We start from the raw sequence: 133977 nt of genomic DNA, 5'->3' as shown, positions 1-133977 counted from the left end.
GTTGGTCGTACCGTTTAATATTTTCGTTCCAATCTTGTTTCCGTTGTGTAGTGTGTATAAACTTCCGACCGATGTGTACGAAATTGCAATCATTGCTCATGACAACATGGCTGTAAAAAGTCGCTAAAGGGAAGTCCGCTCTTCCCTTTATCTTCTAAAACAAGGCTAGTGTGTATGCAGTCCATGGACTGAGCGATCGGACCATCGATCGCATGTAAAATCGATCGGCATAAAAAGTTGGTGGAAAATTCTGTAGTGTGTACCCAGCTTTACACAGCTATTTTCAAACACATTTACTAAAGTAACCCTATTGATTAATAGTCATTACCATAACAATTGCTTCTGGCTTACCCTATCACAATAACGGGGCACCTACTGGTAGTAGTAGTAGTCCTGACAATAAACTCACAATCACACACGACTGTCTCTGGTCTCCAGACATTGCCTATTATTCAGTCTTTGATACCCATCCTTCATAAAACATGATTACAATATACCTGATACATAAAACATACATTGGGATACATATAACTGTAAATATCTATGATATTCACATAATCTACGGTAATAATATCCCAAGGAGATCAAGTCCCGGCAGCAATAACCTTTATTGACCATGCCAGTACCTGCCTATCCTGCAACCTAGGGATCTGGGGAACAAATGAGCTAAAAAGTATCACAGTCCACACTTTGTCAGGAACAAGACACAGCAATGGTGGTGTCCAATTATCCCTTGTTACCTCGCACATCCTACAGCATAAGGCTGGTTTCGAAGCAGCATATCAAACAACTCAGAAAAGGTTTGGGGCCATATTTATGAGCGCTTTTAAGTGTTTTTTTAAAATCACTAGGGCAGAATAAATGCTTTGATACCGCAGAAGATTTTTACAGGTTGTGTGTGATAGGCTAGATTGTTTTATATTCATGTCAAAGGACCTGGATTTCAGCAGCTTTTGTTTCGTCAGTAAAAATACTACATGCAACTTTTGGGTCTTAGAAACTATGGAAACAGTCAGTATGACAGGAAACAGCATATCCCATAGACATCTTATCTGCTGCTTTCTACTCCAAAACATAGGTGTGCACCAGTCTATCTAAGCTTCTCTTTGTTAGATGTGTTCCACTTGTTGTGTCACAATAGCTACACAAGTAAAGAAAAACAGAATACCTCTGACCAATATACAAGCCATCTTCAAATAAAAAAAAGAGAACACTAACAATGCATATTAAATAGAGGTATCTAACATAAAGAAAATCAATTAGGCACTAAAACTCACATATACTTAAATAACTTTGTTTTAGAAAAAAACAATAGATATCTTAATTACAAAAGTAAAGATTTGAAATCTTGGCATACAAATATACCAAACGGACAATTTCTCAGGCTGAGGAGAAACCTCTCCACAATGAAAGAATTTAAGAGAAAATCTTTTTCTTTGTATCATTCTTTTATAGAGCAAGGAGTTGGGCTTTACAGCGTAGACATATGACATGAGTCTGAACCGATTGACTCTCACATCCCCTTTCATCACTATTTATTTATTCAATCGAATACTGTTTTTTTACCTTATTAGAGTTGTTATTTTTTTTTACTTTAGTGTATCTGTTGAAATAATGTTACAGCTCTTTGTAAAACAGTTACAGTTAGTGCTACAAATAAGCTCATACATTTAAATGTTTTTAAACCATAAGACAACAGAAAAGTGACTACATATATGTAGTTCATTTTTATTATTTGGGAAATACTATGTAACAATATTTTTTTTTTTTCACTTTACTAAGTTATTTTAGATAAAGCTTTAAAGGAATTGGAATGAGTAGATAGGAAGCCCCTCCTTGGGTCAGAAGTTGGAGAAAAAAAGAGAAGATGATGATAGTTCTATAGCCTTTATAACAAAATATAATTCATATGCTACTGACATTAAAAAAAAAAATTGTTCAGAAAATTGGTTATTAACATTAGATAAATTACAGCCTCCAGTGGTGAGGAACCATACTAATGTTATTTTTAGAAAAATTGACAATTTGAGACATAAAATGTCCCTAATTTCTTCAGAAGAAAAGAGAAAATTTCGAAATGATAATCCTCTCACCTGGTTACCTCCAAAACCGAAAGGTTTTTTTAAACGTGGGAGATTGAATTGCATGATATGTGAACTTGTTATACACAAACACCACATTTCTTTCACGTATATCTAAAGAAGAACTCTCTATAAAAAAAGTTAAACTGTTTATCTACTACACTATATAGCTGGTCCGATGCAAGTGTGGCATTCCATTCATTGGTCGAATCACAAGTCGAGCCCACCCGAACTTAGGGGATCCAAGTAGGCTCGCGAGCCGGCTCGTTACTTTTGCGCATCCTCGGATCTGAATTGAGGCAAAACGTCACTGTTGCGTTGTTGGATCTCGCAGGTGTCGGATTCCATAAGTACCTCTCTCCCCAGGAGATCGAGCGCCATTGCTCACACAGAAACAGGGGTAGCAGTGTTCTTGTTACTCTCGAGTCTTCAATGCCATTGCTCAGGGCCATTGCTCATACAGAAACAGGAGGGGTAGCAGTGTTCTTGTCAAAAATTGACTGGAAATGATTGGAAATTAATGTTATTGAGGTTTATAATAATGTAGGGATAAAAAAAGAGCCACATTATGTGATTTTAGCAAAAAAAAAATAGAGATCCAAAATCAAAACACGCGAGGGTGGTTTTGCCAAAACCAAAACCAAAACATGGGGGTCAGTAAACATCTCTAACCACAAGGTCTTTACATGTACATTTTTTAGAACATCGTTTTAATGTTATTAAAGATCTAAAAAATCCATAGCTTATACAAACATCTGGATAGATGCCAGTGTGGAGATGTAAAGAATCTTAAGGGTATAGTGATAGAACCAATAGGCACTACAAAAAGAGGCAGAGATCACTTTATATTACTATGCAAAGAGAGGCCTTCTGTATCTTTAGAATGAGAACCTTAGTTCCATGTGGACTTAATGATACAGTGGCGTTAAATAGTATGTAGTCGATTTTAAAAATCCTTAGATTATCCGCCTTTACATCAGGACAATGCTCCTCCTGTTTCAGGACCTGGCAAGAGAGGGATATCATGGTGGTGGGGGACGTCTTACATACAAACCAATGTATTTCACTACTGATGCTGCGGGAGAAATTTGACTTTCCTATTGTTAGCCCATTTGCTTATCTCCATTTGCAACACTATGTTGACTGCCTTCCTAAACCTAATATAACAAGGTCTTTAGCCTCCCTGGAATCCTTGTGTATGCACTTGCCTCTACAAAGGGGGATTATTTCCACTCTGAACTCAGGTGGGCAGTCGACATGGGCAGACCACCAGATGAGGACACTTGGGCAACAATTAGATAGAGAGTCTCTAAGACATCCATCTCATCCCTTGCCAAGGAAAATTCCTACAAAATAAATTATCATTGGTACCTGGTTCCCACCAGGCTGAAAATAATCTATGCTCACACCTCTGACTTATGTTGGAGCGGTTGTGGGGAACAGAGGTCTTTTCTCCATGTCTGGTGGTCCTGCCCATGGATCTCCTCTTTCTGGGACGATGTTGCTGCTCTCATTAGTGACGTTACTACTGTCCAGGTCTCCAAATGTCCTTGGTCATTTCTCCTCGGCTCCCCTATTGAGGTCCTAGATAAACATGCACACAAACTGTCCATGCAGATCCTCAAAGCAGCCAGATGCCTAGTTGCGAAATATTCGAAAATTCCATATCCCCCCTCCAGACAGTAATTACTTTTTAAAATTTGGTACCTGGCATCTATGGAAAAAATCTCTGCATATCTCAATAAGAAATCCCACAAATTCTCCCAAATTTCGAGAGACTGGTTCCTTTATAATAGTACTTCCAATCCTGCACATTCACCTGACCATCCTCAAAGTGTCTCAGCCCTCTTCCTGTGATTGACTTTAGTAGATTACACACTGCATACAGTCAATTGGCCCCCAGAAGTCCCGGATTCGGTCTCAAATTACTCCCCTCCTTATCCTTCATACCTCTCCCCTACCCACTATATACATCGTCACACTTTTATACTCTTCTTCATGGTCTATTTCCAAATACCATGAAATTCTGGAGCCTCCCGGAAATTCTGTGAGAGTAGGCAAGTATGTTTTACCTCATATATTCTTGCAAGTATACAGTATGTGTGTTTATTGGCTAGTTTTGTAAAAAAGTTTTGTGTTTTTGTTATGTAGGTAGTTAAGGAAGCGTAAATGAATGAGCCAGTCACATGCACAAAAAAGTATGAATGTGCTTATATAAATGTGTGATTGGACTAGTTAGTAATTCCGCCCTTTAGTTATGAGCCAACCAATTGTAGGCCTGACATAATATATTTGAAGACATATATGAGAGATATATAAGATATATCTATATAGATATATTAATACTTATATGGTAATTAGAATAAATATCAGATTCCACAACAGGGATCACTAACTCCTCCTGATTCCTCCTGACTATGCAACATCAGTTCCATTCTTGTCTACTCACCCAAAGACATACCTGCAACTTGCAAGAACATAAATGGAGAAAAAGGTAGTTATCCTCATCAAGCCTATAGCATCCCCATCTCTGTAAACCATATTTCAATCTAACCTTGATTGCACTAATCAATAGATATGAACAACTCAACCCCATTTTCTTGGCTAGCTTGAGGTTTTCAAGAGTGTGGAGACCCTGAAGGTCTGCAAATCACCACCATGATTTGCTTTGCAGCCAACCAGGTTTTATGCTCTAGTGGTCTTTTATTGCACAGCCCCTTGGGACCTTGCCCTTGCATGTACCTTTTCCATAATCCTCCTCCCCTTCAGGGTAATATATTGCAAGTTCCCTTACTGAGAAGGGGTTTCCCATAACCAAGACTGTCCTGGACACCAGCACACAAGCAGTTTTGACCCCCTCAAATCTGTGCAGCCCACCACACTCCTTCTCCACACCATCCTGGATTCCAGAACACCAGATATCTAACCTGTGTCTGTTAGATGTGCTGCTTTGGCAATAAACAAGCATGCATCATACCCTTCCATTTATACATGTCTCACCACTATGTCCTGTTTTGGTCCACAATCTTCCCACCAACCTGTTCATTTTAATTCTGACCTGGTTTATATTTTTGACAGGCTTGGCATTCCTCCCACATCTTCTTGCCACCATTTCCGACCATACAAGTATTGTGTTGGTGAAATGTACCCATGACCTCATCAAATGCTCTTTCATCTTATTATAATACTCATGGAAACTACACCCAGTTGCCTTTGGTGGGAATTACCAGGACATTGGGTGCACAGGCAGCCTATACATGTCTTCCACGTATTGGCCCACTGTCACTATTCATGCACACATATTCTCTTCAACATATGGATGGACACATCTAACAATCTAGTACTGTAAACAGGCAAAGCTTGTTTGCAAATGGTCTATTTGAGTTGTCCTTAATATCAGGTACAGTTCATACACCTTTTGCTGGTTTGTTACAAGTCTTGGATCTGCACCCAAGCGCACCCTTATTGCCCTTAAAAATACCAATGAGGAAGCCAAATAAAATAACTTCACATATCCAGAGGAACATATTCACCTCAATGTAGTGTTCATAGTTGATTTACATTAAGCTTCTTTGAAAAATCTACTACTCCTTTAAGTTTAAATAAGAATGCCAGCCCTGCCAATTGCTGGTTTACTTGAGCGAAGATCATCCTCTTGGCAAACAGATCTACCAGATATCAGAGCGACACCCCTAATCACTCCTGTTCATTGGCATAGACACCACATGTGACACCTTAGCATTCCTTCCACACTATATGCTGCACATGTACTGCCTGCCAATGACTATCCCACTGCTAATTCTTCTTACCTCAAGCAATCCGCCTGTGACACCAGCGCATGGAACTTGTCCATCTGGGATCGAGATGGACCCTCAGCTATCCCATTCTACACCCTGATGTATGCTTTGCATAAAAGAAAACATTTCCAGTTAAGCAAAATACCACCAAGTGCTGCTGTAGGCTAATAACGGGGGGTGATGATGAGAATACATTATTGATGGCCATAAACAGTCTGATGTTGTCTCAATAACAAAAAAAACACTGTCCACATAATACCTCAGCGGGCACTAGTTCCCAGCAGGGCCATATTACTTGTCAGCCCCACCTTAACCCATTCCTCCAGCCATTTCCTGTTATACCGTCTCCCATGAAAAATCCCCACACCCAGCTGCACCTATAAACAAGTGTAGATTCCCACTATCGACTACCTTAGTCTGTCACATTGACAACATGTTATAGCTTTCAAAAAACTCCTCCCATATCCTTAAATCCTCTATAATTTATTCATTTACTTTACTGTCTTCGCCAACTGCGGCTACAGTTCCAACTCATGGGGATTATCCAAGTTGCAAAATTTAGCACACACGACAGAAATTGTAGCTGAGGAAGGGAACTTGTACCGTGGACCAACATTCTTAATGTAAATAACTTGTCCGCCGGCAGTCTTTAATATGTTCCAATCTTTATGCCCCAGAACTTCATAGATGAACTTTAGTGACCCTGCTTGCCCTGTGCTAAGGGCACCACTAACTGCCCTGTTCTCTGCTCCATGGGCCCATAAACAAAGTTGCCCAGATAATGGATGACTAACATAATGTCTGTGTTTTCCCATAACACCGATTCTAAGAATAAGCTGAACGCCTAGAAGGCATATGATATTAAACACCCTATATGCAGATATTTGTCTACATACATTTTATCTTTATCTTCCCATGTTCACCCCAACATGTGAAAACTGGGAGCAGACAAAATTTGACTCTATATCCATCCTAGAGCCCCTCTGGCTCAGCCACTGAATGGCCACATCAAATGAGGTTTATGACACCAAGCACTCGTCCTTGCTAATCCCATCATTCACTAAATCCCTTAATGTATGATAAACAATGGATTAACTGAAACTATCTATTCTTTTTATTTGGAACCACTCACAGCAGAGTAATCTGCTACCATTCCAATAATGGCAGCTCAAAATCTTCCTAAACAAAACTTCAGGCCTATAGTATTTTAGTGTGGCCATTTTGTTGGAAATCAAAGTGTCAGCTAAAATATTTATTTTTGCAATCATAACCCCCATCCTTATAACTGTTATCCAATGCTCACCTCTACTGCTGTCGACTCAAGTCATCATAGTAAGCTATAATACTTACAGCCTTTGAAAAGTTTCTTGGTTCCAGCTTTCCCACTATTCCCTGACACCTGTGCTGATTATATGCTATATTATTATTATCATCTCATATTTATAAAGCAATAACATATTACTATATTCTTAGTATAGAATATATAATATGTTATCACAATATACTTTATTGTAATAAATAAAAGGTGGAGGAGGAGCCAAGGGAAACAAGAACCAGGGCACTCATTCAACTTCAGTAAACATAGCTTACAGCCAGGAACCGGGAGCAGAGACTACTCATTAAGTGAGTAGTAAAAGGTGCATGATGATAAGATTTGTGTCATTATGGCATTGTTAACCAATCATCATCAACATTTATTTATATAGCGCCACTAATTCCACAGCGCTGTACAGAGAACTCACTCACATCAGTCCCTGTCCCATTGGGGCTTACAGTCTAAATTCCCTAACACACACACACACACACACACACACACACACAAAGACAAATTAGGGTCAATTTGTTAGCAGCCAATTAACCTACCAGTATGTTTTTTTAGAGTGTGGGCGGAAACCGGAGCACTCGGAGGAAACCCACGCAAACATGGGGAGAACATACAAACTCCTCACAGATAAGGTCATGGTCGGGAATTGAACCCAATAATAGATAACCTGGTTTAGGTGGTATTCCATTTGATTTTTTTAAGAATTATAAGCAATATTTTATTCAAAAGATACTTGACCATTTTGAAAGATTTTTATTCCAGCAAATCTTTAAAAAATAAAGACATATATTTCCTCATTAGTGTGGGGGAGGAGAAAAGAGCAAGGATTTTATCTCATCTTACGAAATATCCTCTCCCATAAAAGAGGCAATGAGCAGACTAACGTGAGGGACATTACACGACTCCAAGTACCTGCGGGTGGCCGATTTAAGCGACGGTGAGTCACACACATCTCCAAAATTATACCTTTTGTCATAGTAGGATGTAAAAATATTATTAATCTCTCTAGGGTCATATGTCATCAGGGCCGGATTAACCCGAGGTCTAACTGGGCTATAGCCCAGAGGCCTCGGGCATCCAGGGGGCCCTTCAAACTCCTCAGCAGCATTATTGATCGGTCGGGGGCGGGGGCGCCCCCGGCCCGATCGATGCTGCTGAGTACTGTCAGTGCAGTCCTCCGTCCCGGCGCGCTGTAGTCTGCTTACTGAGGATATCTCGCGAGAGTTCATGAACTCTCGCGAGATCTCCTCAGTAAGGAGCTTACAGCGCGCCGGGACGGAGGACTGCACTGACAGGTAAGTGCTTGGGGGGTCCTCGCGGGGGGTGGGGGGCGGCAGACGGCTCACATTGGGGGCCTCGCGGGGAATGGAGGGCCCCTTAGCCCAGGGGCCTCCATTCCCTTAATCCGGCCCTGTATGTCATGAAATCTTTGTTATCCATAAACAACAGGATAACTTGAGAAGCTCTCTTTGCTCTCAGTTTGTTCTAAATTGTGTCAGCCTTGTTGAACTTCTCATAGAGTATTGATGTCAAAGTATGCAGAAATCAGGAGATGAGCTGTTCTTTACTCTGGGGGACTTTCAGGAGGGTCTCGTTGAGTCTCCATGAGGCTCTACTGTTGGGAACATCACGGAGATCCAAACATACCTTTATGGCCGAGTGATTAGAATGAAATGAATCAAAGCTGATTGTAAAGCAGGGAGCAGAGATGTAAAACACATAAAGAAATCTATTCTGGAGTAGGAGTCGAGAGGGATGAGACTAAAATGTATAGTCCTAAGCTGTAGGGTATAGAATTCTCCAAGTGTCTAGCAGACCTGCCATCGGGATCTGGACCCTGGGGCAAGGGCTTCCGAGGAAGCTGGATCCGGTCTATCTAGGGATAATGATAAGACAGTGTTGAAATCCCCCCCATCAGAATGTGTCTAGATTGATATTTGTAGAGCTCACGAAAACATGTTTGGAGAAAAGCAGCCTGACCCACATACATTAGGCGCATAAACATTTGCCAAGGTAACCTCATGGAAGCCTACCTGTCCCCTGAGTATCAGAAAGCAATCGTCTGATTCATGAACAGTCTCTGAGATCACAATTGGAACGAACCCCGTATCAACACTTTACTACCCCGTTGCATTTTGCATTACAGTTGGAGCAAAGCACCATCGGGAACCTCCTTGAAAACAGAGAGGGATGGACCTCACCCTTTAGATGAGTCTCCTATAAGAAAATTACATTGGCATGTAATTTATTAATAAAGGTATGGAGCATATAACGTTCCTCAGGTGTATTAAGACCCTTAGCATTGATTGATCAAAACTTAAGCTGCTTGTAACAATATAGCGCCCAGGGAATTAAACAGAATCACAGGACCTTAGAAAGAGTTGTGTTACGAGCCAGTACGGCAGGCAAAGAGTGTACTTAATAAGTGAACACGATAGAGGCGGTCACGTAAAAAAATAAAAAAGAAAAGAAAGAGAAAAAAAAAAAGATTGGTAGGGGGAAAAAGGAAGGACAAGAATAGGTAAGACTGATGAGTAACTTCTGGTACCCTTTGTCCAGGTACCCGGCTACTCTATGGGGAGCCCCTCAATGAAAAAAGAGGGGAGGGGGATCAAGGACAGGATTATTAACCTGCACTAAGGGCAGAATATAGACTACATAGACAGAATATGAATCAAAAATCCCTTAATGGTGGGGGCATGGAGGAAGTCTGGGAGTGTAGGTAGACAGTTGCCTCCAGAGCATTTATTAAGAGATACAATGGCGCAAGATCATTTATATACTTTGATAAAACATGATGAGAACAGAGAACTACCTGATCATTAGACAATAAAATGATCTTATTGAAGCCAGTGAATAGCCCTAAAACATCAATGAAAAACCTGTATGCAAATAAATGAGTTCCCACTTGACAGCAAGAAATCACAGTGTGGTGGAGACTCCAGAGCACAAACGCCAGAGTGCCCCCCCCCCACACACACCTGTTGTATACCTTTGGTGAAAAAACCTACAGTCATAACAAGCATGAGAACAAAAACAACACAAATAATATCAAACAAAGAATGAACTCCTCAGGGGGGATTCTGGGAGCTTTGCAGAGCATCACATCTGGTAGTTTCTGAAGCAGAGAGGAGATTCAGTTTGCACGAGAGACGCCCATTGTCCAAGTGTCTTATTGAGTGTTGTTTTCCCCTGATATCATCAATCACACGAAAAGGGAACCCCATCTATACATGTAGCTGTGGCCACATAATGTAAGAGTGACCTCTTTGCTATAGGCGTTTTGCTATATTGCTGGGGACCAGGTCCTGAAATATTTGAAGTCTGGACCCCTCAAAGGATACAAAGTTGGTGTTCCTGGATGTAGACGTAATTTGGTCCTTAATTTTAAAGGAGAGGCGTTTCAATATGTCATAAGGCGGTTCAGAGTCCTTCGGTTTAGGCCTAAGTGCTTTATGAGCCCTTTCAATGACTATCTGCAATGTTGCAATGTGGACAAGGAGGGCACGAGGTCTTGAAAAAGCCATAAAAGGTACGAGTCCAAAGCAGATGGCTCAATGGATTCCAGTATATGTCGAATACAAAGATTATTCCTACTTTCCCTGTTCTCCAAGTCTTCATTCTTGTCTTTGACAAACTCAATTTCCCTATTAAGATCGTCCAGGTCTCTGCCGATATCCACTTGGAAATTTTGACCCTGAGATGAGGAACTTTCCAGAGTTGTCCTTTTTAAGTTCCCCCACAGTTTTCTGAAATTCACTGGTTAGAGAGCTCTTTAACCCATAATAAGCGACTGCAACTCAGTAATGTCTTTCTTGGAAGCGGGCAGTTCCACAATCTCAGTGTCAACATCTTACAAGGCAGAGGAAACAGGCATCGAGGGCCCAGCGGTCCCAAGTTTTTCTGGACAGGTGAAATGAGTAATCTCTGATGCATTGCTGTTTTTACCCCTAACCGCAGCCCTCAGCATCATAGCGATGGGTATACAGAATTGTCATAAGTGTTTTTTACATGAATAATACATATATTTTTTCTGTGATTTGTACCCTTAATTGAAAATAATTATTAGTACTGTTTAAAGTATAGTGAAAAAGTTAAGTTATAAAACTAGTGAATAAAAAGCATTACAAAAGGGAGGGTGTGGGGGTTAATATAAATATATAAATGTACCAAATCAATAAAAAAAGCACCCACGTCATAGACTACGTTTAACTCTGCTGGAGCAAGGGTTTGGAGGGAGAAGATCCATTTGATTTTTATAAAATCTCCTTTCCACAACTTTTTGTAAATGTAAATACCAACAAATTTAGGCCTGTGGGATCTTTTGTGATGTTACCAATATATTCAGATTTTTTTATCTTTAATCTTTTTTTTGCACACTCCACATACTGGAGATCACGAGGGTAGTTCAGCATATATGCAGTCCTTTCTCAGCTGTGAGTCAGAAATTTTTAAATACTTTTTGTTGCTGTAAGATACAATAAATTTGGTTTTTGTTGAACATAATGGATTGATTTTAAATCCTATAAAGAAAAAAGGTTGGTCTGGAGTCCCAGTTGGATATGGGTATGTATTGTGTCTTTGGCAGCCTGTAAAGCAGATTCTTGACCAGGGTCCCAAGAGAACACAGCATGTTTACCAGTAATTTTATAAATTGACTTCAGCATCAACCCCAAGAGAGAAATAACGGCTTTCAGGAACCCTATAAGTCCAAAATATGTTGAGCCTCTTTTACTGTTTTGGGCCGTTTGATCTGTGCAATTAAATCCTTAACAGGCCTGGAATTGAATATGCCTGGTCATATCATGCACAAAACTTTCTGTTCAGAGCCTTGCACTTTTGACTTGTTTTTAACTCAAACTTGACTTTCCATGTGAGCCACAAGAGTGACCAAATCTTTTTAAACTTGTTCTTTACTTATAGTTGTAATAGTGTCATCGCTGTAATGAATATGTGGTATGTTGTGACACCTTCGTAAAAAGCCCATGACAGATAACCCTATGGTACAATTGTCACTGTATACTGTTGGATATTCTAGGTGAAAGCAAATTGATCCTATCAATCCTCTGCAATCAGGACTGAAAGGAAAGCATTGGCTGAATCAACTACATAGCAATCTCCTGCCTCTTGGATAAGTGTCTTTACCAGTGGGATAAAATGTGGCACAGCAACAGCCAAAAGAATGCAACTTATTGATATCCCTACAGAGAAAAAGGATCGGTAAGCGCTCTTGTAAGGATCAGGGGAAAGAGGACTGGTTGCTGCAACTGTCTCAGTAGGAGGTAAGCCTGTTAACTCTAAATAAACAATATAAAACATGCAATCAGAGACTTGGCGTATGGAGGGGGGGGGGGGCTGACACACATAGAGGACACCCCCTGTCACAGTGACACCCCCTGATGAAGCCACTGATTGTGATGAAATGCGTTGGTACGAATCGGAACAGAACAAGTAACAGACCACGTTCCCTCTAATGTTTGAAACTCATCCGCAGCTTGATCACTTGCTTATAGCAGTTGTCGGAGTGGAACCAGGAGGAAGCGTACATTCCTGTAGTGAAATTCAAAGAAACCCACTGATGACTGTATTATTTATCCAAATGTAAGTGTTTTTTAACTTATTTTGAAATTAAATGGTGAACAACGTACTGCACCACGAGCTGTTCCCTTTATCCCCTCTTTTACATGTATCTGCTCCTATTGAGGAGGAAATGAGGGACAAGCAGGACACAAGTGTGGACAAATTAATCCCAGCTGCGGTATAAAATCAGCCTGGACACAGTATTAACGGCACTATACTTATTGCCATGAACACTTGAAAATCACATTGAAAACTAGTGTATTTGTTTTTGCCTATTGTATTTGTATTCTACTGATATGGAATGTTAGACCCTTATGTACTTGCAGTTAGGATGGTCCTATAGCACATGGTTTTCACACTAGGATCAATCAAACATCTTTTCACTTGTAGTCCTCTATCTGTGTCAACCTCCCCCCCCTTTGCGCCAAGTCTTTTTTTGCATCCTCTAATGCTCATCTGGTTTCTTATTAGGCCAGACTCCCGCTCCCCTGCATACCATGTTTCAGGTTCACAGGCATTAAGGGTGGTGGGTTGTACATTTGGTTCCACTTGGCATAACCTATCGTTATTGGATTAACTGAAGAAACAAACAATGTTTTAAGATCCTAATGTAAGAATAATATTCATCCCTAGAATATTATTATGTAATTTACATATTAAAATGTATGCTGGATAAACATGTGGTTTACCAATTGAGATATATACTTGCACTTTGTAATCTGGTGTGTGCTGATTCACCATTCCCATGAAATATACTAACTTCAGCCCTTGTGTCTAACAAGGCAATCACATGTTGAGATCGGGTCTGTTCATATAAAAATATAGATACCATCACACAAGGGAATGGGTCCCTAGGGTTGAGACACCTCTCAGTTTGGATTCTTGTATCCAAATCAGATCAGTTACTGTCGTAGTTCCGACCATAAACAATGCCGACCAGCGATCCGCCGGCGTTATTCCCATGACCCGCCGAGCAGCTTTCGGGAAACCAAAGTCTTTGGCATTCGGGGGAAGTGAGGTTGCAAAGCTGAAACTTAAATTAGTTGACGGAAGGGCACCACCAGGAATGGAGCCTGCGGCTTAATTTGAGAGAGAAACTGTGCCAAGAGTGTAGTTGTTCTCTTTCCAGTCTGTGTCTCCAGTGGGCTGGAAGCTAACCTCTCGAATAGGGAAAATAGTGAAATAGTATCTTGGTCTTTGTATAAGTTGGAAACAGACATAGGCGTGGCCACCAGACAGGGCCGGATTCACTGCTAGGCAACCTATGCACCTGCCTAGGGCCTAGCGGCTCTCGGGGGGCACAGCTGGGGGGGGACAGGAGCAATTTAAAAAAAAATAAAATTCGGCCCCTCCCCCGACTCGCGGCACCCCTCCCCCCGTGACTCGTGCGCGCAGGGGGGGGGGTGCCGCGAGTCGGGGTGGGGGGGGTCGGGTGCCACGAATCGGGGGAGGGGGGGGAGGGTGCCGCGTATTGGGTCCCGGCAGCCTCTTCTCCTCTCAGTGTCTCAGTGATAGAGAGAGGAGGAGAGGCTGCCGGGACCCGACGAGCGATCACGTGACTCTTTTCTTTTTTTTTAAAAAATCTGGACTGACCGAGGAGGAGCAGCGCGCCGGAGAAGAAAGGCAATAGAAAGGTAAGTAATACAACTGGAGGGACAGAGGTGGTGATTGTGAAGGGGCAAAGAAGTGGTGATGGTGTTGGGCACAGAGGTGGTGATAGGCACAGAGGTGGTGATGGTGAAGGGCACAGAGATGGTGATTGGCACAGAAGTGGTGATAGTGATTGGCACAGAAGTGGTGAAGGTGAAGGGGCACAGAATTGGTGATAGTGAAGGGGCACAGAATTGGTGATAGTGATTGCCACAGAGGTGGTGATGGTGAAGGGCACAGAGGTGGTGATGGGGAAGGGGCACAGAATTGGTGATGGTGATTGGCACAGAGGTGGTGATGGGCACAGAGGTGGTGATGGGCACAGAGGTGGTGATGGTGAAGGGCACAGAGGTGGTGATTGTGAAGGGGCAAAAGTGACCATGAAGGGGCACAGTGTGATGATAGAGGGACAAAAGTGACAAGAGCACATACTTGGATTCATGCGTATTATTTTTGCAAACAACTTAAGTAAGTATTTCTGCCCTGACTTCAATATTTATTAAGTTGTTTTGACCCAACTACTTAAAAAAACGGGACTGCTTGGTAATTATTTAGGGGTGCCTTTTTCTGCAGCAGGGTGGCCTTGCTCTTTTCACATGTTAGGTACGCCCCCAAAGATGCAAGCCACGCCCTCACTTCAAAACACGGGGAAACAGCAGTTCTACGGGACTGCCGCATAGTAAATATACCCCCAAGTATTTATACTAATGCTACCCATTCCTATGGCTTTCTGCATTAATAACTGTACCCCATTACTAATTAAATTTCAAATTCTGAGTATCCAGACATATTAATAATCCCTCATTAGGTTGTCTGTGTTTAGCAGCTACATCACTACACTCTCCAGTACTTTCTGTTTCTTCATTTATTTGTTAACAAGGTGACACCCTTGTACTGGATGAATTACCCATTCTCTATTCTGACTCACTTCTTTGGTATCATGTCACTAGTAAGTATGCTGTTGGCAAGACTTCTGCGGGATCTCTATAGCCATGCACTCTATCATGAATCAGAATCAGACTATGGATCAGAGAGTAAAACATCCCATTAAGTTTGATGTGTTACAGTCTTCTGTTTACAATGTTAACTACAGAATTTGTAAACTTTGCATCTATTTCCTCAATTCTCTTCTTTCTTAAACTATTGTAGGCTCTGCTGCCTAATATATATATATATATATATATATATATATATATATATATATATATATATATTTGCTCCAGATGAAGTCTTGAGTGTCACAAGATGAAACGCTTTGAGCTGCATTCTTTGGTGTCCTGCGCTATTTCTTTCACCTCATGTGAGTGCTTTTCTTACATTTTTAATAAATTTTGTATACATACCATAATATCTTCTTTTCTCAATCTGATTCATTTCCGCCAATTGAGTGAGGTTGGGACTGTGAAGTTAATGGTTGTGCACATGTGAAAACTCTGCAATCAAAAATCTTTTGAGATGTAAGATTCCTCATACTATCTGGCAGATTTTATTTTTTGCACATATATGGGTGTTCCATTATTTGAGTCTGGGATTTCGGTCCCATACCCTTTATAGAGCCCTGGTGGTTTATGGTGTATTATCCCCATCAGATGCAATTTTTTAGTACAGTGTTACACTATGTTTGCTCTTTCCATGTTGATTTTCTGACTGGTGGAGACTTGGAGGACTATGAATACAGCAGAAGCTACTCCATTCTCTTTGTGAAACTCATTGCCGCTTACCTCACAGTATGCATGTTATTACTTATTTCCACCTTTTGCATTTGATATTACACTATGAGGCGCCTTGCCTGTTTTTTGTTTCAGTAATTTACATTATCCGGACTGACCATCTGGTTTCAGGCTTTCAAGGCTGTCACTCACACAGGAGTCAAGTGGTGTTTGATGTGGACTTTTTGGTTTGGGACTTATTGTATGTACATGTCCTTTTGAGATATTTGTCTTAACACATACGCTGTGGTGATTGGCGCCATATATATCTTTTGCTTATTATCTATTTTTATATATATATATATATATATATATATATATATATATATATACACTCCTACTGCCTTCATTGTAAAACTGATTCAATTCATTTACATTTTCGATACTAGCGCTTCAAAGTTTGCTAACTGCGGTTTGGAGGCTGAAACGCTATAAATGTTGTTCCAGTGATAAATTATTATTGTCTCTGTTATAAATTTAATATGTGCCCCATAGTAAAATATTAAAATTGCTCCCGTAAGAAAGTCTAAATTCAGGTGAGTGGATGCAGATCCTGTGTGCTATTACTCGTCCAGCAATTTATTGGCAATAATTCATACTACTCTTGTGGGATTTTGCCAATAATCCCTTGCTACTATCCACCTGTTCCTCCGATATTACGGAAACCGTCTCTGGAGAGTACCACCTGTCTATTTTGCCAGTGACTGAAAGTACTGATTGTTGTTTCTTTTGCTTGGTCGGCATGTTTGATAATCTTTTTCCAATCACCTTCTGATCCTGCAGTGTGTATGCACTCATGTTCACAATTTCCATAGAATTTACAGAGTCATGGTTTTCAGCCGATGCCAGCAATGAACATATCCTGGTGACTTAATGTATGGAGTGCTGTGATAGAATAATTTGTCCGTTCCTTCTGATACTAAATATTTTGTTTCAGAGTCACAGAAGCTAATGAAATTCATTATGACATTTGGATAGCTATAGAAGGGTGGTTAATTAGTGTGACAGGAAAGAATGAATGAATGCATATTGTGCTGTCATTCTCTAAATAACTATAGGATCAGATGAAGAGAACAGATCTGAAGGTAAATCGTGTGTAGTGTGTATGCATGAATAGCCCGACCAGTCGAATCTTCAGTCATAGGTACAATCATTGTAGACAACAGATTGGATGGAAATTTCTCCAGTGTGTACCTAGCCTAAAGCCTGCCAATCCAGCCATGACCGACGCCTCAACCTTGACCACGCCCATTACTTACTCTGCACGCACCGCTGACTACTGCTGATTCATTCCACATCCCTGTGGTAAGCTGTGGCTCATCTTCTGCACCTGGATACCACTGATCTCTGTTCATCTGGTCCACTCGTTACTGATAACTGGTGTGATCATCTCTCACTATCTACTTTGCCTGCATCTCTGACCTCCGCTAATTCCTTCCACAGTCATGTGGTAAAATTTGTGACTCATTGTGAGCTGTATGCTTCATGCTTCATTGAACGCTGCATAAGATGTTCCACTCTTTAGTGGTATTTGCTGTGATCATCGCTTACCATGTATTCTGCCTGCACCGCTGAACTCCGCTGACTGTTTCTCCTCTCCCGTATAACAACCATCGTCCATCATCTGCAGTATACTCTGTATTTCATTGAACTTTGCATTTGTGTTCCACTTTTTAGTTAAAATTGCTATGATCATATACTCATTGCTGGTGACTTTAACACAATATTAAATCTGACGTTGGATAGTTTGTCTGAATCCACCTGTGAGAGAGCTCCTTTCACCTCCTCGAGAGATTCACAATCTCTTATGACATGCATTCATAACCTGGCTCCATGATGCCTGCGCCTTAAAAACGCAGGTTATAAAGACTTTACACACTATTAGGTTCCACATTGCAGTAACTCTCATATTGACATGATCTTTGTCTCTCACTCTCTCACACAAACAGTTATTGACACCGGGATCTCTCTGCTTATGTGGACAGATCACGTAGAAGTTTATGTAATTTTTGACATGATTAAATTATCCCTACAATCTCGTTGATGTATCTTGAAAACTCTCTTTTCAAAACATCTATCATGAAATTAAGAATGTAATCATGAAATAATTTAAATTTAATGCCTCGGGTGAAATTGTACCAGGCATCCTGTGGGAAGTCCATAAGGTTACCATTAGAGGCAGGTTGATAAACAAAGCTTCAGCTGCTAAGAAAATGGCCGCTTAGGAGATTACCTCCCTTGAGGAAAGGATTGCTTTGCTAATGTCCCAACAAAAACAACACCCCTCTTCGGTTCTCTTGCCCCAGATCACCACACTTAAGGGTCAATTAAACAAATTCTAGCAGAGTAGTGAAGACTTTGAAATTATTACAAAAATTGTAAGATAAAGCTGATAAGGCCAACTCACTGCTTGCCAAAAAAGGGCTCAAGGGCTGATCAGTGAAATTTAAAAGAAACACAGTAATCAGTCAGTGTATGACACAGTGAAGATCAGACAAGACGTCCATTACTATTATAAAACGTTGTGCAGTCTCCCTGGTGCTGTTTTCTGCCAACTCTCTGGAGGATTAGACCACCTCATTTTTATCCATACTCCCTTTACCACACCTTTCAAACGATGATTGTGCCCTTCAGAATGCCGACATCATGCAGCAAGGGACAGTATCGGCAATCAAGTCACTGAAATGGTCTTCTCCCCTGGTATTACAAAAAACTGGTCAATGTACTCACTTCCTCATGAGAGATTATTTTTAAATAAACCATAGACTGGAACTTTGATGCAGCAATGACTTTGGCCACTATCATTGCCATATCTAAATTTGGTAGAGATCCCACTTCCTGCTCCAACTATAGACCAATATTATTACTAAACGTAGACCTAGACATTTACACAAAATCTTAGCAAACAGACTGATCTCCCTCCTTTTCTCCCTGGTCCACCTGGATCAGATTGGGTTTATCTCAGGCCGCCATGCCTTAGACACTACGAGATGGGCTGTTGTCCTTGTGCACTATATTCATATGCGTAATCAACCATCTTTGACCATAGTGCGTGATGCTGAAAAAGCATTTTATTGCATTTCATGGACTTTCATGTCTAGGGTCCTGAGGTCAATGGGCCTCGCTGGTAAAATATTAAATGGTCTGTTATCTTTATACAAATCTCCTAGAGCAATGCTACTGGCCTGTCATGAACATAGAGAACTTACAGTTATTTATAAGGGTTAACCCATTACATAATTGTGGGGTATGAGGCCTAAATCATAACTGTAGTGTAAATATGAGATATTAATTGAATCCATTGATAAGTTGAGCCACTAAGTGTTAAATGTGAAGACAGAAAGTCTGTTGTATGTATATTTGATGGCTCTGCACATTCCAGTGTGAGAAGATAGGAGTGTCACCTGGGGCAGCTTCAAAGAGCCCCTGCTGTGAGATATATCCTGGCCTGGAATGGAGTTTTGACACCTGAATAGACTTTTAGGAACCGCTCAGCATGGTGGCTCAAAGAGCCCATGTGCTGACTTGGTAATGTAATACAGACAAAAATAATTCAGTCTTAAAATATGCCACTTAAAATCAATAAACATAGTGATCAACCACATATTCCTCAATAGCATGATGAAGGGCAGTTCATATGTCAAATTAAGAATTCTGCCCCACAGAGAAGTTAAGGAAATGAGTGCAAGCTCTATGAATACACTGCATTTAGGCGTGTTTGGTATCAAAAGATGGACAAATTCATAGGGGATTTAATAATAATAAAATTGGGTCTGTGTGACGCTCCACAGAAAAGTTAGATCACATAGTAGAATTGGGTAGTAAATCAGACAACATGCAAATGGTGATTGAAAAAAGTATCACACACCACAACCCCCCAGGCGGTGGGGAGGTGTAAAGGTGTCTATAAGAAGCTGAGACCAGTTTCAACAAATTGTCAGTCTTTTGGGAAAATCAATCCACATTGATAAACTGTCCATTTTCCTAGCCAATTTCCCATGGCACAGATTATGCAACTCATGTAAGTGATACTCTGAATGTAACCCCTTTTATTTTAAAACTGCTTTGCTTGTATATGTTATATAAATTGTTTATTAATTGTTTTTCTTTATATCTGAATGCCCTGTACTTTTGTATATTAAATCTATAATTTAATATGTGGCATCCTTGATACTCTAACAAATCCATTAACCTGTTAAGAAGAATATAGCGTGACCAAGTTAACCCTTTGAATGACGGTGTGTGATTTGTGGATACATTTGATTAACAAGCTTAGTGTGTGCTTGCATTTACATTTGTGTAACAGTCTGGAGGTGTTAGGAGTTAACCCTTTGTTTGCTGGTGGGGGCCTGTGGTAGCTAGAAGTCTTGTGTGCAAGTGTGGGACAGTATATTGGGGTCCTATTGCCCGTATTCAATAGGTGTTGGCAAACCTGAAGTGTGTGGGGTTGTAAGTGCTGTTTGGTGGCGATTCAGTAGGTCTATAACCTCTGTGATAGGTAGAGAAAGACTGCAGGCTGGAATCATGTGCAACCTCATACAGCAATCACCCAAAGTCACGGCAACTGGAAGCGTGTTTGTGACATTCCCCTTTTCTAATTTCTAACAGTGCACGGCAGGGCTGTCCCCTTCCACCTTTAATGTTTGCACTATTGATCAAACCCTTAGCTGCAAAAATCTGCTCCAATAGAGCAGTTCTGGGGATCAAGGTGGGGTAATAAGAATATAAAATCTACTGATATGCAGATGACGTGCTCCTGACTCATCCATTTCCTTGCCTCTGCTACTTGCAGATATTGACACTTATGGCTGTATTTCAGGATACACAATTAACCCCCAAAATACAGAAAATGTTGACTTCTACCCCACAGACACCATCAGAGAAAATCTCATCCAACAATTTCCTTTCAAATAGCACCAAAAGAAACTTAAATACTTAGACATTCAAATTACCAAGCATTACAACCAGCTCTTCCATGTTAATTACATTAACTTGCTTTCCCAGGTCAAATCTGATTTTGAAAAATGGGACCACCATCTCATCTCATGGATAGGGTGCATAAACTCAGTTAAAATTAACATACTATCTAGATTTCTTTATCTGTGTCAAGCTTTGCCGATTCATTCCCCACCTACATGTTTAAATTTCTACAACAATACATATCGCAATTCATATGGGGGCAAGAAATACCCTAGAACTAAGCTCCTCATCCTACAGAGGTCAACAAGAGATGGAGGACTCGGAATTCCCAATTTTAAGCATTTTTATTTAGCAGCACAACTTGCCCAATGTGTCTTATGGAACATTCCTGGTTCAACTAGAGTCTGGACCTCGAATGAAGCAGAGATCTTGGGGGTCTCCTCTCCCCTGTGGCTCCTTCGGATTAGCCATCTGCAATCTGCTACTTGTCACCCAGTTGTTGCTCACACATTGTCTCTTTGGGACCTAACAAAAACGAAATGTAAATTGGCTCTAAACCCCTGTCCGATCATTCCACTATTCCACACATCCTAAACTGACTTGATGGCTGTATCTCAACATCATTTGAACTGGTGAAGAGTGCTAGTATTCAATATGTTAAGGACATCACTAAAGATATCTCCTTCCCTTCATTTGATGACCTAAAAAAGTTAAATTTACTATCCCAACAAACATTTCTTGCAATACCTGCAATGACGGAACTTTTATTCCACTAATAACTCCTCTTTATGTACCAGACAACCAACCTTTTTTGAGTCACTTACCCATAGGTATTCTTCAAATAAAGGTCTCATATCCCTGCTATATTGAAAACTTAAAAGAGGAAATAACTGGGAGGAAATAAAAGCAGATCCTTCCTCCCCGTTCTGGCTGAAATTTCAAAACTTCGAGTCTCAATTATTGCAAATCAACATCCCTCTCTCCCCCAGGTTCTTCCTCCTACCACTTGGGATCCTATCTGCTACTGAAAAAGTTCAGACACATATCCTCAGCTGCTTTATGTCAAATAACCATTGATAAACATGCTCCCACTCATCACCATTTATTTATATAGCCCCACTGATTCCGCAGCGCTGTACAGAGAGCTCATTCACTCACTCTACATATGATTATCCACAACACCTCTAAATTGATCAATAAAGTATGGGCACCATGGGCTTCCTACTACTATATTTAAATGCCTTAACATAACAATCTAATCTCCTAGTCCTAATCATCCTGGTTTCTGCCACCCCCCACCCCCCCCCCCCCCCCCCCCACACTCTTCTTTCTGTCCCCTATCTCTTAGCCTTTCTTTCATAGTGGCACGCCACATCACCTACTAACCTGAACTTATTCTCTAAACCTCTTCTATTTTTTTTTCTCTTTGTTTGTAAAACCAGCTCAGCACCTACTACCAACCTCCCAGTTGAACGCTCAATGTCAATTTTGTGTTCCTTTACTTTTATTTACTACAAATGTTATTTACACACTTTACTCTGTATCTGAATGCTTATATGCTTACTGTCTTCCATGACATCATTGTCTGATGTTACCTGCTGAACTTTGAAAATAACAAATAAAGTTGTTAAAAAAAATCTAAATTCATTTTGCCTCCTTAAAAAATAAATATTGACCCTACAATTGAAGTCAATGTTGTCTCCCTTCTCTTTGGAAAGGCCAGGTAGCTCAAACAGCATGTTGTTTGAGCTATCTCTCCTATCAAAAGCATGTCTAAAAATTGTTCCTTTTTCTTGCAGTTTTGTGTGTGGTTTTGTAAACTAGAACTTCATACATTGCATGATTTGTATTCTTTCCATGTAAGAAAACGGGACGGCGGTTTCAGACCTGGCGCTATAAAAACCATATGGTTTTATGTGCGGTTTTGCAACTAAATAAGATTTCCCCTTTTTGGCTTCTTTCGCTTGTGGCTTTCTCCTCTCTTTAGTAGAATTATCCATCTTCTTTTTCTTCCCACACACAAAGGACTGGCTGGGGATGTGCGTCAACTGAAACTGGTCAGAATGGAGATGTTGGGTTCAATTACATCCATCGCTGGTGGGTTGCAACAAACTCTGCTGGTCTGTGGCAGAGTTCTGGCAGTATTATCTCCTGAGTGGCCCCTCTAAATTATGTTCTTGTGACACTGTTGCTGGCTTACTGCAATTTGCTGTATTATGGCTTCCATGCAGATATGCCTTCCACGCTGTTCTTCTCTCTCCTGTATTTCTTGAGTTATTTCACACCCTGAACCTTTTGCTACAGGACAACGATGCCAGTTCTTAGTACAGCCTGAACTGCACCTGAGTGTTATGCAACTGAGGGCCAAGTCATTGATCAATCATGAAGAATGTGTCGGTTTTGCATTTTTCATTGTCCCGTCGAAGGAGGTATGGGGGTAGAGGACAAAGTGGCTGGCACTTTTCCTTTTTTCTTTTGTGGCCTCCGTTGACAGCTATTCTTCTATCGATGGTGTAACTGCCAGTAGCTGCTCAATTATACTGAGACTGATTGTGAAAGTGAATTGTAGATATTTTCTAACAAATACATACAAAACGACTGTAAAAATGTATTTAAGACATGAATTTGGATCAGGACTAATGTTCCTAGCTTTGTTCCTTGGCGATCTTGACTCACCCTTTGTGCGCATACTACTCATTTGACCATTGCGATGTTATCCATATCATTCCAAACTTATGATTTTCCACTTTTATTTATGAATTGGGAAATGTATAGGTCATGGAGAACTAACCATAGTACTGTCTGGTATTGCGTTATCCTAAGAAATTTGACACTTTCCTTCACACTATGATCTTGTTGCATCTTTTTCGGAGGGTGGGCGCCTTTTACATTTTTAAAGTATATTATGTGCCTGCTGAATGGAAGTTGTTTCTATTTGCGTGACTATTTCCTCTCTGTCATCACTGCTTGTCACTTGGTTGTCTAATGTAATTTCATTTTGGAAGAACCATCAGAACCTGCAAACACAGATTGCTTTACATTGCGCACAGTTGATAAATATTTGCCATCCATTACATTTTTGTTCATTCTAAATAAACTGGATGGGAAGCATCAGCACTAATTTTCTTTATTTCCTTATCACTGGCATGAACATTGCTTCTTTTCATGTATAATTTACTTTGTGATGTGGGTTTGTCAGAGCACAGTTACCCTTCGTTGCTCATGCCAGAATTGGGATTATTGCTTGATGGTAAATTTTCAATCTCACCTGACCACCTTTGAGCATTTTAGTACAGTAAATATTCATTCCCATCATTCCTCTAAGGATAACTATCACATCGCAGTACTACTGTATAATCTGTGATATTGACAAATACTGTGACAAGTGTTTTGTCTGTATTATTACACCAGTCAGTGCATTGAAATAATACACAACTTAAGATGACAATGTATTTCTTGGGTATTTGTACACTTAGATATCTAATGGCACGTGAAGTAAAAATTTAGTTTTTTTTGCCAGGGTAAGGAAAGTATTACTCGGGTACAGGAACACCGATATTGGCAACGACAAGTACAGAAGCAATGGATTTTCATTTTATTACAACACTGAATTAAATGAAAGGTGTGGGGTGTATGAAAATATGGTCTTATTCCATGTAAAATTGTTGCCTTTGTGTATGTACCTAATGCCTGTGATGGATGTGTTTTGTTATACTGGAAAACTTAAATAAAGTTGTTTTTTTAAAAAAAGGGGCAAATCAGGAAATATACCAAGTGTGCACAGAACAGTGGAGCTATAGGGTTATGGTAAGTCACAGTTCATGCTACAAGTCAGTCACAAATAGTAGCAATCACATATGTTTTCCGCTAGAACAAACCAGAAAGTATGAGAGCCAGAGGGGCTTTAAAGTCCTTTTATAATGATATAGACATGTGACATATCTAGATTCTTGCTGATTAGTTTATTTACGTTCTATGCAGTGTAATTGGCCTGATTTTCCAGCAGGCGCAAATTATTCAGAATAATAAGCACAGACAGGCATATATACACACACACACATACACGCACTCATGTGTATCATGTTATCCTTTTCCATACAATGAGTTAAACACACAAGAAAAGGCCATACATAAAGGCAAACAGATGCAGAGCATTACGAATTAACTTTTAATTTCTTTCGTAAACGGCAGCTTTTCTGAACACCTGGATAGTTCTGCCACAGATATAATCTTATACACACCAAGGGGATGTGCTGCCCGGGCGAGGTATGAAGAGGATGCAAAGAAAGCGCTCGCCCATATGAGGCACAGTTGCATGTGTGGCTCACTCCTCTGGTGCCAAATTAGCACTGAAAATAATAGGATATGTTTAATAAACTTTGACAGCCCTGAAATTTCCCTGCTCATGTTGGTTGCCATCTTGAAAACCCTCTGCACCCTATAAGTTAACTAAGCGATGTAAGCCTTGGAGAGGTGATGAGAGAAAAATAAGTGCTAAATAATTAGCTGCTTTAACCCCCTCCTATCAGGCATGTTTTGGTTCATTGGGTCATAATAACCTATAGTAGGATAACCGGGAGATTCATTAGGAAACCTGTACTTTGTGATGATGCTGCTATCCATTTAGAGAAGAGGATAATTAGTCCCAATTATATGCTGGAGGATCGGGAGAGGTAATACAAGCCCAGAGGCCCCCCTTTCTTCTTTGTGCTTAACCAGGGCCTTGTCTTTTCACATCTGAGATAAGGAATGTTTGAAGTATAAAAATGGTATTTACAAGTGACCACAGATGCAAAGCCCCCTTGTTCTTGGAGCTGGCTGATACCTCACCTCTAGGACTAGCTATATCACAGGAAGGGATGAAGAGCATTTAAAGACATATCATAAATTAGCAAAACACATCTTGTTGTTTCCATCTGTTACCTCCCAATGTTATTATCAGTAGAAAATATCTATATCTATCTTGCTTCTCTTTGTACAAGGCTGTAGCACAGGCCACTTTATACCCTTGAGTCATAGTGGTGCCACAATATAATAGAACAATTTTCATGGGTTTATAAAGCGTACCGTTATCTTCTTCTACATGTTCTTAGAAGCCCCTCCTGGACTTTAACAGTAATACTGTATATTATACTAATGGCCTATTAGAGGAAACTCGATATATGGCAGACCTATATGCTTCAGGCCATTCTACTAACTTAAAGTATACATGTTGCTTGCACACAGTGGAGGCAGCCATTTTGTGGACTGAACCAATATTAGGGACCAAATTTAATAATGGGTTTTTGCCAATTTAATTATCATCTGTCATTATTATCATCTGTTATCGCATTTAATTATCATCTTTTCTTTGTAATGAAGACTAGGGTCGCACATCATGCGCTGTTGCCATATGCGGTAAAGAGTGAAGGTTAGAGCAGCAACGCTGCCGAAGAGGGATCCGTAGAACCCTGTCCTGCGATGCTCTCCCCATAGGATTCAATGGCTAACAGCAGACCGCAGTCCCCATAATACTCAATAGGGACTGCGATCTGGGCAATTTTAATAATGCAGTAATTTACCTAATGCAGGTCTCCTGCATAGGTCTTTTATTAAATTAACATTTTACTTAAAAATTCCTAAACCATGAAGAAAAAGCAGTTTCTGCATGGTTTAGGCCCGTTAATGAGAATGTAGCCTATCAATTCACTAGGAACTAGTGAGGTCACTGAGGCTTCAAGTGCCGCCTAATATTTTAGTGATATTGCCAGTTTCTAGTGTAATATTGGATCAGGCTGCAAAATGATCTGTGTATAGGCAATGGATCACTTCAACTGTAGATCATGATCTATTAATATACAATGTGCTATTCACATTTATTAAGAAGTAGTCTTACAGTGTAGAGTGCTTAGTAGGGTTGGAGCTTTTAAGGCTCATTTAGAAATTGCAAAAAATGCAGAACAGCATTATTTGCTGTGACGGCCTATTTGTCCACTTAAAGTATTTCAAGATGCAGACCCACTACACCTTAAAAAGTCCACCCCCCAAAAAAAGTTAAAACTGTGCTTAGTCTTGTGGACCCACATGAAAATTCAAGTGGATCCACTGTATGGTCCTGTGATATGCAACCCCCCCCCCCCCCCCCCCCCCAAGAAAAAAAAAAAAATCAATCTGTGCTTAGTCTTGTGGAAACACCTGAAAATGCACAAGGTGTAATTAAATTGTAAGATCACTTGGGCAGGGGCATCTTTACCTTTCATGTCATTGTGTGCCATTTGTTTGGAACATGGCCCCCTCAATGTACAGTGGTGTGTTATATGTCAGCGCTTTCTAAATATAGGATAATAACAATAATGCTTGAAAAAGTTAAAATGTCAATCACAATACAGCCTTCTGGCACTTTAGAACCACCGGCTCCATTCATTTAAAATTAGTATTTTATCTCCTAACATACTGGTTGGTTTAGCCTTATTTATGACTTAAAATAATAAGAGTGAGGGGATATTGGGATTGTCTCTATTTCATGTGTCACGCTTGTGTGCTTGAATTTTTTTATTACACTGCACAAAGTGTGTCTAGAAATGCGCTTTTTAGAAGAAGTGTAACAGGAAGATATCAAATGCATCCAATGAAACTATAGGAAAAGGCCAGACCTCCACCAAAAGCCTTTAAAAATCTGGTATTTTTAAGGAGAATTAAAGGCTGCACATCCCAAAGCATGGAATGCTCCTATAAATGCAACTTTCCCATTCCATTATCCCATATAAAGAACCCTATAAAACTGAAGTTTGATTTTGCATGTGGGTGCACACTGGGCAAGGAACGCTCCTAATCCCTTCAACTCTTATCATCAGACAACGTAGCAATTTGCACCCCAAATCCATGCGTTTACCCGAGAAAACTGGAAAATAGGCACATGACTTTACAAAACAGCATTTGCAATTGTGCGAGTTCATAAATGAGCCTTAATGTCTTGCAGTGCTCTCAGACAGATGCACCCACAAACCAGATCTTCTCTTTCCTGTGGTAGCACTCTATAGCCACTGATTAATAGACATCTATGTAATTCTGAGAAAGCAGCTATGGCAGTATGGGAAAGATTCTTGGCATGATTGACCAATTCAGCAGATTCTTATTACCATGTAGTAGGACATTCTCTTTTAAGCTAAGCATCCAAACAATCTTGTTAACAACTCCTTATCAACACAAAAGGAAGGGAAAAATCTGTTGTGAGAACAAGGCATGGTTGTAGATACAGGTTCACCCCACAGTTTCTCCCCACGCAGCAATACTGAGAGGTTCATTCTTTATCAATCCTGAAAGACACAGAGCAGGGTTTTGGAGCAGATGCAAAAGTCCAGCCCTTTTTCTGGGGGGCCAGGTGTATGAGCAGCAGAAAAATGGGATCTGCCCAGTGAGCTGGGGCGATTTGTAAACATGACCTTCGAACTCTGCTGTACTCCACTCCTGCCCACCCAGAACACCCTGTCCTCCGCAAAGAAAAAAATTCTAAAACATAAAATATAGCAATGATTCAAATCATCCCACATTGCCCAGCCCTCTGGCAGTGGAATGGATGTGATAGGTTGCACAGGGCCTCCCCAATAAATAAATATGTTCATATAAATAAGTAAACAGATAGTTCTTTGCACTGCAAATCTGTAGCCACTCTTATGGAGGGGGGGTTAGTCACCCCAAGGGTCTCTGAAATATGTATCGCCCTGTACCCCTTCACATATTTGGTCATTTGAGGGAGGTCATCAGGTGCAATTTGTTCCGTTATGGGCGGTTTCTCCTGGGCGTTCAGCAGACAGACAAAGAACACTCACAAGACACAACCTTGTGTTTAGGTAGCTTGGTTCTTCCTGCTCCTCACCATAGCCACCTTTTGGTCCTTGGGTGTGGGTGAGGGACAAAGGTCATGAGGCTCAGGGGTGGGAGGGAGTTTTTAGTGGTAAAAAGTCTTCTTTTCCCATAATCCTGTAGGGTAGGATTGAGGGGTCAAAGGTCCATTGTGTACCTGCAGCATAAAGGAAAACCATGTCAGAAGTTATAATTAAATCGCTGCCTAAATGGAAGCTTTGAAAGCTGAAACATGTATACAATGTTATTAACCATGTCTTAGTAACTTATATTCATCAGAAATAGATTAATTGCTTCATAAAATATAAGACAAGTGTGAATGGGAGTAAACTCCTACCTGTATGACCAGGAGGGGCCTTTTGGGCCTAGGGATGATCAGTATGGTTGGGTTGTGTCCTTGGGCCTCTTTAGCTGGACTTTCAGCCTTTTCATTCCTATCTGAAAGCCGTTCATGGCCTGAATTGCTGTCTGAGCACTGGACGGATTATCAAAACTGACAAACCCTGAAGTGAGATGTTAGAAAAAAGGTTTATATTTCAGAAAGATATGATATTAAACACAATGGGACCATTCTACCTGGTATATCCCCACTTTTCCTTTACATTAGTTCTGATATGTTATCATGCCGTGGAAGGGACAGACTTAATGTAACAAAAGAGTCTTTAGAACTCACCAAAACACTTGCTTTGATTGGTCGCTCGATCCATGAACACTTTGGACGAAATTATGTTTCCAAAGGGCAAAAACATTTGTGTCAACTCATTATCACCAAACTCCTGGGGCAGGTGATAGATGAATAGGTTACAGCCTTCAGGTCCTGTGAGGAGAGGGAAGAAATATATAATACATTTTAGATTAAGGGCCTATTAAGCCTGAAAAATAGATAGCTAGCAATGCTGACCCACTTCTATGAAGAGTGTGTTACTGAAAAATACTGTGCTTATATTAGAAATCAGGGAACATTCCTGCATTGGGTTATTCTATTTCTAATGACTCTTTAGGCAGACAATTGAAATCTGTATGACTGGCAAGTACTGTGCATGTGTAATTTCACTCTGCCTCAATTTGTGCTTTGCATCTACTCTAGCTAAGAAGGTGTCTGTATGCACTAAGATAGTGGCTTTACAGACACATGCAATTGAAAATTGAACAATTGCCTGGACTGGAATGGTCCATAGTATGGCTAAGTAGGCCCCTTTTTTTTGAGTAAAAGGAGAGAATAATGACAAGAAAACAAAGTGGTGGTTTTGCATACCAGATATTTTCTGAACAAAAGGGGAGATGACTGGGCAAATTTGTAGGAATGCCCATAATTTGCTAGGGATCTATGAGATTTTAAAAAGTGCATCTAAGTTGTATCTTTACGCTTTCATTGTGGTGCTGCTAACTCTTTTTTTTTAATGGGAAGCAGTATGTTGAGTAAGCGTCTGCTTTTATGAGAGTGCTGGACACTGGAGACTTATCAGTGGTTCCTAATATCACTTGTAAAATGTTGTTGTCTGAGGGACCACTGATCCTTATGACAACCAGTTTACTTCATCCACAGCTTAGCGAACATTAAGGACCTCATTTAGAGTCAGACGCAAAGTCCATTTAAGAAGTGTAGGAGTGGGAGTGTGCCGCAGCTTGGTAGGGTATTACGAGTAGCAAGCAACCCCAGTTGCGTCCCACTCGTAATACCCTATCGAGCTGCGAGCAGTTCCTGCAGCTAGCTAAAGCTTGCGCCACCTAATTCCTGCCGCACAGCTTTAGCCCTGTTTTGACGTGTGTTGCGTCTGCACCTCACTGCGACTAGGATGTATTTACATGATCACGTCTTCACAAATCCGTGTTCCTCCCATTCTCTCGTAGTGAGTCGCAAGCTGTCGCAAGTGTTAATTGCGTCCAAGATGCAGGTGGATTTGGTACTTTCTGCACATGCGTGGTAGTGTTTTTTTGCTGGATGCGCCTAAAACGGACTTTGCGTCCGACTCTAAATGAGGACCTAAATGTCTATCTAAAATAATGAAGTATTTTGGACATACCGGTGTTCAACATGTACTATACAGTGAACTAGCATGATTGTCATAGGGATTAGTGTTCCCTCATATTTCTGAAACAGTATGCAAGCATACCTCTCAACTGTCCCGATTGTGGAGGGACAGTCCAGTTGTAATGGGATTGTCCTACCAACCCACAGCTTGTTTGTCTGGACACGCTTGAAGCTGGGAGTCATGTCCCCACTCACAATGGTGAGGAGGTGACTTACATGCACGTGTCAATTCAAGGATGTATTTAGAAGAGGAGAATTGGGAGGGGCTTAGTGCGGTATTACCTCTAGACACACACTGGGGTGTGACCACAACAATTACAACATGAACACACCCTAAACTGACATGACCTTATCCTGCTGAAGTTTTAAATCTTTGGAGGTATGTACATGAGCGATGACCATGGGTAACACTCCAGCAGTGCCCCAAAGCATTCAGTCCCTAAATACTCACTAGCAGGTGCAAAAGCACAAATGGAGAGGTCTGTTTTTGTACTGTACACAGCTGTCGTGAACAACCTCCAAAGAAACAGACATTAAAAGCAATGTGAATGTATACTCACACAGAGACACATTCACCAACTTTTGCATATGATTACTTCCTTTTAAATTCAGCCTCTCTTGATTTCCCTGGTTACACATTGGCCTCGCTCTTTCCCGTCCTTTCTATCTCTCTACACACTACAAATTAATTTTCATCCACCATCACCCACCAATCACTTTTATTTGAACTTACTCCCACTAATTACATATAAGCTTCAGACTCCCCCAACAGCTACAGCCTTTAAAAATAATCGCCCTTAGATTCAGGCTATTTTTTTCAGACTTACTCTACTGCTCCACCGTGTATATCTGTACACGTGTGCACATGCTGGATATGATCTGTATGTGCAGACAATATGTATGTATGGAGCCGTTTTATTTTACAGTAGGGGGGGGTACACAATTTCTTAGAAACTGGAGGTGTGGCATAAATTAATATCTGGAATTTTACACCTATCTAGGCCAGATCTAAAAATGTTTTCCTGCAACAGATAACCAGTAACACAGGACAGAGCTATCAGCACAGACATTGAGAATGGTTCGTCACCACCAAGGTGCACAAGAATTTTCCCAAGGAAAAAGACACATTTTCTTCCTTGGCTTTTAATCTCTTAAAAAGGGAATTCTATAAAAGTGGAAGAAGCAGTAAGTGGTAAATCGTTTTTAATATGATTAAATTGGTTCCATTTCCTGTAACAAATGCCACCACTTTTTTTTGCTCAAAACTAGAGGGAAAATAGAGGATTCTATGTAGAATATGGAGTTAATTTACCATAATTTTAAAGATAATTTACCTCCACTTTCTGCTTCCTCTACTGTTATAAGTGGCAAAGACTAGCCAAAATCATGCAAACTGCAATAATTGCCTACATGGTAGAAATATTTATACCTTTAGCAAAGACACCATGACAGCAAATAAACTTCGCAACTATTGATATTCAATAACAGACTTGTTTATTAAAATTACAGAGAAAAAAAATAATAATCAAGGAACACTAAGTTGGTGGTTTCTTGGATGTATTATTTGTATAAACTGAGAGTATCTGCTACAAATGAAAGTCCTACAATAAAACTTACTAAAATATGCAGTAAATAGAGTTAAAAACAATATATAATTATTGCACTTTACTGATATCTTTTTATATATATATATATATATATATATATATATATATATATAAAAGAAGTTCATTTGTTTGTTTGTTGGCAAATATCTTCCACAGCTCTCAAGGTAGGGCTGCAAATCTTACATAGTAATTTAGTATTGAAAAAGTAACCTATTAGACCACATAGTGACAATGCAACAAATATTGAAAACATAATTTTTTGGTTGCAAAACAATTGTTTGACTGCTTTAAGGAAACCTCGCCACTTCAGGACATTGTGACAAACCAGCAAATCTTATTTTCTAAATAGTATTTTTAGTCTATTAACCAAACACTTTGCTAATATATAAAAATTGGTGCACATTACAAATCGGACCCACACAACGCCAGGTGACCCTGCTAGTATAACAATAAAGAATGAAAAAAGAATCCGCAAATAAAGAAAAATGGGAAGACATAAATAAATACAAACCAAACAGTAATTAGTCTAACTAATTAATCTATGCATTGCTGTACTGTTATAAAATGCACAGGTAACAACAACAAAAAATCCTGTATAAAAATCTGTAACTCAAAGTAATCAATCAGAGTCTATCCTTATTCTAGTACTGTATAGAAAATGCTGCACACCAGTTTTCATAAATGTCCTTTTACGCTTTGTGGCATATTCTTTTGATAACATGAATTCTGAAAAGGAATTACATGTTGTCTGAATGATGAATGTACCTTTGTCAGTTTATTATTGTTTTTCGCTTATCATGATTTTAATAAGAGTGGCTTGAATTACTTTGTATAATGCAGTATAAAAGACAATTTTGTGCATGTGTGATGTTTTTGTGCCTCCATTTGTGCTTTTGCATCTACTTTTGCAGCTTTAATTTTGTATAATCACCTTTGTTGAAAGAGCACCTTGTACTTTGTCCTCATCTTTAAACAGTGTTCACAGCGTGTTCTCAAAGCTTCCCTTCAGCACAGTGTTGTACGATGTACTTATTAAGCACAACTTTAATGTCATAAGATTCCTTTATAATGTATTGTATATAAATAAAAAATCAAAGCGAATGTTGGTCAGTAAGTGTGTGTGTATAGGTATATCTGCTTACATTACTTTTTGGACTATCTGTGTTAAAATGCGTTCACCGGGCTTTACGAACGCACAGGGAATGACTGATATTAAAACCCGTTTGTATGAACCCTAAAGAATAATGTTGTTCACATACTTTCTTACATACTTTTTTCAATTTGGCCTAAGACACTGCCACTGCACCAGACGTGAGTCCCAAATTGATCTCTATACTGATCAAAAAATCTGACACAGTTGGGATGAACAATGAATGACATGCATTCCATGCCATCTATGCCACTTATAGTAGGACAGGTGGCAATAAAAGCATTTCCATCCGGTTATTTTTTTCCAAAACTTGAACAAAAGGATCAGTGCAGGTTAGCCAACTACAGGTGTGGACAAACTGATTTGGACCTCTAGTAGCTGTGCCAAATGACCAGATTGCTATTTGTGTAGGAAGTCTACATCAGATGCATTAAACAAAGGTTACTGTTTACAGCTTGTACACATCTCTACCATTTACTTGCATTCATCAAACACATATTATGAGCCACTGCACTCTGTGTATACCCAACTCTGATTTCGGGGGGAGTGGTATGTTTACCTTGCCTGAACTTGTCCCCTCTTCTGCTCCATATCGGACAGTATTTTATCAATATGAAAAACTAGTGAAGCTTCTGAATTACTTTACCCATGCACAGCTATCATGCAAACTACACACTGTGAGTACTTAGCAATCTCTTTGAGTTTGAGATTTCCATCAGGGCCTTACCTTCACGTTGCTGCAGGATTGGAGGAGGCTGTGGGGTGCTGTGTGTGACAGGCGTAAGAGCAGCTGTGGGATAAATTGCTGGTTTGGAAAACAAAAGGAATGGTGAACTGTGGGTGTGTGTCAAAACAAATGTCATATTACTCTATATTTATTACCAGAATGGTTCAATGTATAACAATCACTTATTAAAGAAAAACTAAATCCCCCCCAGGGTGGCTGCAGAAAGCTGCCTGTGGTGAGAGCAGGGGGGGAGGGCACATTAAAACCACTCACCCTGCTTGATCTGGTGCCAGGAGACTAAGAATCCCTGATTTTCAATTCTTATCCACTGAAAACGGGTTGAGGAGGAGGATGGGATCAGGACACAGTGGAGTTTTTAATCTTAAATCTTCCCACCTCCTAAAACCAGCCTACCTGTGGGAACTTCACTGATCAGCCGTTCATTGTAAAGTGAGGACACTGGTAAGTGTAAGCAGCAGGGACAAGTAATTATAAGCTTGGGTTTGTTACAACAAAAGGTAAAATAATCCAATTATAAAAAATATTTTTAAGCCTAATATAATAAAACAAGCAGCCCTCAGTCCTTATTTAATGTGGTGTGCACCAAGGAATCAAAAGTAATATATTGTATGATATAGCTGTCTTTAACGATATCCTTATCAAAAGATCATTAAAAACGAAGTTTCAGGAGTTTATTAGAACAGATGATATTTAAGATAAGGCGATTGTGGAAGGAAATATATTCCTTCCTTTCAGTAATAACCTTATAAGACACTGTAGCTGGACTCTTTTAGGCATCGCTGCAAAAAAACGGCTTATAACAGAGATCGGCAGCTTGCACTTAGCGGCGCTACAAATGTAATACAACGTGAAACATTTCAAGTTCTGTCATGGTACGGGAACTTTTAAATGTATTTGTGAATGTGATAATAGCTCTTTTATATAAGGTACTTTAGAATTATTTAGTGGTCCTTTAAGAACATGTTTCATTTGGTAGGCTGCTAACAACTGTTGACTCGATTATTAAGAACACTACACCCTTATAAAAATTTCAGTGGCAGCATCTCATAACCTTGGACATTGCAGAGCAGAATAAATATGGAGAACCTAAAAGTGTCATAGAAATTTATGGGATGACTATAGCAATTATCCATTTTTTTATTCTCTAACTCCCAGACTCCCATGGCTGTGAGTGAGTCTAAAAAGATGAATGTGCACATAGATGAACATCTGGGTAAGCAGGGAGATACCTGAATACTGCTGTACCCCAGTGAAGGAAGGGTGCAGGCTCTCCACTGTCAGTGCAGGACTCTGAGCTGTGTATGAATGATAAGAAACAAGAAAGCAAAGATCAAAAACCATCAGAGTGATAAGGATATCTGTGGCAAATATTGCTTTTCCACCTTCCTTTGCTACTCACCTGGGTATGGCACAATGCTATTGGTGTAAATTGTGTCCAAAGCAGGATGGCTACCAGGAAATGGTACAAGACCTGGAAATCCATTGGTTAATGGTGCAACCAGGCCAGGCACAGCTGCAGTGCCAATGACAGGTGGAGAATGTAATCCTGCGGAGCAAGTATATATAATGGTCAGCCAGGCATAAATTAAGAGAAAATACAGTTTTGGCTAATAACAGCTGTTCACAGTTACTAAGCAACACATGCCAGTGTCACTAAGCAATGTACTCCTCCCAATGTCACTAAGCAACTTAACTCTTCTCCATGTAACTAAGCAACACAATTCCTGATATTGCTAGACTGCTGCTAGTGTTGCTAAGTAACTGAAACCCTGCCTTATACAAAGGAACTCTGAGCACTATTGCTACACGTTATTCCCCAGCCTTGCAATTGCTTGAGTGACAAAATACAGCTTGCATCTTTACAAAATAATATTGATAAACAAATCCAGCCATCTCAGTGATTTAGGTGTATTTTTAATTTGCTAAATTAATTCAATGAAATCGCTATTAATTAAAACAAAAGCTGGTATTCTAAAGTAGCTTATGTAATCAAACACAAGGCCATCTCACAATTATTATTTAAAACCCTACTGAAATCAATGTCATGTACCATCACATTTACTCCAGTGCTCACCTGATGCTGGTGTGATAGGTGTGGCTGGCAACCCATTCAGGTTGACAGCTCCAATCTGCTGAATATGGCATGGGGGAAATGCCACACCAGGGCTTAGGTAACTACCATGTGAAGTTGAAAGAACTGTTGTCTGCTGCTGCATCAGCTGTATGAGGAAAGGTGGAGAGGATTGGGTTAACAAAAGTGTGAAGCAAATCAAGTGTTGTTTGTGCAGAACAGGATTCACAACTGTAATTATGCGATTCTATTGTGTATTTCTGGTTCTATATGTTTATATAGAGATCCAGTCATCGAAAATCTGTCATTCTATATTACTGGAGATCACAAAATCACAAATGAAATTGTTCTATGACATCCTTTCAGTAAACCATAGCTTAATGCCTAATAAATCTTGAAGATTTCTACAACTCCATATATTATCAACTGGTAACGGTTTTCATTGCTTCCATCACCTTCCAATCATCAGGATGATATATTTTTAATAGTCAATGGCAACATTATTCTACCTACTTCCCAAGTCTGCTATCTCAGTATCGTCATTGACTTCCCACTCGCCTTTATTCCTCTCAGTCTGATAATCTCCAAGTCATTCAGCTTTCACAACATCTCCAAAATATGTCCATTCCTCACACAAGATGCCACCACACTCCTGATCCATCACATTTGTAATTTCCCACCACAACTACTGTAACTTCATTCTGTCTGGCCTGCCAATAACAAGACTATCCCACCCTGCAATCAATCATGAATGCTGGTATAAGACCCATCTTCATGTCTTGTTGGTCCTCATGTGCTGACCCTCTCTCTTAGTACCTTAATTGGCTTTTCATAAACTTCAGAATAAAATTAAAAAAGCTGAGCCCTGCTTACAAGTCCCTCTATAAATACTTTCCCAGTTGACCTCTGCACTCCTCCAATGACCTTCTATTAATTTTCCTTCCCATAACCTCATCCCATGTAAGACTTGAGCAGCACCCCTTTATATGGAATTACCTATCAGACTCCTTAATCTTCAAAATCTTTAAATATTCCAGAAGACCAATATCTTCTTCTCTCCTCTTCACTGTATCACTGTTATTCCATTTACTCTGCTTTACTCGTAGCTCACATTTTCTCTACCAGCAGCCACTACAGTTATTACCCTACCTTATGTGTAAAGTGTTTCTCCCACCTCTTAGATTGTAAGCTTGTTTAGGCAGGGCCAACGTTATCTTTTGTTCATGTCAATGTATATACTTTATTTGTATCATGATCCACTCAATGCACAGAGCTGTGTAATATGTTGAAGCTTTATAAATATATGAGAATACTAATCTTAAAAAGTGTCATACAAAGAATTCAACACAAGGGGGCAATCTTTCATAACAATTCTTAAGCACAATTAACTCCTTCTCTGTTGGTTGTTCTTTATCTGCCCCAGGGAGCCAGTGACGAGTATGAATTTCTCTTTTGTATCTGTGACGTACTATGTGTGTCTCCAGCTCCCAATCCCAGCTCTGTCTCTTCCCGTTCTTAGCTGGCTTTCTTTACATCCCTATATCTCTCCATTCCCTGCCTCAATTTCTCTAGTTGTGCAGCATCCATCACCAATCCATATTCCATTTCGTGTTATTATAAGCCCCATTGCTCAACAGAGCAAGATTTATCACTTCTTATTCTAAGTACCCTATCTCCAGGTCAAAGCCCTATATCTTCTTTCTCCATTCTCACTTGTAGCTTGGAATACAAATTGTGACTCAATCTCTTAGTAGTCAAGTGTCATTCTATGGAAAAGCTTGCCAGACTCTCATAACTCGGTCTCTAAAAAAAAAATCAAATGTGTGTTGCCATCTCCTCACACATGCTATTTCCAAGAGTGAGCCTCTTAATAATATACATTCTCCTAATTTAAAGTTATGGGGAAATCTAGCTAGAAAGCAGCATTTTCCCTGCATGCAAAAACCAAACTGCATTTGCACCCTTTGCATCACAACATGGTTTGTCCTGGTGCAAATTTTCTCACTTTAGCTGGATCTAAAAGAGGCCCTAAATCTCTACAGCCAAGCATCCCTATTTCTCTCTATTACCGAAATATCTCTCTCTTTCCTAAAATAATAATCTGTTCTGCCATCTATTAGTGAAGCTCCATAAATCACTGGTAACTGCTTTTCATTTCATCTTGTCTACATTTATTTCCTCCCTTTTATAAAGAAAACACAATTTCTCTAAGTTTGCTGTTCTACGGGCCATGTTTCATACAATTATCCAATCTAAACGACTTTGGATGAAAAAGGTTGTACACCCTTATCACACCTATCTTCTGCAGCTATTTTATTAGACGACTGGTTCATCATGTAACCCCATTGTTCACATAGTTTGTGAGCTAACAAAGCAAACAGCCAACTATACAGACCATGATCAATGCCAATGCCATCTGCATTTGTTACTCATTATTTCTTGTTACACGCTACATAAAATAAATGTCTACTCTTGTAGTGAGCTGCATTTCATTCCACCAAATTATTCAGGTTGTACAAAACAACAATGTCATCCGAAGCTGTTTAAAATAGTTCTCAAATATCTATTTACAATAGATGCAGGTTAGTACACTCACGGCTTGTGCATAGGCGCTGTATGGGCTTATGGGAAGTGCCAGTGATGGGGTAAAGATTCCCAGCTGACCAACCATCTGCTGCATTCGACGCAGAGTTCGCTCCTTGTCTGTGTCCGCAAATTTGACCACAAGGCTGGAAGAGGCACCCTGGAAGTAAGTGATAAAGCTCAAATTAAATAATTTTTCTTTGATGTGTATCTATCTCATTGCACATGAGAAGCTGAAGGCGGAATTCTCACATTATTATGAATACACATTTATTTAGACAGTGTCATAGTCACAAATTTCTAGGAACATTCTACCTAAATCTGTCCAAACACATTGAGATCCAGTCATTCTTTCTAAACCACACATCAATAGCCAAATTTGATCTGGCTGTCCTGCAGCCAGACTGAATTAATGAATCACATGACACTCAATCTGTGCCAACTGAAGTTGTTGGCAGATTGCAGTGATTGGCCAATCATTTATACACCTCCAAATATAAAAATCGGATTAGATTTTTTTTTAAGCTTTCCTGGCAACCATCAGTGATTGGTGGAACATATGTTGCAAAGGCGAGCCAATTTGGTCTAAATGGTCATATATTGCTTTTTGTGAAGATGTCTCTATAAGTACGGTTACATTTTGTTTAATAGGAAAATATATCTGTTTACAGTACACATGGAGTTTGTTTTGCATTATTGTTCTCTATATATTTAGTATAAAAGATCAGTATCAGGCAGTAAACACTAACTGCCTGCAAAGTTTAATTTATTTACATGAGTGACTGACTCATCTACAATATCATTAGTAATAGTAGCTCTTATGTGTCCAAATGGTCATAGCACAGTGACGTTTTTTGCCACTGTTAATAGAAGATGATTGGGACCCTAGTAAATATAAAATGTACAATATAAACAAGGCTTGGCTGATAGAAAACACAGCAGATTTGGTACATTTCAATAAGGTTGGTCTTTTGGACGTGTACCTGCACAGGTACAGATCCCCTCCTGACATACAGGGGACACTATGCTGTCATGTTGTGTAGCACCTCCAGACACAATAAGGGCCCTCTTTATGAAGAGGCGGTTATAACGGAAAAAATAAATAAATCTCTTACCGCTGCTATTCATAAAAAAATCTCAGTGACACTGGCCCTGGAGCAGTAATGGTTAACTTACCGCCTGTCTCAGGTTATATGCGCATGCACGGGTAGCATGCAGAATAGAACTGAAAGACATTGGTTTTTAGTTCCACTTTTCCAAGATAAATCAAGGAGAGCGATTGCTGGCAGTAACCCTTTTATGTATAGGATGATAGGAGGAAAAAAAGTACTACTGCCCACAAAAACACCCATTTTTCGTCAGCACCCTTTGATAAATATATAAATATACCCCTTACTCTTTTCTCCACAATGGGGATTGCACCTGCAAACTAGATGTCAGATGAACTGCCTGAGTGCACAGACTCTCCAGCCTGCAGAAGAGTCATGTAATGCAGCTACTCTGAGGCCAGAGCTGGACGGACAGCTCTGTTGGGATTTGGAAGGCACAGCATAAGGGCTATAATAACTCTTATCAGCTGCAGTTATTAATATATAGGTGAATATATGTAATGAAGTACAAAGTCTACCTCTGAGCAGCATGTTTCTACACAAAGCACTGGACAGTACAATAGAGGCGATGCAGCCTTTTATAAAAGTCACAAACCGCCAGTACCTAGAAGTCAAGACCAGCACTGCCAGTGAGTTTTCTAGCTGCTGTGTGGGTAGTAAAAACTAAAAAGTAACTTTTCCTGTGCTCCTTCACACTACAGCTAGTAACAAAAATCAGGAAAAAGGTTACACATGGAGACCACTATGTTTGTAAGCACAGGTATTATGGGAAAAATGTCAAGGTAGGTCTTATATGTCTGTGTTTTCTGCCTTTGCTGACTATTTATTAAGATTATTGCAGCAATAGAAAACCATTTATCACCACGATTTATCAATAAAATATCGGCGGGGCAGCTGTCCCTGCGACACTGGACTGGAGCAGAAAGGGTTATCTTGGCATTTCGCCAGGGCAGTCAGAGGGGATATGCACATGCATGACCTGGGTAGCCAGTTCACATACACAGGGTGGATCTGAAAGCCTGAACTTGGGCTTTCAGTTGCACTTATTGAAAAAAAAATATTCAAAAATAGTAAACAAAGAAAAAATATTTTAAAAAACTTCCCATGTGAGAAAATGCTTTATTATTTTAATAATAAAGCATTTTTTCATTGAACTTCTTCTGCTATTGCCATCCGGAGCCAAATGAGTGGGTAACAGTATTGAATAAAATACAGACATAGGCTGGGTACACACTACAGGTTTTTCAGCCGATTATTGGGCCAATCACACAAAACGACCATTGGGTCTGATATTGCATTAGTGTGTACACTCCAACGGTCATGTTTTATCACAACAAAGCACATCGTAACGTTTGATTTGATTTTCTAAACGGACTAAAAATCTTTATAGACGATGGAAAAATGTCAGGTAAATCCTGCAGTGTGTATGCACTCACGACTGGCAGTGTAGGCAGATGTCCATACAGTTTACAGTCTTTTCAGCTGATGGTTATAACAGATGAAAGGCACATGTCTGAAGGTAAATCTTGTATAGTGTGTACACATGAATCGGCATGCTGATCTAGACTTTTTTTTTTCTTCAGTCATTGGTAAAATCGTTAACTGTATCGAATCGGGAGAAATTTTCTGTAGTGTGTACCCAGCCATACAGAAAAGTGAAATTGTCTGATAACAATTACTCAGGAGTGAACTATGAGATACAGTGTGTTGTTTGTTCAATCAATGTGTCCATATATGAATCAGTAGCAGAACACAGAATCGCCAGGACCTATAGCAAAATTTGGGTGAGACACCAGCAATGCCATACACATACCCAAAGATGTTACAATTGGCGCTACTCTGTGCACATAAAAATAAACCAAACGGAATAAAGATAAAAATAAAAAATAAGACATAAAATATAAAATATAAAAATGAGAAAAAAGTAAATACAGCAATAAATATACACAAAAATAAAAATAAAAATCAATCCACATGAATGAAGTCAGTCCACGTTAATGACATATATCGTGAGTTTTTTGAAACTGTGACATCCGTTTTTTTCCAATGCCAGTCCACCCTTTTGAGAGACTTGTTCTGCTCGGTATTACTGGGCTTCACCTTTGGGCCCCATAATGATCTCACCCCTTGCAGTGGCAGTTTTTACTCCACTTAATGTGGTCATACCTACAGATGATATTGGTCAAGTTGGTCAAGTTCCACACAATTAGGCTGACATTAAAGCTTGTGGTGACTATTTTATCCAATCAAAATGAGATTCAATTGATATGTAATCAATAGAACATAAGAGAAATGTACAAAGTCAGTTGATAGGAACATAGCAGTCATATCAGATTTGTATGTTCCACATAATTGGTGAAAACCCAGACACATGTAGACTGCCAAAATCTGTGTTGCTAACTTTGCCACTTACCTGGTATGGTCAGATCTGTCAGTGACAGCTAAAGGAGCTATAGCATTATACTAATGTACTTGGTAGTAATAACATTCTGGAATTGGAATGTGAAAAGACTTAAATGTTAGTCTTTCCTTACACCAAAGTGTATTTGTGTTACAAGATTATGGATAATTGATTACATTACTTACATGTGTGGCCAAATTGGACATAGATCATATAGAGCTGTCAGATCTGTTTGTGTTTGAACACCTGTAAGCGCAAAGTTACCTGGTGTATGACCAGTGAATAGAACACTTACTGGCATTGTTTGACTCCCATGTAGAGCATGTATCGCTGCCTGAGCTTCAGCATGAGAAGAGAACTTGACAAAAGCACAGCCTGCAAAACAAAATGGAGCAGTAAACGCACCACTCACTGGAGCCCAATCAGATCAGATCAGATCATATATACTAAATATGTAAATAAGTCAGCAATGAAAAAAATGAAGTTTGAAGGCAATTTGTAAAGCGTCAGTTGTAAATTAGAAAAAAAACATTAGTGCTATAATGGACCTATTAGAAACAAAATAGAAAAAAAAGAAATAATAAAAAAACAGCATATATTCCCATATATCCTATTAATTAACAAAGCAAATGACCCTATTTTTTTTATCTTACCTTTGCTGCTTCCATCAGGCCCCCGTAGAACAGAACATTCCTCAATTGATCCAAAGGCTTGAAACATACTGGTCACTTCCTCTTCTGACTGCTGTTTGCTCAGCATCCCCACAAACAGTTTGCGGTCACCTGTGGCCCAATGTTCATGTTAGTGCCACCAAGTCACAACTGCAATCATTCCGTAATGACTTACATGCCCATATGTGCCAGGAGAATCCCTAAAAGTGTCACCGCTAGCGATTATACAAAAATATATCAGTAGCTCTGGCACAGCTAGGTTCCGTTTCCAGTCAGGTCATGAATGAAGGATTTGAGGAACAGACTGTAGTCCCAATTTTCAGGCATTATTTCTCAGACACTGAATAGTGTTAGTTTCACACCATACTACGGTGACATTTAGTAACTGTTATGGTGTGTACAATGCCAGAGGCTAAATGCCTATATAGGCCAAGCTTTTACTTATTTTATTATTTTATTTTTTGGTTGAGGGAATAATTTGACAGGGCATTTTCTATAAAAACCCCACCCAACCAAAAAGACTGACAGGATGCCATGTTTGTGGGTTATTTGAAGAGACACAGGCAGGTATTCAATAAAAATGGAGGAATCTTAAAATCTCCATAGAAATGACTATTTTTAATGCAAAAAAAACAAAACGTTAAATTTATCAAGCTGCGATTTTCCAAACCACAAGAAAATGTCTCCATAAAAAAATAGGTGGTTGTGAGAGGCGAGATAGCTCAAACCGCATGCTGTTTGTGCTATGTTGACTGTCAGAACAAAGAACAAATAAATAAATGAAGAATATTTTTAAAAAAAGACCTCCTTCCCCTTTAGTAACAGTCCAGTCTACTCAGCATTGAGCCAAGTCCTCTGGGGAGGTCCCAAACAAATGATCAGGCCCCCGCAACTAGAGGTATTCGGTCTAGTCCTAAGAAGCACTGTGCCTCTCCTGGCACCCCCTGGCCAGTGGATATCAGGGTTAAAATGTTGAACTATTGGGGGGAATTCAATTAGCTATGAAGTACCTGCGCACATTGCCGGCCAATACAGTACAAAATCTCCGCTCGTTTTCTCCTTGAGGGAAAATGAGAAGAGATTTGAGAAAAAACTGCAAAGTTGCCGCAATGTGTTTCCGGAACAGTCCGCAGAGACACATCGTAGCATCTTTCAGATTATTGAATCCCTCCATAGTGGCTAATCCTGTAGCACTACAAGTGCCAGCATGCACTGGTACATATTTGCACTTGTTATGCCATAAGAGCAGCCCCTACGAGTGTTGGTCCCCTTAGGAGAAAAACAATTTGTGCCCCCTTTTGTGTAATTCAAATAAAACTGCGTATATGGAATCTTCTTTTGTTCTTGATCTGACATAATCCATATGGAATTAAAATAAAAACCCCACATAGGCGACACAGACAGCTCCCGATATGAAATGAGTTAATGTCCGGTATGATGGGCAGAGAGGTCTCACAGAGTAAATAGTAAATCCTGCGGTTTCCAGGTGATGTGCACTGATTTTAAAATCGCAAAAACAAAGTTGGCCTTTAGTAAATTTCTCCCTAGATGTTTTTATAGTAAATACCTATTTTCTTCCATTAGGATAATTTACTACGTTTTTAATGTGGAGTTTTGAATCAGTTGGGAACAAAATTGAAAAAGTCAGCATAACATGCATTCTATAGTGACTTTTATTTTTGTGTTAACTGAAACACATCCAATTTATACTCATTCTGATGAGAAGAAATGGAAATGTGGGGGAAAATGGGGGTATAACATTATATAATATGTTATATAAAGAGGGACAATTTTAATGACAAGTTAAAAGAAAATTTCCATTCCTCCTCTTTTATAGAATTTTCATTTAGAACATGGAACTCCTGTCCCAAGCATATGCAAACACATGAAAACCCCTTTCATTACACTGAGGGTGAGACATATGTGCACAAAAATACAACACACAAAATGTAGAATACCATTATGTAAAATAACACAATTTAGATAAAGTTTATACATGCAGAATTCACACACACATACCCGCAGTGGCTTACAGCCACATGCATATATCTAATGTGTGTTGACTGAAATTCATGTGGACATACAATGACAAATGTATTGGTTGAAGAAAATGTTAATGTTATACACATACATTGGCATGCACATTTTTCTATGCATGATTCAAATGTATGTATATGCCATATGTTGGCATGCAATCGAAATGACATTATACAGTTTTGCATCTACCACATGCCTGTGTACTGAATGGAGGACCTATTCATGTGTGATTCATGCAGAGTGGCACACAAATGTCAGTAACCCACTAAACATTCCACAATATTGTATTGACATACTACACACAGCTGATACAGATCCCTGCTCCCCCCCCCCCACACACACACACACATGCTGCACAGAGCAGCATCCTCCATCTACCTCCTATCTTGTATGCTCTGATGCACACTCTCCCCTCACAATCTCCCTCCACACAGACATACACCAGCCCCCCCTCCCTTTCTCCCCCAGGAGTCTCTCTCTCTCTTCACCCTCTGATTGGCAATTTCACATGCTGTCCAGCAACCATGAAAATTTGAGTCTGAAGCTGAAGCTGCATCTGGTTGCTATGGCAATGGGCTGTGCCGGCACGCGGCATGCCAGGGCAATGGTGATGTTTATTGCACGGGTTTAGGGAGTGCTCAGCTGCTGCAGACAGTGCCGGCTAAACCAGGTCAGGGAGGTTGGACTAAGCAGGGGGATGTGGGCATGCAGGACTGTATAATGATAAGGACGATCCTTACTCTAATAACCACCCTGCGCTGTACAATGAGCCCGAGTATGTATCAATGCAGACATATGAAACAGGAAAGTGATATGACGTATCCAGTAACTCATGTACACAAACACATGTATACTGCTGTTAAGCATGTTGTTCTTTACAGACAATGGATACACAGCTCTGAATGGTACGTTGAATAAACATAAATGATGAACAGCGCAAAACAAATACAGGATTACTTATTAACACTGCTCAAAGGTGCAAATCTATCTGACTCAAGATTTGTTTTTGCTAATTGCACAAGACAGATTTAAGCTAAACGCTGACTGGTTGTTATGATTTTAGTTCAGATCTGCCCCTTTGAGCAATGTTATTAAATATATTTTTTTAACTAATTATCCAGATCTCACTGTCCTATATGATAACGCATACAGTGGTAGTTGTTACTATGCAGTGTAATGATACAGAATATTATTGCACTTTACATTGGTGTGCAATATTGCATTGTATTTGTACACTGATAATAAGAACATTGTGCAATACAATGATGTATAGTGATAGACGTTATTCAGATAAAAGTGGTTTGAAACGAAGTCATTATAGCACCAATCCAATAACAGTCCATGCCTTTAGAAAAGCTTCAACAAAGATACATTAATTAGATACTTGAGAGATCCCCTGTTTTATTTCACAAATGTCTTGACTGAGATCCACCAATCTGTCTACCAAACACGCTGAACACTTTGAACACTCCACTATATAATGATGATGAGTATGTATACATTGATAATGGCCATGCCTCCCAGTATGATGCTATAATAATGAACATGCTGTGCTGTATAATGATGCTATGTTTTCTGTACATTGACAATGAACATGCTGGGATCTGGGATGTTTAATAATCAATGGTGTAATGAACACAGAGCCCTGTATCATGATGGCTCCTCTAACTCAGAGGAGATTGAACAATGTCCAGTGAACACTGCTGGACAGTCACCCTGAACAGGGGAAGGTTACAAGATACATACCTCCCCGGCTCTCGCTGTCTGCTGGCTTCACCTGAATGGGTCGTGCCATCTGGAACCAGAGAACACGCGAGATAAATGTTTCTGACCCAAATCTTCATCCATTACCCATACATACATGTTTTGTTTAGTTTTTTGTTTTAGCATGTGCCACATCGTACATTTGGAGAAAAAATGGGTAATGAGCTCAATAACTTCCAATCTAGTTTGGATTTAAAAACTGATATAGTATAGTGAGACGTATGGCTCCATCAATTTATAAATAATGTTTTTATGTAACGTTTATGTACAAAATGGCACTTGCCCCCAAAAAAGGGTTCACAGCTGCTTTGTCAGGATCAAAAAGCTATTATTCAATAATCAAATAATTGTTATTTTTGACATAAACAGTTTTAAATTGTGTGCAGTGTTCTCAGGATTAGGCGATGTACCCACTGGTGTTAGAATGATGCATTTACCATGCTTTTATAACACAGGTAAAATGCTTGTAAGTGGACTTGAAATTAATAATTATTGTACCAAGTGAGGCCATACCTATTGTCATTTTTACAAGCGTTTAACTTGCATTTTAACATTTCTGTGTCTTTCACGCATTTCAGTGCAGTTAAAAAGTATACATTCATCTCCTAAAATGCAAATAAAAACACATTTCAAACGACAGTGGATACATAGCAGAAGACTATTTTGTATCAGTTGAGACAATTACATGAATGCCAAGATGCCAAGGCCAGTGTATATATAGAACATGAAGAAAATCCCTCCAAATGTATGGTTAGTCTATCACGGCGCTATACTTCCAGTTTTCTCCTTTTGCCCCCGTGCATACATGCACTTAGGGCCTGATGCTGAGTTAGGAGCAAAGCAAAATAAAGGAGCAAATTTGCTCCTGGACATACCATGTTACAATGCAAGGGGTGCAAATTGATTTCTTTTTTTTTTTTGCATGCAAGGAAAATACAGGCTGCTTTTTCAAGCAGCACATACATGCTCGATAGCTGTATTTTTACACTGACATTTAAAGTTGATCTAAGACATGCCCTTCCCCAATTATAAATCTGTCCCCACATTTTACATTTACCTCCCCCTCCAATGCAACATGTTTTTTGCCAAGGTGCAAATATGCTCCTTTTTTTTTGCTTTGCTCTTAACTCTGCATCAGGCCCTTAATTGTTAATTGTACATCCTTCATGCTCATGCTAGACCACCCATCAGCCAGTTGTCCATAGTTATCACTGGAATAATGGACAAACAACTAGAAACAAATAAAGTGAGAAATACTAGCATAATATTACCTTGCTACATCATGGTGCTGACTTAGGCCTACCTACTAAAGCTATATGGTAAATTTTGCCTTAGCCCACACATACAGAATATGGCATGTAGACCTAAAGTTAGGAAGAATACCACACCTTAGAAAGAATTCAGTCAGTATGTCAATAAATCAGCTCTGACACCTCTGTCTACAGTTTGAAACCTGATTTGACACTAAGCCCTGAGTAATTGTAAGCTTCCAGCAGGGCATTCTTAAAGCTTTGTTAATAATACCCAGTCTTGTTTTATTACTGTGTTTGTCCCTAACTGTAAAGTGCTACAGAATATGCTGGCGTTATATAAATACATATATATATATATATATATATATATATATATATATATACTAGCAATAGTGTGAGCATTGTCAATTTAGTAAAATAAGCATGTGTGTACCCTAAATATACATTATATGCATCACCTTCAAGCATAGCATTTCATATCCCCTCTACTTTTGAGGTTCCCTGGCAACCATGTAGTTTGCATATAAGGGAAGACATCATGGATTATTGCCCCCTATGACTTGTAGCTGTTAGCTAATAGCATCAACATGTTTGACCTTTTAGGAATATCACATGATGACAGACATAAACAATTTACACCATAGCTAAAGGGTCACATTTAGCCTGGGTTGCCTTTAATTCTGGAAACAGCACCAACCATCTAAAATAGCATACAAATTGGTTTCTTGATTCGAGAAACATGCAAGATCTCACTTATAACCTGAGACTGAATCAGTTCTATGTCTAATTACAATGGCCCTAAGAATGTGTGTTACCTTTCCTTACCTCTTGGGTATCAATATATCTCAATTACAAAGAAAACAAATTTATAAGTTACTCACTCACACTGCCATATTTCTGTGAAGTGTTTTTCATCCCATGTCTTTTTCTTAAATCAGTGAATGATCTATGTTGTTTAGAGCAACAAATGTGGCAGACATACTTTTATACTCTGTTACTGGCTTAAACCTAGTTTAAACCTCACATTATAAGTTGTTAAAAGATAACATTGTAAATGTACTTACAACAAACAGACCTTCAATTTACATTACATGCAAATAAGTACCTACCTAGTATTACAGTAAAAAGGTATAAGCAGTAGTACACTTAAGATAGATTCCGTTTTGGAATTAATTTTCCCTATCCTTCTTTATTTAAAATTTGATCCTCTTTTGGGTCTATTATATACATACCGTTATAAGTTTCTAAAAATATCTGGTTTAGAAATTGAAGAGTAAATAATACCAAGTTATACCTTATTCTGCATAGTAAGTGCATTGTATTAATGTATGCTTGGAAGGTGTGCCCACAACTGGGAAAGGTAGTGACCTGACCCTGCGATTTCCGCTGGGTCCTAGGTTGGCAGAATTGCAGGGGAGGCTTGCTGCCCAGTGTTTCAGTATCTTACCACATTTTCACTTATGTATGCCTGCTGCCAGCATTAAAAAATAAATTAAAAGTATAATTAGGGCTTCTGGTTTTCACAGGTCAGACTCCCTTTTCCACTCAAAATCTATAGCTCAAAATACTTATTTTATCATAAATGTGAATTCAAAAATGTGAATCCTGATGAAATCAAAATTAACGGGTTTGGTGGGAATAGATTTGTATAGCTGTTTTATCTAATTTAAGCAGGGTTCAAACTATAAAACATTTTTCCCAATGCAATATCTTTTATGATTTTACCAACGACTGAAAGTCCCGATCAGCATGCTGATTTATGTGTACACACTGTGCACGTTTTACAAGATTTACCTTCAAATGTGTGCTAACCATCGGCTGAAATGATTGTGACTCTGCAAACTCCATAGAGATCTGCCTACACTGCTGGCCGTGAGTGCATACACACTGCAGAATTTGCCCGACATCCTTCCATTGTTTATAGAGCTTTGTATTCACTTTATAAAATTAAATCAAACGATACAATGTGCTTTGGTACAATAAAACATGATTGTTGAAGCGTACACACTATTGCGATATAGGACCTAACAGTCGTTTATCGTGTGATTGGCACGATAAGGGGGTGAATACCTGTAGTATGTACCCAGCTTTAGGGCTAAAAAGGAAGTACAGGTAGTATGTTATATCCTGAGTGTACTTCAGGTCACAGTTCAATTTTTTCCAAGTAATGGGAGCCCTTATTATATTTTTCCCACTTTTTTTTTTTAATAAAAATGATACGTGGGTGAGGTTGGAGTTTGAAGGTAGAATAAACTGGGTCAGCACTAGTGATCTAGTGGGGTAAAAAGTAAATCCTAGCTTGGTTTTTGGTACCTCTCAAAGTATTTACACATACAGTACTGACAGCCATTACAGCATGAAAAATAAATAAATAAAATATATTTAATTCACCTGCACTATTTTATCATGCTTTTCATTCAAGTATACTGTAAATTCTAATTTAAGGACAATATGTGCAAAAAATATTGATCTTTCTCTTAAGATCAATACAATGTTTCTATTGACGGCCTTAAGGTGGAAAGGATTGTCAGGGTCATAATTTAGAAGGTGACACTCTACAGTGAAAGTCTAAATAAATACATAACATCAGTCTAGGTAAAATCTGTTTGGATTTACCCAATAAATATATTTTACCAGTTGCATTTCTACAACTATGACACAAAGGTGACTAATGGAAGCCTTTATCACATTTTAATAAAAGGCCATCTATAGTTGAGTTATGTATGTAATATGTGTATATAATGCAGAAACAAATTCTGCAGACATGAAATAGGACCATGTATTTGTAGAAGGCATTAAGATTATTGAGGGTCCAAGCAGGGCCGGATTTGCCACTAGGAAACCTAGGCAATTGCCTAGGGCCCAGCGGTTCCCAGAGGGCCCTCCCAGGTCCGGCGGTGAGACCAACCTTTAAAAATGGGCCGCTACTTATGGGCCAGTGCTATGTGTTTGCCTCCCTGGGCTAAAGTCTGCCAGCCAGCCCCTTAATAGGGGTACATGTTATGCTAAAAACTATAGTGCTATGGATTTTTTTCAGGAAGGGGGCCCCAAACCAGTATCTTGCCTAGGGCCCCATGAGGTCTAAATCTCTCTGGCTCTGGGTCCAAGGACAAGTAGGGTATGGGAGCCTGTGCCACTAAAACTTAATTCCACTAAGTGTCTGCCTCACACTGTGTTTCCTTACCATGACTAGGGTGGCAAGTGTTTGTGGGGCCCTGGGACTAGCAACTTTTTGGCCTCACCTATAGCCCCTATAGAATTTTCATCTTGTTATTTACTGCTCTCTCTCCCATCTTTGTCTTTTCATGAAGGCTAGGTATAAGACTGCAGATTATTGTATAAAAACATTAATAAAATAAATAAAATAAAATAAAAATGTCATGACAGGTATTTGAAACAAACATTAAAGCTGAACCCAAAGAATTTTTTATTGGACATTCTGCATTTCTCAAAACAATTACCTAAATATGTCAATGTTCATACACAATGACCCCTTTCTAAAAGAATATCTGTGATATAGAACAAAAATAGGCCAATAGGAATTGTAAACTGTGTGGAGGATAATGTCACATAGGAGTTATAAAGCTTAGGTCACAGGCCAAATGCTTTCATATAGGACATAGAACTATAAAAGTGACTTGAAATGGTTTGTTGTCTACAGAAGGGAGCATGTATCATCTTAGAAAGGTCCATTTACAGTTGCATGTTGTTCTTCATTTATAATTTTATTATTATTGTTTATTTGCATAATCCCATCATATTGCGCACTGCTTTCCAGAGAGTATGAAATCATTTTCATCAATCCCTGCCGCATTGGAGCTTACAGTCTAAATGCTCTTACATACACACTGAGGTTCATTATGTCAGAAGCCAATTAACAGAATGAACATGAGAAGAACGTACCTTTTACTGTACACCCTACATGTTGTGAGTATGAGTGAACATACAAAACATGTGATTATAAACCACCCCTAATACAAAAGTTTTATTAATCAATAATAAAATTATGTTGTGATTAAGTATTGCTAATAAGTGATTAAGGAATTATATGCTGTTCATACAGATATCATTTGTAACACACAGCAAATGATTTATTGTATTTAGTTTTGTAAGAATCTCTATACATGTAACATAAGAACAAGACGATTGCACTATTTACTTAACTCCCCAGCTGCTCTCCACCGATCTACAGATTATTTAAACTTGAATAACCTAACTAATACAGCAGGAACAACTTCCCTACATGCGGTACCAAATTTTTCTTTCTTATCTTTGCATCAACACACTTGACAAATCCTAATCAATGGCTGAGCAACTACTAAAGACTCAAGTGTCTGTGAATCATTCACAAACCTCTAATTACTAGTGGTTTGCTTGCTCGGTTATTCGTCATCATCATCATCCGCTACTTAAACCTGCCAGTGACTACCCGCAAATAAAAACACTTTTTCAGTCGTATCTGCGACTATGTCCCAGTGTGAATCCATAGGCAATTGCTCAAACATGCACGTACTGTACATTACCTACATTAGAACACACCTTCCCTACCCGTCACACCTCTTCAGGCATAAGGGGGCATATTCAATTAGGATTCCGGTCCGCGGTAACGCTCGTTACCGCGGAAAGTGCGCACTGTTGCCAGTAATACGGTACCACAATAACGCAGATTTTTGTACGCAACCCTATGGAAAATCCACGGAGTTGTAAATGCCAAATAGTTGCAGGTCTTAATAGTTGTAGTTGTGTATGTTCACTTTCTGAACATGAGCAATGAAAAAAATGCAAAGATACGCTATACAAACAGGTGTGCTCACTCTGAATTACCATAGTGTTCAAAGGTGAATCTTTATAAAACACTGTCTAAGACTGTAAGAAGTTCCATTATTCATACCGGTATTGTTTTATACTGTATACATTCATAGACACACAAACAGTATTGTAGAACTGCATAATTTGATACAAACCATAACACCTGTTACATCACTAGATTGATTATATTGCCTCACTTTTTCCATTGCAATCTGAATGCAGTCTATGGCTCTTAACCTTATGTACCAAACTCCTATTTTCCTATAGAAGGTGTCATTGCAAGCAGGACCCTCTTACCTATGCCAGCTTGCTAATACTCTGTCTTGTTTAATAACTGTGCCTTTCTAAATGTAAAGCCCTGTGGAGTATTCTGGTGCAATATAAATACATGTTAATACACCATATTGGTGATAATTACATACCTTAAAGTATGTCCATCTATAAAATATGGTTTAAATATATACAAGTTCCCCTGGATGTTTTTACTCTTGCTTCTGCGTTGTTATCACTGTCTAAACATATCTCTGCCTCTTTCTGTCTGTTTGTGTATGTCTCTGTGCTTCTGCCTGGGGCTTTGCATCTGTCTCTCTGTATTTCTGTGTCACTGACTCTGTACGGTATCATTTTGGTATTGCTCCCATGTCACTCTGCTTAGTGTCTTTATGAAGAATCGTTATTATGTATTTTCCTCTCCTTCCCTACCTTTTGCTCTTTTTATCTCCGTCTATCATTTCCTCTCAATTACACTTTATTTCTACTTCTAGAAAGCACTGTCCATGTTCCTCTCTGTTCCTCTGCCTGCTTTCACCCCTCTGTACATGGCTGTTCCCCAGCTGTTCTCTCCCATACAGCACACACAGACCCTCCTAATGTTTAGCACTGTCGCTCTCCTAAGCTAAAAGCTCTGGTAGATCCACAAACAGATGGATCTGTGGTACAGGAGGGGAGCACAGAGTATCTGAGAGGCTGGGGGTTGGGGAAGGTATCTAAGGGACAACAGTGGAAATCTGGAACCCCTCTACAGAACTGAGTTGTGTTTACGTGTGCTTGTAAATAAAAATATATTTTCTGTATGCCAAGGTATGTAAATACTTTATATTACTGTTCTCACAAGTCACAATTAAATTGAACAGCATACAACCATAATAACACAAATGGAAGAACATTGCTAGCATGCACAGTAATATATACACATCTGGTAGCAGTACATATCAGAAGCAAGGCAATGCATCTCTAGTTACCACCTTTGCAATATATGTCTGTAACATGTATACAATACTTAGATAAATGTACAACGATTGCATGCAGAGCAATGTCAATAAATGGCTAGAATAGAAAGTATATGTGTTACACATAATTGCACACATAATGCTCAGCAGTGCATGCGAGTCTTTTTAACATCCAGAACAAATGCCAGTCTTTCTGGCGCAGAGCAACGTATGCCATAGCACAGAGCGCCACATATATGCTCAAAGGGACATACACACTTCAGCCTACCCCATACCTCTCCCCTCCCCCAGACCTGTCACTCCAGCTATAACAGCACCTCTCTGAAAAGGATGGGGTTGCCATGGAAACGGCTATTCACTGCACGGAACCTGACATTTGCTGTCGTCGTGGCAACCAGCGCTTAGAGGCACACGCCACTTGTACCTTGTTTCTTCCACGTCTCTGTATGTGCATTTGCGTGTGTGTGTCTTTGTTAAACGCACAGAGGCTGACACTGTATGAAAAGAATAAATTGGGGGAATCCTTAAGAGAAGGTGCATCAGACGGATTCCTGGGCACTAGCTAGACATGCATATATTCATATACTCTGCATCATATCTGATTCAACACACATACACATATCATTAGCTTCCTATACTATAAACAGAGAAAGCTTGGATACACATCTGCAAGTTCTACTGCCAGCAAAATACAGATAATTGATCACTATAGCGAATGGAATTATCAGTACACATATGTAGCCTCCATAGTCAAGCAGTGGGGAAATTGTTATAGTGTGTGGTGACAATCGTGTTTGCTATAGAGAGCAATGATGTCTATTTTATCATCCATTCAAGCTGTGGTAATTGCAGCTTGAACGGAAAATACCACGAGCACAAAATAAGTGGCCGTGTGTGTATCCACCCCAACACTTAGGATGTAATTTTATATATGGGGTTAGGCTGAAAAACGGTCTATTTCCTGCATTTAAAGCTCATGTATGAAAATGAAAGACGCACTTTCAGACTGCGTACACATGGCATTAATCTCAGTTTTACAGTCTAGCTTAGCATGAACGCTCGTGGAAGCATTTTTTACCCTTTTTATGTACTTATTGTATGTTTACTGAGCAGTTTAAAATACACTTGCTTTTTTTATAAATAAAGTTTATTTTTATTATTACAAAAATACGTGGTATATTTCAGAATTCCGAGTAGAGCTGTATTAAGAACGTTACAAATGCTACATGCTTGGGATGCATCATATGTGGTAATAGAATTCGATGGAAAAGTTAACAAGCGCTGGGGCGTTATTTAAAGCTCTCTTGTGTGTACGAATCCATGTATCCTAACGTGATGTATTTTCTTATGTTACTATAAAAGGAGCAGCTTCATAAACAAGGATTGATATTTAGATGAAAAAAAGTTGTGGGTTGCATTGCATTACCATTAATTACACTTAATATAATATTGTTTATAGAGAATGTAAACATTTGATTGATTTTGAATGTATGTTCACCTTCCACCATATAGCTAAATGGGCAATGGGCAAAATGCTACACTTTGCATCAATTTTGACAACCTGTGCATCGTCTATGCTCCACCTTCTGAATTCTCCAGTAACCTTTGAGAGAAACATTTTAATCTATCCATTTCATTTTACATCCACCCATGGTTGCTCCATAAACAGCATTAATGCCTCTTTCATTACGAATCCGTTTGATCCAGAGCTAGTTTTCACTTGGGCCATGTCAAATTGGCAGCCTGCTAACAAAAATGCTGATAACTCAATATAAAATCATGGACTGTATACAAAGCCATCCAGTTCTATTTCACATCAGAAATTGATCCCTGCTTTGATCCCTAAGAAGAGCCCTGCTACAGTAAACTGAATGGACCATATAGTGCAGTGTTGGCTAACCTGTGACACTCCAGGTGTTGTGAAACTACAAGTCCCAGCATACCCTTCCAGCAATAAGCTGCTTGATATTGGCAAAGCATGCTGGGACTTGTAGTTTCACAACACCTAGGGGGTCACAGGTTAGCCAACACTGATATATTGCATACTGCATCCATGCCTGGTCCAGCATTCACTGTGAATGGTGGTGTGTACAATCGGTGTGTTCTTCATAGGTAACAGTGATCTGCAATATGAGGCATTAATACTTTGTTTATGCTGTTATCGCTGTGTGGAGGCAGAAACAGGTGGATATAAATCTTGCACTCACTAGGAACTCCTGCCGTTTACTATTAAATTGGTCCTCTCTCATTGTAAGGGCTCCTACACACAGGTAAAAAGCCTTTTTTTTAGCTGTGTTAGCTGCATGAGGAATGCAAATTCAATGTCTGTTATCACATAAAATCCTGATCTCTATGGTAAATGCATATACAGAACATACTGGGCCTCATTAACGAAATGCAAAACATTGAGGCACAGGTCTGAATTCTCTTTGGTGGCGTGATTTTTTCTGGGCCACCTAGACATCCACCAATTTTGTTGGAACCAGATGGTGCATTTTGCAGAGGAGAAGAAGTTTTCACTAGAGGATGGATGGAGTTGGGTGTGGAGCTTTATGACGAACAACATAATTAAAATGAGATAGAGAGTAGAAGGTATAGTTTTAGGAGCATACTTTGTTTTGTGAAAAGAAGCAGTATTTTGGGAGATGAATACAATGTGGTTCTAGAGCGGTGAGAGGTTAGACTTTGATGCAACACTTATACCTCTGCACCTCTTCTGATTTTTCTCTGCAAACCTACTTGAAAGTGGGCTTCAAAGTATGTTGAGTAGATCAATGAGAAACACTGGTACAAAACCAAAGAGATTTGTAGTGTTCATTCTAGTGTGCTTCATAGATTAGGTCCACGTAAGTGCTGTAAGCACAGAAAATAGCACATACTGAATTCCAGTGTGCCCAACACTTCATTGTGTATGGAGGAGAGATAGCTATCAACAATCTGTTTAGTAACAGCGCCAATTTGCGTAGCATATCTCGCGTAAAATAGCTCTGCACATGCCCAGAAACGGAAATAAAGCCAATGAACGTAATGCAATTCTTGTTCAAATGCAAATGACACACCTACACGTACACCTACAACTTGAGAGGCGGAATGGGGGGAGGGAAGAGGTGGACTAACAATATGGGCGTTCAACGCAGATGCGGCCAATTCAAGCCCTGTGTTTCTCATAAGTACTTTTGGTTTCACCCATATCGTTTTCACCCACTACAGGGCAGGTGTAAATGCCGACTGATAGTGATGACTGAAACAGCATAGCCTTTGAATTTAAAAGTACCTGTATGTGAGTGTCAGTAACTATCACTGATCAACTATATGCAATCAAGATAGACTATAAAAACGCATTGTATCTATAGTACGCATTGAAATAAGCTTTATTTATGGAATTCATGTTAAAAAAGAAGTTCTTTTTTAATTAAATATTTCTATAAATGAATATACTGTTAAGAGTTCTTCTTTTATTTTGTGTTAACAACATTTTTTTATGTATTCAGATGTGAGCTTTTTTATGTACTTACGCATGTGGATATACTGCAGTCTGTTGTGTGTGTCTACATAAGGTAAGTACCGTTTAGGCAGAGAGTACCTAGACTCAGATTGAAACCGAAACGTATCTTTAGATCTGCTTGGACTTGAATGCGGATGAGCTACGCTCAAGTTTCGTGCTATTTTGTAAAACACAATTTATGTGCAAGTTGTGTTTGGACTTGCGTCAAACCCTTCCTGTTTCCATGACAGACAGGGCTTCATGTTGGTAGCATAGCTAAAATAATGAGAATATTTTAAGACAATTTCAAGTTACACTTCCTATAGTATGCAAATAAGCCAAGCCAAACGAAAACTAGACATATTGGTAGCTCTTACATTTACATGTAACAGCATGGCAAGAACTTGTGCTGATACAGAACATCCAACAGTGTAAAAGCAGCTTTTGTCTTGTGTGGTCTCCTCAAAGCAGAATAGCTTGTATGTATTGTTTAACAGCATACGTGCTATAATCCTATAGTATATCATCTCTAAAGTCAGTGGCGCACGCAGGAGGGGGGGGGTTTCTGAGTCTCCAGAAACCCCCCCTGCGCTAACTAAGTGCCCACCATAGCGGCACTGTACTATACAGCAGCCACGGCGCTGTCAAAGAAGCGTCCGCGGAGGTGCAGCACCGTCGCGGACGCTTCTTTGACAGCGCCGCGGATGCTGTATAGGACAGCGCTGCCGAAACGGAGCTGCTGCGCATGTGCAGGCGCATGCGCAGCAGCTCTCTCGCGTGCGCCCCTGAAAGTAATGAGAAAAGTTAGGGAGATGTCTAAGCTACACTCCTTAGAGATAGTAAGCCAGTACGCCACTCCAAAAGAAGAACAACCTTCTGGATAGCGTTATTTAGATGGGATCTGTTTGAGTTAATGCCTTAACCACTGTGTTTTTAGGCCAGGTAAATATTACTACCCAGAAGTCTATAACTCATATCTGCATGCAATCTCTGTGATGAAATGACTGTTATGTAAAAGGTAGCCACAGCAAATGGTAAAATGACTACATAGCAATGGAACAAATCATTTCAAAATACACAGAAATAATTAATAAAGAGCAAAATAAAAGCTATTCTTACACAAGCAGGATAGTGCAGTTTGAACATTTAACAAATGGAAGAGATCTACACATAACTCTTATTAGAGCTACATAATATACACCAAAGCTGCTGCTGGTGGGAAATCGTGGGATTGAAGTTCAGCTACAGCTGAAAAACTACAGGTTGCATACTAGATATATAAAGCTCTCTTAAAACCCCTAGAGGTTGCTTTTTCATCTACCGACTCTTAATCTATAAACACTCATTGATTAAACAATTGTTAAATGCAGCCTGGTGCTAATTCGAATGTATTGGGAAATAAAATCAAACTGACCCATCTATATGTCTAGAATGCTGTCTAAAAATTGTTATGAGTAATTTATAGATGTCTAGCTTAGGTGGGTACTATATACACTGATAAGCTCAAAGCATCCTTAGCTGTTGTCTGATAAATGAAAAGTAGAAGAGTTTCTCATACTGCAGGTTATTCTTTCCCACTAAGCATTATTCTCTGCTGAGGGAAGAGAATAGTAGAGGGTAGAGAATGCTGCTGTAGTGAGGAGGAGAGGGGCAAGTGTATCAGTAAAAAATCCCTTTTTGAAGAATTAAGTGAAATAAAAATAAAATTGAATTAGAGGGTAGGAAAGGTGTACCTGAGAAACACGATTTAACCGACAAAGATTTATTTTACAGCATCACATTAATACATTCTGCTGTGTTACAGGACAGTCATAGCTACTGAGGTTTTTGGCTAGTGAACATCGTAGGGCTTAGGCCTCCCCTTAAATTTTAGATCATATACCTGTAGCATTCACCAGTTTCTGCATAATCCTACCGTATATTATTATCCTTACTTTTAGAGATGAGGTGAAGTTCTCGTGATTAACTTTTTGGGGCAGATTCAATTCCCCGCGTTGTCCTTTAGACTTACAGAGCTGCAAGCAAAAATCAGTGTTGACATTACCATACTAACAGTAATAATATGCATCTATTACCGTAGTAACAGTAATAGTGTGTAGCCCGCGTTGTTCTAAAGAACAACACTGGGAATTCAATCTGCTCCTTTGAGTTCTACTGTTGCTTCAACATTCCGCACAGTATTTGGAAATTTGCATTTTGTGGAATGAACAGAGCTGGGACAATTAGAGAAAATTAATTCTCCTGTGTGGTGTAGTTTGGGTTGTACTGGGAACGCTATAAGCCAAATTTCGGTGGTGAAATTAGCAAAATTTCACAGCTAAATATGGAATGAAGCAAATATGTTCTGTAATAGTTTTCAAAATGTACGTAACCTCTATTTACTTTTATTTTAATCTCATTTACATGCTTAACCTTTTTTTGTAATTCATTCGGCCACATTTTGCCCCAGGTCCCTATTTCTGTTAAGCCATTCTTAATTTTTTTTGCATGCACAGAAAATGCAGTAAAAGCTCATCATCACAAATGTATTCTCCTGCAGATCTGTTGTGGTTTTCATTTGGATTTCATGCAAATTAGGAAGATACAGTTCACTATGAAAGACAGTGCGAGGTATGATCATCATGTAGGTGACGGAATAGTAGGAGACAACAACACATGTGCTCCTCATACAGAGACTATGTATAGATATATAGATATAGAGAACAATCATATCTCCTCTTGCACTCACTACATCAGATGTGATCACTTGACTGACAGCAGATGTAAAGGAGGCACCGAGAGGGGAAGAAAGTATCCTCCCTCCCCTGTACCTCCTCTGGTCCTGCTGTCACTCTCTGGCACACTTCTCATACAATCACTACAGGAGGGAGTGTGTGGTGATTAGTCTGTGTTCTGTTTCATGCCGATTACCATCATATATGAGGTTGATGATATACAGAGTCCTTATTTTATGGATTTGTTGGTTTATGTGTAAAAGTGAACGAAAAGTAGTTTTATTTATTTATTTTCCTCTAACTCCATTAATTCTTGTTTACAATGTTCTAAACTAACAGAATAACTGCTGTTTTATTCTTTATGAAAACAATACATTAAGGGGCATATTCAATTAAGCCATGCTATGCGTTTTTGTTTGCTTTTACGGTACCGCAACATCGCGGATTTCCCTTCGCAACCCTATGGGGTACAAACGGAAATCCGCAATGTTGCGGTAATGCAAAGTGCCTTTGGGTCCGTTCTAGAGCCACTTTGCGCTTAATTGAATTGAATATGCCCCTAAAAAATCCAAATGTGCCTAGCTATCACTATCTATCTATAACTATACATCTGGATACACACGCACTACTGTAAGAATATCTAGTCATGAAACTTTCATTTCAATGTATAAAAATAGAGGGCTTTACCACCTGTCATTAACCTTCACTGACACTTCTAGATGAGAAGCTAAGCTTACTCTTTATAGCTCATTGAATGGTACTCACTCGTTAAGAATAGTATCGACGATTGAAGAGAAATTAATATTTAGGTTTTTAAAAGCATCAATGTGAAAATCCAGTTTAAATAAGGCAGTGCATTTATAAAACCATTAGCGTGTTTGTTCACAATGTCCATTAATTTTTACTTTCTCATACCCACACCTCCACTGATGTCATGGTTTGACAAGACTCACTGATGTTCCAGTTTCTCTTTTTAATTATTTACATGAAATAACTCACTGGTACATGTTTACAGTCTATTTTGTATTAAAAATATCTCTGAGTGAGAATAGCTTCTGTCTACTTTCAAGTGTGTATATTGGTGGAGGACATCTGGTGAAGCCTATAACAACAATTGCTCGATTGCCAATAAGCTGTGTTTCAATTCCAGTTGCCAAAATATTCAAATAAAGATGGACCTTTAATGGTGTTGTGATTAGTGAGTGATATGTCCACATTCTTTTTTTTTATTTTGTATAATAATTCTTTATTGGGTTTTTCCAAGTAACCCAAATTCTATTTAAATTGATGACCCCGAGGGATACATGCATAAGCCTGACTATATAGGTAAGGTTAAAAAAAATATCCTTCTGACCAGTATGGTGTTCTTGCAGTGCTCTACAACATTCATATGCTCCCAAACTGGCTCAGTTTTAAAAGGACACTCACAAGTTCCAGGATGACAATGTAGTTAGGTAGTTTGGGACATGACCTCAGTGGATCAGGAGTGGACAATTTTTTCCTGATTTTACATTCCCGGGATTTTGGGGAGGTACAGAAACAGTCAGTTGTGATGGTATAATTTAAAATGATAGCAAATGATCAAGTACCCCCATCTAAATAGCTAGATCATGGCTTACTCCCTTGGAGCCCCTACCATCCGAATGAATAATTGTAGATCTAAAATGGTAGAAGTTGACATAATAGATGCAAAGAGAGGAGAAGCTGTAATGAGTGGTTGTATATACCGCTGACAGATCAGACTCTGGAGAGTCCAATGCCACTTTAACAATGCATGTATACACATGGTTTCCACAATCGACAGATTACCTAAAGGGGAGAGGAGATTCCTGTATATTTCACATTTTTCTTCTTAGTTGTAGAGCCAAACTTTCCTGGTATCTCACTTGTCATTAGGGAATATACTATTTTAAAAACAAGCACGGCAACATTTCTGAAAGCCAGTGCACAGAAAACAGGGGTTATAATCCATTGTGACTGTGCTATAAAAATGACAGTTAGAATCTAATTGGTTGCTCTATGTTACAGCTTATATTTTCGGTGCATCAGTTTTCATAAATACCCCGTTATTTTTACTCGCCTTTATATTGTTCGGAATATTTTTACCATTTAGAGACAAAATAAATTTTAAAGCATATTTTTTATTAAGAAAAACATACTTTTCAGATAGCTACAGCTTTTTCATTATGGGGCAAATTAATGAAATAAAGGTGTAAGGAAGTAATTTTAGCTGTCTGTAAGTGTACATTGACTAAAACAGTAATGTAACTAAAGCTTTCAGTGTATAGCAATAAAACAATGCATATTCCAACTTAATCAAGTACTGTCTGGCAGGCATATTACACACAAAGCACCATATGATATCACAGTAAGGTATATAGTGGTACAAGATAATAGAATACAACCCAGTATTTATTATTAAGGCAGCACAGTTAGTGTACAAGGTCCCATGTGGCTCACTGAATCCTTGACAGTTACATTTTTTGTACCTCTTTTATTTATGCTACTGCTGAAAAGTATTGTCTACAAACACCTGTATATATGTTTACGTCACATACTCTTCAATTCATTTGCTCTCAAAATTCTGCAAAGCAATACATCTATCTGGCGCTGATAGGCACTATATTTCCTGCCAGCTGTTTTTTTATGCTTGCGATGGTCAATGACAGCTTGATGCACAATTTCCATATACCAAAGATGGAACATAATAGTACAACAGATGCAATGGCCTAAAGCATATTTTTCTGTTTATTATGATATTCACAAGTACAGGCTAACATATAAATTAAAACATAAAGGATCATATATAGTCTGACAGTCCGATGCCAAATGTGGTCTTTCGATGAATGCATCTGGCCAAGTTTGTGGTCATTTTCTGACTGTGCTAATGACAGATTTGGCTAGATAGTCCCGTGTACGAGCACCTTAACTCACACAAACCTTATAATGCTAAGTCTGTACTCATTCAAGTTTTAACCCTTAATTTAACATCAACAAAATTATAAGTACTAATCCAAGATTCTGCATACACAGCTCAAGCTCTAGCTCTACTATGAACTATATTAGGAAATTATTCTGAATCTTAATGAAACTCTAATCCTGCCTCCCTAAATTCTAAGAATATAAAAACAGCATTTGTACCATTAAGACTGCTTTGTGAATATATGATCAACTTTACTTTTCTGAGTAGTATGGGGCCTGCTAATGAGTTTATTCATTTCTTGCTAAACAGCCCTCATATGGTGACTTTAATCACAATATATCTACCATATAAGTTTTGTGATTGAATGAAGCTGTGCATTTCATAGGAATGTTTATAAGAATTTGTAGTAGGTGGCGGTCATGGACAGGAGTGATACTCTGTAAAGACATGATTAGTAAAAGGAAGTTTGATAAGAAATATTGTGAATGGCAGAGAGAGTAGATGTAAGATAAAGGAAGGTGTGCTGTCAATCACCTCTGGAAGGGTGAATTTGCACCGTGTGCAGTACAGCTGATTGGCAGTCACAACCAACATCCCAGTCAGCTTTAACCTGTCTCTGCTCTTCATCGTGTATCTCCCTAAGCTGCATAAGATTCAATCATTCTCAAGAGTCATTTTAGTTGGTATTCATGCACATCTGTATCATATGCAATTTGCCCAAATACCAAGGGTCACTGAGACATAACAAGTTGCTTCTAGTAAAATGATCTATAACGATAAATATGGAAGTGGTGCTATTTTGGATGTCTGTTTATTGTAACAATTATTTTCTGATGTTTTGAGACTAATTAAAATGAACACTTGTGCTTACTATTAATCTACACTGCATGAAAGAGTTGGATCAGTATATGTATACTACAACTGGCAGAAGATTGCTAGCGATTTGCAGCATAGAGAGGATACCAAGCTAACAGGCCGAGGAAGTTAGAATAACAATTACCCCCTTGTCTGTGACAGCCCACTCCAGACTACTGCATCATTACAGATGTCTATATCCACCAATCTCATCATGTTCACCACCCTGAATAGATTATTTTGATCATCCACCGGAGTCAACAATAGCATCACTGCATCTGCTTAAAATGCATATTGCATATCTGTGTATAAATTAGTTCATGTTGCTATAGGAAAATCTCAGTCCCTTTGGATGAACCTCTATAAGCTTACTTTAATGGTCAGAAAAATAAATCTGCCATTGCACACTGACCATATCAAATGTTGATTCTATGGTAATTTAAAGAGGTTTCAACAAAAGGTATGTTATCCCTTCAAGTCGGTCTCTGTTTTTACAATGGTTTAAATGTTGTTTTATCCTGCACCAAAAAAAGGTTGAGAATTACAGAATTGCAAATGGTGATAAGACATAAGCACCTTACTGACATGGAAAGACATAAAATCTGCCTCAGGACTCTCTCCGTTGCTCTCTCAACACACAGACTATATTTAATCCAATTCTCATTCACTTCCGTTTCCATACACTGATGTTTCTCTATCTTTCTCCCTCTGTCATGTTGCTTGAGAAGAAAATCCTCAGCCTCACAGAGGATGATGGAGTAGGATGTGGATGACTGCTGAGATGTGCTTCATTATGCTTCTGTTTGATGCTTCCGTTCTAATTTTATGGCCTCAGGTTGCCCCAGAGCAGGTCACATGCTTCAGCAAGCCTCACTCACCCCATAGTTTCCATAGCAACGCCACACAAAAATATAATGAAGTTCTATTTGGTGGCAATAGAGTACAAATAGAGAATCTTGACTTTACCAGTGTACCTGCACGATCACATAGGGCTATTTAGGTGTATGAACATTGTGTTAGATCAAGAGCCTTATTACTCTTTATAATCAGCTGAATACATGGTTAAACTACATAATTAGTTCTAAATGGAACACTAATGTATTTATAAGCACAGAACAGATTCACAACTACACAGTAACCATAATTCAACCGAGTTACCAAATGACTATCTGATCGCAACATGCGCACTAAGGTCTGCCGGCGCCTTTGCGTGTGTCATTCGGTGTGTTCTGCAACAGTCAAATGGTTAAACTGATTATTTATAAGGTGTGGGCATGAAATGTTAAATTAAGATGGACTAGTATTATTTTGGTGTATCTGCCATAGGGCAGACGCTGATATTTGAACACATTTTTTCAATTACTAATGATTAATGATTTTTTTAAATAGGTGAGGCTTGGTTCTTGGTGATATTGTGTGAGGATCCAAGACTTAGCCGTAGACTTCCTAGTAACAGAAACTGCATGGGGAGAAGGTGGGGAGGGGGGCAAAGCTTCTATCTCATCCCTTGATATTATCGGAAGAAGAGAGACTCTGTCTTTCATAGAGCTGAGTCTCGTCTTTCAATAATAATAAACTGTAATAGAAACATAAAGAACAAGTTTGTTTTTTGTCTTGTACTGCTCTCATGGGAAAACTTGGTACATGTTTTTTTTGTATATAATTGCAAGTTAACCTTTGTATGTTGTGTAAGCTAATATGATGGCCCACTAATGAATTCTTTACCCTAGATCCACTAATAACGTAAAAAGGCCTTGTGAATGATTGCTCTATCTATATATGCCAGTTTTTGATTATCTACAATACACAATCATACAAGAACAAATACAAGTGGCAAAATATTAGTGACAGCGAGAGAATGATGCAGTTTATTCACAAATGAATTCCAAGCATCATTTACACTTTGCTCAAAAATGTTCTACATGTTGCAAAACAAATTGAACAAATCATAAGGCTAACCTCCTAAGAAATATTGTTAAGAAAGATGAAGCAAATTCTTGGAATGCTATTTGAAAAACAAGGCATTTAACCACAACCTAGCATGACCTCTAACTACAAACAAATAAAAATTTAAATGAATTCTAAAAAATAGTAATAGTAATAGTATAGCATTGTAGTACATGTTCTTATACTGTAGTGCCAACGATGATTTGATCAATCGTCATCAAAATTAAGATATATATAAATACAGCAAATGGAAAACAATAGGTAATTGTTTAGGTTTGGACAACACTATATAGTATGCTTACTAAGGTGTAAGTAAAACATTTTTTGAAGAAACTATAATTATATTTAAATACAAACATTATTAAATGGTAATTAGTGAATAAGATTAAACATAACAAACAAATTGCAAGTCCCAGCCCCATATAGCTTTGACACAGCATTGCTATTATGTGCTAAATTTATATACCTGATGTAGAGTTCTTCTCAAGTCCATTTGCACCATGTAAAATGTGGTTGCATAAAATTTGACACATGAACCGCATCCGTATTTTAGTTGCCCGTTTCTTGCACTCCGCGGCCTTTTATCACTTCAAGTGGCGGGCCAGGGATGCTCATGTGCAAAGATGTGAAACTTATCTCTTGGAAATACGTCCAAATTTTATGAAAATGATGGGTGCATTTTGCTGAATATAAGAGCGGCATAAAATACAGGTGCAGAAATGTAAGTGTGCACACGCATTTTTGTTTCTACACAAAGTCCCAATTTTCGTTCAGCTGTAAATCAGGCCCTATAAGAGTAATTCATTAATCATAGAATACAATGTATATTAACAAATATTAACAATTGTCATGAACTGATACTAGCTGGTATTGGCACAGCCGTACGAGGAGGCGCGGAGTCTAACGCACATCCAGTGTTCACCAGGGACCCCCGCAAGGGAATTTGGGCGTCACTGCAAGGGGTGCGCAGGTCGCGGTTCTCCAAGACGGCCACCAGCGTAGGAACAGAGAGTAGCGTAGTCGATCAAAACCGGGTAAGAATCAGCGGGTTGCAAGTTACAGAGGGAGAATCCAAAAGAATTGTCAGGAACAGGCCAAAATCAGGAAAGCAGGACAGGCGGCAAGGTACCAAGGAGAATCCGAAATAAAGGTAAGTGGAAGCTGGGTCAATAATAGTAACAGGTGCCACAAACAGGACAGACGCTGGAGCAGGGTGAAACCAATACTCTGACACCCGAATGGTGTCAGAGTCTCCCTTATATTACCCTGGGGTGTCTCTCATTGGTGGGCAGCTTATTGTCGGTCAGCGACACTGACCGCTGTCCCGCTGCCTAGCAAAGGGACGTGGCCGGGACCGCGCATGCGGGTGCGGCAACCCGGAAGTGGAGACAGGCGGCCGCCTCTCGCACATAGAGACAGTGCGGAGGTGGCGCCTGACAGTACCCCCCCTCCCCTCTCTCCAGAACAGCGTGTTGGAAGATTGGTTCCCGAGGAATTTGGAGAGAAGACGGGGAGCGTGTAAATCCTTCTTGTCCACCCACGATCTCTCTTCAGGGCCATAGCTTTTCCAATGAACTAGGAACTGGATTTTACCTCGAACAGTACGGGAGTCAAGGATACGCTGAACCTCATATTCGTCTCCTAAGACTGATTTGACAGGGGGAGGTGGAAGATGGTTCCTAGAAAACTCAATGAGAATTAAGGGTTTGAGTAAAGAAATATGAAAAGAATTGTGGACACGAAGAGAGGGAGGCAACCGGAGTTTGTAGGTAACTGCATTGATGGTATGTGATATGCGAAAGGGTCCGATATAACGGGGAGCAAATTGCATAGATGGAACTTTGAGTTTGAGATTACAAGTGGATAACCACACCTTGTCCCCTACTTGAAGAACTGGATGAGTTCTGCGATGCCGATCCGCAAAGTGTTTGTGTCGGTTAGAGGCATTCAACATGCTGTCTTTGACCTGGGACCAGATCCTGGAAAAGTCACGGACAGTACTTTGAGCCACGGGAACAGAGACACCGGAGTCCTCGGAAAGGGTTGGTAAGACAGGATGTCTACCGAAGATAGTGAAGGGAGAAACGTGGGTGGATTCGTGCTGATGGTTGTTGTGAGAGAACTCTGCCCAGGGAAGATATTCAATCCAGGATGCCTGATGATCTGAATAATAACAATGGAGAAAGGTCTCCAAATACTGGTTGACCCGCTCAGTTTGCCCATTGGTTTGGGGATGGTAGCCTGAGGGGAATTTTAGTTGAATACCAAGATGTTTGCAAAAGGCTCTTCAGAAATTAGAGATAAATTGTACTGCTCGATCGGAGATGATCTCTACGGGACAACCATGGAGGCAAAAGATATTGTTGATAAAAAGGAGAGCGAGCTCAGAAGCTGAAGGTGACTTGTTGAGAGGGACATAGTGTGCCCATTTTGAAAAGCGGTCCACCACCACCCAGATGGTGTTGAACTCCTGACTATCAGGGAGATCTGTGACAAAATCCAATGAAATGCTTGTCTATGGAGATTCTGAAACTGGATGTGGTAGAAGGAACCCAGCTGGAGGTCGACTAGGAGTCTTGTGGCGGGCACAAACATTACAGGTAGCAATAAAAAACTTGTGGACATCAGAGCTCAAGGAGGGTCACCAATAATTACGGGACAAGAAGGCAATGGTTTTCTTAGTGCCCGCATGACCGGCAAATTTAGAGTCGTGGGCCCATGACAAAAGTTTGGGACGAAGATGCACATCCACAAAGGAACGCCCAACTGGTGGTGTCTTGGGTGAGGACTTAGTTAAGGCTAAAACCTTAAGTGGACTGATGATGGGCCTGGGAACAGCAGGGCAGGAATCCTATGGATCAAAAGACCTTGAGAGGGCACCAGCCCTAACATTCTTGGAACCGGCTCGAAAGGTCAGGATTAGCTGAAATCTGGAAAAGAAGAGTGACCAGCGGGCCTGCTGGGGGTCCATACACTGAGCTGACTGTAGGTAAGTAAGATTCTTATGATCTGTGAAGACTGTGATGGGATGGAGAGCCCCCTCCAGGAGGTACCGCCATTCCTCCAGGGAATTATGGTCAAGCTTGATTGCGAGAAGCTCTTTATTACCGATGCCATAATTAACTTCACAGGGAGAAAGTTTCTTAGAGAGCAACCCACAAGGAAAAAATGTGCCAGCGGAGTCTCCCTGGGAAAGGACTGCCCCCACTCCAATCTAGGGCCAATCTTTCAGAGGTCCCCTTTTCTAGTGAGGGAGGTGATGGGTGCAATTAACAAATTTTTTGATAAATTGTCGATAGTAATTGCAAAAGCCGATGAACCGTTAAGTGGCTTTAAGGCCAGATGGTAGCGGCCAATTGAGGATGGCTTCAATGTTATTGGGATCCATTTGCAATCCTGTAGCAGAGATTAGATAGCCAAGGAAGGGGACTGGAAGGGGACTTGAGATTGCTCGAATAGGCATTTCTCCAATTTGCAATAAAGATGGTTCTTTAGTAGACGGTTTTGACATGTTCACAATGTGAGAGAAGATCTTGGGAAAAGATCAAGATGTCATCAAGGTAAACAAACACAGAGAAATATAACAGGTCTCGGAAGATTTCATTTACAAACTCCTGTAAGACTGCCGGTGCATTGCATAGCCCAAAGGGCATGACCAGGGACTCGTAATGCCCGTCCCTAGTATTAAAGGCAGTCTTCCATTCGTCATCTTGGAGAATACGAATCAAATTGTAGGCTCCCCTGAGGTCGAGTTCTGGAATTAGAGGAAGAGGATAGCAGTTCTTGACAGTAATGGCGTTCAATTTCCGATAATCAATACAAGGTCTAAGAGAACCGTCCTTCTTCTTAACAAAAAAGAATTCAGCACCAGCAGAAGAAGTAGATTTACGAATAAAACCGCGTTCAAGGTTTTCGGAAATGTAGGCCGACATAGCACGAGTCTCGGGTAAGGCTAAAGGAAACACTCTACCCCAGGAATCCTTTTGCCAGGAATAAGGTCGATGGGAAAGTCCCAAGGACAATGAGGAGGTAATGAATCTGCAGCGGCTTTGGTAAAGACATCTAAGAAATCTGCGTAAGCTTCGGGGAGGATGATTTTACTAGTAGAGGTAAAACAAGAGATTGAAGTCTTGACAGGAAGTACCGGAGACAGACAACGATGCTTGCATGAAGTACCCCAAACGGTGACCTGTGCACGATGCCAGTCGAATTGTGGTGAATGTGACTGGAGCCAGGGTAGTCCCAGAATAACCGGATTAATGGACTGTGGAAGAATAAGGAAACGTATCCATTCAGAGTGGAGAGCTCCTACCAACAACCATACTGGACTGCTAATGCGGTCGATGGAGCCATTGGTGATGCTGTTACCATCAATCGCAGTCAGCACCAGAGGCTGTGGCAATGGCTGAGAGGAGAGATGGAACTTGGATGCCAATTCGGCGGATATGAAGTTCCCAGCGGATCCAGAGTCCACGAAGGCTGATACATGCTGGGGACCGTCCGTTACATGTAGAACTATAGGCATAAGAAAGTCAGCATCTTTAGTAGAATAGGGAGTGGTAGATCTGGATCCTAGGACGACCCCCCTAACATCACCTAGGATGGAGCATTTCCTGGCCTCTGGATACAAGAAGAGAGGAGATAACCAGATTCACCACAATAGAGACAAAGATGGTTTCTGATTCGTCTGTCACATTCCTCTTGGGAAAGACGAGATCTGCCAATCTGCATAGGTTCTTCAGAAGAAACTATGGGAGATTGAAACTGTGGAGCCAAGTGAGGAAAATTTTGGCGAGAGCGATCCCTGTCCTGGTTACGTTCTCTATGGCGCATAAAGAACCTTGATGCACAGAGAGATCAACTCGTCCAGATCGGGAGGAAGATCGCGAGAAGCCAGATCGTCTTTAATGCGTTCATTTAGACCTTGCCAAAATGTAGCTACGAGCGCCTCATTATTCCAACGCAGCTCTGAAGCGGGGCGCAAGCCCAAGGGGGCCAGCAGCTGCCCGATACCTGCCTTTTTTACTTACAGCTAACAGACCTCAGAATCAGACTGCCGTCCGCCCGGCGCATCCAAAATGATGTCCGGCACCCAGCTCCTCCCCCTTCTGAACTCTGCCCTCTGACCCTCAGCGTCAGATGTCATTACGTTGCTAGGCAGCAGAGGAGCAGAGAAGAGCCAAGCAGCGACGGCTGGACTGGAAGGAAGAAGAAAAAGGTAGGTCTTCAAGCAAAAGCTTCGGAGGGGGATGTGTGCTGCTATTATGGAGGGGAGGGGGATGTATGCTGCTATTATGGAGGGGAGGGGGGATGTATGCTGCTATTATGGAGGGGGGATGTATGCTGCTATTATGGAGGGGGATGTATGCAGCTATTATCTAGGGGGGGGATGTGTGCTGCATGCTGCTATTATGGAAGGGGGTGTATGCTGCTATTATGGAGGGGGGGAATGTGTGCTGCATGCTGCTATTATGGAGGAGGGGAATATGTGCTGCATGCTGCTATTATGGAGGGGGGATGTGTGCTGCATGCTGCTATTATGGAGGGGGGATGTGTGCTGCATGCTGCTATTATGGAGGGGGAATGTGTACTGCATGCTGCTATTATGAAGGGGGGATGTGTGATGCATGCTGCTATTATTGAGGGGGATGTGTGCTGCATGCTGCTATTAATGAGGGGGGATGTGTGCTGCATGCTGCTATTATGGATGGGGGGCGGGTGTGCTGCATGCTCCTATGCTTTATGAGGGAAGAGATAATGTGTGAGGGAAGGGGGGATGTATTAATATAATGTGTGATATGAGGGTAGGGAGGTTGGGTGTCTTAGTACATGGGTGGGAGTTAGGCTATTAAATTAATGGTGACGTTTAGGTGGTGGTTAATTATTTAATGGGTACTATTTTATTTGTGGGGTGCTGGTGGGTCAATTTAATTTATTGATCGGGCTTTTTAAATTAATAATGGGGTCTATTAATTTAAGTTGAGGTGACGGGATCTTTAATTTAACACTGGGGTGGTTTGGGGCTAATAATTAACTGTGAGGCTGAGTTTGGTGAGGGCTATTTATTAAATGTGAATATGAATTATTTAATTCCGGAGATGGTTGTGGGAAATGGTTATATTTATTAAACGTAAATGTTATTTAATTTATTGCTGGGGCTGTTTGGAGGGAGAAAAATAGGTTTATTTATTAAATAGGAATACTATTATTTTAATGTTGGGGCTAATTATTAGTTTTCTTGTTTTTCAAAATAGGGCTCCCAACATTCTAGGATCCAGATACGTCCTATGCACTGAAGCTATGCTGTGCTGTCCCTGGACATCTTATGGTAAGTAATTTTTCAGAAACTACAGTTACACACACTGAGCACGCACACACAGGTGGTTGACCACGCCCACTCGACGATTATCACTCCCATTTAGATGGGCGTCGCTGACCGCCGGCGGAAGTACTATGCAACGGGACGCGTCCGGGAACGCGCGTGCGCGCGCGGCAACCCGGAAGTGGTGGGCAGCGTCCGCAACGGGACACGAGGACTGGCAGAGACAGGCGGCCGCCTCTCGCACATAGAGACAGTGCGGAGGCAGCGCCAGACAACAATACAGTGTATATTGATAAAAATGAGTGGTATGGTAAAATTGATAAATAATTTTCTTCTCTCAACATCAATATTATATAATAGAGTCTGTCGTTTCTATGCTTTATATACTTTTTCTGTTTATACACATTCCAGCTGTGCTGCTATATAAATACCTACAAATGTTAAAAGCCACAAGATGACATATTCCTAGTAAGGATAAGTGCAGAGGCGAATAATGTTGCATATTGTTTTCTTTCTTTTTCTCTAAAACAGTGATGGGCAACAGGTGGGCCAGTAGACCCTTCACCTGAAGCTCCCCAGCCGGCTGCTCCCTATCTTATTCTCTGCTTTGTTATAGTAGAGAATAAGGCAGACTGGGGGCAGCCGACTTCTGTGTCACATGACCTCCTCTGCACAATGCAGGGAGAGGAGGCGGGAGCGCAATGTGCTCTCCCTCCTTTCTCTGTGCGGATCCTTTGAAGATTGGAAGGTCGCATATGCAGCCCTTGAAGAACACGAGGTTGTCCATTCCTGATCTAAAACCTCAGAAACAAATTCAATCTGTCTTCTTAAGACTGCACCTGCAGTTTACACACAATGGAGGAAGCTAATTTGCTAGATCATAGTGAATTGAATTAGATGCATTCTAATGATATTGGTTCAGCCCACAAAATGGATGGCTCCCCTGTGCACAGGTGATGGGTGCAGATAAACATAATACAATATATATGAATACAAGCATAGCACTGTCAGCATTTGTATAATATCATCATTTATAAAAAAATTTAACCTATATCAGAGCACACAATAAACAGGACCAGGACAACATCCACAATTAGCTACTTGGTAACGGAGATAGGCCCAATCCAAGACAGAGAATGTTTCTTTTCTTTTACTAACTTTGCTAGAAAAATGTTTTATTTCCCAAAGTGTAATGGAAACCTGTATGCTTAAATACCTTTAGAAACGTAAAGAAAAGTCCTTGACTACACTTTTTCAAATGGTTTATATAACTACGTTCACCTCTGACCCTTAACTCTTTTTTTTACCATTTTATTTATTTGATGGAAGTCATTATCAATGCTCTTGGCAGGGACGGATCTAGAATTTTTTTCTACCCCGGGCGATCTTAAGGGGGGTGATTTAGGCCCCGCCCCCTTTCTAACTTCTAAGGCTGCCGGCGGCTGCACAGTATGTGCAGGTCCGTTCGGCAGTGATAATGTGCTGTCCCGCTGCTCTGATTGTGTTTAAAACACAATCAGAGCAGCCGGGCAGCACATTATCACTGCCGAACGGACCTGCACACTGTGCAGCCGCCGGCAGCAAGCCCCTGCTAGGGGGGGCGATCGCCCCCCTGGATCCGCCACTGGCTCTTGGGCATATTTCAGTGGGGTTATTTAAGTTCTGTGTCACTCTCTGTACACAATCGATAGGCCATAGTTCAGAAATAAAAGGGATTTTTAAAAATAAATTAATAATACTGCACATAATTAAGATTTAAGACACTTCTAAAACCAAAAATGTGCAGTTTGTTTTGGTAATGAAATATATATGTGCAAACATTTCAGTAACTTATAAATACATTTTTCTATGTCGAGCCTTGAAGCAGCTGGCTCATATGGCTACAGCAAGATCCACCTGAAAGTATCTACAGTAGGGTTGTCCACTGACAAAGGAATATATCCTGGAATTAGAAGCCGGGTTGTACATATCCAGTGGAACTAAATCATCAGTTCATTCTAGGGATATCAGAAGGGCTCAAACATGGGTTGGATCAGCGGGTTCCTGACTCCTTTAAGGGCCACATTTAACTATTAATTTAAATTGACCACCGCCTCTGTAAAAGTAATTTAATGATCTATGGCCTTCAATCATTCAAGATGAAATCTTTGTCTTGGTGTGGTGTGGTGAGTGACGGAGACTTTGTTCATGTCCTATTAGTAAGGATTTCACAACTCCTCACTCCCATAATGACTTATTTTCTGGGAATTTCTCTCATGTTAATATTCCTATTTCCCTTTAGTACCAAGGAAAATCATCAAATTAACATTCCAGCATTACTGGAATCTGGAACATGTGGATGCTTCATAGATTAAAAATGAAGACCATGGTATTGCAGTTAAGCCTAACAAATATACCTTCCTCATCAGAGCAGATAATTACCTTAGCAAATCAGGAGCAGTTTTCAAAGAATATTTACCCATCCTCACCACTACTGGACAAAGCATGTAGTAACTCATATGCTTTGATATCTTGTGTTTGTCATTGCTTGCGGTCATCACCAGATTTTCTTGTTTCAAAGCGCATAATCCAGCAGTCTGGATAAGTATCATTTAAGTCAAAAAATTGTTTACAAGATTGCTGTTCTCCACCTCGAAGTTCTCAAGTGATGTGCACTAAATCTGAGGGGAAAATAAGATACATCTTGTTCTGCCTGCCTATCATAAATTCCTTGATGTCTGACATAAAAGGGGTCTGACTCCTTACTGATCAATTGATTTTTGCCTACTCAACTGAAATGTTAGGTGGAGAAATGGAGATGCTTTCAGGACTATAGTAATAAACATTCGCCCCTCTATCTCTCTAGCCGATGCTGGAATTTTCTTTTGTCAAAAACACAGATGGTTCCCTCAGGCTCTTCATGGATTACAGGGAGATAAATATAATCACTATCAGGAATCAATATCATTTGACTCTCATACCTACACTTTTCTACAAAGTCTACAAGCTGTAAATCCTCAGTAGATTGGATCTGTTAACGCTCATAAAGAATTCTTTTAAAGTTGGGAGCAAGTCCAGATAGAAGATACATATTTGCACATGGACAAACCACGTTTGGGTGGAAATGCAATTTTGTTTACAAGTTCTAATACAAATATTGGACAGCTTTATTTTTACTCCCCTACCAGCTCGAATTCTGTCCCAACATTTGAGATATGCACCCCTTGAAAGTGCAACATGGTTTTGCCAAGATGCAAAATTGCATTTGCACTCTATGATGCTTACAGGCCTGGATTCAGGATTGGAAGTTGTAGAAAAGCACCTTCACAGCCCATTACAAGCATCTTGCACATACTTTGATGCATTTTGGCTAATGCAACAAGCGGCTACTTGCAGATCTTTGTAAATAATGTGCTTCAAGCTTTTTATACAATTTTATTGTGGTTTACCTAAATTATAATTTAGGTTTAGGATCGTCGGTTATACCTGAAGAAGGTATTGAACCATTTAAGAACCCATGGTCTATATGCATATATATATATATATATATATATATATATATATATATATATATATATTAGAAAATTCCTTCTATTTCTAAGCCTCATCATCTCTGTTCACAATTTTTTATATGGTTTCTTGCAAAGAATCATCAATCCTTGATTTGCCTTTCCCATTTGCCAAACAGACTGTATAGTGATTTGTAAGATATGTCTAATTTTACAAGACCTTTTCAATTTTAACTTTATATCATAAAAAAAATATAAACTTGGCTGGACCCAACAGGTTCAAGAGGCGTTTGACAATCCATAAAGCCTCATTTTATCACTACTCCCATTTCTACAAATCCTGATCCTTCAAAGGGGCATATTCAATTAGCTTTGCAGTCCGCGATTACGCCCGACTGCACGAGTCCCGTTACCACATGCGCACCCCATAGGATTGCAAAGGAAAATCCCCAATGTTGCGGTACCGTATTGTCACTTTACACACACAGCTGCGCATAAACGCGGGCCGCAAAGCTAATTGAATATGACCCTAAAGGTTGATGCCATTGAAATGGCAGTTGAGGCTGTCCTTTATAGAGAACTTATGCCAATGGTCTCTATCCAATAGTTCTCTTTTCCAAAAAAACCCTCACACCTGCTGAAACAAACTATGATTTATGTGAATGAGAATTATTATGTATTAAGGCTTCCTTGTAAGGTTGGTGCTACTACCTCTTGGTACCTTAAATACCTAAGGTCTGCCAAAAGAGCCAAACTACAACAAGTTCATTTAGCATTATTTTTATCTGGGTTCAATCTTTCTATTGCTTGCCATTCAGGATTTAGAAATGAAAAACCAGGGGGTAAATGTATCAAGCTGAGAGTTTACCCCTAGGGGGTATTTACCCCCAGCTTGATACATGTACCCCCAGGGGGTAAATGTATCAAGCTGAGAGTTTTCTGGCGGGTTTGAAAAGTGGAGATGTTGCCTATAGCAACCAATCAGATTCTAGCTATCATTTTGTAGAATATACTAAATGAATGATAGCTAGAATCTGATTGGTTTTTCAAACCCACCGGAAAACTCTCAGCTTGATACATTTACCCCCAGATCTCTTTTCCACATGTTTAGACAAGAACAAAATCAGTGCTGTCAAAATCAACAAAATAAATGGAAAGAGAATTGATATCTACAATAAAGGAAGCCTCATTTTATATCCTTGCCATTTGAGATCCTGAAATTCACACATGATCATCCTTTGTCAGATCACTTTGGAATCCATAAAAACATCAGCCTAACCTAAAGATTTCTCTGGTGGCCTAAGGACTGCACAAGGTATGCCAGGTCTTGTGACATTTTTGCCCACTCTAAGACCTCTCATAATAAGCCCTTTGGTATATGTTATTACCAAACTCTTACCCTCTGAGAGGTTTGATATCATTCTTGTAGCGGTGGACAAATTCTCAAAAATGGCACAATTTATTCCACTTAAGGGTGCACCTAAGCTACAGAAACGGCTCATCCTTTCATCAGATATGAGAGGACAGAGGAGAATAATTTACAACCAAAATTCATTGGCCCCATCTCTATTTTAAAAATAAATAAGCCTATTTAATTCAAGCTTCAACAATATAAGTCCTACATCCAACATCCAGCCTTTCATGCCACCAGTCTAAAACCTGTGACTTGTAACTTCTTTGCTGGCAGAAGACCTCACCTTCCAAAACCAATTATCATAAAGAGGGTATAGGAATGTGAGATAGAAGATATCCTTGACTCTTGATGGAAACTAAAAGAAATCCAGTACCTAATTTAAGAGAACACTCGGGAACCTGTCTGTAACATTCATTCTGCCAGAATACTCAGTAGCTTTCATCAAAATCATCCTGATATGCCAGCTTCCTGAATAATTATTTAAGTTTGTCAGTTTAAATTCCACATTGCTGGATATCTTCAGTGCTTTGAGTGCTATACTCTTGATTACTGCTGATCCTAGCTACTCCTGACTGAAGCCAGTGTTCTGACCCTTGGCTTGTCTTGTCTTTTGTGAACCTGATCCGCATGACTTGACCTCTGGTTTGCATTACCGCTTTATGAACCTGACCTGCCTGCCTCGACTTCTGGCCTATAAAATTATTTATAATAGTGAGTTGCCTGCCCTGACTTGAATTAGATTGACCTGTCGCTTGGCACTCTCCTCTGCACATAGAGTGTTCCCATTTTTATGTATCCCTGTGTTTGAGAGATGTGCAAGGAAAGTTGTTCTCCTCCAACACTATCCACCAGGTACATGACAGGTAGTCTCACACAGTACAGAAATTAGATTCAATGAATTTAAGAATGGTATTAATCATTGTAGTAAACTTAAAGCTTTAGAATTATAATTATTTGACTTATGAAGCATTCATTTATTTGAAAATCCACTAAATAAACATACATACTCATCTGCTGAAAATTACAATCATTGAGGCATAGTCACGACATTTGAACACACAGAATCTCATCATTCACTCACTCATTCAAGGCATTTTCTTCCATTAGACAAGTATTCAGGTCTTACAGCATTTTTCACTGCTTATATTTAAGGAACAGCAGATACATTTTCTAAATATTATGGGAATAGTTATCATTTTAGACGCAGACTATATTCTGTCTGCAAACTAATGATCCAAATAATTATCGATCTCTCATACCTTTCTTCATATGCACTGATCTGGGTCCAACATAGGTGTAACTATGCTGGTGTCAATACAATGTGCTTAAAGCAAATGTATATGAAACATCATCATCATCATCACCAGTTATCTATATAGCACCACTGATTGCGCAGCTCTGTACAGAGAACTCATTCACATCAGTCCCTGCCCCTTTGGAGCTTACAGTCTAAATTCCCTAACACACACACACACACACACACACACACACACAGAGAGACTAGGGTCAATTTTGATAGCATCCAATGTGGGAGGAAACCGGAGCACCTGGAGGAAACCCACGCAAACATACACGAGAACATACAAACTCCACACAGATAAGGCCATGGTCGGGAATTGAACCCATGACCCCAGCGCTGTAAGGCAGAAGTGCTAACCACTTAGCCACCGTGCTGCCAACATCCCTAGATAATGTCACCTAATGTTTCATTGTGAGCAATACATGTTACTATGTAGTTTCAGAAACTCACATTCAAGTCAAATATTTTAAGTGTAAAACAATGGGACACTCAGGGGACAATTTTGAAGGTTGTCTGTGAAATATATGGTTTTCAATAAGTGTGGGGTATGATTATTATTATTAGGTATGATATCACAAAGAAATCCACACTATTTTGCATTATCACAGCCAACTAAAATTTTACACTGAGCATGGTCCAATCTCTGCTCATAACTAACCACTGCTGAAATTCTTCTTTACTGAAATAATATCCTGCTCACATGTTTCAAAATGATAACATTGGTTACCATGCACCTGCGAAAGCAGAGAAAACCTATTGAGATTGGCTGTTATCAAGTAAGGTTGGAAAACAAGTTAAATCAGGGTTTCCCAAACCCAGTCCTCAAGGCTCCCTAACAGTGCAGGTTTTCCATATCTCCTTGCTGGAGCACAGGTGTATTCATTACTGACTGACACATTGTAACAGATCCACATTCTCTATACATTTAGCAAAGGCTGTCAATGCTGTTATCATGAGTTTCAATGTGTGAATATAAGGATACAGGAAATATGTACTGTCAATTATTTTGAAGGTTGGGTTATGAATTTTATATTTTTATTATATGTCAACAGTGGAGGGGCAACATGTTTTACTGCATGCCTGTCCACCTCCATACATGTACACATAATAAAATGACATGGTTGTAGTTTAGTAATATTGCGGGATGAAAATGCTATCATTTGGTCCTCTGACTGCCTTGAATACGTCTGACAGAACATGGAAGAACAAGGGAATCTGCACTCTTGGTTGTGGTCAGGTATGGACATGACATGGAAGACACCACTTTGAAGCAGGGCCTGTGGCACCCATGGCAACAGACTTTTTGCCCTGTAAATTACATAGAGAAAGTTGCGTATTCATTGACTAAGCAGCTAAACACAGCAGAGAGCAGTACATCTGATTTAGCCAATTTCTCTTTGCAGTTGATTTGTAGATTATATAGACAGAACCAGGTTTCATATTATCTCTTGATTCTTTATCCGCCTAGATATTTGCAATTAATACTTGTTCTACTCATTCTCCTATTTTTCTACCTACACAGCCAGATAAAGGTTATGATTCGCCTTAAGCTAATGGGAGAGAAGAACCTTTACAAGTGCAGCAGTTGATTTATGAGATTTTCTGTGTAGTTGCAAAGCACATATAGGAAGATACCCCTAGATTATTGTTGAACCTAGTATAGTATAATATTTTAAATCCATTCATTGTATCATTCTTCACCAACCCCACTGGGAAGCTGCTCCATTAATCCAGCAACCTTTGTGAAATCCATTTACTCCTAATATTTTTCCTGAAACTGCAACCATTCAGTACAGTTTTGAGCACATATCACTTTCCTCCTATGACACGCTTGATTGAACCCCTTAATGTTTATAAAATGCCCTGTTCACATGAAATCTTTGATTTATAGCTCACAGTTCTAAAAATTCCTATAGCAACACACAACCATTATGTAAATGATACAGAAGGCTGCCATGCAATTGGATGTAGTTTAAACCTGTTACGTATTTTCTTGAATTCTACTGCAGGCACTGCCCCATCAAACCATCCCCAATTTTCCGAAATTCAACTCACCCCAGGAAGAGTTTTCTGCTCGTGTAGAGCTGTTTGTGCTTTGATAGCAGAGTCTCTGGCACAGTATGTGAGGAAGGCACAGCCTGAGGATGAAATGACAGGGAGACAGTTAGATGAATATCAAAAACCTATAAACTAGTACAAGGCAATTGATGAAAAGACTTTTAATATGTCTTAGTTTTGCAGCATGTATAATACAAATGGCTGCTTGGGTCAGAATTAAAAAAGAAACACCCATTGTACTGCCCATTTGTCCATATACACAGAATGAGGACAGATACTGAGAGTGCATAAAACATACCATGCAAGAACACATCAAAAACATGAAGCAACACAGAGCAAGAGGACCCACACAGTGCAATGCAGGCTTCCGTGCATACATAAGAGGAATAGATCATCATCATCACCATTTATTTATATAGCGCCACTAATTCCGCAGCGCTGTACCGAGAACTCATTTACATCAGTCCCTGCCCGATTGGAGCTTAGAGTCTAAATTCCCTAACACACACACACACACACACACACACACACACACAGACAGGCAGGGAGAGACTAGGGTCAATTATGATAGCAGCCAATTAACCTACCAGTATATTTTTGGTGTGTGGGAGGAAACCGGAGCACCCGGAGGAAACCCACGCAAACACAGGGAGAACATACAAACTCCACACAGATAAGGCTATGGTCGGGAATAGAACTCATGACCCCAGTGCTGTGTAGCAGAAGTGCTAGCCACTAGGCCACTCTGCTGCCCATAGATACAGCAAACTGTATTCAGCACACAGAAAAAGAGAAATGATACTGGGCAGTTAACATTAAAAAAACAGTGACACTGTTAGGGACAAAAACTCTTATGGCTAGACTTTAAAAGATAGTCTGGCTGTCCCCTCATACACAAGTCCAGCTTCCAACAGTCCCCCAAATTATTGTATGGAGCAGTGGAAGTAAGGGGGGGGTGATATGCCATACCCCCACTTCTCTTACTGCTTTGAGTTTTTCCATACCACCACTTCTAAATTTCCATTTCTACCACTGGTATGGACTTAAAATGTGTTTAAAGCCACAAGTCAAAGCAAAACAACACTAGCAGAAGAAGGAATGTATTTGCATGTTGCTAGCGAAAAGTTGATAACAGACAAAATAAAAAGGCAGACAGTAAACACAATCTACTCTCAGATTCAATTTTGTCCACCTTCTATTTCAGTGTTATTACATAGCATTCTCAATGTACAGTTATCTGATTTTAAAGAGTTGTCGGGGATTTTGTTAGTGGATATTGGATAATTTTATCACATACCAGAGGCAAGAAGCAATGCTGAAATTTAATTTTTAATATTCCTTTACCCTAACCCTGTCACTGCTTATTATTCTCTACTTTTTGTTAAAACGATGTCTACATTTTTATTTCATATAACGTTGTTCTGAAGAGCTATTCTGCGATGTGAAAAGAGATAGTTAAATAGATTTTATCCCTTGCACTGTCTCAGGCATTTAAAAAAAAAAAAAAGATTAAATGTATTTTTGGGAGTCCCTTTTTCAGTGCCAGCTGAAATTCCTTTGCCTGAACATATACGTAAATTGCAAACATAGCTCTGATTTCTGACACTGAGCTCTCCATCACCACCTCAAAAAACAGGGTCTCTCTGCAAGCCCCCTTTGAAAGCTGTATATTTGGAGGATGGATAGGGGGCGGGGGAGAGAAAGGGGATTTTTCCGTCTTTATCGCAAACATCTTCATTACATGAGAAGGATATGTTTCCATGGAAACGCCTGAAATACCATCTCCTCCAGGTAACAAAAAAACAAAACAATTAAACGAAAAATTGGGAGCACAAAAAAAAATAAGAGAAAAAAGAAAAACACCCTCCCCCTTCCTAGAGGCATCTAATTAACCCTTTCCATAACAGGAGGGAGCATAATACCCAGAAGTGTGTGCACGCTTCTTCTAGGCATAGCTTCAGAGGTATGGACGCAAGGGGGATTTCCCTTACAGCCATAAGCCAGCTGGGGACCTGAGTGGTGGGGGTTGAAAAAAGGGAGAGATTGGGATGAAGGAAAATTGAGATACAGAAAAATTGTGGAATACAGTGTGCGAGAAAGGCTGTGAGAAAGAGTGTGAATTTATAAAGACAGAAATAGGTGGGATACAGAAGATAAGGGTAAAAAGACACAGTGTGAAGAGACTGTGTGTGAATATATACATAAAACAGGATAGAGAGAAGAAAAGGCTGGCGGCTGAGAGAAGCATATAGATGTATAAAGAAAGGAAGAAAAATATAATTAAAATGAAGTGGGAATCACACACACAAAGATTAAGGTCAATCACAAAAGGAGAGAAAAATAGGTTACATGGATCATTGTAATAAATAGGCAAGGACAGAGGAGGAAACATAATTCCTTGAATCTATACAGGTAGAACAATGCTATATATGAGACAGCTGCCCTACTCCCTACCTTGTTACATAGGGGGGATATATATATATATATATATATATATATATATTGAAAATTGAACGGTGTATATATATATATATATATATATATATATACATACACATATATATATACACACATATATATATATATATATATATATATATATATATATATACATATATATATATATATATATATATCCCGTTCAATTTTCAATACCTTCGAACTTTCCATACTGCCGCATTCCCACTTGGACCCCTAGTTGCAGCTATATGACTTCCATAGCACTCCGTTAAACAGCTACCTGTATTGCTGTATCACGCAGCATGACGCTACAGCATACTTGCCCACTCTCCTGGAATGTCCCAGGAGACTCCTGAATGCCAAGTAGGTCTCCTGGACTCCCGAGAGTGCAGGCCATTCTCCTGCATCTTGCCAACTGCCAAGTGAGGAGAGCAAGATGGGAGCCACCACGACGTGTTTCTCTGTGAATTGCGTAATTTGGGACCATCCCACGTCGTGTTAAAATGACGCATTCACGTCATTGTGAAAATGACACAATTCTCCGAGCCCCGCCCCCTTCCATCCTTACTCTCCAAAGTAAGAATGCACCACAGTCCTCTACTCTGCTCTGTTTTATGCCTACCTAAAAACACCATCCTATTCTCCTTATCATCACTATATTGCCTTCCTAAGTCTATGCACCAAGGGCCTGAGTCATTAAGGAAAGTAGGCAAAAAAAGGAGTAAATGTTCTTTGGGACAAACCATGTTACAATGTTAGGGTTGCAAATTAGTTTATTATTTTGCACATAAGTTAAATACTAGCTGTTTTGTCATCTAAATACCCAAATACTTGATCTTTTTTTTTGACACGGAAATTTAGTTTGGGTAGGCCATGCCCTACCCAAACTATAAATCTGTTCCCACATTTTAAATTTACCCCTCCCCTCCAATGCAACATGGCTTTGTCCAGGTGCAAAGTTACTCCTTTTTTATGCTTTGCTCTTCTTAATGACTCAGGCCCCAAGATTTTAGTGCTCACCTCATTAGTGTGATATATCTCTGCTTACTGCATGTGCACAAAATTATACTGTTCTTCTTTCAGGGGTCTAAAATGTGCATTTACATATGGGCCATCAGGGGCGGGCCCGGGTGCAATATAGCACATTTTCACCGGCGGCCGCATCTGGCCGCATCTGATGACATCAGATGCGGCCGCGTCAGCGCACAGGTGGCCGCATCACATGACAGGGGATGCGGCCGCGTTATTGACGTGTGCCCCCCGGGCTTCCCTCTCCCAGCCCGCGCCTGTGGGCCATAATTAGAATTTAGCCCTAAAGATCTAGTTATTGTGTAGTTACTATAATATGTGATGGAAACATTGTATCCCTCTTTTCACATACCTGTTAAATCTAGTCACACACATACACATGCATGTAAAGCCTACTGCCCACTTCAGTCTCCTTTACATTCAACCTGGTATTCTCTTTTTAAATACTAGTTGTAAATTTATTCTGTATTTTGTACTAAACCCACTTGAACAGAATTGAAAGGATTATGCATGCTGAAGGGTTAAACTCTTTAAATCTAGAAAAAGGATAATAAAATGCAGAGACATGACATGACAACTGCTGTCTCCAATACATGGCCCAGTGCTGCTCTGACAGGATTAATCCTCTGGGGGAAGCTCTTGAAAGAAAATCACTCAGGGGATAAAGCAAAAATATAGAGAAATCTGAAAATTTGTCCCCAGAAAAAAAGGGTACAAAATGGAGGAAGATAACTGGAAACCAGAGAAAATAGTTTATGTAGAAAGAGAGGGAAGAAAACATGCTGGTCCAAGCATCAATCAGCAGGAAAGTGGGGTGAGAGCTTACAGAAGCAGTAGACACTGGATTCAGAGAATTCAAAGTACTATTATTTGGTCCTCGTTCCAGATATTACCTTTACTAATTTGTTCACTAGCCAATGCATTGTTATTTTATAGCGTTAGTGCAACATGTTGAGATAAGGAGACAATCATTCCTCCTAAAGGTAGTATTGTAGTAGAGTACAGATAGTCCTTTAAATTCCCATTTAATATGAATGTCGAGAGTTCATTACATCGGTTTTGAGTTACAAAAGGTACTCAGCCCCTTGCAGCACCTTCAATTGGTCAGCACCAAAGGCACTAACTGAAATACGAAAAACACACAGGGACGCAACCCACTAAGTGTAGCAGAAATGGACATCTGTATCTCAAACCAAAGGCATGTACAAGACATATACTTGAGTCACAGCATTTGTCAGCCAGACTTCATGACATTAATCCAGCAACACAGTCTTAGTGAAGGAAGTATAAACTACAATGAGAGATATATAGCATATATGAGGTGTGGAGCATTATAAAGGCATTGTGAGTAAATAATAAACTAGTAATTGTGTACCCTACATGTCCATGTCTTCTGTCTAACGCTCCTTCGTCCATTATTTCTACTGGGAAAGTATATGGTTGTGCCCAGAGCAATAAATAAATAATCAAATACATAAATAAAAGAAAGCAGTAAATAAGAATAATAAACCATTTCTGTACTGCCCCAGGCAGCTACCTAAATAGATCTGTATGAGAAATACAGACTTGCCCTCAAGCCAAAAGCAATTTTGGTATTTATATGGTCAAGAGATAGACCTGTTTTAATCATAACTTAATGGATGAATAAGAAAGAAACATATGGTATAGATATACAATTGGTCATGATATGCACAACTAGATATTACAATCTATTGCTGAAACATGCTATACATACCCACCAGGATATAAACTCTGAAGGACACTAGTGACCTCTGTGATGACATCATTTTGTAAACACACCCACCATTGTAAAAGTTTTAAATTAGCCTGTAGTCCATTCATGGGCCTCCCAGTCTGCCAGGGTCATGAAGGGGCAGGTAGCATGTGAACTACTGTGTTATACCTTTTGTAACTCTGTAACTTAACACCTAAAATCAAGTCAATTTCTTTTTATTGCAAAATCTACAATCGTACTGGACAATATTGATTTATTCTGAAAATGAATTCAACATGTGTGAAACCCCAGAGCACATTGGTTGGGAGCACAATGGATTGCCTGTATATTTCTAGATCTAGATATGTATGTCATTAATGGAAATTACAGAAATCAATTGTGTTTTATGGTGGCTAGTGTACTCTAGCGAGGGTGTAAAATGTGAAAAAAAGGAAAACTTAATCCAGACAGGCAGTGCTACAGTACTGTTTGTTCAGCTATGTAGCAAATGCAGTATTCATATATGTAAGAGAAGTCTGGGGTATCTACAGTCACAGTGAACAGGCATGGCATTGTACCCTAGTACAATGCAAATGCCACTTGTTTGTAAGGCTTCAAACATGTGACATTTGTTGATGATTGCCAATTGGCTTGTTTACATTCCATGCACTGTGTGTCCTGATCATCCAGAGAGCTTATTAGTTGACAAATTTTGGGTGAATTGGGAACCCTTTGCAAATTAATTTACTAGTTGCACAACTTTGAAATGAAGCCAAATGGTTTTGCCCATCTCTACATTAGCCACCAGACATTGGCTGCAATGTACACAGGCCGATGAAAAAATTAGCTCTATTTTCTAATCAAATTACTAGGCAATGGGTTTTGCAACGTACACTAGTACCCAGACAATGGGTTTTGTACTATACATTCGCCCTAAGTTAACGGGCATTGAAAAGAATAACAGTCACCAGGCAATGGGCTTTTAATGTATATTAGCCACCAGACTATGTACTCTGTATTGAGTACTAGACAGCAGGCAATGGGCTCTGTATTGTACACTTGTCATTAGACAATGGTATCTGTATTATATACTGGGTCACCAGGGAATGGATATTATCAGTACAGAAATGTGCTATTTGTCCCCTGTACTAGTATTATATGAGGTTACTGTCATGGTTTAATTTTTGGGGTCTTGTATTATTAGTATGAAAAATATTAAAAGTGGGGATGTGACTCATTCATAGTTGGAGTGCGGGTGGCGGGAGTTAGACAGCCTTACTTGGTTGCCAAAACAGCTTGGCCCACATTTACATCCAACACTGGTTAATTGACAAATAACAGCTAATAACATTTGGTAGATATATGGCAATGTTCGGGACATATAGAGCATGTTCCAAACATGACAAATACATCTAAATCTAAAATAAGTCCTAAGCTTCATCACCCACCACTGACTTTTCAAAGTTGAGATAGAGTCAGGGAATATTTTTTGTTTGAGAAACTATGTAAGTTATTTCATTGTTATTTGAGTTATAGTAAAAATGAAAAATACATTCTTTGAATTGTCTTAAATTAATTAAACAAATTAACTCAACTCAGGCCTTACTGATGGGTTATCCCTTAGTCAGGTGATTAGAGACAAGAAAACATGTTGACACTCCACAAGGTATATAATGTGACTCCTCCTTTGACAGCTTATCTTTCCGTAACTTTGCAAGATGCCTCTGCAAAAAGAACATAATCATCTACCACATAGGTCTGCCATGGAGTGTTTTGAGGAAAATAAATTATCAGCGAGTACAATTTACTTATATCCTCTTCCTACTCCATGGCAACCCTAACCCAAGCAATACTCGGTGGTAGGTTAAAATCGAACTCAACAATGGATGTCTTGCATATAAAAGTATTTATTATTTAACAGGTTGTCCAGAAAATGTCTGGAAAAAGAAAAAGTATGTGGCGAGGTCCGGCCTGCAGATCTGCATATGTCAATCGCTGAAGCCTGAACTCTATGTGCCTGTGAGGTTGCCTCTGCTATCGTTAAATATGTCCTCAATATTTTTGGCACCTCCTGTTTCTCTTTCACTTGTAGGCCTGTATCAGTTGTCAGATCCCCTGGCTAGAGTGTCTTTTGATGTTTTTTGTCCTTGGCGTGGCGTGGACCTTCCAGGATTGCAAACAGATGATCTCTTTTCTTATATTTCTCTGTCCTTGAAACATACACCTAGATTGGTCTTACTAAGTCCTGTGTGTGTATTTTTTTCCCTTTCATCAGCTGGCTCTGGGGAAAAAATTAAAGCACAATGTTCTGGGGTATATAGAAAGTTGACATTACTTTAGTTACTAAACCTTGTCACATATATGTTGAGGAATGGTTCTTTGCAACATAATGGTTGAAGTTCATCCACTCTTCTGGCAGATGTGATTGCCACCAAAATAAAGACCTTGAGCGTAAGCCATTTGGGGTGACTTTCTGCAGAGGTTCAAAGATGTCTACAACTAGAGATTCTAAGATTAAATTAAGGTCTCATTTATCCACAAGGGATTTAATGCAGGGACAGATCATTTTAGCTGCTTGGAGAAATGTTCCCACTAAATCATCTGCAGTTAATCTTTTGTCCAGAAACACATTGAATGCTGTAATCTGCATCTTTAATATACTGCATGCTAAAACCTTCTGCAATCCATCCTGAAGGAAGTTCTATATGTGTATATTTGCATCCATATGGTTAATCACTCTGCCCTACACCAACTTATAAATGCACTCCAGACTCTATGGTACACTCTCCAGACTCTATAACAAACTATAGTACACTCTCCAGACTCTATAACGAACTCCAGACTCTATAGTACACTCTCCAGACTCTATAATGAACTCCAGAATCTATGGTACACTCTCCAGACTCTATAACGAATTCCAGACTCTATAGTACACTGTTGACAAATATTTATTTCTTGCAGCAATACTTCTACTATCTTGTTTGAGACTCCCTTGAGTAAGTACCGTCCAATTTCCAGGCCCTCAAGGACAGAGTTTGTTTGTTTGGATGACCGATAGGTCCTTGATGTAGCAGACTTGGATGAGGACGTAGAAACCATGGGGTATATTTATGAGGAGATGAGCTTCCCATCAACTGGAGATTGAATCTGATGTCATCACTGTCCATTCGGGCTCTGATAGTGCAATTCCCTTGTTTTCAGTGTTGGACTTGACCACCATTTGAGAGACTTCCCCGGTCTTGGTTGTTATTCTGACCAGTTAATCCAAGGACTTCAGATTGCAATACTATTGGTTGAGCACTTCTAGCTGGAGATTTCTCATGTGCAATCCTGCCCATGGCAGGATACATATTGTTGACAAAAACAGTTCTAACAGTCTTAAACAAATTCTTATTGATGTCTGTTGTTGTTGTTGAACTTGAAAAGTCAATTGCTGTAATGTCTGGAGCCTGTTCTCTGATATAGAGGCCTTATTCTTTCCTGTATCTATCCATACTATCCATGTATTTATCCAACTGTTGCAATGGTACTGAATTACTCTTGTCCCAGTTTATTATCCAATCAAGATTCTGTAAGAGGCAGATTACTCTGACTGTGCTGACTTGGGTGCTGTGTTCTGACTTCCCTACTACCAAGATCTCTTCTAGGAATTGGACTTTTGTAATTCTCTGTCATCTGAGAAACACCATCAATACTACTAACACCTTGGTTAATATCCTGTGGGATGTTGAAAAGTCAAACAATAGGCATGTAAACTGACAATTGTGATGATGTTGCGCAACAGGGATGTACAGATATACAGATAGCTTGTAGGTCTGTCAATGTCAGAAAGTGGCCTTTCCTGATGGTATTCAGAATCCAGTTGACTGATTCCATACAGAAACGCTTTGTTGCTACAAAGTGATTTAACCTTCTTAAGCCTAGCACTATACGAGAGCCCTCTGTATGTTTCTCTAGCACAAATATTTTGTAGTAGAAGTTGCTGCCTTCCTGTGCTGCAGGAACCAAGGTTAAGAAGCTTCTCAATGAATGTATGAATTCACGTAATGCCTTTTCTTGTGCTGGGGATTCTGAGTTTCGTGATTTTATCTATTACACAAAATTCTAGCCTGTACCCCTTACAATGTCCTGAACCCATTGATCCTGTGTAGTCTGTATCCAAATATTGGCATACCTTGTAATCTGCCCTGCAGCAAGCTCATTGAAGGCTGTATTGTCCCCAAGTCATCATACATGTCTGGGGTGTCTTCCTTCTTTACCTCTGATGGAATTAAAAGCATGTTTCCTTGTGACTCCCCCATATTGTCTTGAATTTTGCATACCCGGATGATATTTCTTGGCTTCTTTAAATTGTTGCCTTGAAAAATAAAAAGATTTTGTGCTACCTATTGAAATGTGATGTAACTTGCATTTAGTGACCTTCTTAATCATCATACACTATATGGACAAAAGTATTCTGACACTTGACCATTACACCAACAGAGACTGTAATCAAATATATATACTGTTGTCACTCACCGGACTGTGAGTGCTTCTTCCCGGACATTTAGGAACCGTGGCCGTCCTCCATCCTGAGGGACTGCGCATGCGCAGCCCTTTCTATACCTCCAGTGTATGTTCCTTTAACTTAATTGGCAGATCAGGCAACCTCCCTATATTAAGCACCTGTGGTCAACACCACGTTGCCTGATCTTGGAGTCTCATTCCCCATGAGTCTCTGAAGGTGTTCCTGTGTTTCCTTGTTGATTCAGCCCTGCTGATTCCTGTGGTTTCCAAACCACTTCTACCTCTGTGGTTTCCAAACCACTTCTACTACTGTGGTTCCCATACCACTTCTACCATCTACTGTATCATCGTGACTGTGAGCTGATTCCTATCCGCTGCCTCCGTGCACTACAGTCTTCTAACCACTTCTACTCTACCATTTATTATGGGGACTGTTAGCTGATGCCTATCCGCTGCCTCCGTGCACTACAGTCTTTCATCCACATCCACTCACCTGTTCATGATTGTGACTGTTAGCTGATTCCTATCCGCTGCCTCTGTGCACTACAGTCTTCAACCTGCAACTCGTCTGTGTTTCATCATCGTGACTGCTAGCTGATTCCTATCCGCTGCCTCCGTGCACTACAGTCTTCAACCTGCAACTCGTCTGTGTTTCATCATCGTGACTGTTAGCTGATTCCTATCCGCTGCCTCCGTGCACTACAGTCTTCAACCTGCAACCCGTCTGTGTTTCATCGTGACTGTTTGGCTGATTCCTATCCGCTGCCTCTGTGCGCTTCAGTCTTCAGTTCTTGTCTACTCTCCCGTGTTTCCTTGAGTCTGCTGCCACTATTGCTACCCGCTACTCTCCGTGATCATCTGTTCCAGTTCAACTCTGCTCCGGTGTCCCATCGTTACTGCACCTGCTGGTTGCTATTGGTTACCTCCGTGTTCCCGCAGAGACCCGCTGCTGTTACTTCTCAGCGCTACTCATCCATCTACTGCTGATCCGCTCTCCACGCCTTCCTGTGTTCCCTGCTGGTCTACCTACCTGTGCGCTGCACCTGCTAGACCCCTGCTTCACCCATCCAGGGACTGGTATCCTGCTGGCCTCCTGCCCTTCAGGTATCTCTGCACTCCTGTCTGACTGCCTTCTCCTGAACCACGGTATGCATACTTCCCATTGACTGTGCTGTGTATTGCATACCTTGCTGGACTGTGTTGGTTCTCCTCTGGAGTGTACTATCCGCTGAGTCTATTGCCATCATTGACTGTGTTATCTCATGCCGGATTACTTCAAGAGACTTTCTATATTGGCAGTGTTGTTCAGTCATTTATACATTTATATTGTGCATATTACTGGGGATCAAAGTCAAGGTGCCCGTGTATATATTGTGTTGCAGTCTCTCCCCGTGCACCTCCTCACATATATATTCAGTAGTACCACTTGCTAACGCAGACCACTGACTCCCCGGATACCTCCACTTGGATTCCATTCCTTCACTCGGACAGCGGTACAACTTGCTATCCGCAGACCGCTGACTCTCATCACCTCCTCGTTTCTGTTGGACATTCCTCCTCACTATAGCAGTGGTACAACTTGCTACCGCAGACCACTGACTACCTTCACGTGTCCTTTGTCCATACAGTTCCTCGTGTATTACTATCTCCATATTGCCAGTGCTGCTAGTCATAGACTTTCCTGAGCATCTCATCACCTGCTATTTCCTGTTCCGTGATCACCCTGCTACCAGAGTACCATATTACCACCTATACTGCTCTGGTAAGCCTATCACCTGGTGATCCCTGGGTAAAGACTCCTAGTGCCCGTGACAGTAAGATCAGGCCATGACAGACCCAGATACGGAACCTACTGCTAAAGAGATGCTGCAGCATCTGGTCAGCCGTGTGGAGCAACAGGATGCTCGCCAACAGCTGTTACTTCAATGTTACCAATCGTTAACCTCCCAAGGAACATCTGGACAGACTGTTACAGCTAGTATTGAAGCTCCTGTGCTTTCCTCCGTTTCCCCAGTGCCATCCCAGGTGTCTACAGCTCCTACGCTTCACCTGCCTACTCCGTCAAAATATGACGGGGACCCCAAAACTTGTAGAGGTTTCCTTAACCAATGTTCAGTCCATTTTGAACTCCAACCTCAAAATTTTTCTACCCATCGTTCCAGAGTGGCCTATCTTATCTCATTGTTTTCTGGACAAGCCCTGGCTTGGGCCTCCCCTCTGTGGGAAAGAAACGATCCAATTCTACAAGATAGTGCCAAATTCATTTCCACGTTCCGAAGTGTGTTCGATGAACCAGGTCGTGTGACCTCCGCTGCTTCCAGCATTCTTCGTTTGCGACAAGGCTCCCATACAGTAGGACAGTATGTCATTCAATTTAGGATCTTAGCCTCTGAACTTCAGTGGAACACTGAAGCATTAGTTGCCGCCTTCTGGCAGGGGCTCTCCGATAAAATTAAAGATGCACTGACTACCCAAGAGCTTCCTTCGTCACTAGAAGATTTGATCTCTCTTTGCCATCGTGTAGACATGAGATTTCGTGAAAGAGAATCTGAGAAAACAACTTCTGCTAAAGCACCTCTTCGTTTAAACCCTCAATTTCGTCCAGTTTCACCTTCTGTGATTCCCATGGAGATAGGACGTTCCAAATTATCTTTAGAAGAGAGGAAACGAAGAGTAAAGAATAGACTCTGTATCTATTGTGCTGATTCCACACATATGCTCAGTTCTTGCCCTAAGAAATCGGGAAATGCCAGGCCCTAACTAGTTCTGGAGAGGTGAAGTTAGGGTCCCTGGAGTCCTCTCCATTGTCTATGAAATCTAAAGTCTGCGCTTTCGATGTTACGATTTCCTTTGCTACCAAATCCTTTGAGTCACAGGCATTGATTGATTCCGGAGCAGCAGGAAATTTCATTTCTAAATCACTAGTGAATCAATGGTCCCTACCAGTGATCACTTTAAAAACACCCATTACTGTGACGGCTATAGATGGATCACGTCTCATCAATGGTCTCATCACCCAGAGTACGTCTCCAGTAACCCTTCAGATTGGTGTACTACACCATGAAGAAATTTCGTTTTTAATTCTTCCTGTTACGACAAGTCCGATTGTCTTAGGCCTTCCATGGCTTCAATGTCACTCTCCCCAGATTGACTGGCGCACCCCTCAAGTTACGTCTTGGGGGCCTGAATGTCACCATCGTTGTCTCTCTCAAGTTATTCCTCTTAAAGTACAGCAATCTTCCATCTCATCTTCCTCCCCGGGACTCCCTCCTCAGTATGCTTCATTTGCCGATGTGTTTGATAAAGCTCAGTCTGAACGTCTTCCTCCTCATCGTTCTTGGGATTGTCCGATCGACCTTCTACCTGGCAAGACTCCTCCCAGGGGTCGGGTCTATCCTCTCTCGTTACCTGAAACTCAAGCCACATCTGAGTACATACAGGAGAATCTCCAGCGTGGGTTCATTCGACCTTCCACCTCTCCCGCTGGAGCTGGGTTCTTCTTCGTCAAAAAGAAGGATGGATCATTACGCCCTTGTATAGATTTTCGTGGACTCAACGCCATTACTATCAAGAATCGGTATCCCATTCCGCTGATCACTGAGCTATTTGATCGCATCAAGGGAGCTCGGATATTTACTAAGTTGGATCTTCGTGGTGCCTACAATTTAATTAGAATCCGTTCCGGTGACGAATGGAAGACCGCGTTTAACACCAGAGATGGGCATTACGAATATTTAGTAATGCCCTTCGGGCTGTGTAATGCCCCCGCGGTTTTCCAGGGTTTCATCAATGAGATCTTTCGGGACTTATTATATGTATGTGTCGTTGTCTACCTGGACGACATATTGATCTTCTCACAGGACCTGCCTTCTCATCACCAACATGTGGCAGAGGTCCTCTCCAGACTACGGAAAAACTCGTTGTTCTGTAAATTGGAAAAATGTTCATTTGAGTTACCCCAGATTCCATTCTTGGGGTATATAGTTTCCGGAGTTGGCCTGAAGATGGATCCAGACAAAGTAAATGCTGTACTACATTGGCCTCAGCCAACTACTCTTCGTGCCATCCAGCGTTTTTTAGGTTTTGCCAATTACTATAGACGCTTCATTCAAGACTTCTCATCCATTGCATCTCCCATTGTGGCCTTAACTCGGAAAGGGGCTAATACTAAGCAATGGTCATCTGAGGCTCTCCAAGCCTTTCAAATCCTCAAAGAGTCCTTCTCGTCTGCTCCCATTCTGCGACAACCTGATGTGACACTCCCCTTCTTCCTAGAAGTAGATGCCTCTAATGTGGGCTTAGGAGCTATTCTCTCCCAACGCTCGGAGCAACAAAAATTACATCCTTGTGCCTTCTACTCTCGGGGTCTTCTGCCCGCAGAGAAAAACTATACTATCGGGGACAAGGAGTTGCTGGCCATCAAAGCTGCATTAGAGGAATGGAGATACTTGTTGGAAGGAGCTCGCCATCCGGTGACGATCTTCACGGATCATAAGAACTTGTCATATTTGCAATCTGCTCAATGCTTGAACCCTCGTCAAGCAAGATGGTCTCTTTTCTTTTCCCGTTTTGAATTAATTATAACCTTCAAACCAGCTGCTAAGAACAAGAAAGCTGACGCTCTATCTCGAGCTGTTGTGACGTCCTCTGATGTAGAAGAGGTTCCCAACCATGCTATTCTAGACCCCAAATGTATTTCTCTGGCTGCTTCATCCACCAAAATGCTACCATTTGGGAAGACCCTCGTGCCTCCTACTCTGAGGAGGAAAATCCTTTCGTGGTTCCATGCCTCTCGTTTTTCTGGACACGCCGGTGAACATAAGACCTTTGAGATTCTCTCTCGTAGTTACTGGTGGCCTTCAATGAGGAGAGACGTCAAAGAGTTTATTGCTTCCTGTGATTTATGTTCTCAGTTCAAATCCTCCCGCAGAACTCCAGCAGGGTTGCTGCGACCACTACCCATTCCGTCCAAGCCTTGGACCCATATTAGTATGGATTTCGTTACTGATTTGCCACCAAGTAAGAATCACAATACTATTTGGGTAGTGGTAGACAGATTTTCGAAGATGGCTCATTTCGTCCCTCTGTCCGGTTTACCTTCCTCGTCTGCTCTGGCTGAACATTTCATTAAAGAAATCTTCCGCATCCATGGATGTCCGTCTGAGATTGTGTCAGATAGAGGAGTACAATTCGTTTCCAGATTCTGGCGGGCCCTTTGTAAAACCTTGGGCATACGATTAGCACTCTCATCGTCTTACCATCCGCAATCTAACGGACAAACGGAACGAGTCAATCAAGATCTTGAGACTTTTATTAGGATGTTCTCTTCAGCCAACCAAGACAACTGGGTAGAATTGCTCCCTTGGGCTGAATTCGCCCATAACAACATGTACCATGAGTCATCATCCAAAACTCCATTCTTTGTGGTCTACGGTCACCATCCGTCTTTTCCGGAATTTCCTGCCCTCCCGCCCACCCAAGTTCCTGCTGTGGAGACTGCTTGTCAGACCTTCAAAAATATCTGGTCTCAGGTCAAAACCTGTTTAAAGAAGACATCTAACAAATATAAGTCTTTCGCAGATAAGAAGAGGCGGGCTATTCCACCACTAAAAATTGGAGATCGTGTCTGGTTATCTACCAAAAATATTCGTTTGAAGGTTCCATCTATGAAATTCGCCCCTCGTTTTATTGGTCCATATAGGATCATTCAAGTTATCAATCCAGTATGTGTTAAACTTCTTCTTCCTAAGAATCTTCGGATCTCCAATGCCTTCCATGTGTCCTTGCTCAAACCTCTTATCATCAACCGTTTCTCGACTCCTTCCTCAGCACCGCAGCCAGTTCAAGTTCATCAGGAGGAGGATTTCGAGATTACTGAGGTATTGGATGCAAAAATTTCGCGAGGAGTCCTCCGTTTCCTCGTTCATTGGAAGGGCTTTGGTCCTGAAGAGCGTTCATGGATCAAAGCTGAAGATCTTAATGCTCCTGCCCTTCTGAAGAAGTTTTATTCCAAAAATCCGGACAAGCCCGGTTCCAGGCGTTCTGTGCCCACCTTTAAAAGGGGGGGTACTGTCACTCACCGGACTGTGAGTGCTTCTTCCCGGACATTTAGGAACCGTGGCCGTCCTCCATCCTGAGGGACTGCGCATGCGCAGCCCTTTCTATACCTCCAGTGTATGTTCCTTTAACTTAATTGGCAGATCAGGCAACCTCCCTATATTAAGCACCTGTGGTCAACACCACGTTGCCTGATCTTGGAGTCTCATTCCCCATGAGTCTCTGAAGGTGTTCCTGTGTTTCCTTGTTGATTCAGCCCTGCTGATTCCTGTGGTTTCCAAACCACTTCTACCTCTGTGGTTTCCAAACCACTTCTACTACTGTGGTTCCCATACCACTTCTACCATCTACTGTATCATCGTGACTGTGAGCTGATTCCTATCCGCTGCCTCCGTGCACTACAGTCTTCTAACCACTTCTACTCTACCATTTATTATGGGGACTGTTAGCTGATGCCTATCCGCTGCCTCCGTGCACTACAGTCTTTCATCCACATCCACTCACCTGTTCATGATTGTGACTGTTAGCTGATTCCTATCCGCTGCCTCTGTGCACTACAGTCTTCAACCTGCAACTCGTCTGTGTTTCATCATCGTGACTGCTAGCTGATTCCTATCCGCTGCCTCCGTGCACTACAGTCTTCAACCTGCAACTCGTCTGTGTTTCATCATCGTGACTGTTAGCTGATTCCTATCCGCTGCCTCCGTGCACTACAGTCTTCAACCTGCAACCCGTCTGTGTTTCATCGTGACTGTTTGGCTGATTCCTATCCGCTGCCTCTGTGCGCTTCAGTCTTCAGTTCTTGTCTACTCTCCCGTGTTTCCTTGAGTCTGCTGCCACTATTGCTACCCGCTACTCTCCGTGATCATCTGTTCCAGTTCAACTCTGCTCCGGTGTCCCATCGTTACTGCACCTGCTGGTTGCTATTGGTTACCTCCGTGTTCCCGCAGAGACCCGCTGCTGTTACTTCTCAGCGCTACTCATCCATCTACTGCTGATCCGCTCTCCACGCCTTCCTGTGTTCCCTGCTGGTCTACCTACCTGTGCGCTGCACCTGCTAGACCCCTGCTTCACCCATCCAGGGACTGGTATCCTGCTGGCCTCCTGCCCTTCAGGTATCTCTGCACTCCTGTCTGACTGCCTTCTCCTGAACCACGGTATGCATACTTCCCATTGACTGTGCTGTGTATTGCATACCTTGCTGGACTGTGTTGGTTCTCCTCTGGAGTGTACTATCCGCTGAGTCTATTGCCATCATTGACTGTGTTATCTCATGCCGGATTACTTCAAGAGACTTTCTATATTGGCAGTGTTGTTCAGTCATTTATACATTTATATTGTGCATATTACTGGGGATCAAAGTCAAGGTGCCCGTGTATATATTGTGTTGCAGTCTCTCCCCGTGCACCTCCTCACATATATATTCAGTAGTACCACTTGCTAACGCAGACCACTGACTCCCCGGATACCTCCACTTGGATTCCATTCCTTCACTCGGACAGCGGTACAACTTGCTATCCGCAGACCGCTGACTCTCATCACCTCCTCGTTTCTGTTGGACATTCCTCCTCACTATAGCAGTGGTACAACTTGCTACCGCAGACCACTGACTACCTTCACGTGTCCTTTGTCCATACAGTTCCTCGTGTATTACTATCTCCATATTGCCAGTGCTGCTAGTCATAGACTTTCCTGAGCATCTCATCACCTGCTATTTCCTGTTCCGTGATCACCCTGCTACCAGAGTACCATATTACCACCTATACTGCTCTGGTAAGCCTATCACCTGGTGATCCCTGGGTAAAGACTCCTAGTGCCCGTGACAACTGTAATATGGAGTTGGTGGTTCCCCTTTTGCAGTAATAACAGCTTTCACACTTCTTGGAAGGCTTTCCACAAGATGTTTCTGTGGAAATTTGCGCTCATTCATTCTGTAGAACATTTATGAGGTCAGGCACTGATGTTGGACAAGAAGGCCTTTCTCGCAATCTCCATTCCAGTGCATCCCAAAGGTGATTGATGGGGTTGAGGTCAGGGGTCTGTGCGGGCCCGTCAAGTTATTCCACACCGAACTCATCAAACTATGTCTTTGTAGTCCTTGCTTTGTGCACTGGAGCACAGTCATGTTGGAATAGAAAAGGGCCTTCCCCAAACTGTTGATACAAAGTTGGAAGCATAGCATTGTCCAAAATGACTTGGTATACTGAAGCATTAAGATTACCCTTCACTGGAGATAAGGGGTCTAGGCCAAACCCTGAAAAACAGCCCTATACCATTATCCCTCCTCCACCAAACTTCACAGTTGGCATCATGCAGTCCGGCAGGTAACGTTCTCCTGGCATCCAACAAACTCAGACTCGCCCATCTGACTGCCAAACAGAGAAGCATGATTCTTCACTCCACAGAACACGTTTCCACTGCTCCACAGTCCAGTGTCGGTGTGCTGTACAGCACTCCATCCAACGCTTGGGATCGGTCTTGGTAATGTGAGGCTTGCATGCAGCTACTTGGCCAAGAAAACCCATTCCATTAAGCTTCTGTTGCACAGTTTTGGTGCTTACATTAATGCCATTGAAAGTTCGTAACTCTTCAACTATAGAATCAGCAGAGCGTTTGCGACTTTTACGCACCATGCACCTTAGCAGTCGTTGACCCCGCTCTGTGATTTTACGTGGTCTTCCACTTTGTGGCTGAGTTGCTGTTGTTCCTAAACGGATCCACTTTCTAATAATATCACTTACAGTTGACCGTTCAATATCCAGCAGGAATGAAATTTCACGAACTGTCTTATTGCAAAGGTTGCATCCTATCACAGTACAACGCTTGAAGTCAATGAGCTCTTAAGAACGACCCATTTTGTATCACAAATGTTTGCAAATGGAGACTGCATGGCTAGGTGCTTGATTTTATACACCTCTGGCAACGGGTCTCATTGAAACACCTCAATTCAGTAATTAACAGGTGTGGCCAAATACTTCTGTGCATATATTGTATCTAATTTATTGGCAAAAAGTAGACCACCTTCAAAGGGAAGTGTAACTAATCTATGTTTCGATTGATGATCTGCTGTCCAAGGGTGCAATCAAATTGCTCTCCTAGCTACCACTGTTGAGGCTATGCTTTTAGCTGAATAACATGATTGTGTCTAGGGATACCTCACACATGAAATCAATTCTTTTCTTTATGATCTCTAGATTTTTCAGCAGATTGTATCTGTTTACCTTACCTTGCACATCTTCATACAAATTATTTATCCAAATTCTTAGAGCCTTGAATACCAAGGCCTTTGCTACTACTGCTTTAGCCACTGTTCCCGATGAAGCATGACGTTTCCTGAAGCATTTCTCTATTTGTCTGTCTGTCCATAAGGTCTCATAGAGGCCTCTATCTTCTAACGCTACTACAGTTCTAACTGACAGAAAAGTTACTGGAACATCTAACTTTAGAAGTTCCACCTAGAAATTTCTTCATTCTGAAAGGGCTACTTACTATCCAGTCTTCTTACATTCTCTTGTCACTTTTCCAATTATTCCCATTCCTTAGTTAGAATTTCATTTATAACTCTATGAACTATAAGTACTCTGTATCTACGATGTGTATCTTCATAAGAAGTATCTTGTCAGGTTGATGGGGCTGGTATATCTGGGATTCCATAGTTGTATTAATATGTTTAATCACTGTATCCACTATTTCAGGGTTAAAAGACATTGGTTCCTCTTTAACCTCCCCTCATCACTAGCTGAGTACACAGATTCCAATGATTACACCTCCTGCATGCTGCCTAATTCCATACACATCTTTGACCTGTAGCTTTTACCCCTTTGGCTAGCTTGTAGCTCATCATTGATACAATGTACTTCATCATACATCCACTTAATTCTTTAAATTGTTCTGTGGGTTGTATTATATCTTCTCTATGCGGAATACATTCATATATAAGGCTTCCTTATAACTGTTCGGCAGATCCTTGCCCCTGACTCCACATATACAGTTATGGGATTTACAGGTCTTACCCTCTACAGGCTCTACTGAAAATGGGGGATGTATAAAGAGTTCTACCTAACTCTGCTATTAGGCATGAAGAAAACATCTCTAGCTAGGGGCTTAACTAGAATGGGTTTCTTTAGGCTTATTTGGATGGGTTCTGGATCCTTCAGGCTCTGTACTTTAGACTCAGCTCCTCAAATGCTACTGCCACCATACTAAGATTCAGTGACCGTAAAAGTGATGTCAGTCACTTCAGTTTACGCTGCCCGATGATGCAGCACCACAGTCTGCTGTTACAGCTGGTACCCATCCACCAATTCCACTACAGAGATGTTGGGATTGTGCTCCAGAGACCCACAAGACATGATGTGATACTGGAACCATAAGGTTTGACCGGAAACATGTAGGTAAGTCACCCAGATAAAACAAAATCAGGCCCTACACTACCACTGCCTCAATCAGCTATGAAGAGAAAGGAAAAAGACAACATTATATACCTTACTTTTACTATTTCTACTACTACTAACTGAATAAGGGATAACTCATTAGTGAGGGTTGCCATGGAGTAGGAAGAGGAACAGGAAGATGAAGAGGAAAAAATCAATAAAGTTGAGTGCAACACATTATGGATAGTAAAAAGATATTAAATTAGTATTGTGGAAAAGAGGCATATTTGCCACAGTTCCCCTATAAGGGTACTGTTAAAAACACAGCCAGTCTGCAGCAGCAGGCTGCAGACAGGGATATAGGTACCCTAGGTTCTTCTTTAAGCACACACACACACACACACACACACAGGTGTACCACATGGGTGTGATTGGTTTGCTGTGATTTGTTTGTAGTGCTTGGGGTGGAGGATAAAGACATACTCTGTATGTGTGGGTGGGACCACCAATGCCAGTAAGTGGCCGGCGAGTAGACAGGGAAGTAATGTCTAGCCAGATGTAGGTGGTGGGGTTTTTTGTGTACTGCTACTGGATATGATTGCTGAACCAGTGTTGGAACTGTTTACCATCCTGACAACTGCTAATAAACAGTTAAATGGTTCAGCATACCTGTGTCGGATTCCTATGAATGCTGTACCTTCTCACAGTATGTACTATGTACACCACCTTACAGTATTTTGCTTTACTCAAACTTGGTGGACACGGATGTTCATTGGGGGCAGAAATGTCAGCAACCAACTTTAAGGATGATGCAATACAGAATTTAGATGATGAAGTGTATAACTGTAAACAGCATATATTAGTATAAAACATATTTTGAAAACAATACAAATTTACATTGATCAGTCATAAGCTTTTCTACTTGTAGAAAATGTGTTAAAATAATCCCACATAAATATAGGTGATATCTCCCGTTTTTGTTCTATTTTTATCTACTGTTTTTACTGTAAATAGACTGTTTTCACAATTACAGTGCATCCGGAAAGTATTCACAGCGCTTCACTTTTTCCATATTTTGTTGTGTTACAACCTTATTCCAAAATGGAATAAATTCCTTTTTTTCCTCAATATTCTACACACAATACCCCATAATGACAACGTGAAAAAAGTTTTTGGGAGATTTTTTGCAAATTTATTAAAAATAAAAATCTAAGAAATCACATGTACATAAGTATTCACAGCCTTTGCCATGAAGCTCAAAATTGAGCTCAGGTGCATCCTGCTTCCACTGATCATCCTTGAGATGTTCCTACAGCTTAATTGGAGTCCACCTGTGGTAAATTCAATTGATTGGACATGATTTGCAAAAACACACACCTGTCTATATAAGGTCCAACACTTGACAGTGCATGTCAGAGCACAAGCCAAGCATGAAGTCAAAGGAATTGTCTGTAGACCTCCGAGACAGGATTATCTCGAGGTACAAGGGGAAGGGTACAGAAAAATTTCTGTTTCTTTGAAGGTCCCAATGAGCACAGTGGCCTCCATCATCCGTAAATGGAAGAAGTTCGGAACCACCAGGACTCTTTCTATATACGGTCCTGTATACGGTCATTTATGACATCTGAGTCCTTGGAAGTGTTAGTGAATAAGTGAAAAAATGTTGCACACTAGCTGAGACACAGTTACAATGTAAAATGTATAAATTTTGACACAGCTACAACTTAATGCTTTTTTGATGCTGACTAAAAATGGTTGGGGATTACTAGAGCAAAATATACTGTTTGAGCTGTAATGGTTTTTTTTTATATATTGTTCACTGCCATTTGAGCACATGGATCAACTTATTTGAGATCCATGTTTTATTGAAATTGGCAATTTTTTTTTTATCAGAAATGAGATGGAATAATTTTTCATGAACTGTACTCTATGAGAAAAGTACATTAGAACATAGAGCACCTATGCTGCAGTTCTCAGTTTTTAGACCTTACATAATCATTGTTTCTTACATATTATGCAGCTCTGACTTCAACCACCTCTGATGTGGCAGAGGATTTTGCAGCACCAAGGAAGGGAGGGTATGGCCGAACGTCTCATATGGCAATGATAAATCTCATTACAATGCGTAAGCGCAGTAGCTCTGACCAAACTTCCCAGTGGGTGGTCGTGAAAAGTGACAGCAAAGCTGCAGAGAGGTTGCAAATATTTAGGAAACAATATGCAGCTCTTTCCTCCATATCTACCTATGTAGATCCCAATGTGTGCAAGGGAAGAGGAAGAGAAGGTAGTTTGTTGGTGAACAGGAATTATATATATAACTATATACAGTGGTCGAAGTGGAAGTTGCAGTATGAAATAGTAATGGGAATGTAAGTGAATGGAATTTGATAGTTTTACATTGAAGACAGTAGGAGAAGTGGTAGTATGGCATACTTGTCACGAGCCGCGGCGGTACTCACAGCTGCCGCGGCTCGCTTCCTGTTGGTCCCAACGTCCCGGCCGTCACCATGACGACCGGGACGCCACTTACCTCCAAGGCAACGGTCGGACGCCTTCTCAGCGCCGCGTCCCGGCAGCCAGGCGCGCATGCGCCCTTGGGATCAATCAGTCAGATTCAGCCTGTGGCTGAATTAGCAGGCATTAGCCTGCAGGTGTGGATTTCAGGGCTAAGCCCTGATTGGTCTTGCTAGGTGCTGGCAATTAGCCTGCAAGTGTGGCTATGTCTAGGGGCAGGTTCTGATTGGTTGTGGGTTGTATTTAAGACAATGAGGTCTGCTGCCTCATTGCCGGTTATAGTCTCTGTATCCAGTCTGCTGTACCTGCTCTCTGCCTTGTTCCTGTCTATTGGACTTGCTGTTGTTTACCCGTGTATGACCCTTGGCTTGGATTTGGACTTTGCTTGTGTATCTCATGACCCTGACCTCTGGCTTGAATACCGACCTCCCTGTCTGCTCGTGACCCTATGACCTCAGCTTGTATACTGGTACTGTTGTCTGCTGCCGGCCCTTGACCTCTGCTTGGATTCCACTCCGCTTGCTTGGGTTCTCCCCAGTCGGTACACACTTCACGACCCTCTGTCAGTCTGCAGCCCAGTCTGTCCTCACCATCAGGGGCTCCAGTGAACACCTGACTGGCAGAGTAGATTCCGGGTTGTGTCGTGCCGGCTGGAGGGCTTCCTAACATTATAACCGGCCCAAAAAAACAGACGTTCCGGAGACGAAGTTTAGATGGAAGGAAGTGGAACTTCACCGTCTCCGGCGCAAGCCCTAGCGGGTCATGTGGAATCCCTGTACCAAATGATCCAGGGATTGTCTGAGCGTTTGTCCACTCAAGAAGAAGCTGCGAAATCTTCACAACCCACTCCGAGTTCCGTCTGCGAATCTAAGATGAATTTACCGGATCGCTTCACCGGAAATAGATCCCTGTTCCGGAATTTCAGGGAGAGCTGCAAGCTTTATTTCCGGTTGAGACCCCGCTCCTCCGGTTCAGAGCAATAAAGAGTTGGGATTATCATTTCCCTCTTACAGGGTGACCCCCAGTCTTCGGCCTTTTCCTTGCCGCAGACCAGTCCTGCCATACAGTCAGTAGATGCTTTCTTCGAGGCGTTGGGTCTACTGTATGATGACCCGGATCGAATGGCCTCCGCTGAAGCTCATCTACGGGCCTTGAAACAAGGCCGGCGGTCGGCAGAGGAATACTGCGCGGAATTTCGTAGATGGTCACCTAATAGTGGATGGAATGACCCTGCCTTACGCAGTCAGTTTCGTTTAGGCCTGTCAGAACAAATCAAAGACTCTTTGGTGCAATATCCGTCTCCTACCTCATTGGAGGATCTGATGCACCTCTCCATTAATATTGACAGGAGAATTAAAGAGCGAAAAACTGAAAAAGAGGCATCTTCTCCTCCATCTGTTCTGATTCCTGTTTCCACGGATGATGAGGAGCCTATGCAATTAGGAGCATATCGTCTCTCTTCTGAGGAAAGAGACAGGAGACGTTCGCAAGGTCTATGTCTCTACTGTGGCAAAAAAAAGGCCACTTCTCCCGTTCCTGCCCAAATAAGTCGGGAAAAGACCATGCCTAGGGAATGAGGGGAAAGTTCACCTAGGTCTGCAAATTATCTCCCCGAAAAATGCTGTATTAATCCCTGCACAGCTCACCTTCAGTGCTCGCTCTGTGGACCTGTCGGTCTTCATTGATAGCGGAGCTGCAGGCAACTTCCTTGATATCAGGTTTGCCCGCTCTGCCGGAATTCCGATGGTAAAACTCAAATCTGCTATTACAGTCTGTGGCTTAGACGGAAGTCCGTTGCCTGGTGGCAAGATTTCCTGGGAGACCCCGCCACTACAGTTGAAGATCAGAGCTCTCCATTCTAAGTCAATCACCTTCTTCCTGATCGATTGTTCGTCGGTTCACTTGATCCTGGGCCACCCATGGCTCTCCCGTCATAACCCTGTCATGGACTGGATGAAAGGAGAGATTGTTCAGTGGAGTTCTTATTGCACACAGTCTTGCTTGTCACTGCCTCTGCGTATGATTCAGTCTATTCTGGAGCAGCTTCCCTCATAATATCATGAATTCTGGGATGTGTTCTCCAAGAAGGCTGCTGATACCTTACCACCGCACCGTGACTTTGACTGTGCCATCGAGCTTTTTCCTGGTTCCAAGTTACCTAAGGGTTATCTGTATTCCCTCTCTGTTCCCGAGACCAAATCCATGCAGGAATATATCGATGAAAATCTTGAGAAAGGCTTTATCAGGCCATCTAAATCTCCCACAGGAGCAGGATGCTTCTTTGTATCCAAAAAGGATGGAGGGCTAAGACCCTGTATAGATTACCGGGGATTGAATCTTATCACAATTAAGAATACCTATCCTCTCCAGCTCATTTCCGTACTTTTTGATCAATTGAGAGGGGCTACTGTCTTCACAAAAATCGACCTTCGTGGAGCGTATAATCTCATCCGTATCAAGGAAGGAGATGAGTGGAAGACGGCATTCAATACGCACTCTGGCCACTACGAGTATCTGGTCATGCCGTTTGGCCTTAGCAATGCACCTGCAGTGTTCAAGGACTTGATCAATGAAGTTCTTCGGGAATTCCTTGGTTGCTTCGTGGTCGTCTATTTAGATGATATCCTCATCTATTCCAGATCTTTGCCAGCCCATCAGACTCACGTCAAACAAGTTCTACAAAAATTGCAAGAGAACCACCTTTACGCTAAGCTGGAAAAGTGTGAGTTCGAGGTGCAAAGGGTATCCTTTTTAGGCTATGTAATCTCTTCTGAGGGATTCTCCATGGATCCAGCTAAGGTCCAGGCTATTTTGGATTGGGTGCAACCCAACAATCTTAAGGCAGTGCAGAGGTTCCTGGGCTTCTCCAATTATTATAGGAGATTCATTCACAACTTTGCTGACATTGTGGCTCCCATTGTCGCTTTGACCCGTAAAGTAATGGATCCAACTAATTGGTCGTCCCAAGCAGTAGCCTCATTCGAAAGCCTGAAAAAGGCCTTTGTCTCCTCTCAAGTCCTTAGACATCCGGATCCAGCTAGGACATTTGTTCTGGAGGTCGACGCCTCGGACATCGGTGCCGGTGCCATCCTATCGCAGAAGGATCCTCATACTAATCGTCTGCACCCATGTGCTTATTTCTCCTGCCAGTTCTCTTCAGCGGAAGCCAACTATGATGTCGGTAATAGAGAACTATTGGCAATCAAATGGGCCTTCGAGGAGTGGCGGTATTGGTTGGAGGGCGCTTCACATCAGATCCCTGTCATTACCGACCACAAGAACTTACAATATATACAGTCAGCCAAATGTTTAAATCCCAGACAGGCCCGGTGGGCGTTATTCTTTATCTGGTTTAATTTCCTGATCACCTACCGACCAGGTTCCAAAAATGTCCGGGCAGATGCCCTGTCCAGAAGTTTCTCGGCACACCACGTTCCAGTCACTATCCCAGAGCTGATTATTCCTCCTTCTGTAATCCATGCCGGGTTAACCCAAGATCTGAGTATCACACTTCAGAGATTCCAGAAATTAGCCCCGGATACTACTCCGGAGCGACGTCTCTTTGTTCCAGTCCATCTAAGGAAGGCGGTTATTGCAGAGGCGCATAACAGTAGGGTTGCGGGACACCCTGGAATTTTCAAGACGTTAGAAATCCTTTCCCGTACAGTCTGGTGGCCATCTATGTCTGCTGACATCAAGAGTCATGTCCTCTCATGTGAGGTTTGTGCCCAGAAACAAAGTTCCTAGGATCCGCCCAGTAGGCCAGTTAGTTCCTTTGGCACCACCTGCAAAACCATGGACCCACTTGTCCATGGACTTTATAGTGGATCTACCACCTTCTGCAGGACACAATACCATTTGGGTCGTGGTAGACCGGTTCAGCAAGATGTCATATTTCGTTCCCTTAACCAGACTGCCTACTGCTCGGGATTTGGCCGTCTTATTCATTCAACATATTTTCCGGCTCCATGGACTCCCTACTGACATTGTAGGGATCTTAGTTAATAGCGCAATTCTGGAGATCTTTCTGTACCCTTCTCGGAATCAAGGTTAGTTTATCATCCGCATACCACCCTCAGTCAAATGGGCAAACCGAAAGGGCTAACCAGTCCTTAGAGAAGTTTTTACGATGCTACACATCGGAGTTCCATGATAATTGGTCTTCCTTGTTACCCTGGGCGGAATTTGCCTGTAACAATTTCTGTCATTCATCTACTAAAACTTCTCAGTTTTTCTGCAATTATGGTTTTCCCCCCAGATCTAACTCCTTGCATTCGCTCAACCCAGTTGGTGTCCATGAGATCCGTTCCACTGCAAGAGATCTCAGAGTTATCTGGAGGAAAGTACAAGCATCTCTGAAACAAGCTTCATTTGTCGCAAAAAAAAATTCAGATCGCCACCGTACCATCTGCTCCTTCAAGGTGGGCCAGAGAGTGTGGCTGTCTACAAAAAACATTAAGCTCAGACAGCCTTGCAAAAAATTGGGCCCTAAGTTCATCGGTCCGTTCCTTATCATCAAGCAGGTGAATTCTGTCGCATTTAGGTTAAGAATTCCGGGCTCGTTGAGAATTCCCAACACATTTCACTGTTCTCTATTGAAGCCGGTATTTTATCCTACTCAAATCCAGTCTTCAAGTTTGCCTGGGAGAGATTCAAACAGATCACCAAGATACGTTGTTCAGAAGATCTTGGATTCCCAAAAAGTGCAAGGTCAGGTGCACTTCCTAGTGCAGTGGAGGAATCGTGGGTTAGAAGAACGGTCTTGGATTCCATGGAGACAACTCCATGCTCCTAAACAGCTGAAGGAGTTCTTCAAAAAATTTCCAAGGAAACCTGGATGTCGGGGTTCCTTAACCCCTCCTCAAGGGGGGGGTACTGTCACGAGCCGCGGCGGTACTCACAGCCGCCGCGGCTCGCTTCCTGTCGGTCCCAACGTCCCGACCGTCACCATGACGACCGGGACGCCACTTACCTCCAAGGCAACGGTCGGACGCCTTCTTAGCGCCGCGTCCCGGCAGCCAGGCACGCATGCGCCCTAGGGACAATCAGTCAGATTCAGCCTGTGGCTGAATTAGCAGGCATTAGCCTGCAGGTGTGGATTTCAGGGCTAAGCCCTGATTGGCCTTGCTAGGTGCTGGCAATTAGCCTGCAAGTGTGGCTATGTCTAGGGGCAGGTTCTGATTGGTTGTGGGTTGTATTTAAGGCAATGAGGTCTGCTGCCTCATTGCCGGTTATAGTCTCTGTATCCAGTCTGCTGTACCTGCTCTCTGCCTTGTTCCTGTCTATTGGACTTGCTGTTGTTTACCCGTGTATGACCCTTGGCTTGGATTTGGACTTTGCTTGTGTATCTCATGACCCTGACCTCTGGCTTGAATACCGACCTCCCTGTCTGCTCGTGACCCTTTGACCTCAGCTTGTATACTGGTACTGTTGTCTGCTGCCGGCCCCTGACCTCTGCTTGGATTCCACTCCGCTTGCTTGGGTTCTCCCCAGCCGGTACACACTTCACGACCCTCTGTCAGTCTGCAGCCCAGTCTGTCCCCACCATCAGGGGCTCCAGTGAACACCTGACTGGCAGAGTAGATTCCGGGTTGTGTCGTGCCGGCTGGAGGGGTTCCTAACAATACTACCATATATACCACCACTCTGACCCCTGACTATATATCTGTAATTATAATAATCAGAAAAGATCCCACACTTGACACTCGGGGGGGAGGCGGGGGATTGAGGGGTTGTAATGTTGGCAATTATGCACATATTCCTGTAGAAATGAGTGCACTTCATATTTGTTTATGAAACACTGTGATGTGTTGGCCTAAAATTGTATTTATTGTGAAGCATCTAAAACAAATATCTTCCACTGGAGTGAACATTAAAGAAATCACTCCTGATTATATGCAAAAAAGAGAAAACACTGGACATTACATTGTAGTATAATCGTTAGGGTCTATATGTAGTCTACAGGATAAACTCTTTGGAGAAAGTAGAAATCCTCCTCACGTGAAAGGTTTGCTAAAGGAGGTCAACTAGTGGGATCAGAGAACCATAAAAAATGCTGTACCTAAACAGCTATATACTGATGTCTGGGTTCAGGAACTCCACCACAGGTCTGACTGCATGAAAGACACAAGAAAGAGACTAGCAATAGGTTGTCAACTGTGGCTGCAGATGCAAGCATTAACACTACTAATATCAGCATATACACTTGTGGAGTTATTTTTCAATGTAATTCATGAAAAGCACTTATCAGGAAAGTTGATATCTTTAATCACTAGTCATATTTTCAATTGCCGTAAATTTAACTTATTCAGCCAAGATTATGCCTCTTCAGAATAGTTCTGACATGGAACTACAGAAAGTGACTTTTGATATTTCAAAAAGTGTATTAAATAGTATCTGAAGTATATATGGTACTTGCTTCATAATCACCACTCTCTTCTTTGTACTTCAAGACTTAATTGCACCAACTCTGGACTTTATTTACTATGTGCATTTGAGGCAAATAGCAAAATGATTTTGTACCCATGCACCTACAAGGTCCACTCTGCACTCCCCAAGGTGCATGCTTCATCTCCAATAACAGAATATATAAAAACTGGACGTGCACCCTAGTCTGCAAAGAGCGAGATGCATTGTGCAAAGTTCACATCAGAAGTCCTGCCACTGTCAAGAGCAGTGATGAGCAAACTACGGCCCGCGGGCCAGATTCGTCCCACTTAGAGGTTCTATCCGGCCCGCCAATATTTTAAAAAATTTCAGTAAAATATGCATAAAATTATTAGGGCCGACCCTGTGTGTCAGAACCTTTATTTTTATGCCTTCTCAGCTATTTCCTCCATTACACTTCATCCTACTTCCTAAAAGGACACTTCGTATGTCAATCACTGAAACACCTGCCCGCCCCCTAATGGCTGAAAGTCATGTGAGAAGCGATGGGCTGGGCCATATACTAAGGCGGATTTCGATTGGCTGCTGTGTTGTCAGTTAGTGGCTCACCAGAAAAACGGATCTGCAACAACCTGCTGAAATAAGTGCTGTGTCTGTACGATCGCTGCACTTATAGAGGTAACACTGCTATATAACACCCTCCCGTCCCATTGAAAAAATTGGTATTATATATTTCGATATTTGAGTTTTTTAATAAATTATATTGGCCCGCCTAAAGTTTTTCTTTTTTATTTGGCCCGCTCCTAAAAAAGTTTGCCCATCACTGGTCTAGAGCCACACATTTTACTAAAAAAAATGTTTTGATTATTCTGCTAAAATCCTGCTATGTTTAGCCTTATTCATGGCTTAAATTAATCATGATTGTCAGGAGAGATCTGGATTGCAAATTACACTAATCTTTTTCCACAAACTCATTTTTGCACTGCTCCGTAAAACTAAGCGCACTGATAGACATACTCAGTCCTTTGCTGGGAGCACTCTCAGCCTTCCTAATTACCCCCTTCAGCAGGTGCAAATTTCTGTTCCTCGGCAAACGCTGCAGTTTTTCCTTGTGAACCCATTGTGAAATCAACATCAGTTTCGCAAATTGAGGCACAAGGCACCTCCACAAATCCCCTGTGTGTACTCGCTTCCTTTACATGTACTTAGAGTGACATGGTATACATGCAATACATTTTACAGTTTCCTAGGGGGAAGTGGGGAGCCATTTCCAAGGAATGCAAAACTGTTTTTGTTTTTTTGTCGACATTGTTGCTGCTTGGTGATATAACTCTAGACCAACTAGGATTTCCATTGATGTTGGTGCTGTTGCTATTGTTGTCAATTTTAAAACCCATCAACATTTGCAATCACCTGTTTAATGGTAATGGCTAGGGCAACTGGTCCTTCTCTGATGAGATTATTAATTGTGAAGGAATTAACGGAAGAAGAGATCTTAGCCTTTCTTGAGCGTTTCATACACTACAAATCTTATTAACAATATAAATGTGCAGTATATGTATATTCTTTGGCTTTAGAAAAAGAGTGAATGGTTTATTTTTTTTGAGATTCCAAATAAAATCCCCTTAACTGAAAAGCAAAACAGCCAGTTATAGCTATGATATAACAAACTATATTCTAGGTATTCACATTATAACTATTGTTGGACTGTATTTTTTTTAAAGGCAATAGACCTGTATTTCTATTCATATAGGAAGGACTTCCATCTTTGAGACATCCCGTCTTTGAGTGCAACCATGACCATTTTCAAAGTATATAGAGGCAACTACACTCACACTCTGATGACTTCACTGAATGGCAAATGCTATAAGGAAGCCTAACCAAGGTAAATGGTTGCCCTGCTTGCCTTTGTTTTCTCAAAGTGATGCCTGCATTGCTGTGAGCACAAACGCTTGCATATGTATTCTGATCACCAATAATTATGCCCATATTAGTTATTACTATCCTGCTCTAAGTTATTGTTATGAATACAAGCTCTACAAGGTCTCACTCGGTTTCAAAGAGGTATTTCTGAAAGTGCATCCGATCTAGGGTACCAAAAAAATAAATAAGCTCATATTAACTGGATTTTGATTTATACTTTCAGTTCATTACTAGGGAGTGCACAAGAAGAATACAGGAACATTTCTTCAAGAAAACAAGAATATGTGTTTTGCTCTAATCATGCTCTTTAGTACAAATTTGTTTGTCTGGATTACTGGAATGTGTCCTCTGTCTCTACAGCCGATCAGAAAATGCCCCTTTTTCAGTCAATGTACACCAAAATGTCAAAGGTTACAGTCAGTGATTAAGGCCTTACAAATCCTGGTCACAGTCTGCAGCCACCTTATTCTGCCAGACCTCCACCAATCCAAGAGACTATGGATCCATCAAATTAAATACAATGATGGTGAGCTTGAAGAAGAGCATCAGTCTGTAGTACAAACTTTGGACTCATATGACTAGGCTTTGAAAAACTTTGATACAAGATAGAAAAACCTGTTTAAAGATAAATGATTGAAAAAATTGGAAGGCACTGGTCAATACCACCATAAGGCACGAGAGATTTGTTTATACTAGCAGACAGGCTCTGAAGGAATTTGAGAATATATGGTACAGATGGTTAGAGTCTCCATTCTATCCTATGTCATCTAGTACAGATGCTCTATCTACTTAAATGTATGGCTACCGCAGTTCTTATAATAAGTATCTGAGTCCATGTAATAAACCCTGCATGTGTAACATACTTATGTATAAGCATTTACGATGTATGATCCTGAATGAATATAGCACATTTATTATTATTATGCTTTAATGTAATCTTGTAAATTCCGTCATTTAATTCCGATATGTATGCGATTGTTTTTCTTTTCTTTTTGTTGTTTAGTATGTTTATATCTTAAAAAATTTCAATAAAAATACTGGATTTAAAAAAAAGATAAATGATTGAAGCCTGAGAGAAATTATTTTTTTACTCTGAGAATATCAAGAATGTACCCCGTCCGGCAGACACGATTAGATTTTTGGGCAGGGCAACTAACTTCTGAATGCAAATGACTTTGTATAGTGGATCGAAAGAGAAGACATAATTCTAGAGGTCATAAAACTTGGCAATAATTTCAATGCATTTCATATCCAAGCAGCCAAGAAAGTTTTTATGTTTCAGCTAAGTCCCTATTTGTTGCAGTAAGGACATGTGTCTGACTCAAACAATGGCTGGTAGATACCATGTCTACAACTAAAGTTTGCCAACTACATTTTGAATGTGATATGCTCTTTGGAACAAAATTAGATTGCATCATATCACAGGCTTCTGCAGGCATGAGTTATTTCCATCCCCAGCAGAAGAGAGTAAAGGAGAATTTATGGTCTTAAAAGTCAAACCTTTAAGCGGCAGATAGATCAAGCATGGTTAGATCTCCTTTCAGGTCTCAAAACGGGCACAAAGTGGAAGAAAAGCCCAATGAATTCCATGTGCCTGCAGTTCCCAGTAAGAGGCAGATTAAAACACTTTAGGGCTCTATGGGCTCTTACAACAAAAGAAAGATGAGTTCAATATACATTTTCCAAAAAATACCATCAACAATATCAGATGGACTTCCCCAAAGATTGTTTGCACAATCAATGGATTAAAAAATGTTTTAACCCAAAGAAGTTTTCTTAATCACTCTTAACAAGTTTAAATTAAAGTAAGTTATTCAAAGGGTGTTGCTAGACACAAGTGATCAAATGTCCCTTCCTGCTCTTTTTTCATAATGAAGACTTTGGGGTAATTTAGGGTAGTTTTATATCTGAGAACAGTAAGCAAATGAATGCATTTCAAGGCATTCAGGATGGAATTAATAAAGATGGTGGTGGAACAATCAAGATGATTGGATGATGGTGGATTTAAATATGTCTTTCTCCATGTGCCCATTTTTCCAATTCATCAGACATATCTCAGGATTTGAATCTTCAATATAACGCAAGATAGGTTGAGGAGTATCTAGCTCAGGACCTTATCCAAACCCTTTTGGAGCAACACCATCAAAGTCTGGGATGGAGGATTATTATAGTTCAAACATAAACACCCACAAAAATCAGGAAGCCTTTCCATGTTTTGTGGTTTTTGTAGATTATTTTCTCACAGCCAACAAAGTTTTTATGGTCTTTTAAGAAAGGACTACTCTTTTTAGTTCAGTTCATGCCAATATTCATACCATGAGAGACTTTCTTAAGTACTGACATAGTATTGGACTCTATTTTTAAAGGTCTTTTGTGAACAGTAGTGTGTACGGGCGATGGGCTGCAAGCTCAACAAGAACTACCGTCTTCTTGGCCACCTTGGCAAGAGAATCAAAGCATGTGCTTTTTTCTCCATGTTTTAAATGCCACTTCCCTGGAAAGATGGCTATTCTGCTTAGGAAATATGCTAACTGAATAACTCTGGCTTGTATAAATACTGCCCAAGATAGAATTTCCAGTGCAAGAGAAAGGAGAGCCCTGTGTTCCTCCCAGCTTTGAATGCCATGGAATTGTCAGAATAGATAAAGACATAATTTCCTTAATCTTTAAAACAAATTCAAACAAAGCTAGGTGGCTGAGTAGGACTTCTTTTGAGGCTAACTTTGTGAGGGTGTCATCTGAGTAGGTGAACAGCTAAATCAGGGGTGTCCAACCTTTTAGCTTCCCTGGGTCACATTGGAAGACGATGAGTTGGTTTTGGCCGCACATAAAATACACTAACACTAACGATAGCTGATCATCCAAAAAAACATAGAAAACATAGTTAACATATTAAACTTTTCTCTTGAAATGAATTTAGTAAGAGTTAGGAAACCTGTTGCAGAATCATGATTAAAGCAGTAGTCCCATTACCAGCTGCAATTTAACTTACCTGCATCTGCCAGTTAGTGGGGTTCGGGGAATTAAATGCCAAAAACTTTTTTTTTCCTCTCTTTCTGCACCCATGAATCATTTTTTTTATTGACCAATTTGAAATGGTCACCGATATAGGTAGCATCAGGAGGACTAATAGAAATCTACAGAGATTTAAAGATAGGGTGGCGGGAAAAATGGCTCATGGAGCAGCCTCCAATGAGGGTAACAGTGGGTGACTCCTCTGTGCTGCGCTACGCAATGGATGTCGGGTGTGATGACATCACCCCCGACATTCACTGCGAGCACCGCACGGAGGAGGAGACCAGGGAGGGAGCCGGAGCGCCAGCTGACGTGACCGCAAGGTAAGTATTTTTTTTTTTTTTTTGGCAGGATATTTTTTTCATTAACAGCGCTGCCCCCTTGCCACAACTGCTGGGCCACATTGATTACATTATTTTGTTGATATTAACTTTATTGGATATATCAAAACCATAATAAACATGGAAGAGAACAAAGTCCATTGGGGCTGATTTAGCGCCATGTTTGCATCTGCACCCCTTACAATGTAACATGGTTTACTCAGCTTCAAATTCTGCATTTGGGCAAACTAACCTAACTCTAAAACATCTCTATTATTTGAAACCATTGAAATACATGGAGCTGTAATTGAACATATAAAACATTCTCTACTGAATTTTCTAAAGCATTTACACTGAGAAATGTACATTGTTTAAAGCTCCATTCATGCGCTTTTTCTCTTGCTGATTGCCTGGGGCTTCCAGATAACTTACAATATTGGTAAGCTACATAACTTCAGCAGAGGAACACAAAACTGTAAGTACGTAGTTATTGTATTTATCACTACACTTAGATTTATGCAAAAATCAGGATATGGAAGCACTGCATGGACACTATTTTAATACTATGTGAAAATAAGAGTTACATTTTAGTCAACAGTGCCCTGGTATAAACCTCTTTGGGGCAGCACGGTGGCTAAGTGGTTAACACTTCTGTCTCACAACACTGGGGTCATGAGTTCAATTCCCGACCAGGGCCTTATCTGTGTGGAGTTTGTATGTTCTCCCCATGTTTGCGTGGGTTTCCTCCGGGTGCTCCGGTTTCCTCCCACACTCCAAAAACATACTGATAGGTTAATTGGCTGCTAACAAAATTGACCCTAGTCTCTCTCTCTCTGTCTGTGTCTGTATGTTAGGGCATTTAGATTGTAAGCTCCAATGGGACAGGGACTGATGTGAATGAGTTCTCTGTACAGTGCTGCAGAATCAGTGGCGCTATATAAATAAATGGGATGATGATGATGATGATGAGATAAGACTGGGCAGATTCTAATGAACTAATCAGTTATATGTACAACCCAATAGACACATACTTGGAGGTGCAAGTTTGGATGCAGCAATGGTGCAGGAGTCTGAAATGTCTACCAGACCACAACACTTTTATTGAGCACAAACTGTGCAGTTTCCTTATACCTTATTGCACATGTATTATTTTAGGATGATGGACTGCCATATGAAGTCTTGAAATATTATTAAGCTAATAAATGCATAAAAACTCCTGTACTTATTTTCTGTATAAATTGTGAGTTTTGATGTCATTATTCAGGTATTCATTAGGAAAATGTGTGTATTATAATTAGATAAGGTTATCAAACAGATACTCGGTGACCTATAGCATCCTTATAATAGCCAGTATATTGTATATATATTGTACATATATACTGTATATTGCTATTTACATGGTACTAATTGTTGGGATGTCCTTTAACTATTTTTACTGCTCTGAGCTACCATATATATAACCTGAAGAGAGATGGTTAGTAGTAGCAGATACTGCCCTGAGAGTTCAGCTAGGATACAGTATAAAGAAAGTAAAAGGGTCCTTTATCCAATTAATCTTCATAACATATGATTAAGATACACGTATGACTTGTATTGCGGGAGCATCACCATTTTAATTATTATACATTTTAATCATCTCAGCTTAATCAAGGTATAGTGTACACATGTGAGGAAGGTGCACTGGCAGTTGATTAAAATCAGTCAGAACCGAATAACCCCCTGTGTAACCTTTTCACTTGCTTAAGGCTGAAACAGATGTTTGCTCTACTTTACTGTATAGAAAGCTAACTTTGATTACTTAATGAATACATTTCACTTTGTTGCTTAACTGCTATGTCCTGTGGCGTACCTAGTGTGTGATGGATACAAGCTCGGTAGTGTACATTTGCTAGCTGGTCCACCCAAGGTACAATTGAAAATATATGTGACCACACCCATTTACAACTAAAGCGAGAGCTCACATATGTATCTGTATGTAAGTGGACCATAGTGAGGTCTGCAGTGAGCTACAGTAAACCCTTGTCCCCCCTCATTTAGAGGGCAAAGTATAATATTGTGCACTTTGGCAGGTCATAACAGTTTTTCATTTTGGCAGGAGGCCCAGATATCCATCCTGGCAAGTCAGTGGTTAATTTAAAATTGGCAGAAGGCTCACATATTCCCGTTTCCACACAGAAGCAAGGCAGCAGTTATTTCATCACTATGGTAAAATACCCAGATGTTGCACCTAGCTTCCTGGCAATAGGCCATTGTAGCCACTCTTAGGCAGAATACTCCCCCTCCTTGGATAGACAATGATTCAAATAGTTATCCTTCAAGAAAGTGAAAAGATATGAGCAGGGAACTGACACTATATAAATCTGTACCTAACAGGGCTGAAGACACATATAAGGAAAGCATGGGCCAGCAGAAGCTAGACTTAAAGCTAACCAGTTCTAAGCAACTATGTACCTCCACTTTATGCCATTATAAGTGCTGCCCTCCATGAGTGCTTCAGCTACTCCCATTCATCCAAGTACCGATTATGGAACCAGTCACTGCACTCCTGAATCATTGATTACTGGTGAAAATGTAGTATGATACTTTTACCTTGCAGTGTGATATATACATAGACAACATTCACCTGCACTTCCTCCTGCAGCCAATTTACTAGAAAGAAAGGGTCCTCCCACTCCTGTACTTACTCTACTTACCAGTCACTGCATTGCAAATATAGCAATTGCAGGAGGAAGTGCAGGTGAATGGTGTATGCATCATACTGCATTTATATTGTGTTATTAATGATCCAGGAGCTTCTCGAATGAAACTGGGATGAAACAGGAAAAGGAGAAGCAAGCTGGGCACTAAAAGTCAGAATCTCATCTCAGCTCCCCTAAGCACTGTGCTGTCTGAGATGAGACAGGAGGAACGTAACTATGCCTACAGACCTTCTACCAATGTATTTATAAAGCAACTGTAAACACAAGACTAGACAAACAGGGATACATTTCCAAGGAGCAAAAAAGACAAAATCATAATCCAGACTATTAAAAACAATTATTCTGAAGTGCATTTTTTCTAACATAAGTGGCACAGAATCATCAAATTTAATCCATGACAAAGAGAAAAACAGGATCTCTAGTTTAATCACAGAATTAGGCAACTTTATTATCACATATAGCCTCAATAAGCTTACTACTAGTCTCAAATACTTGAATGTTGTAGTCATGGTGTAAGGAGCAGGAAACAAATAGAAATATGAACTAGCATTGCAATCGTTGTATCACATGAATTGACAGATTGTAATTCAGAAACCAAGAGGGAAACAGTCCATTCTGTTTAAGCCTGTGGTGTCCCCAAGGGGCTAGAATATGGGCCAAACTCATGGCTTATTTGGATGTCTGTTTGACAAATTTGTAGAGAATATTCCACAGACTATGTTATTAGACAGGGAGATCTAGTTTAAAAGGTCATTATCATAATAAACAATACAATGTATTCTCTAAATTTAAATACAGAACTGTATTCTATTTTCAATGTTACAAAAATAAAACACTAACTTTATGTTTTAGTCTCAGTTTTATTAATTTAAAATGACTATATTTGCCGGACCATCCATTGTGTGTGTACAAACAGTCAGATTCTTCTGACTTGTTCTTTTAATAGAACCTTTGCAGTTATAGACTACACTACCTGCTAATTAATGATAAGACAACCTGCTACTATTTTCATGATAGTAAGAATGGAAAAGTCATTGAGACTGGGGATAAAACATTACATAGACAACAAGTGCAACTCTACCATGTAGGAGCATTTGCTACAGTGATAACTACAGCTGTACAATATTGGATTGCTTATTTCAACAATAAGCCAGTAAGAATCTTGATCTCCCCTAAACTGTATCTTTATAAAATAGATACTCTACTCTCTTGAGCATTCGTTTAAGCAAAATCATAACTTACATATACTAAGTTAATGGAATGACCTATAGTGAGTAACATAATATTACTCTTACAACTACACTTTGTTTTTAGATGGACCAAACCCTACCTTCATCAACATATAAATCGTTTATATGGCCTCATTTAGAGCTCAGAGTAAATCCAGTTGAAAGTGCAATTTTGCACATTGACATAACCATGTTGCACTATAGCGCACGTTAAAATATAAAATATGCAGACAGATATAGAGTTGAGAGGGGAATGCATCCTCGCTCAACTCTAAAATACAGTGTAAAAATAAGTTGACCGGAAATTGTGTGCTACAGGAAAATCAAGCAGTATTTTTCTTGTATGCAAAACAAATACATTTACCCCTTGCATTGCAACACGGTTTGTACAAATTTGCACACTTTATCAGGATTTGCCCATAAACCTAAATGAGAGTCATCGACTTTTCTACTTTCAATAGAGACAGAGTGTATTTTTTTAACTAAAGAGAGATTAGTACACATCAAGACAGATACCACAATGCAAAAAAAATTGGCAATTTGTCCGGCAAGCAACCGCGGTTTAAACATAAAGCATTACAAATCAACACAACAATGTGGTAAAGTGGAAAACTAAAGACAAATGACTATATGAAATGTTATAGTAAAGACACCTATAGTTGTAATTGTTAGTATGGTAAAAAATGTTGTATGAATTAGAAAGGCAAATTTACCTAGAGTGGGAAAAGAAAAAAAACAATGTGCAAGAGATTACAGTGACAAATAAACTTCTAAGTGGTGGGCGTATTAAAAAGTGAGAGCAAGAGGGAGTAGAAGAAATGAGTAGAAAAAGGAAAGATAATAGAAGGAAAAAGCAAAGCGGGAGTGAGAGGAGAGAAAGTAAGAGAAAGTTAGGCCTGTGTAAGCAGGGAGGTTGAGTAAACCATAGTTACATAATACATATGTCTTATACATTGTGCCATGAAGTAAATGAATACGAATTCTTATAGTCTAGATTTAAAGTGATTGGTTGGATTGGTAATATTTCACAACAATGCCAAATGTATATGTTCCCCGTAATGCACACAATCTTGTAGTTAGTCTAACTGTTTGCAAGCTTTCTCAACTCATTATTCTCTGCCTTATATTCTCTGCCTTATTAATAGTTTCATATCCTATCTTCTCCTTTATCATGTAAAGTTGGCAATGGATATATAATAATTGTAATAGATTAAGGCCCCTAGTTACCAGTTTCCGCAGTGGTGCCCCGTTAAGTATCATCTGTCATTGCAGCAATGATAGATTACTTAACGGGCAGATTACTTATAATGTCATGTTGGGACAATGCTTCTGATAGGAGGCTGTCCCAGCGATGACTTTATCCAATGACAACTCAGGGTTCTGACTCAGAGTCTTTACTTTGCATACATGTGTAATGCTCTCCCCATAGGACTGATTTGCTAATGCCATCTTCAGATGGAGTTAGTCGTCAGAAAAGCTAAGTTTTTTGGAAATCGCTAAAGTTGCCCGCACTGCAGCCCCCATTGAGTATTATGGGGAATGTTGGATTGTGTGGTACTTTGCCTATCTCTGATATTTCCTTCATTAGACTTTTATTAAATTACCACTTTACTTAAAAATGACTAAAGCATGTGGAAAAAACCGTTTCTGCATGGTTGACGGCTTGATAGATATGCCCCATAATGTAGTACTTGTAATAAGAGCAGCGCCGGTGCTAGGGTCCTTGGCGCCCTAGGCACAGTCTGAAAATCGCCGCCCCCCCCGTGTGAAAATCGCTGCCCCCCCTTTGAATATCGCCGCTGCGCTTCCCTCCCCACCCCTCCCCATGTCTTTCTTTAACTTACCTGCATGAAGCTGCTCCTCTCTGCTCTGTCTTCTCCCCTCCACTCACAGACACTATCGGACCGTGATGATGACATCATCATCACAGCCTGTCACTGTCAGTGAGCGGAGGGGAGAAGACAGAGCAGAGAGGAGCAGCTTCATGCAGGTAAGATTCAATGGCCCCTTCCCTCCTCTCCTCCCCGTGGATTTCCGTTTTTTTTTTTCATTTCGAGGCGCCCTGCAGAGCCCGGTGCCCTAGGCAATTGCCTAACCTTGCCTAATGGGAGCGCCGGGCCTGAATAAGAGTGAGGTATTTTGATAACTATGGCAAAGAAGCAATTATGGTAAATAATCATGAAGGTGTAAACACAGAGAGGATAATTCTGGTACACTAAGAGAATGAGTCAGGTGATGGTAGAGAGATAAAAGTAAAGAGGAAGTGAAAGAATAACAGTAAAGGTATAATAAAAGCTGGATTATTGTATTACATATGCTTGGTAGAGAAGGAGAAGTGAGGCTATGATACAAAGGGGCCTATTTATATAGCACCGCATTTTATGAAAAATACTTTTCAATCTTCATCGCATAGATGAGTATCTCATATTTATTAAAAAATCAACACAGGAACAGCCATTCCCGAAAAACGTCTGTTCCTGTGAAGACTTACACTTACCATTCACAGGCTCTTCGTTTGAGGTCCTCTGCGATGTGGTTTCCGGCCTGCTTTGAATCCCTGTGCACATGCTCCAACCGAAAGCTCGAGCATGCGCACAGAGATCTGGACTGATAGACGGTGGGTCATGTGACAGGAAGGGATCACATGATACCTCCACACATGCGCTGTCCGGCTCTTCTCTACATTGTTAAATAGCGTTACTGAGAACTCCCCATACACTGTAATGGGGACTGCTCAGTAAAACGATGAGATGCAAAGCAGCAGATATCTGCTGCGATGCTACAATAATAAATAGCAATTTAGTTGTTAATCCCCGAAAACAGCAGTTTTCGGGGATTTAACAGGGGGAAAGTGTTGATAAATAGGCCCCAAAGAATGTTAGAGAACAAGTTACGGAATAGAAAAAAATTAATGTGATAATAAAACAAATATGATAAAACGGGGGTGTTATAAAAGAGAGATTGAGAGAATGTAAATGAGTAGAAGAGTGTGATTGTTGTAGTTCAAATATAAGATTCAGAATGGTAGTGAGGGTGTAATAACAGAACAAGTTATGGAATTATAGAGAATAAGCCGAGTTGGTTAGAGGATAGAAAGTGCAAAATTAGTGAGATAGTAGTGAGGATGTAATACAATGAATGAGATGGTAGAACTTTGAGTGTGAATGTGAGAACGTATTGTGAAAGAGAGAGGAATAAGAGGAGGGTAGTGAGGATGAGCCTGTGGCAGGATAAAAGATGGTATGTGTGATAGGTGACATGCCAACAGAAAGGCAAATAGAATATGCAGTAAAGGAGTAGGATTTGGGGCTTAGTGAAATGTAATGTACAAGACAATTCAGAAATAACACTGAATAATAGAAACATAACCCATGTATACAGATAGCGAGCGTGTTATAAAGAAATAATGAAAAGAAAAGAAAATAAACATTGTAATGAAACATTGTTGGACATTTATAGTGCATGAGGTGTACAGTATATATTATTCACTCAGAAACTGTCATAAATGGCTTTGGGCCGTTGCAGAAATGTCATTTTACATGCATTATAGACTATTTCCTGATACTAGGCAACCATTTTTATGTTCTTGCCTTGAAAACTCTCTCTCTCCTGGCCTCAGCTTTAGATACACAAGTATGTATATGTTAATAGAATATAGGAAAATAAATTAGGTAGGAGTGAGCAATAAAAGAGCACAAAGCCATGAAACCAAGTATGACAAGAGGAAATTGGATTTGTAAATGCACAATAATGAACGTGCATGAAAAACAGAATGAAATGAGTGACTCTGGTGATGGCATTAGTGATAGAGTTAGTTTAAAGTTAAATATAGATTATTTTTATGAATAAATGATTAACAAAATCAAGAGTATATCCAGGATTTTGTAATAATTTTTCGAAATTATTTTGTGAAAAGGAAAATTCTGAATATATCTATATACAAACATATGTACTTTATGAACTTATTCTTGCCTGCTGCAATGACTATATCTTTGCATGAGTGTGTTGCTGAATGGCTTAGTGTATAAGCAGATAAATGAAGCTAGTAGACTGCTCACGTTGGCTCGGCAGTTTGGGTGAGAGTGGCTTGCAGTTTGAATGAATTAAAGTATAAGATGTTAGCAGTGGGCCTGCACTCCATCTCAACCCCTTGAGAAATGGAAGCAGAAGGCATGTATGACTGTATGAAATGAGAGAGTGACGCAGACTACTACACGTCACTGTACATGCCACCTGAATGGTGGCATAAAAGAGAGAGAAAATGTCAAGCCAATATATGATCTATGGAATCCACTATCAATAGATATGAACTTATAAGGGAAGAGGGAAAGGTAAAACAGATGTGTATGACCAGGTAAATATTTGCTTTAAGATAGATGCTGGGGTGCCTTTGTGGATATATCTGTGTATGTGTTACTGTTGGGCACAACTTGAATTTATTAAAGAAGATGGGGAAATGAGCCTGCACTCATCTCAGCACAAAATGATTAATGGATGAAAGCATGAAATGAGAAAGTGACGAAGCCTGATACCCATCATTGATAATATATGCCACCTGGAGGGGTAAATCAGAGAAAAAATGTAGAAAATTATCAGTGACAGAGTATATAAAATATATAAGGAGGGGGATGCAGGCACTCATCTTGTACATAACCATCAATTGAATGGGGGAGTTTTTGAGAGGAAGAAAAATGGGAGGCAATCTGTATGGATGAGAGTGTAAGAGGATGCTGGGAGACAGGCTGGTACTCACTCCTGAACATATTATGAATGGTGAATAAATTAGAAGATATGGGAATTCGGAATGTATTAGTGAATGTGTAAATGGAGAAGGGTCAGGTTGATACCTAGCTTTGTGCATGTCCCTGAATTGAGAGGGTGAAAGAAGAAAAGCAAGTATAATGACATGTAGTTAGGCACTGTTTAAATGAAGAAGGGAACTCGGGTAGGCTATAGGTACGATGAGAGAGAAGACAAGAGGGTGGTCATCTGTAATCATGCTTGCGGGTGGGTAAATGTAGGAGAGGTAGGGAGGTTAAGGGAGCAAGTGTGTGAAAAAGGACAGAGGATAGTGCTCACCCTTGTGCATGCCCGTGTATCGGTCTTTCAGCACTGTGAGCTCGTAGATCTTGCCGAACTGCTCGAAGAGAGGCTTCAGGTCCTTCTCCTCCAGGTTGCGAGGAATCTGCCCTACGAACAATTTGATGGCGTCCAGGTCCTTCATGCTGTCTGGCTGTTGAGAAGGGGGCTCGGGGCCGCTCATGGGGCAGGCTCGGGGCTGCTGCTGCGGGGGATGCTGCTGCTGCTGCCTCCTCGCCTCTCTCTCCGTCAGTCTGGCCATCTCCAGCCCCTCGGTAGGCTGGATCAGTCACACAGGCAGAGCTCTCAGCTGGAAACTGAGCCCCGGCAGCATCAGGACCGCGCAGCGCTGCTCGGCGGCGCACCCTGGCGGCAGCTCTCGGGTATTACAGTCCTCCTGCTGGAAGTGGGTGTGTACCTATGAGTGGGAGGATAGGAGTCAGAACACCAGAAAGCGCTTTCACAAAGCGGGAAAGATACTAAATAAAGCTCTACCTATTTTCAGTGGGTCAAAAACATATACAAAATATATACAGGTGTCAGGATAGACTTATATATTTTGAAAATCAGTTTATCGAAATATGTGCATTAAAAAAAGAATAGCCCTTCTGGGCTTTAGCTGGTTAGATAAAATGGATCAACATGTCGATTTGAAAATTAACACCAGGTAGAATTAGCTGTTTTTCTGCTTTACTGTCTGAGTACAGCTGTGTCAAAGGTCTGCAAATGCAAACACTATGATATTGGGGACCCATGCAGGGGCGGATCTAGAAAACTGCTGTACCCCGGGCGATTTAGGGGGGGCGATTTAGGCCACGCCCCCTTTCTGACACCTAAGGCTGCCGGCGGCTGCACACTATGTGCAGGTCCGCTCAGCAGTGACAGGTAGGGACAGTGTGCCGTCCGGCATCTCTGATTGTGTTTAAAACACAATCAGATCAGCCGGGCAGCACACTGTCACTGCCGAACGGACCTGCACATACTGTGCAGCCACCGGCAGCAAGTCTCTGCTAGGGGGGGGTGGGCGATTGCCCCGATCGCCCCCCCCCCCTTGGTTCCACCACTGGACCCATGTGATATTAAAGGCCATTACCTGCTAGTCTTGCATGAAATGCCAGTGACACCATGAGCCTGCTTCATTAAGGCACACATACTGAGCGCAATGTGTGTTTGTTTTAAAATGAACATAAATTGAGTCTACATAAAATCAGAAAAGTATGCACAGGAAAAAAACATGTCACTTGTTAATAATATAGGCATTGATGATAAACCACTGAAAAATAAAAAATGTGAGTCTCCCCTCAATGAAATACATTTATTAGTATGTTATGAATGTCTACTGTACATAAAATAAATATTTACAGTTGCTCCTGATTGCAAACACATGTAATAGCATGTATATACAGGTTTCATCACTAGTAATCGGCATTTAGACTAGACCAGTTGCTGGAGCAAGACATAACGGCTGAAAACCAAGTACCTGTGAGATGCCCAAAGTTTGAAATGGACAATGCAGCTTGAGCTCGAGATTGGTATGCCCTTATTGTACATTAACTATGGGCAAACGCCCCTTCCCTGCCCTGTTCCCTCGCTGAAATTGTAAATTGTAGGCCGTAGCAAGTTTCCTTTGCGCTAGAAGATTAATTGAACGTGGCTGCGTTCTGTGACATATTGTTCGGTTATGGGCATGCACAGAGTAATTGTGCGGATTATGCACACAAAATTGCAGTTTACTTGTCTTCATAAATCAGTTCAATTCATTTGTGTTTGACATGCAGTGGTTAGTGAGCACTTAAGGTTGGGGAAGAGCAGTAAGGGCTTTTACTATTACTTGGGCCCCCAATATCATTATGGTATACATTATATTGTCCACAATACTTTTACTTATGGAGAAAGCAAGTTAACTTGGGGCCAGCAGCATAAGTAAAGCTGCAAGTATTCAAAGTCCAAATGCCAGTGGGTATGGGGCAGTTGGAAGCAATATTTTCCATTCCTGTACCTGTTTACATTTCATGGCCAAGTTGCTTGTAACCCAGTCAGACAGGTCTGGCATTTCCAGCGCTCTTTGTTGTAGCTATTAAGGTACTCAGAGTGTAGTAAAATAACAAAAAAAATGTTTTATTGCAGTACTGTGTCAGCCAGAAAAATCTATGTGATGTTGAATACTTTCGTGTCAAAAAAGTCAAATGTATTATAGGAGTGATACCTTTACTGGCTAACCAAAATACATTTTTATATTTGCTAGCTTTCAGAGCACAGAGGCCCCTTTATCAGGCAAGTTTACAAATGAACAACTGAGAAAGGGCACAACATTTAAGAGATGTTACATCAAGCAATTTGTACATGGGGGATACATCATTAAGATAAGCTTAAGTAATAAAACAAAGGTTTTCGTTACGGATGGAAGATTGAAAGTCCTAAGAGTTCAGAGATATGGCGGTAAGTGTATCAAGCTGAGAGTTTTCTGGCGGGTTTGAAAAGTGGAGATGTTGCCTATAGTAGCCAATCAGATTCTAGCTATCATTTTGTAGAATGTACTAAATAAATGATAGCTAGAATCTGATTGACTTTTCAAACCCACCGGATAACTCTCAACTTGATATATCTACCCCCTGGAGTCATTTTGCTGTGGGGTGTGAAGTGTAGTGGGTCATAAATCCAGGTGTTAGATTGAGTCCTTAGGTCAATTACTGGAATGTTCTTATCAGATTGAATTCCCAGACTTTTCTCTCCCTGTCATTTTAAAACAAAACTTTCAGTATTTAGACTTTTAAATCTGTCATACTGTGTCCTGGTCCAGAGGAGTGTTTACCAACAGTGGTATCCAGAGTCTATTTTATTGTGTGTCTGTATAGATTCATCCTTGATTGCAGTTTCTGCTTGGTCTCCCCAGTGTAGATTCCCTCGGAGCACCTTGTACACTGTATCGTGTAAAATACATTGGAGAATGTACATGAGAATGTGTCAGTGATTTTATAGTCCCGTTGTGTGTTGGGTATGTGGACTGTGTTTGTTGGTAGGACTAACACCTGGATTTATGACACACTACATAGACACACATCACACACCACAGCAAAGTGACTCCAGATCTCTGAACTCTTAGGACTTTCCCTCTTCCATCCTTAGTGAAAACCTCTGTTTTATTACTTTAGCTTATGCTCTGAAAGCTAGCAAATATAAAAAATTATTTTTGTTAGCCAATAAAGGTATCAATCCTATAATACTTTTGCCTTTTTTGACACAAAAGTATTCAACATCACAAAGGTACTCAAAGCAAACATAGTTATTTTTCTGTATATCTTTGTTCTCACAACCTTTCCTCCCTAATGCCAAATGTACAGTTTAAAAACAAAAGGCCGCTCTTTCTACTGTTGTTTAGAGAAGGAAAATCTGTACTCCGGGAGATCGAAGTACAGATCACGTGACAGAGGGTAGGAGGGGGCGTGATGACGTCATTACTATAGCTTAATGACGTCATTAAGCCGCACCCCTCAGGGGCGCACGGAGGGTTTGTCAGGGGGGGTTTCCTCCGCCCCCGGAAAAAAAAAATCTAGAGACCTGTCGCGCATGCGCGGCAGCGCCGTTTCGGCTGCACTGTAGTATACAGCAGCCGCGGCGCTGTCAAAGAAGCATCCGCGGCGGTGCTGTATACAATACAGCACCGCCGCGGACGCTTCTTAGACAGCGCCGCGGCTGCTGTATACTACAGTAGGGCACTTGTAGGGCACTTTTTAGCGAAGGGGGGGGGTTTCTGGAGACCCAGAAACCCCCCCTGCGTGCGCCACTGCCCCTTGCTATTCAATGCCGTGAATTTCGGCATTTTACAGGGTCCGGGAGGTTTGCCTACTCTTCCGGGAGTCCAGGAGGACTCCCTGATATTCTGGAGCCTCCCAGAAATTCCGGGAGAGTAGGCAAGTATGAAATAAATCCTTGCTGTTTTCACACTAGTATAGGGCTACTGTAAAAGGCATATACAGTACATGAACTCGAAATATGCATGCTGCATGCTTGTAAAGCAAAGAAATATAGGCTATTTTTTTTGTTTTGATTTCTAAAGGCAGGGAATGCCTTCAATCTGCACACTGTGTGTGAGTAGGTACAGGGAATTTAGACTGGAAGTTCCAATAGGGCAGGGACTGATGGGAATGACTACATCTTCTGTGTACAGTGCTGAGTATTATGGGGGCACTATATAAACAAACAATAATGAATAATAATAATTGTGCTTTATAGTATTAGTCATTTAGCAGTAATATAGGATAATACCAATTAGTACTGTAGTAATAGTGTGGAATTTGAAAAAAATAACAAGGGATAATGAGAAATAATGAGCAAATAGTGAGAAACAAACCTGCACACAAAATTAAGAAATTAGCTATTTGGGTGCTTGTGAATCATGTTAAGAGACTGTTCTATAGCACACTCCATAATGACATTACTTTCTGATGAGGTCCCAAAGCATAAAACACAAGTCAATTTACCAAGGTTTTAGATAGTTGATTACGCCATCTGAAGATCTAGTTGTAAATGTATCATACCCCGGTTTTTTCAACTCGCCGGGAATCGGCGAGTTGACAGCTATTCCCGGCGAGTTGAAAAAAATTCTATTGGCACTAATGCAAATGTGATGGGTAGAGGGATCTGTTCATTTCCCTTCCCCTGTCAAATTATTTGCACATGCACAGTTAAGTCAGCTGGAGGCCATTCATCTCTTATTGCTGTTATCAGCAGTGATAAGAGATCCTTCTTTGCAGGCCAAAAATGCGGTCCTACATAAATAGGCCCCATACTCCGTTACTATTAAGGCTCTCCATAAAATGGCAGATATGGTAATTCAGTCCAGTTGCTGTATTTGGGTAAACAGGTCACATATGGAGGGTTAGATTGCACATATATTGTGGCTTAGCCTAACAGGGTTCAAAAGTAAGGATTGCCTCAAACATGAGCAATTGAGATCATTAGCTAACAATATTTTATATTCGGAATGCTCAATTTCCAAACACATTTTGGTAATGCAGAAAGATTCATTTGGAATCTAATTGGATTTTGATCAGAATGTTGCTTTGATTGGCCAAACATAATGTAAGATCTAAATTACCTGATCAGATATGTGCTCATCTTAATGCAAAATTTGGCCCCTGCGATACATGAAAATTGCCAGTAGATAGAATGTTATCTTTTAATCATAGATTCAATTGAAATCTGAGACATTCTTAAAATACTCCAAGTTGAATTGTAAAGTGGTATCATGCTGCCTCCTAGTGTATTTCTATGTAAATAGGTTATCTTTCAGGGTTTGTATGAACATATTGACAAGTGTACAAAAGAATACTTCCCAGTGGGCCTTTTATTTTGAATCTAATTAATAAATATGGAAAATTAGTTTTATCATATGCAGTTTAATGTTTCCAAATTTCTTGAAAACTTTGCGGCTCACTTATTTCCTATCCTTTGACCTGCCTACTCTCATACTAGGCAATTTCAACATTCCCATTGATAATCCCACTGTCTCTTCTACCACTAAACTTCTTTCACTTACTTCCTCCTTTGGTCAGTGGCGCTAACCTTAAATCTTACAGCACTGCCCTTTCAATTGCCAAACAAGCAGTCTTCAAATCTCTAATATCCACCCAGTCTTCTAACCCACGTCGCCTCTTTGCCATCTTTAACTCACTTCGCTTCCCACATGCACCTCCTCCCCCTTTCCTCCATCACAGCCTATGATTTTGCCACCTACTTCAAAGAAAAAAATCAACACCATTCGACAAGATATTTTCTCATGCCAAATTCCACATCCTGCACGCACTCTACACACCTTTACCTATGCTCCCCAATTCACCTGTCACTCACCGGACTGTTAGTGCCTCTAGGTTGGGACATGGGTCTCTCTCGCTCCTGCCGGCGCCTCTCCTGAGCCGCGGCCGTCCGCCATCTTGACTAAGATTGCGCATGTGCAGAAACCCTGAACTGTTAATACCTCGCCTCTAGTAAGGTAAGGGAAGAAATGCAAAGGAAGAAGCGTGCATTTAAATTGTTTAAGTCTGAAGGGTCAGAGGAGTCCTTCCATAGGTACAAGGAATGTAATAAAACATGCAAAAAGGAAATTAGATTGGCTAAATTAGAAAATGAAAGGCACGTTGCAAAAGAAAGTAAGACAAACCCCAAAAAGTTTTTTAAGTACATAAATGGCAAAAGGATTAAAAAAGATAATATAGGACCCCTAAGAAGTGAGATGGGTGAATTGATAAATGATACTAAGGAAAAAGCAGAGATAGTAAACACGTTCTTTTCTTCAGTATTTACCAGAGAGGAACAAATGGCAGGAGTAATACATAAAAATGGAAATGAAACCATGCCATTAATTAATACTTGGTTGTCAGAGGAAGAAGTCCAAAGGCGACTGAAGAATATTAAGATAAATAAAGCTCCAGGTCCAGATGGCATACACCCAAGGGTCCTTATGGAGTTAAACTCGGAAATAGCTAGACCGCTATTCTTAATTTTCAGAGATTCAATCTCATCAGGCTCAGTACCAAGGGATTGGCGAATAGCAGATGTGGTGCCGTTGTTTAAAAAGGGGACGAGATCACAACCAGAGAATTATAGACCTGTAAGCCTGACATCAATAGTGGGGAAACTACTGGAAGGTATTTTAAGGGACAGTATTCAGGATTACTTGGTACGCAATAAAATTATTAATGGGAATCAACATGGATTTGTGAGGGATAGGTCATGTCAAACTAATCTAATTAGTTTCTACGAGGAAGTTAGTGGGAACTTAGACCAGGGCAGGACAGTAGATGTGGTCTACTTAGATTTTGCACAGGCCTTTGATACAATGCCACACAAGAGGTTGGTTTACAAAATAAGGTAACTGGGTCTAGAAATCAAAATTTGTACTTGGATCGAAAACTGGTTAGAGAATAGGGAACAGAGAGTTGTGATAAATGGAACATTTTCTAATTGGTCAAAGGTCTTAAGTGGAGTACCTCAAGGTTCCGTGCTGGGACCACTCCTTTTTAATATATTTATTAATGACCTTGGTGATGGTTTAGAGAGTAAAGTTTCTATTTTTGCAGATGACACTAAACTCTGTAAGGTAATAAAATCAGAGCAAGATGTAGCTTCTCTGCAGAGGGACTTAAATAAACTGGAGGATTGGGCGGCTAAATGGAATATGAGGTTTAACACAGATAAATGTAAGGTTATGCATTCAGGGATCAAAAACAAGAACGCAATCTATAAATTAAATGGAATTAATTTGGGAGAATCTATAATGGAAAAGGATTTGGGAGTGCTCGTAGACAGTAGACTTAGCAATAGTGCTCAATGTCAAGCAGCAGCTGCAAGGGCAAACACAGTATTGGCATGCATAAAAAGGGGCATAGATGCAAGGGAAGACAGTGTAATTTTGCCACTGTATAAATCGTTGGTAAGACCTCATCTTGAATATGCAGTACAGTTCTGGGCACCACTCTATAAAAAAGATAATTTGGAACTAGAAAGGGTTCAGAGAAGGGCGACAAAATTGATAAAGGGTATGGAGTCATTAAGTTATGAGGAAAGGTTAGCCAGTTTAGGCATGTTTACTTTAGAAAAGAGGCGTCTAAGGGGAGATATGATTACTATGTAAAAATACATTAGGGGTCAATACAGAGAGCTTTCATGGGAACTTTTTACCCCAAGGACCATACACAGGACACGTGGTCATCCCCTAAGGTTAGAGGAGAGGAAATCTCACAACCAGCAAAGGAAGGGGTTCTTTACAGTAAGGGCAGTCAAGATATGGAATTCATTGCCAGGGAAGGTTGTGATGGCAGATTCAATAGATATGTTTAAGAAAGGGTTAGACAAATTTTTAGCGGAAAGGTGTATCCAGGGATACGACCGTTAATTTAAAATAAAAGATAATAGTGGATATAGGGTAAAAATTGGATTGCAATATTGAGTCTGGGGGGATTTTCAAAATTGAAACAGATGGGCGGTTGCCTACTCTGGATTAATTTCAAATATAAGTGCAGGATCGCAGGAGATCCAAAATAGGTTGAACTTGATGGACTGGTGTCTTTTTTCAACCTCATCAACTATGTTACTATGTTACTATGTAGTCTCATTGGTTAATTAATCACCTATCAGTACTTAAGGCACCTGTTGCACTATTACTTTTGCCTGTTCTTGGTTCTCATTCCTTGAAACTCTGAGGTGTTTCCTGTTTCTGCTCGTGTTATCCGTTTGCTCTGGACAAGTCTCCTCTCCACATCGGTAGTAGAACTTACCCGCTGCAGACTACACTCGCTACCTCCGTTACCTGCCTGCTTCTGGACAAGTCTCCTCTCCACATCGGTAGTAGAACTTACCCGCTGCAGACTACTCTCGCTACCTCCGTTACCTGCCTGCTTCTGGACAAGTCTCCTTTCCACATCAGTAGTAGAACTTACCCGCTGCAGACTACTCTCGCTACCTCCGTTACCTGCCTGCTCCTGGACAAGTCTCCTCTTCACATCAGTAGTAGAACTTACCCGCTGCAGACTACTCTCGCTACCTCCGTTACCTGCCTGCTCCTGGACAAGTCTCCTCTATACATCAGTGGTACAACTTGCCTATTGCAGACCACTCACGTTGCTCCGTTACATGCCTGCACCTGGACAAGTCTTCCCTTCACATCAGTGGTACAACTTGCCAATTGCAGACCACTCACGTTACTCCGTTCCACGCCCTGCACCTGGACAAGTCTTCCCTTCACATCAGTGGTACAACTTGCCTATTGCAGACCACTCACGTTATCCGGATACATGCCTGCGCTCGGACAAGGCTTCTCTACACATCAGTGGTAAAACTTGCCTATTGCAGACCACCCACGTTACTCCGTTCCACGCCTGCACCTGGACAAGTCTTCCCGTCACATCAGTGCCTCTGTATTGTAGCTGCAAGTCGCTGACTCTTCTACTATATTGTTGATTGGTCTTTGCCTAACGTTACCCAGTTATCAGTTATCAAGTACTGGCCTGCTATATGCTACCTGTGTGCTAGGGCACTTGGACTCTTTCCTTATTTTATCCTGTTTAATAAACTGCTGTACCATCACAGTTCCACGGTGCCAAGACTCAGCATTTGTACTATTGACATTCCTTTCCTCTATTCTATTGTATGGTTCTACTGATTCACCACACTACCCAGAGGTCCGCACTGTCACTCACCGGACGGTTAGTGCCTCTGGTCTGGTACGTGGCTCTCTCTCATTCCTGCCTGCGCCTGTCCTAAGCCGCGGCCATCCGCCATCTTGACTGGATTGCGCATGTGCAGGACTCTTGAACTTGAAACCTTGCTTTTAATCCTATTGGTGAATCAATCACCACTCACTATTTAAGGCACCTGTGTCCTTAGTATTGTTGCCTGTTCTTGGTTCTCATTCCCTTGAGACTCCTAGGTGTTTCCTGTGTTCTGCTCGTGCGATCGGTTTTGCTGTGGACAAGTCCTCTCTGCTCATCCGTGGTAAACTTGCCCGCTACAGACTACCTCTACTCCGACGCATGCCTACACCTGGACAAGCCTTATCTGCTCTTCTGTGGTAAACGTACCTGCTATAGACTGCTTGCCATTCCGCTGCATACCTGCACCTGGACAAGCCTGCTCTGCTCATCAGTGGTAACGTACCCGCCACAGACTATTTGCAATTCAGCTGCTTGCCTGCATTTGGACAAGTCTCCCTTGCTCATCAGTGGTATACTTGCCGCTACAGACTACCCGCTATTCCGCCACCTACCTGCACCTGGACAAGTCTTCCCATCACCGCAGTGGTA

At 40.6% G+C, this 133977-nt stretch overlaps 1 protein-coding gene across 1 annotated transcript; it reads right to left on the bottom strand.

The window, feature by feature from the left end:
• Window positions 1-27201: 27201 nt before the first annotated feature.
• CELF5 (CUGBP Elav-like family member 5) lies at window positions 27202-124514 on the bottom strand. Its single transcript, XM_075206540.1, has 13 exons — window positions 124178-124514; window positions 80870-80952; window positions 47059-47107; window positions 43258-43386; window positions 42900-42979; window positions 39108-39254; window positions 36515-36659; window positions 35840-35986; window positions 35670-35735; window positions 34420-34497; window positions 29577-29720; window positions 29241-29406; window positions 27202-29060 (listed from the first exon to the last, which is right to left on the bottom strand). Exons 1-12 carry the CDS (start codon window positions 124437-124439, stop codon window positions 29279-29281), a joined length of 1458 nt encoding a protein of 485 aa, XP_075062641.1. The 5' UTR covers window positions 124440-124514; the 3' UTR covers window positions 27202-29060; window positions 29241-29278.
• Window positions 124515-133977: the final 9463 nt, after the last annotated feature.

Source organism: Mixophyes fleayi, chromosome 1, assembly GCF_038048845.1.
Source record: "Mixophyes fleayi isolate aMixFle1 chromosome 1, aMixFle1.hap1, whole genome shotgun sequence".
NCBI classification, from domain to species: Eukaryota; Metazoa; Chordata; class Amphibia; order Anura; family Limnodynastidae; genus Mixophyes; species Mixophyes fleayi.
This window is presented reverse-complemented; position numbering and strand designations above follow the sequence as displayed.

Bases quoted from the DNA above. Each gene is read 5' to 3' on its own strand.
- CELF5 (XM_075206540.1), bottom strand. From the start codon at position 124,439: ATGGCCAGACTGACGGAGAGAGAGGCGAGGAGGCAGCAGCAGCAGCAT. The intron at 80,953-124,177 runs GTGAGCACTATC...TTTCATCCTCAG, and splicing joins ATACACGGGCATGCACAAGG to GCTGTGCCTTCCTCACATAC. The intron at 43,387-47,058 runs GTATGTATCTTG...ATTGGGCCACAG, and splicing joins AGACAGCGAGAGCCGGGGAG to GTGACCGCAAACTGTTTGTG.